A 106,916-nucleotide genomic window follows, 5' to 3' on the forward strand; every position below is an offset into this window, starting at 1 on the left:
AGAAACTTTAGCCTATGCTCTGGATTCCTGTCAGGTATTTCATCTGGAACACAGTTTACAAACCTGTAATTCAGGTGTGGCTACATGGCAGGAATGCTGCTGACAAGCAGGTGAGCATTGGGCCTCATGGTCTTCTTGGTTGCTGAGTGGGGAAGGAAAAGGGTTCTTGAGAAGTAGACTGTCAGTCTCAGTGAGCATATCTTCAAATAATCACAATAGGTTAAAGCAGGCCCACAGTGTGGTTCAAACTCTTCAAGCGCAGAAGTGGGAGAAGTGGGAAAAAGCCAAATTTAAGAGCTCATCTGGTCCCAACTTACTCTCCAAACTTGCCCAGGCTTGTGAGAAGACAATTAAAGGAATATAGGATGCAGTACACTCCCCAGGGATTGTGTAAGAGGTGTGCATTTGTGTGTGTGTCTGTGTGTGAGTCTTCTCTCTGGGAGTGACAGGAATGTGGTGATTGCCCTTTATGGAGCTTTATATGATTCCAGCATAAGGAAGTATCTGTCCTGTGTCCTAAGAAGTAGCATGGACTAGTGGGTAGAGCACAGGCCTGGGAGTCAGAAGGCCCTGGGTTCTAATCTTGACTCTGTATGTGTCTGCTGTGACCTCGGGCAAGTCACTTCACTTCTTTGTGCCTCAGTTACCTCATCTGTAAAATGGAGATTAAGACTGTGAGTCTCATGTGGGATGTGAACTGTGTCCAGCCTGATTAGCTTGAATCTATCCCAGCAGCTCTTAGTACAGCGTGTGGCACATGGAATGCCCTTAACAAATACCATTTTTTTTAAATGACAGGACAGGCATTCATTACCTATCTGAGGGAGAGTTGGCCTGGAAAGCTGAGAGAATCTTTCCTATGCTCTGTCTGGTTCCATTCTCATACCCTTCGATTTGAGAGCAGGGGTGCGTTATCTGGTACATTCGTCACTCACAGCACTATCAGATACATCCTAATGTTCTTTAGGGGTTATCTGCCACTTTTCCCTAGACTCATAAAACCTAGGTATTAGATTGAAAAAGGAAGTAGATCTGATCCCCAGGGCAAATCAAAGTTGCTCCCATCTGAAACACTTTGATATTTCAGTTGAAGTTTTGGGCACCATCTTGCAGTTAATAAGGATGTGCTAGGAGCCTCCTGGAGGATGCAGTGATTCAAAGGGAGAGAAGGGACTAGTCTTGTCCATTTCCTTTTCTCCAAGGAGGACCACACCCAGACTACTCCAGACAAATGGTTCCGGTTCAAAAGACCTCCAGGAAAATAACTTTCACACATTTCTTTGGAAACCTGTACTGAGGCCAGTAAGAAGGACCTAAGCCTAGTTCTTAAGATTTTTGATCTGGAGGTCTGGCACACACCAGTCAACATCCTCCAATAGGGGTATCTTGTAGTATAGGGGAGTGAGGAGAGGCCTATTCCATCTTGTTCCTGTGACATGTCCAAGAATATATGCCTTGCTTTTATGGATAGAAGTTGGGTTCTTTTTCATCTCCCGGTTGTGTAAAAAATATTTCTTTAAAGTTGATTTTTCTTTAAGGAAAATCTAAACCTACTTTAGCTTTCCAAATACCCTTCTCAGCTTTTTATCTGACTCAATGTAAGGGAATTTCCCTTCTGTTTTGATTCTGTTTTACACATCCACATTCATTATTTCTCATAGGTCTGGGATCAGTGAAACTGCAATCTTGGGGGACAAGGACCAATTTGTTTATAAAAGGCAGTAAAGTATTTGCTTATAAAAGGGGACTCCTTTCCAGAGCAGAGGAACTATTGTCATGTTTGTAGATCTAGGTCAGACCACTGGTAGGTGCCTATATTGCAGGTACATAATAAAGCTACAGAATTACTTATGCGCACATAGAGTGAGTGCATTAAATCACTAGGCAGTTCAACCTTTTCAGCAAGCCAAATGGCGTTTTGCCTGGCTCTCATCTCATCCATTAGTTAAGTAACTTGAGGGCATGGGAAATGTCTTGCTTCTTTTATACTTCCTCTAGCATTTACAATAGTCCTGGGTAGGGAATACATCTACCAATTCTGTTATCGTATTCTCGCAAGTGCTTAGTTTTGTGCCTTCCATACAGTAGGCACTCAGTAAATACGACTAACTTTGTGAGCTCCATATGGGACAGGAATTGTGCCTGACCTATCTTGTATCTACCCCAGCACTTAATACAGTCCTTGGCCCATGGGAGCACTTAACAAATACCACACCTTATTATTTTTACCCTGAGCATTGACTAACTCCAAAGGTCAGTTCAGTTTTGGTTATGTGTTTCAGGCAAATGGCATTTTTCATTTCCTTTCATTTTGAGTGTCTCCTGCTATTTAGTATTTGTTTTTCTTGCCTTCAGTTAGATTATAAACTTCTTGAGGGCAGAGACCATGTCTACATTTGTGTTTTGAGAAGTGCCTAGCATGTTGGTGACAATTTATAAATGTTTATTAGCCACTGTAAGAAAGCAGACAATACCATTAAGTGCAAAATGTATAGCTACAGTGGGTCTTCACCTTTCTAATCAATAGTATTTTCCTAATCATCAGTTTTAATGAATGTCAGTCTAAGTGGCATTCCAAAGATCAAAGTTAACTTTAAAATGCCCAGGCTAAAAAAGAGTCCTGGTTTTACCAGTATGTAAGCAGTTTTAATGGAGATGAAAATGTCTATTGACTGAACATAAGTACCCCAAAATACAAAACAAAATATCTTCTTCAGCTGCATAGCAAATATGATTCAAGAATTTACCACGAGATTTGATCACTAGCGTAAATATAACTCACCATAAATAAACATAGATTCATTGTACAAAAAACTCCGAGTCTTAATACAAATATGGTACATTTGACAGTTTCTGCAAACATTTTTTTTGTGTTTTTTTTTCCACTTTTAAAACCCAAGTTTTTTTTCCTTGTTCTTGAACACACAACAAATTAAACTGAAACAGTAATACTGGGAGAAACAGGATTGATTGGATGTGTTGCTTGATGCTCATAAACAACTGCTGCTGGAAAGTGGGATGAAATTAAAATACTGCTAAAGGACACAAATTTCCAAAGGATTTTTTTTTTTAGTTTTCTGAGGGCCAACCTCAATGGTGTCGTTTCTATGGGGACTCCAATGCAGGCTGTTGGGTCCCTGATCAGTATTCACTCAGTTCAAACATCAAAACCAAAGCAAATAAATCAAATTCTAAAGCATCTTTTTCTTTGGGTAGTTCAGGTCATAACCTTGATTGCTTCAATTTCAAGTCCTGTAGCCACTTAAGGAGAATTGGGTATTTATCATATTGATCTGAACACATGAAAGAAAGTTCTTAAATGTTCTGAAGTTGCTTCTTATATAGTTTTTCCACAGAAATAAAAGTCCTAAGTTATATATGCCATTTATAGGCTAGCATTACTCAAATTTAATTTATGTGAGCATAAAAAGGGCTACAGCTACAGCTTGAGCTGAACTACCCCACTTTACCTTTGATAGAAACCACCCCTGAGCACAGTAAAAATATATGTGAAAAACCCAGAGCCAAATTCTCCCCTCACCTGCATTTCTGGCAGGAAAGGGATGTCGAAGGCTAATAATCTGGGAAAATAGCTAGTTGGTCCTCAGGTATACCATATGAGCAAATTTAACTTAATTGATTTTAAGGTGAGAAACACAAGATCCCCTATTCTCAGTCCAATGGGATTCTATAGTAACAAAGCATCAGTCAAAAAAGAAAAATAAGCCTCTCAGTTGAAATCAGTAACCAATATTTCCAGATGATTTTGACCATCAAATTATATTTTAGTATTTTGTGGCTCTTTTAGGGAATTTAATTGCAATTGGTAGCTAATGTACCACAGAACGTATGTACATATCCATAATTTATTTCTTTATATTATTGTCTGGATCCCCCTCTAGACTACAAGCCCGTTGTGAAAAGGGAACGTATGTACCAACTCTGTTGAACTGTACTCTCCCAAGTGCTTAGTACAGTGCTCTGCACATAGTAAGTGCTCAATAAATATGATTGATTGATAAAACAGATCCATGACTCTTTATGTGTAAAAATGCCCTTCATTTGCTTATTCATTTATCTTGTAATATCTCTGAAAGAAAAAATACAAAAAAAAAAACTTTTTAAAATTTTTGCTGATTCATGACCCATATGATTAATACTACATCTTTGCTGGTCTCTTCTCTTTCACCCCCTCTCCCAAGTTCTTCCTGGATTTGCTGGGGTTGGCACTTTGGATTATTATCTTGGTCTTCCTGGGCTATAGTAGAGCCATTACGGCTCTCTCAAACAGGGCATGCCGGGCCTTTACTCCATCTGTCTTCAGCTCTCCACTTTCCTCGACTAGGTTGTGAATGAGATAAACTGGCACTCTGATACATTTTGGCTCCTTCATTATGCAGTAAAATGGCCAGATTGGTTAGTGTCAATTATTTTTAGGGAGCTACTCCTATTCTATGTTGTTTGCCAAGAACAGCACTGGAACATAGTACTTCAACCACACACTCCCAGTTACTCTAACAGATGACATAGAGGAAAGACTCTTATAGCTTCCATCTCATGATAGTTTTTTCTCCAAAGGTTTACTTCCAGCATGGAAGATCTGCCCATATTCCTGAACATACATAACAGCGGGACTCGCATCCTGTTCATTTCATCCAGATTTAAGTTAAAACATTTTATGATTAAACGGGTGCTAAGAAATATGTAGATCCGAATTAAAAATGAAATGAACCATGGCTCTCTCAGCTCTTTGGTCCATTAGAGATTGGAATACTAAACTAGTTGTGCAACAAGTTAAAAGTCCAATTAACCAATTCCCCTTTGGAGGGAACATTTGGCATTTATTGATTTGTGCACATAGTATAACAATTCTTTCAAGTTTTTCTTTGAGTTGGAGGTGGGCATTCCTTTGCATTGTATACCTTACATAAGGGGTTGTTTTGAATCCACAAAGGGATTACTAGAAGTCTATTGAGATTTCCAGAAAATCCCCAAGAAGCCAGAAAATTACTGAAATGATCAGAGAGAAACACAGTCTAAAAGATTTCTCTTCTGGGGATAAGAAATTCACGTGTGCCCTATATTAATAGATTATGTGTATTTTGTAGGCAACTAGTGATCTTTCCAACCAGTGTGTGATACTGATGAACAAAGCTTTGAGTTTTCTTGTGGAGGTTTTGATGTAGCTTTTGGAATCAGCAAATTGGCTATAGTAAAACCATCTACAACATTAATTGTCCATCAATAACTCTCACCTACTCTATGTCTGCAGTGCCAAATAGCCCTTAGAGGACCGTGTACTTAGAGTTCAGTCCTTGAGTGTTATACAATTCCCATTCTTGGAATTGCATTATCTCTGGAATCCAATGCAGAAAGACCCCAAGCAAGAAAAGTGGAAAGAGATGGGCACCAGGTGAGAACAGCAGGGTGAGGCTGCTCAATCAAGACCTGAATGAGAATCACTCCTTCTGCCTTTACCATGTGGTTCCAAGTTCCCCACATATTCTTTGATACCGCTCACTCCAAAGGAGTCTTCCCAGGCACACGGGCAGCCCAGGGTTAAGGTGTCATCTTTGTAGTGGACATCAGCTGATGGCTGCCTGAGGAAGTGCGGTAGGGAGGTTTGGGGACTGGGTGGAATGGGAAGATCAAATGCTTGGCTTTCTCATACCAACAAAGAGAAAACAAGAATGAAAATCATGAACTGCCTTTTTTTTTCTTTTAAGCTATGGAGGAAATCAACCACAGAGATGTCAAGGGAGAACATGCAGAGAGCTGGATGGTGGGCTTGGGTGCATGTTTGCTAAGGGAGTCCAGTTTGATCTGGTGCCTGGCCCACTTGTTCCAGTTCTTGGATTCTGGTCCTGACCACCTCCAACTCTCACTTCTAGGGGGTGCAGATTCCCTCTGCTTAGCAAGTGGTGGCCAGCGATTGGTGGATGGGAGGTTGGAAGCAGCGCACGTGCTCCACGGTGGAACTGTCCGTCTCCACTGACTTCATGTACTTGTTGAGGATGGCAAAGATCTCATTGTTCAGGATTTGGTACTTCCTGATCCGGTCAGCCATCTTCTTCAGAGGCTTAATGGGGAAAGATGGGAGAAATGGAAGGAAAGAAAGAGGCATGAGTCCAAGAGTGCTCCAAATAACTCCAAGGCTCCCAAGCTCAAATTTAAAACTCATTTTATATGGGATTTATTAAAAACTTACTCTGTGCTAAGTGCTGGGGCAGACACAAATCAATCAGGTTGGACACATTCCATGTCCCACATGGTTTATAGTCTTAACCCTCGTTTTACAGATGAGGTAACTGAGGCATAAAGAAGTCAAGTAACTTGCCCACGGTCACATAGACACGTGGTGGGACCGTGATTAGAACGCAGGTCCACTGACTTCCAGGCCAGTGCTTTATCCACTAGACCATGTTGCTTCTCTATCTCATCCCTGAAAAGTAAAGCCAGAGCAGATAAGGTATATAACTCCTAGATCTTTTTCCACTGTATGGGACACCCTGATTCACCCTTCTCTGGTATGAACAAGGTATTCATGAATGCGTATGCATAGTAACTTCGCTGGTTCTCTCTCTTTCTGTAAAGCTGCAGTTGCTCAGTTACTTTATAGAAGTCAAAAGGTTTTTTTAAATTTAATCAAGGACCCAAATTTGGGGTCCCACCTCAGTCTGGAAGCAGCTTGCTTACCACATTCTTTATGATCTCATCCTTCCCATCCTGCCTCTGCACCTTCAGCAAGTGGTAACAGAAATCAAATAGGTCAAAGCGTCGCTGCTGCCCTAGGAGAACAATGATGGAGCAGCCAGCCCAGTTTAAGCCATCTCCAAAACACTGTCTAAAGGGGAAAAGAGAGAGAGAAAGAGAAGAGAAATGAAGATTCCACAAGTCTACAACATTGAACATTAGTTTAGGAATGAATGTTCATCTACAACAAAGGAGGAAGAACATCTTAGGAAACTGAAGTATCAGTCTAGTGGAAGCTATTGTGGATACTTTAGAGAAGAGGAATCATTGAGCCTGGGGGCTGATGGAGCGCTACTTCATTTCCCAATCCTGCCCATTTCTGAGAGACCTGTTCTCACTATGGGCTGCTGATGCAGATTCACCAGAGAGCTAGAGAAGAACACAATGCTCCGGGATTATTCCCTTGAAGTGGAAATACATCTGGCCCCTTCTCTCTAGTTTAACAAAACCTTTCTTCCTCCCTCAACAGAAGAAAATTCTTGGGGGCCTTTGGTGGTGCCAAGAATTTCCCCAGAAGCAGTCTTCTTCTAGCTTGGTAGTTCTCACTGATTGTGTTTAGCTGTTGTCTGAATGTCTTCATAAATAGTTGTACATATGAAGTGATTTATGGCTTAGTGTGATGAATCGGGCTAAGGTTATGTCCCCCGCCACTGTGTATGTGTAGACAAGAACCAAATGCTGAGAATATCCCATTTAGTGTAATTAGAAAGAAGTCCTAGCCCATGGGATACCAGGGTCAGGGGCTCTTCCATTTGAGGAGGTACCAAATGAAGTGTTTTTGAATCCACTTGTAAGACCACCCAGCAGCCCTCATGCCATGTGGCTGGTCTGGAGTGCAACTCTGTCATAGGTTTCAGTTAGACATAAGGAAGAGTTATTTTCATGGTGAGGGGTTTTGAAACATGAGTACTGGCTACTAAGGGTGGCTGTGGAAATTGCTTTCCTGGCAGTGGTAAGAACATAAATGAATCCACTCATTAGTATAGGTGTAAGCCTGCTTGGGGGTAGGGGGATGGACTAGATGATCTCTTGAGGTCCCTCTTCCCCAAGCAACCAACAGTGACGTTCCAACATAGGCCCATGTTCCAGTCCCTGATTTTGTCATTGTTCCCAAGGCTGCGAACTATGGTGCTGGGGCACAGGAGAGTGTCATCAAAAGAGGGGACAAGGGATAACGAATGGGGAATCTGGCCCTCCAGGGTGCTCCCAGGTACTCACTCGGCTGTGAACTCATTGGTCCCCACCGGGATACAGTACACGAACTGCATGGCGCTCCAGAGTCGGTGAAACTCCACACACTCATCCACGTGCATGACCCCGTTGGTGGGGGGTGGGCCGCGCCAGATGGGGTCCTGGAGGTAGCTCCGGATGCGTGTTAGGATCACCTCAAACATGGACAGTCCACAGCACAGTCGCTCTTTTGTCAACAGATCGCCTTCCCGGGCAATGGCGATTTGCTGTGAATAGATAGAACTTTGAAATCCTGCTGGAGAGGGCTCCTCTTTCTTTGGGAGCTTTTCTTTCTGCCTCACCTCCTCTCAGTTTTTTCACCCTGCCAAGTGTCCCCCAAACCAAAAACCCAACCACACAAACTCAAGAAAACTGGTTCTTGATGTCTGAGGCCTCGATCAATGGGACGACACAAGAGGTCTGGTGGCCTTGAGCAAGCCATCACTTCGCATCCTCAGGCTTGTGGATCAGTGTATTTGTCAGAGAGCAGAACTACTGGTCACTCCAATGGTGGAACTACTGGTCATTCCAGTGATTCTGCTCCTTAACCAGATTGAGCCAAGGGCGAGGGGTGGGGTTAGTTTGGTGGTGGGGGGGGGGGTGTTCAACACTGCCTCAGATACAGCTGGGAAAAGGGGCAATTTAGGGAGCAGAACTATTGGAATACAGGTAATTTGTTCTTTGAAATCATCCCATCCTCACCGGGAACCTGGGCTGTGAAATGCCAGCTTGCCCTGGGTCACTAGGGCAGGAAGAAGAGAGGCTGAAGGCCCTCAAAGAGGCTCAGGGCCCATAAACAGTGGCCCCTTTAACTTACAGGTTCTGGACGATCTCCTGCTTTGTCCTCCTCAAAACCAGCTCTGAAGGTCAGAGCAGATAGTGTAACTGCAAAAAAACCCCTTACTATCCTGAGGGTTGTATCGCTGTATACCTTTGTATTGACTCTAAGAATGTTTGCTCTATAAGGATCACTTATTCTCTCTTCTTTCCTTGACTCTCCTAAATTCACAAGGGAAAGGGTAAGGGAAAGAGGGCTCTCTGGTTTGGGCCCAGTGCCTGATGAGGGCAAGAAAAACTGCAGAAGTGGCAGCCATTGAATACTTGGGAATATGAGAGAATTTTACTGTTCTTCTCTTTTCTTCTCTCCCTCCTCCAACTCCTTCTCCTAGCCAGATACCCTGCCCCAAATTTGCCTCCATACTGAAAATTAAGTTAGCACCCTTTAGGGGCCCTCCTAAAATCCTGGGTCCCTTAAACATCAGCATTGATTGACTGGATGTGATTTGCCCCTGGCTCTGAATTGGTTCTCTAAACACATTCATATGTTTAAGTATAGAAGGAGGATCTGATGATGCCTTATACCTCAGTCATTATACTTCCCTGAGAGTTACACACTAACTCCTCTGTCTTCTGAATAGAAAAAAACCCAAAGTACATTTACATTTAGTAGACACCAATTTAAATTGGGCATTAAAAGGGAAAAAGCTTAGCTGGGGATAGGAAGTGAGGAGTAAATGAGCAATCAGTGAAAGACAAAGGCTACAAAGGAAAGGAAAGGCAAGGCATCTTGGGGCAGATAAGGTAAGTTTACCTGTGGTTATATTGGGAATTACTTCCTATAAGGAAATTACTTTGGAGGTTCAAATTCCATCACTACGAAATTTAAATCCTCCTCCACACCCTCAACACCCAAAACCACTTTATATAATTTCCTATATAGTTCTGTCAAAGCCCAAGTGTATTCAGCACTCACAATCACAACATCTCACAATGTTGGCAGCAGCCTGGCTGACTGCCTGGGGTGAAGTAGTGAAGGATTCTGGAACTTTGCCCCAAATACTTATGGTGGTTTTGGAAGAGGGAGGACAAAGTTCTGTCTTTGTATATGATTCCCACTCCTGCTGGCTCCTAACTCCAGTCTAAACAACAAACTTCAAAGGGAACTTTGGGCAGAGACATCCAAGATCTGAATTATTCTAAACACACTAATGACCTAGTTTTCCAACTTCTGCCCAATCTCTTCCCTGAAGCTTGATGTTAACTCTGCAGGGAGAGTGCCTTAGCCATCCGCAGATTTTTTTCATCAAATCAGTCAATTTTCAAATATTTAAATTAATGGCAGCCTAACCAAAATTCACAGACAGCCTCCTAGCCTCTCTATACCCCCTCCCACTCTACCCTGACCGTTTCCAAGAGTGGGATTTGAGCTTTCCTCTTTTTTTCCTTCCTGCCCTTATTTCTTGTGTATTGGCACATGGTAAAATGTGAGATCCAATCCCATAGTTCTTTCCTGCTCATAGGGAATCCCAAGCACCAGCTGCCCAGATCTTTTGGACTCTGGGTGGGTTTCTAATAGTAGATGCACCAATCTCCTGCTCCACAAATGGACTCATTCTACCTGTTTAGCTTTCTGAAATTGGAGTCCTGGCCCACTACAGTAGAAATGAGGTTCTTCTGGCCTTATCAGAAGCTGAAGAGAAAGGAATTAAGTTTCTGAAAATAGATTTGTAGCTAGAGCTACAGACTATTTTGTCTCCCAATGAAAGGTGTTGGGAGCCCCATCACCTTAATTTGGGCTCTTACCTGAGGAGTTCCCAGTCTCTCTATTAAAGGGACTAGGTGAAGAGGGGCGTACTTTGCTTCCAGACGCTTCATCCGGACTTCTAAGCGTTCCCCTTCTGTCAAATAATCAGCAAATAGGTACATGAGTCTCAGGTATGAAGATGGAGGACTTTTCAGATAGCCTCTTTCCTTCATGTCTATCTCCCCCTAAACACTGTAAGCTCCTTGTTGGCAAGGATCATAACTACCAACTTGGTTGAACTGTGCTTTCCCAATTGCTTAGTATGGCACTCTGCACACTGTAAGCACTCAATAAATACCATTTGATTGATTAATTGATTCCTTGCTATTGCTCTGGTACTTAGAGAGTAATAATAATAGTGGCTTGTTAAACATTTGCTATGTGCCAAGCACTCTTCTAAGCACTGGGATAGATACAAGTTAATCAGTTTGGACACAGTCCCTGTCCCACAAGGGGCTCACAGACTAAGTAGGAGGAATTTAATCCTAGATGACATAACTGAGGCACAAAGAAATTCAGTGACTTGCCCAAGGTCACAAAGCAGACATATCCCTAATGTGATGCTTACCTTTGATGTATACTCGGGGCAAAATGTTCTGGAATGGAGCCGCATGGAGCAAATCACAGACTTCTTCCTGGGACTTTAAGAACAGGGTGGGAGAAGAAATGGAAGGGAAAGAAGAGAAAGAACATTATTTTAAAATAGATAAGTACTCCACTGCTCCCAGAACTTCACTGACTCATTCCTCTTAGTCAAGAGCATAGCCATGATTTTAGGTTGAAGAAGCAGAGTGATTGGGCAGCAATGGAGATTCCTGCCTGTAAGTTTCATTACCAGTGTGCTTCACTGCATCAACCCTTTGGAATTGAAGGAGAAATCTGAAAAATCTCATTTTATCTCACTTCCTTCATCAGTGATCCTTGTTATAGGGACTAAGGAGTTGGCTGAGGACCCGGATAATGGTTTATGCCCTGGTTACAAGTTTTTCTTGCAAGCACTGATGTTGTTCCCTCCCGAAAGGAGAAATACCTTGCCAGTTTACAGGGCTGACATGGATTTTTGCAATAGTAACCCATACAGTTCAACAATACACCAGGGATGAGGAGACACCAGACCAAGAGCAGAGTATGCTCATGTATGTAACAGAATCACTGATAGCAGACCACTTCTGGTTGTGGTGAGAGGGGAAAGAGAAAAAGTCATTATCATCATTAATAGCATTTATTCAACCCTTGCAATATTCACAGCATGTTTCTATGCACTAGGGAACATAATAATAATGAAGACTTTTATTAAGCACTTCTTATGTGCCAAGCATTATGTTAAGGACTGTGGTAGGGAGCAAGATAATCATACCAGACACAGCCCCTGTCTCACAGGGGGCTCAAAGTCTTAGAGCAGGGGAGATGCAGATATGCTATCCCCATTTACAGATGAGGAAACTGAGGCCTGGAGAAGTAAAGTGACTTTCCCAAGGTCACACAGCAGGCCAGTGCTGGAGCTGGGATTAGAACCCAGGTCTCCTGACTTCCAGTTCCATCCTCTTTCTACTAGAGAAGTGGAAAAGGAGTGTATGATCTAATTGTGGGAGTCTGTAGACATACCACAGACAAATGGGTAAGAGCACAGATACAAATGATAGAGACAAAAGTGAAAATTAAATAAATATATGAATAAACATATATACACATTGGCTTGATGGGTGACAGGACCAGGGAGGTGGGAAAATAGATTAGGCAACAGTTCTTTAATGTGGAGGAGGGTTTTTGGAGGACTTTGAAAGTGAGGAGGAAAGGAAATGATTTGACAGATTTGATAAAGGAAGAAGTTTGATGCAAGGGGAAAAGTGTGAGCAATGGGTTGGAAGCTGGAGAATCCTGAATGAGGTACAGTCAGAAAGTTAAAAGGTAGAATTGTATGTAGAACTGAACAAATTTTCATAGACTGTGGATCACACATTGGTCCTAGCATTTCACATATGAAGAAGATCCCACTGTCAATCAATCAATAGAATTTATCGAGCACTGACTGTGAGCAGGGCTACTAAGTACTTGGGATAGTACAACATAATATAACCGACGCATTTTCTGCCCATACTGAGCTTACAGTCTAGAGGGGACGTCAGGCATTAATATAAATAAATTATGGATATGTACATAAGTGCTGTGGAGCGTGTGGGGAGGTGGTTGATAAAGGGAACAAGGGAGGGCAATTCAAAAGGGATTGGGAAAAGAGGACAGGGAAGACCTCTTGGAGGAGATATGCCTTAAATAAGGTTTTGAAGGTGGGGAGAGTAATAGTCGGATGTGACATCATCTTAAAACATGCAAGAAACTACACTTAGTACTTGCATCTTCTCATGTTAAAATCTTCACAAACTATTATTTTGTGCAGAAGTCTGGAAAGGATGTAAGTCCAGGGCAACTTCCAGACCACTGCCCCTTTCTGGCTTGTTAGACTGTAAGCTCCTTGAGGGCAGGGTTCATGTCTATGAATTCTTTTATACTATATTCTCCCAATCATTTAGTACAGGGCCCCGCGGCCAGATGGCCCCGCTTGCTACACTTACTCTGCCCTCAGCAAAGCCTCAGAATGAGAAGTAGAAATGTACAGGGTGAAGACAAAAAAATATTATCAACCTAGCTGTGGGTACAACCAGAGTCCCGAGGTGAAACCTGTTCTGGCTTTTAAGGTGGGAATCGCAGAGGAGAAGCCCCAACCCTATTCACCTGGACCCCCAAACTTATGTGTATAAGTCTTCTAAGAAGTGCGGGTCTCTTTCCCTAGGGCCCCATAATCAGAAAGGCCTAGTGGATAGAGCACAGGTCTGGGAGTCAGAAGGACGTGGGTTTTAATCCCAGCTCCCCCACTTGTCTGCTGAATGACCTTGGGCAGTCACTCAACTTCTCTGTACCTCAGTTACCTCATCTATGAAATGAGGATTAAGACTGTGAGCCCCATGTGGGACATGGGCGGTGTCCAATCTAATTGGCTTGTTTCTACCCCAGTACAGTGCTTGGCACATAGTAAACTCCTACTAAATGCCATTTCAAAAAAAAAATCCCAAAGACCCTGTTTCCATTCCCTCTGCTGTCTCAGGCTTTGTCTCCTCTCCCCACCCCAAAACCCTAATCTGCTTGATTCCCCCATTTTTGATATTCCCTGAGTGTATTTCTGGAAGGTTTATTAATCCAACATGAAATTCTGTGCTAAATGCTGAGCCAACCTTGTGCAAACAAGCGAGATCCCTGAAGGATGTTGACCTAAGATTTAACGGGGACTCGGAGTTGTTAATTTGGAGAACCACTGGAAGCGTTGGAGACAGGGATTTTTAGACTCTGCTGCAATTGGGCTGCTAATTGAGTTTCTGCTCTGCGTGAGCCTGAATAGGAGTGAAAAAACAATTCTCCTTTTTGTAGCTTCCAAGTCCCTAGATGACATTAGGCTGAAAATTGTGTGGGAAAACATTCTTATCCCTGCCCGGGGTAAATCTGGCCTGAACCCTGGTCTTTCCAGATGGGTGGAACTGGCATTTCTGCCCTGAAATCATGAGGTCTTCCTGTTGGGCAAAGGCCAAGTAACTTGCCTTGCAATTTTAAAATGTCCTTTGCGGGTGTCCAGAACACTATTTTCTCTTATTGGAAAAATTGTTTGGAAAATATCATTTCTAAAAGCTTTCCCACTGAATAGAGAGCAGTTGCCTTGGGGAAAGGGGACATGTAAAGGGAACTGGCGCCTAGTATAAGAAACATGAATAGAAATCTGACTTTTCAAAGTGGAAAGGTCACTAGGATAAGAGGCTGGAATAAGCTTTCTTTTCTAAATTAATATTAATATTTCTCTCTCATTTTCCCACTTCAAATACTTTATAGGTCACAGTATTAAGTCTGATCATACTGGTCAGCTTTAAGTCCTGTAATTCTATCCATTATTTTTGGTCCTGAGGCGGGGAAAAACAAACAAAAAAACAAAAACATGTCTTTCCACTTTGGCTTGCAAGGCCCATCTACTGAATTCTCAGAGGTCGGGGCATCCTAGAGAGATATGGTAGGGCTATGCAGGGAAGAGGAAGCCATCAAGCGCTTAGTGCAGTGCTCTGCACATAGTAAGCGCTCAATAAATACTATTGAATTTTAAGGGTAGAAGCTCTGCCCTCACATCTGGCGATGTGACTTTGGAGAACCGTGAAGAACAAAGACAGAAAAGACAGAGGACTTCTTTTGGCTATTCCTTAGGGATGACCACAACCCCAGGCTGATCCAATCACTGCTGTTTTAAAGATCTTTCTTATCGTCAACCGGCTGGTTTGTTAGCAATATTTGGGGCTCAAAGACTTGGATAAATGCTGAAATAGATCGGTTTCCGCCCGTCACCTCTGAACCTCATTTGCAGCATGTCAAGCTCCTTTTTCTACCAAATGCCCAATTTGAAAACATAAGCTTGGTTCAGATGAAACGGAAGCCATTTCAATCTACCCAAAAGGGCCAGATGAATGAAACTGGTCTGTTCCTGTTTCTTTTGGCAATAGAAATTTCTCAGTCCCAAGCTCCAAAGAAAATATGTGCTGAACTTCTGGTCTGGATTTAGGAAATCATATACTTCCTGAGGACCATAAACTGGGGAAGGGCCGTGAGATCTTTACTGTAGAAGCAGCATGGCCTTGTGGAAAGAGCACAGGACGGCTCTGCCACTTGTCTGCTGTGTGACCTTGGGCAATATAGGACAGGTGCTCTGTCTGAGCTGATTAACTTTTATCTACCCCTCCGCTTAGTACAGTGCCTGGCACATAGTAAGCACTTAAATACTATAATAATAATATTATTATTACTGTAACGTTGAGTTTAGTTTCAAAGGCATATGCGGGGAGAGAGACCCTTATAACAAATGAGGAATATTCTAGCTGGTAAAATTAGCCTAAGAGAGTGGCTTATGCTGGGATTTTCCCAAATGCCACAATGGAAAATATGGAATGGGGAACTGTTGGCAGGGATATATCTGAATTTGTATAAATTTGCTTATATCTTATAGCCTTTTTTGGGAAATTTTGCAATGTTATTACTATTAAGGTTGCCACTCTTTAAACTTTGCTCTTTAGAAAGATCCACTTGGATTCTCTATACTAGAGCTATTCTCCGGAAGTAGTGGTGACACAAAGTTTGAAGAAAAATGGCCTTGGAATGTGAGCCTGTTGGAGGCAGTCAACTAGTCTACCCAGTATCATGATCCAAATTCCCATCCCTCAGAAAACCAATGCTGGTTTTACTCTCTCAGCCTGGCCACATTCCAAGAATGCCTATGGACAGAAGCAGGGCTTCTGGGCACAGTTATAGAGCTTCCTCCCGCTCTATGAATTAGTCTACTGCCTAATTATCTCAGCAGGCCCCATTGAGAGCTGCTGGCTAAAAGACGGAGGACAAGGGCATAATTTATCAACAAACAGAATGATAAAACGTGGTAAATGGCTATCAAAGCCACCCTGATCAAACTGTGAAGTTTACATCCCTAAAGGACTTTAGGAAAGACCAATCAAAAATATTTATTGAGTGCCTGTGCAGAGCACTGTACTTGGGAGAGTGCAATAGAATTAGTTGAAATGAGCTTACGATATAAAATTAATTACAGATAGGAGGAGGTAACAGAGCATAAACATACACACTTAGACTGTGAGCCCTCTGTAGGAGACGGACTGTGTCCAGCCTGATAAATTTGTATCTACCCCAATCCTTAAAACAGTGTTTGATACATAGTAAATGCGTAACTAATACACAGTTAATGCTTAGGTGGGATGTGCTAAAGGGGGATTAGGTGGGGTATAAGATGAGGAGATTAGAAATGAATTGGGAAAGACTTCCTGGAGGTGATGTGACATCAGGAGAGCTCTGAAGTTGGGAGAGCTATGATCTGTCAGTTGAGAAGTGGAAGAGATGAGTGCAGGGCACAATGAATGGGAGAAGTGCTTGAGAGGAATGAAGTGTGTGACTGGTAGAGAGGATCATGGATAAGTAGAAAGGAGAGAGCTGACTGAATACCAGATGACGATGATCAAGAGTTTCGGCGTGATGCAGAGAGGAAAAGACAACACCGGTGGTTTATGAGGATTGGGGAGAGGTACAGAGCGACTTTTTATTAAGATGATTTGGGCAGTAAAGTAAGACATGCACTGAAAAAGGGAGAAACTAGACACAGACCAATGAGGAAAGTGATGCAGGAGTCAAGCTGCTATGACAAGTAATAATAATAATAATTATGGTATTTGTAAAGCACTTACTCTGTGCCAGGCACTGGACTAAGCGCTGGAGTGGATACAAACAAATTGAGTTGGACACAGTCCCTGTCCCAAGTGGGGCTCACAGTCTCAATCTCCATTTTACAGATGAAGTAAGTGAGGCACAGAGAAGTCAAGTAACTTGCTCAAGGCCATGTAGCAGACAAGTGGCAGAGCCAGAATTAGAACCCACGAACTTCTGACTCCCAGGCCCATGCTCTATCCATTACACCAGGCTGCATGGTGGCTGTTTGGATCAATCAATCAAACAATCAATGATATTTATTAAGCACTTATTATGTGCAGAGCACTCTACTAAGTACTTGAGAGAGTACAATACAACAGAGCTAGTGGACACGCTTCCTGCCTGTAACAGGTTTTTAGTCTAGAGAGATGGAGAGGAAGATGCAGATTCTGGAAATGCTCTGGAGAAAAAACTCACATGGGGGGTTGAAGGCAGTGAAGCCTAGAGAAACAACATGGACCTGGGAGTCAGAGGACCTAGGTTCTAATCTTACCGCCACCATTTGTCTGCTGTGTGAGCTTATGCAAATCACTTGCCTCAATTATCTCATCTCAAGATTACGAGCTCCATGTGGGACAGGGACTGTGTGAACGTATTAGCTTGTACCTACCCAGGTTTTTCGTATCATAAAAAAAAAGAGTGGAAGAGTCAAGGATAATGGATGGGGTGTTAGAGATGGAGAGGATGGTGGTATTATCAACTGTGATGAGGGAGACGTCCTCCTTGATAGCTTCGATTTTACTATCAAAGTAACTGACAAAGTCATTAGGGGTGAGAGATTGGAGAAGTTGGGGAAGGGGAGTGGCGTTTCAAGCAGGAGTCAACGATCGGGAATCGTGAAAGAGGTAGGGGATTGAACTAAAAGACCCTTTCTAGCTCTATGATTCTGCTCATCATTTCAAAATCTTAACAGGCCTGCACTAAAGGTCAAAATGAATGCCTCAGTTCACTGAGAATCCCTAGTTGGCTCCTAAATTGTCTGTAGTAGCATACTGGTTCCCTCAAATAATATAAACCCTGAAATACAGGTTTGTCATATTTAGGTTTTGGATTTTAGTAGTGCAGGTTTCTTCTCTTCAACTACCCAGTTTTAACCATACTAATGTACAGAGAGGAAATCTTTTATAAGCTGGGGCCAAGTTCTGCCAAGTTCAAATGGCAGAAATGCTTAGTCCCGGCCCCTTAATTCTGAATGCCACCCAACATTTGCTTCAGGCAGCCTTCAAATAACCACTTGTGAATAGATTTATAAGGAGTGAGTAGAAAAGAGGGAGGTTTTGACCGTTTTTTGGAAAACTACACTACTTTTGTTGCTATGTCCCAGGCTTACAAGGCTAGTTAAAGGATACTGGCTGGAGGACGATGGGTGAAGGGCTGAAATTAAGATCTCTCTCTTCCCACTCTCAAGATCCCAGGAGGAAGAGTTGATGTCCCTGGGCTCCGAGTAAGCTACTTTTGATGAAACAGCCAACGGAGCAATTGTGTTTGTCCCTTCTTCAGTTGAACTTTATTAGCATTGATTCGAAGGACTCAACCTTGGGAGGGTCCCTTTATTTTTCCAATGAAATAAATTCAGGCTGCATCAGCCGCAAGCAACAGAGACTCCTAATCCACATCACAAAGAAAAAATGAAAATCCTAAGCACATGATTAGAGCCACTTCAACTTTCAGTCCCTGGCCATCGGCCCCCAGGGTCTCCTCATACTGGTGTGACAGCACGTGGCCCATATGTTGTGTCAAACGGTTCTCTCTGTGAACAACTGGACCACAAAACCATACTGTGCCTCAACGAGCAGGCTGACTGGAGTTGCCTGCTTCTCACCCTGTGAGAAAGGCCCCAGGGGGCCAGGGACATTTATTACAAATCACTGGTCTGTGAAATCACCAAGTTTATGGAATGGAAAAAAATGAAATTAGGTCTGTGTTCTAATTAAAAAAAGGCCCATTTCCCCTCCCTTCTGAAGCCTTAAAACCGAAGCAGCGTGAATGGCTGCCGTGGGACGCCGCTGCCGTGGTGCCAGGTTGCTGTGGCATTGATGCCAGGTTGAATCCAGTCTGGTACACCTTGGGATGCCCCTGCAGTCATTGGATAGCCTGGTTGTCTCTATAGCCAAAATGTCTTTTTCACTGCTATGAAGAATGCCTGGGTGGGTGATGGAGGTTTGCTTTCAATTCTAATGTACTTATTCATTACTGTACATGCCGGCAGTCTGTCTGTCCAGGGGAAAGGGGGTTAAGCTGGGCATTCTTCACCCAACTCCTTGGCACAAGGTCAGAGAAGTAGCATGGGCCTTGGTTCTAATCCCAGCTCTGCCCTTTGCCTGATGTTGGACAAGTCACTTGACTTCTCTGTGTCTGTGTCCTCATTTGTAAAATGGGGATGAGGTACCCGTTCTCTCTCCCCTTTAGACTGTGAACCGGGTGTGGAGCGCAAAGTGTATCTGATCTGACTGTATTGTATCTATCTCAACATTTAAACACTGTACTTAGCACATAGTAAGTAAATACCACTATTGTTGCTATAATTGTCGTCAGAGGCAGTTTTTCCCCTTTTCCCTCTTTCCTTAATTTGGAAAGGACAGAGTGACTGCACCTTTTTAAAGAAAGGAACCACGACTTGGTGAGCAGAGGGAAGGTCACACAAGACAAAACCATTTATGCAATTATTCATTTGAAGACAAGGTCTCTTCTGGGTTTCTTTCTTACTTTTCTGACATAATCCACATGAACTATGCCATTTCTTCGGTTTGTACTCCCCAAGCACTTAGTAGAGTACAAAGTTTTCAGTGGCTGTCAAAAAATAGTACTATTATTACTGTTCCCCCATTTGGGGAAGCAGCATGGGGTTAGTGGATAGAGCACGGGCCTGGGAATCAGAAGGTCCTGGATTTTAATCCCAGCTGTGCCACATGTCTGCTGTGTGACCTAGGGCAAGTCACTTCACTTCTTTGTGCCTCAGTTACCTCATCTGTAAAGTGGGGATTAAGAGTGTGAGCCCCATTGTAGTACAGAGACTGTGTCCAACTTGATTAATTTGTATCTATGCCAGCGTTTAGAACAGTGCTCAGACAGAGTAAATGCTTATCAAGTACTATTATTGTCATTATTATTATTATTGTTTGGATTTGCAGAGTTCTTGGACTCTGTTTGCCTTCTTTTAATCTGGAGTCAATATTCTCTAACTTTAATTCAAATGGATGATATTTCTGAAGATGTTGTGTTTCATGCTGGCAGATTTTGGCATAAAGTGCTAAAAATAAAGTTGTCAGGGGCTGAGGATGCATCTTACCGGAAATAAATCTAGAGATTAGCAACACATCTCTCAAAAATAGGATTTTTAAAAAAAAATTCTGGTTGGAATTTCCAGTAATTTCTCTTAGTTGATCTTTTCTTTACTTCTTGCTTTTCAAAACTCTTATGTACGATTGCTGAAATGGCCCTGTTGCCTAGTGGATAGAGCAAGGGCCTGGAAGTCAGAAGGTCCTGGGTTCAAATCCTAACTCTGTCACTTGTCTGCTATGCGACTTCAGGCAAGTCACTTCACTTTGCCTCATCTGTAAAATGGGGATTAAGACTCTGAGCACAATTGGGAACAAGCACTTTGTCCAACTTGATTACTTTGTACCTACCCCAGTGCTTAGAACATTGCTGGCACATAGTAAGTGATTAGCAAATGCCACTTAAAAAAAAAAAAAGGAGGCCTTCCTGAAAAAAGGCTCAAAGGTTTTACTTGTCAGCCTCATGCAGTAACTACATGTTTACTGAAGTAGCTATTCTCTGGTAGGAATTAAGAAAGAAAATAAACTAGCATTTTGCAAATAGAGAGTGCTATCTACATACAGCAAGTGATTATTACTATGATTACTCATAAAATCTCCTGGAAAGGAGAGAGAATTAGCATGTGATTAAGAAGGATCAAGATGCCAAAATATTGCTCTTTCTCATTCATTCATTCATTCAATCAATCGTATTTATTAAGCGCTTATTATGTGCAAAGCACTCTACTAAGTGGATAACAATTATGGTACTTATTAAGCACTTACTAAGTACCAAGCACTGTTCTAAGTGCTAGGGTAGATATAAGGTAATCAGATTGTCCCACTGGGGCTCACAGTCTTAATCCCCATTTTACAGATGAGGTAACTGGGGCACAGAGAAGTTAAGTGGCTTGCCCAAGGTCAAACAGCAGACAAATGGTGGAGCCGGCATTAGAACCCAGTCCTCTGACTCTTAAACCCGGGCTCTTTCCACTAAGGCACACTGCTTGCCCGGTATATACTTAAAAAAGGCATTACATGATGATTAATCAGGTTTTGTAACTAGATGGTAAACACACTTTCACCCAAGGAACATAATTTTGAGTTCTTCCACTGAAGGACATTTTATTCATTCTGTGGGCTTCATTACCCTAAAATGGATTTTCCTCCCAGTCAATCAAATTTAATTCACAGCAGGTGTTCCACAGATCGAATGGACATCAATGTTTTCTGCATCTTAAAACAATGCTCACTTTCTTGCATTACCTAATTCTGTTCATAATAATTAAAATAACAAATTCCCTATATCATATTACTTTAAAGAAACATTAAGCTCTTTACATCCATTCTTATTTAGTCTCAACAATATCTCTGAGATCAGGGCAAGGATTTACACAGGGAAACTGAGGCTCCAAGAGTTTAAATGACCTCTAAATCACACAGGACTTTATCCCAGCTTTGCTAATACTTAGTCCAACCTCTTTTCATTAGGCAAGAATACTTCTCTGAAGATTCACATCTCTATGTATGAATAAGGCAGTCATGGAATATTTTTAAAAAATGATCCAACCATTCTTTTTTCTCAACTCTTCTGGACTCAAAAAATCTGAAGTATTTATTGAGTGCCTACTGTGTGCAGAGAACTGTACTAAGTGCTTGGGAGAGCAGATTAGAATTAGTAAGCATGATCTCTACCCTCAATTAGTTTTATATTCTAGCAGGGAAGACATGATGTTATAAAATATAGAAATGTTGCAGAGTGGATAGGTTTGTGAGTGCCAAGTGATTAGGAGACAAGGAAATGCTGAAGTAACAGTTGCTGAGAGGACTACAGGGTTGGGGGTTGAGACAAATCAGGGAAGGCCTCCTGGAGGAGGCAAGATTTCAGAAAGCCTTTGAAGATGGGTAGAATAGTAGCCTGTTGGATGTGAAGAGAGGGCAGGTAGTTCCAAGGAGGAAGCGAGTCAGCGAAGGAGGGATGAGAGCAGGACACAGTGAGCAGGTTAACTTGAGAGGAAGAAAGTGTGCAAGCTGGTAAGAGAAGGGAATAAATAAGGAGACGGATGGAGCTGAGTGCCTTAAAACCAATGACCAGGAGTTTCTAACTGATGGAAAGGAATAGCCAACTACTAGAGATTTTGATGAGTGGGGAGTTGCATACAGAATGATGGTTTAGAAAGATGATCCTAGCAGCAGAGTGAAGTATGGACTGGAGAATGGAGAAACTGGAGGCAGAGAAATCGGTGAAGGAAGCTGGTGCAGTAGTCAAGCTAGGGCATCACTCACTTTAGGAAGTATACAATTGTAACACATATTACCTCAGCATTTTAACTACCTTTCTGACATACACTGCTACTCTTTAGTGGGCAAACAGCTATTTGTCATGTTATAATGATAATGTTCAATAAAAATGTATGTTTCCAGGCCATATATTACAAGGAACCCCCTCAAATAAGAAAATGCCATCTTCTGGTCTATGTTGGTATAACTAGTAATGAATTCATTCAGGAAAAGTAGTCAAGAAAGCCTGCCATTTTTCTGAAATTTCAAAACACTTCCTTAATATTCCCCCTGTCCAAAATGACCACTTTCTTAGGCATTCTCTAATCTCAGGCTGCCACGCCTAGGGTTTCCTGAAAAAATCAAGACATAAATATGTTTGGAAGTCATAGGAAGGGCTTCTCGACTATCGGAAAGAACACACACACTGCAAAAGACTTCCACTGGAGTGGTGAAGTCTCTATCTCTGGGTATCTTTAAAAACAAAAGAGACAGCCCTCTTTTGTAGATGGTTTAGTTCCCTGCCCTCCTGCTCTCTCCAGCTGGGAGTTGGAACAAGTATCTTCTCCAGGTTCTTTATGGCTCTCTTATTTTGTGATTCTGTTTTCATTCCCAAATCAGCTAGTTTCTGAAGCCTAAGGACCATCTTCCAAAGTAGCTTCTCTCCAACTGTTTCAACATTTGGTTGGAGGGGAACCAGGAAATTCTTTATCACTGATTCTGAAATGTAAGGTTCTTTAATATCGGATGTCCAGATTTCAGTTTTGTGACTGTCTACACAATGGCTGCCCAGTGAACTGTGGGATCTCATGGAGGAAGTCACTCAAATACAGGACAGCTCTTTCTGGGAAAATTGGACAGAGGGTGAAATAAGGGGCGTTAGAAACCCTATTTGAAAGACTGGCTTTGGGTGTGAGTTTTCTGACCTCTCAGAAGTGATATTCGGCCACCATACTCCAGGGAGGTCAATCTTAAGTGAAACCACTTCCCTTTAATCTAAGCAGTGATCAATACTCACTTTTATCCTGGGAGAAAATGTGCCCTTTGGACACACAACTGATGCTCTCTAAAGGAAAGTCCTTAAAACGCCAGGAAAAGGTGGTAAGATACTCTAGTGCCCTCTTCCCACCATGAAGCTCTCACAGCACCCAGGCTCCTTTCACGTTTTTTGGGGCCCTGAGTGGCCTTCCCTGGCTCAGTTCACCATGGCAACCTCAGGCCATTCAGAGGTGCTAATAACGAAGACAATTAGCCGTCTCAAGTGACCATTACAGGGAAGAAAAAAACACAACTGAAAGACAGTGGCAAGGAGATGACCTGTAGGAGTGTCAAACAACTCTGCCCTACTAGAGAAGAGGCTTGGAGGAGTACTTGTCAGTTGCAGAGACTGAAGTACAGAAAAATAAAGTCTTAAACCAATAATTTAAGGCTTGTAGAAGGCCTGAATTGTTCCTTCCTCTTCACTCCAACCCTCAACCCCAAATTGAGCCCAAGAGATTCCGGCAAAGGATGAAAGGAGCAGGCAGAACTGCTTCTCCTAAATCGTGTGCGTCAAACCACCCTTCTCACGTCATAGTCCCCCATCTCCTCACAACCCTTCCAGTAGCAGCAGCCACAGTGAGGAGGAGAAGGGGGAAGTGACGGCAGCAGGCTTGTCTGTCAATAAGGGAATTTTCTCTCAGAGGCCTCTTAGCTGAAAGTGCCAGGAAGAGATGGCTGGCTAGAGAACGATGAGCTCTCGGTTGCATCGAGTCCCCGAAATCAATTTGTCTGACAGAGGAGCGTGTACCTGTGATATCTGAATATTCACAGGAACTACAATGTGCAGGCCTTCAAAGGAAAGGAAGAATTGCTAAAAACTGCTAGCTGGTAGTACACTTGTCTATTCCTATTGCTTTCCAATATTTTTCTGATACAAGTGAGATAATAGTCCCAGAACTCATTCATTCCAAATCTTGGGGATGTGGACCCCAAATTGTATTTTCATCAGAGTCTTCACCTACACTCAGGCTCTGATGTGAGCCACAGCCTAAACCCCAAATCTTCTTCTGGTCACTTATGTGTGACTTTTCTCCTCAATTTGAATTCTACAGTTCCTTCTTTACAATCCCCTTCAATTTCCTTATGCTTTAATTTGTCCCAAATGCAGCTGCTCAACCACCTTTAAACAACAACTCCAATAGGCATTCCATGGGTAATCCTCACCTCTCTGTTTAAGGCATCCCCCCAGTGGATTCTAAACTCCTTGAGGGTAGGGATTGTACTTCAACTCTTCCAAGTATCTAGTGTTCAGCAAGTATATAGTGTTCAGCATAGAGCAGAAAATCAATAAAAAACTGATAATTTTTTTCAGGTTTGGTCCCTCAACTTAAAAGGAATGTGGAGAGACAGGATTGTTTTAAACTTTTATCATATTAAAGGATTAGGAAAGTTGTCCTTTCACCCTAAGATGAAAAGTTGTTTAGCCACAAAAAGACACGGATAAGGGATTACAATGGCAGCTGTTATAAGAATGATGATCTGGCTAGCTAGGTAAGGAAAAAAAATGAGAAAATGGACATAAATGAAAGGAGAGTGATGGGTTTAACATGAGAAAACCTTCTTCCTTGTAATTAACTCTGGAAGAGTTTTGAGAAGGTTTGAAAGGATGACTGTCTTTCTTGAACGATCTGGGAAATGACCTGTCAGGAGCAGAATGTACTAAATGACCTCTTGGATATGCTAATGGCTGTACTATAAGGAGGATCATGGCAAACTATTGGGTTCCCACAGCTCTTTATCACTTGGCACCAGACTCAGATGGGTTGACCTGGGAAGCAATACTACACTCCCAGAGATTAGATTATTGCTTTCCAGAGTTAAAGTGTTCCACTGAGCTACTTTTCACCACTAAAAAGCTGAAAAGAACAAGGGTCCATAGTGTGCTAATTATCCTCATTGCATAAAACCAGGGTAGATCCCTCTTAAATGATCCCATCTAGTGGCCCAAGCAGAAAGCAGCATGGCTTAAGTGGGCTGTTGTTGTTTTTAAAGTAATTTGTCAGGTGGGTGTTCATTATTCTGGCCAAACCTCCACCCCCACAGACAAGGTTTCCTTGAAATTAGTTCTCTCTGGTCACAGTATGCCTTGTTACTTGGTAGTCATAATGGCCTCATAAATAGTGTGAAAGTTGGGAACATTTCAGTGAGTTTATCCATTTCTATTTCCTCAAAGTTTGGTGAGTAGAGAAAAATACTCACAAAACTAGATGTACAGAAAGAAGGCCAGAGACACTGGGGATACAATAAAATAATGGGGAAAAAGTCACAGATTACCTAAGGCAAGTTTAGAAATCACAGAAATCAAGTCACAATACAGGACCCCACAGCTTCCCCCAACAAAATCGAGGCATGGCAAGATTCCTGCTCTGACACCTTCTTCTCCCTCTGCCTTCACTTGTGGTTACTGATGCTCTAGCAGGAGCAAAACAATAACTGGGATATGAAATAGAAGGAAGAGCAAGAGAAAAAGGGGAAAGTAGGGAAAGTGAAGGGTGTTATCTTTCCTTAGCTCTAGAAGATGACAGTATAGAGTGAAGTTCTTTTTGAAACAACCGTTAGGGCAGAAGTCTGCACCCTTTGAGGATATGGAAAAATCCCCTAAATAACCCACCTCAAATGTCCAGATATTCATTCAATCATTCTTTTCCTTGAAACTTATAAACCAAACCAGAAACAAAGGATTGAGGCCAGAAGGCAGTCCCTCATTGCAGCATCTTGCCACTCCTCACTAAGCTCACCACCATTTGGGGAATGCATTTTTCTATCACATATGCATCCTGTCCTTTCAACCACCTCAAACTTTTGCCTTCTATCACCATGCAAACGTTCACCCGCTCTGTCCACTGGATGTAGGGTAGTCTTACCCTGTGTTAGACCGCAACATAGTGCACTTTAAAACACTTTCAAACAGTCCTAGCTAAAAGGTAGGCCAGATAATTACAGGGGAGGAAAAGACCAGATGAACATAAAACCCAGATAAAAGGAGGTTGATTTTCCTACACTTCCTAGAACCTACTGGTGCATTCTGGGAGGAGTTTGGCTTCACTGTTAATAGTGAAAGTCTTCCACACCCTTCTAGGTGGGCTACAAATTTCCTCAAAGGGAATGTCGGAAGAAAAAGTCTCTATTAGTCTGGTGTGATTTTTTAGACTCTTTCTGCCGGGTGTTCCCCAGAAATTTGGCTAGAAGAAGAATTCCACAGAGAGGTATTTCTCTCTGCTTAAACTAAACCTGGGATAAAAAGGAAACTACTATGAGCTAACTGAGGATTATTTGAGCTTGAAATTTCTTACATTCATTTTCCCCCGAAAAAACCTTAGGGGATCCAAGTGACCAGGCATATGGTGAGTGGCTTTTGGTAATCAGGCATTCAAGTTTTGCATTTGCAGCTTTAAATCTCAGGGGCTTTACATATCATTCTGTAAATTGTAGTTTTGTATTTTCTGTTGGGGTTCTTTATGATTTGTAATAGTGAGTAAATCTTGACTTTGGTCATTATTCTGTTTGAGAGTCTGATTAGTCCATGATTACTGAGACCTTTGTGACAGGATCCTGGCAGGAATTCCTAATTCCACATTTCCCTTAGATTGCTCTGAATGCCAGATGGTCATTTCTAGTCATCATTTGGTGTCATACAGCTCTGTGGCTCCAAGCTCAATCTAATGAAGGCTCTGTTTCTGAAAAGAATACCCTAATATAAGCTCAGTTGTTAGATTAAAAAGACAGATAGAGGGTCTAGAAGCAGAATGAACGTTATTCCTGGCAATGTTAGAATGTGAGCCTTACCAGAGCTTGTTCTATAAGAAGGCAGAACAAAATGGCGTTTCCCACTTCCCTAAGACTCTGGAACACATCAGTTTTCAGTTCTGCATATTCGATGATGTCCTTCAGCTGGTGGTGGAAAAACTCCAAGATCCCTAGGGAGGTGGAGGAAAGAGACCATTAGGAAAGTAAAAGTTGTTTTGTACAGCTGTCCTAAAGCTTGTGAAATGGGCCAATTGGATGGTCAAAGGCAATAAAATTGCTTGGCAGTGAAGAAACTAGACAAAAGAAACAAACATACTTCATCCCAGGCATCAACAAGTTTCTCCTTTGAGTAGGACAGAGGTAGACTCCTTACCTAAACCATGCAAAGGGTAAGTGTGGCATTTGCCAGAGTCATGTCAAAAATCAATCGATGACATTTACTGAGTACTTACTGTGCACACAAAGAGTTGGTAGAGACTTATTCCTGTCCACAAGGAGTTTACAGTCCACAGGGAGAGAGATCTTACAATAAATTATGGATATGTATATAAGTACTGTGGGGCTGTGGTGAATATCAAGTGCTTAAGGGGAACAGATCCAAGTGCATAGGCACCCCAGAAAGGAGTGGGATTAAGGGAAATGAGGGCTTAATTGGGGAAGGCCTCCTGGTGATGATGTGCTTTTAATAAGGTTTTGCAGGTGGGGAGAATGGTGGTCTGGCATATATGAAGGGGGAGGGAGTTCCAGGTCAGAGAGAGGACATGGATAAGGGATCGGCAGCAAGATAGATGAGATGGAGGTACAAGGAGTAATTTGGGATTAGAGAAGGGAAATGTGCGGGCTGGGTTGTAGAGGGAAACAAGTGAGTTGACTGAGTGCTTTAAGGCCGATGGAAAGGAGTTTATGTTTGATAGACAACTACTGGAGGTTCTTGAGGAGTAGGGAGATATGGACTGAACTTTTTTTTAGAAAAATGATCCAGGCAGCAGAGTGGGAAGAGATAAGGAGGCAGGGAGGTCAGCAAGGAGGCTGATGGAGTAGTCAAGGTAGGATATGATAAGTTCTTGGTTCAGCAGGGTAGTTGTTTGGATGGAGAGGAAAGCGCAGATTTTAGCAATGTTTTGAGGACACAACCAACAAGATTTGACGACATATTGGCTATGTGGGTTGAATGCGAGAGATGAGTCAAAAATAATGCCAAGAATGTGAGACAAGATCGTGATTTTGACTACAGAGATGGAAAATACAGGGGGAGAGGAAAGGATTTGGGTGGGAAGATGAGTTCTGTTTTGGACTTAATAAGTCTGTAGGGTCATCCAAGTAGAGATGTTCTGAAAGCAGGAAAATGGTCAGGGATGGAGAGGCAGATTTGGGAATAATCCTCTAACTCCCAGGCCCAAGCTCTTTACACACTGCTTCATAAAGCTAGCTTTTGAAGTTTCTGCTGCAGAGCGAAGACTGTATACCAAACTCTTTATATCCTGACAACCCAAAGCTGAAATTTACCATTGCTCTAAAACATTCCTTCTGAACATAGCCTACTGTGAAGAGCCTGGGCCTGGGAGTCAGAGGAATTGGGTTCTAATCTCATGTCTGCCACAAGTCTGCTGTGTGACTTTGGGCAAGTCACTTAACTTCTCTGTGCCTTAGTTTCCTCAACTGTAAAATGGGGATTCAATACCTATTCTCCCTCCTGCTTAGACTGTGAGCCCCAGGTGGCACAGGGACTGTGTTTGGCCTGATTAGAACACTGCTTGACACATAGCTTAACAGATACCATGAAAAGAAAAAAACAAAAAACAAAACTTTAACCTCAACTCAAAGGGGCCATGAGTTGATGCATCATGTCATTAATATGGAGCAATTGAAAATCATTTATGGGTCCCTGGGTGAGCTTATTTTGGTAGTGAACTTGCTTAAGATGATCCAGAAGGGTCACCCACTCTCAGATTAAGTTGCAGAAAATAGGTGCTCACTAATGATTTCAATTTTCTCAGCTTTCCAGAGTAGGTGGGACTGTCAGCAAGGTAACAGGAAGGACTTTTAGGTGGGTGAGTAGAAAAGTTTGTCAGTCAGGCTGGAGAGCTGGCATCTGGGTTCCCTGGACAGGCCCTGTGGTGGGAAAAGTAATTCAGGCCTCTTCAGATATTCTTCTCATCTACCTGGGCAATCCTCACTACTGTCTGTGGGACACCGGGCATTTGTATTATTCCAGAAAGATTGATCGTGAAAATGGCTAAGAAACTCCTCGCTTCTTACAGAGTTGCCATGCCCATACTAACCTGGGGAGCCGTACTCATGGCGGGGCAAACGGCAAATCTTCGGCATCACCTCTATCAGTGTCTTAACATACTGGAGAATGGTCCCTTGTAGCTGGCAGAGGGAAAGAAGAAAGACAAGTCAGGGAACGTTTCCTCCCAAATAGATATAGCTAACTGAACATTCCATTCACCAAAATATCCCACTAGCTGAAACAATCACAGCATTTCATTAAAACTGAAACAATCACAGCATCTCATTAAAATCTGAGCCACCAATGCAGGATTAGAGCTCAAACTGGCTGAAATCAGACAGGAGCCTGCTCTGTGGTCATTTCTTCCCTTATAGGGTACCTTTGTGTGGTGAGGGAAGACCGGCTAGGATGTGTGCCCTTGACTTGGGCCTGAGGGTGATGAGACCTGGCCTTTGTGATGCTAAAGCGGGGTCCCCCATCCCTCACCCAAAGTTCCTGATTGTCCCGGGAAGTAGGGCCAGTAGGAAAAAGCTCTATAAACAGGGCTTGCCAAGGCTTTTTGGCCCATGGCCCAGCCCTATTACTTTCCCCTTCCTGAGTACCGCAACTGGGACAGTAGCTTATCAGGGCACCAGCAGGCTTGGTGCTGTGGTGTGGGAGAGCATTGATGTGATGGTCTTAAGAGCACATACCCTCTCCCACCCCCAAAAAGAAGCAAGGGAAGTGAATGCTCTCATCCCAGACACGCCATGGGACTCACTTGTCACGTCACCACTGCCCCTCTGCTCAATACAATCGTTCTAGGAACAGAAGGAATTTGACATCTCACGACAAGTGCTTATACTGATTCCCTTCTGTTTGTCAAGGAGTCTCAAACTATAGAGCACCTGAGATACTCTCAAGATACAGAGAAAGGACCTCTTTAAGACATAAAAGGGGCAAAACACACACTCAGAATTTTAAGAAAATGTTTCAAATCGGTCCCACTCTTAAATGGGAAGGTCTAACCCAGGTCTATTTCCCAACTATCTCCCCAGCACTCTTGGACTGATTACACACATATGCACTCACATCTACCCACAGCACTTTAATTGATATTGACTTGCCCACCATATTATTTCAGCATGTACTTAGATAACCATTTTTCCTTTTTCTTCTTCTACTAGTATATCATGTTGTTTATGACTCTCCTGCTAAAGTCTAAGCTCCTTGAAGGAAAGGATCAAGTCTTCCTACTCTATTGTACTCTACCAAGTGCTTAGTAGAGTGCTTGGTACACAGTAGCAGCTCAATAAATACCAGTGATTGATCAAATTCCATTAGTCTGTGTGCCCCAAGGGACTCTCTACACTTGCTGAGTTGACCTGGAATGTAAAGATTGAACCCTCTCATTCTTCATTTCTATATCCACTGCCCACTCCCAAGTCAAACGTACTGTACTTTTGCCCCTCTCTGCTGTCTACATGAGGCTCCCCTAAGCCTAGGCGAGATGATGTCTTGATAGCGGAACCCGAGTTGTCCCACTGGAAATGGCCAAACTCTAGCTCTGTTCTGTGCTTACCAGGCTTTTGACAATTTTCAGAAGTTCCTCCATCACCACTGCAATTCCCTGGTAGCCCAAGAGCCTGCAGATGGTCTTGAAATGCGGTGGTCCCACGAAGTTTCGGTAGGAACTGTAGATGTGACTGTATGCAATGTTCAGAGGCTGAAAGAGAAAGATATATAAAGTGAAGGCACAGACGTTATTGAGTTACTGAGTTTATGGCACAGCCAAATGTGACACTGACATTTTCTATCTGTGGCAAAATGAGCACTGCTGAGGTGAAGTGATTCTCTGGAGACTTTAACTGGCAGTCTCACCATGGTTTAAACGTTGAGAAATATTTCCCTCTGTTCTTCTTGCTCTCTTCTTCCCCCACAAAACAGATATAGTATATTGTAGTAGAGAAACAGCATGGCCTAGTGGAAAGAGGCCAGGCCTGGGTGTCAGAGGACTTGGGTTCTAACCCCAGCTCTGCCAACTGCTTGCTGTGTGACCTTGGGTAAGTCATAACTTCTCTGTATCTGTTTCCTCACCTGTAAAAAAAGTATGGATTATATTGCTGTTCTCCCTCCCTCTAAGACTGTGAGCCCCATGGGGGACAGGGACTGTGCCCAACCTGATAAACTTGAATCTAACCCAGCGCTTAGAACAGTGCTTGACACATAGTAAGCACTTAACAAATACCATAATTATTGATCATGCCAATCCCATCAACATTGATTTTTCCAGGGCAGCTTCTTTTGGCTACTGCTGCTGCTCATCATGACATTCACATATAAGGAATAGTTCTTTAGGGGTGATGTGCTGGGGACCATCATGCTGAAAAACTTCCTATGCTTAAGAAATAATATGCGGCACTGTGAGACGATCCTGATGTTCCTGAACTCTTTAGATGCTTAATAAAGGAGCTTCAAGACCCAGGGGTCACCACTAGTAACTCTTAAAACAAGGTCCCTGTCTGGCAGTGATGAAATATCCTTGATGGCAGAGAACAGATTTCTTGTTTCTGCTGCAAGCCCCCAGGCTCAGAACAGTCTTTGCACTCAGTAGGAGCTCAATAAACACCACTGGCTGATTGATCTAAGTTGGTCCACTTAAACTGCATCCACACATGCAAATTTGTCCAACTCAAGTCCCAAAGTACAAGGATATTTCAGGCTAAAAAATCCAACTACTTGAAACATCCTGATCATTCAAGCCAAATTATTTTATTTTTTCAATTATCTAGGCATTTTGCATGTACAGACAATATCACAATCATTACTTTTATTATTGCTGTTAATGATGATGGAGTCACCCATTAACAAAGATAGATGGCTCAAAATGATTACAGAGTAATCTCCTTGTGGAAAGAGGTCCTATCTTCTACCTCTAGACTGTAAGCTCATGGTGGGCAGGGAATGCGTCTGTTATATCGTTATACTGTCCTCTCCCAAGCACTTAGTCCAGTGCTGCACACAGTAAGTGCTCAATAAATACAACTGATTGATTGCTTTTGTATTCTCTCAAGGAGAATCACCATCTGCAGAGAGATGGTGCTCAATAAATATAATAGATTTTTTAATTACAGTCCTAGCAGTTTTAGTATCCCCTCTGAACTACATAGTTTTTAATCAACTCACAACTCTGCTTGCAGGACCAAGTGAACTCATTGTTGATAATTGTTGATGATGACTGATATGGCACGGAGCTTTAAATTTACTGATTTACTTTTAACCAGGAGATACCTATCAGCAGTGATTTAGAGGACTCACAAATTCACCTTTAAAGCAAAATATCTGAAATACATCTCTATTTCTTGTAGCTTCCTACCTAAGATGAGTCAGCAAAAGTTTTTGATGAGTGGAAAATCATTTCCCTTGTTTAGTAACTGTGTTATTGACTAAGGGCAACAAATGAACAGGAATAACAAATGTGACCAGTAAGTGGAGGACGAAGTGATTTCTTCCCCCAAATAATTTATAAACTGAAACAAATATACTTGTGAATTCAAATCTACACCATATTTTTTGGGTCCATGTTTTTCAGATTTGGTTGGAAAAGAGACTCTTTCAGATTTGTAACAGCTTATGTTCAAAATACATTTTTTATGGTGTCTTGCGTGCATAGTTCATATAAAGTGTTTATTTAGTCCTTGAAAATAACAATACCAAAAATACTCCAGGCAAAGTGAACTACAGAAGGAAAAAAAAAATGTACTCTGGTTCTTGTTTCAGAGAGCAAAAAGAGAACATTGCCTCTGCTCCCCTTTCATCTCATACCTCGCATCAGAAGGTGTGTGCACTTGAGTGACATTTATTTCTGGATCAGATTTGGTTATAGTTGTTTTATGGTGGGAATACAGAGCATTTAGGAGGCCCTGCTGCTTGAACACCACTGGAGCATACCAAGATCAACTATGTCAATCAAGGTGAGTACTCTTACAATGATTAGGTGGAAACAGTTCCTTCCTTATCATCAAACACATTTCTGCTTATAGAAATCAATTGGAATTTCACTTCCAAATCTGCAATCAATTTGTCTATGTGGTAATTTCACTTTTTGTTTCTCACTGGGATTTCCTGCTGGAGTCCTGAGAATGGAAGTATTGTATAAGTTTGGTTCCTTAATCTTTATAAATAGGTGACAATTTCAGTCTGGCTTCCTTTTTTTCATATTTTCACCCACAGTTATCAGAATTTTATGCTTCTAACATATACGTAGTTGAGATCCTGAATTTTATTGCAGGGTATCGATTGTACACAGTCCCAAGAAAACATCTGCAAAGTTGGATCTGTTTAAATTACTCTGCATGGCACCCAATAAAATGGCAAGGGCCATTCAATACAATTTGACAGTGATGAATTCTAATATATTTAAAGAATGCGGAGAGTGTAATATGTAATCAGAGAAGACTTTTGATGCGGGTGTTGTGTAAGAAGTTTCATATTAGACATGGAAAAGTATGATAATTGCTCATTATATTTACTTACATTCAAGATAAATGTATGTAAATATCTGCTTGTGTCATTAGTAAGTGACATCCTGAAACTTCAGCACAGTCCTTTAGGTGGCCTGTCTATTCTTCATAATTAAGTGTATGAGAACATAACAAAAGCATGGCCCCAAAATGCAGGAATTGAAAAACATAAGGGATCAGATGGTGGAAATCAGAGGCTGTACTCTGCTTTTTTTCGGGAAAGAGGAAAATGGTTTAATATGTGTATTAATATACACACACACACATAAAAATCCCTAAGACTGGTGTTTCCTGATAAAGCCTGTTTCTGATTTACTAAACACTTCTGGATATAGCTCTAGGCACAATCAAGGTAATGGGGAGTACTTCAACATACTGACAGCCTGAAATAAAAGATGAAGTCCTTTCCTCCGCTCCAGCTTTACTGCCAGGAAATCTGTGCCTCTCCCATCCAGTGTAAAACTAGGCATACTTTTATTATTATTATTATTATTCTCATTATTATTAGTCTCTCTAGATTGTGAACTGCTGGACCATTAAGAGAAGGCCACTGGGATGGCTACTACCTCGGCCCACGAGATGGACCTTAATCTTGGCATGACTCACGACTCTAAAGGCTGCTGTTCCACCAGTGCTGAGGAAGGAGGCTACATCATGGCTGCCACCACAGGGTTAATCCTAGGCTTCCTGGGGCAGAGGCCACTAAGGGGAAGGATGGGAAAGGACTGCTTTTCTCCCTGCTCTTCCAAGGAGGCTCTGATGCAACATTTGGAGCTGACTTTGTCAGGGCATCTGGGAAAAACGGGGTGAAATCCACCAATGCTACCACTGCAGGGTAGAGGGAACCTACAACATGGCAGAGAAGCAGCTGGACCTAGTGGAAAGAACACAGGGCTGAGAGTCAAGGGATCTGGGTTCTACTCCCAGCTTCACTACTGGTCTGTCCTGTGACAGTGAGCAAGCCATTTAAATTATCTGTGCCCTACTGTCTTTAGTTGTAAAATGGATATTAAATACCTCATCTTCCTTCCCCTATGACTGTGAATCACATAGCCTAGTTAAGAGAGCGTGGACCTGGGAGTCAGAGGACCCGGGTTCTTATTCCTGGCTCTGACATTTGCCTGCTGTGTGATCTTGGGCAAATCACTCAACTTTTCTGGACCTCAGTTTTTTCACCCGTAAAATGGGGATTAAATCCTCCTCCCTTCAATTTAGACCGTGAACCCCAAGATAAACTTGTATCTACCCCAGGCTTAGAGGGTGTTGTACTGTACTATCCTAAGCACTTGATAAATACCATTGAGTGAATGAATGAATGAATGAATGAATAAATAGTGCTTGACACATAGTAAGCCTTTAACAAATCCCATAAAAAAACTGGAGGAAGGAAAAATAAGAATGCACACTTGCACAAGTCTGCCAAGATTACTGTTCTTCTTGAGCATTTGTGTTGTGCCCTTCTCCTCCGTCATTCCTCAAGCATTTGGGTAGTGTCCTTCTCCTCACTCATTCCCCTCTCACCACATTCAGTATCCTTACCCTGGAAAACAGGGCACTCAGAAGAAACACCATGATTCTTTATGAAGCACAATCCCAAAACCAAAGACCCTCAAACACACACACACACGCCCAAGGCTGGAGAGCCTTTGAAAAAGACAGGTTTAAAATACAACGTTTACAATTTGTACTGAATGCAGATCTGTGGTTTCAGCAAGTTCTGGAGACCATGATTTAAAGATAAATGAATTTTAGGAGAAATCATCTTGAAACAGCACAACCCCTTCAAAATCAGCAAGCCACCCACTGCCCCTCAAGCGACACCCACACCAAACACATGCACGGAGAAACACAATTCATGCCAACACACATAGGCTTCCCACGAGGGCACTCGGTCTAACCTGTTGACTCAGCTGGAGGCTCACCCCTACATACCCAGAGGTATAAAGATGGGAAGGTAGGGGGCAGGGCATTTTCTGATGTGGTAAAGAAAAACATGATGCTATCATTAAAATCATAACATGATTGCTAGTGGAAAGTCACCAATTTATCTACCTTCTTTATACTGTATGCTCCTTAAAGACAGGAATCATGCCTTTAACTTCTAACTCCTATGGGCAGGGATCGCGTCTAACCAATCTGTTGTGGGTACTTTCCCAAACACTTAGGTCAGTGCTCTGCTCACAGTAAATGTTCAATAAGTACAGCTGACTGATTGATGCCCCTAAGCACCTAATGTAGTATTCTGTATACAGTTAAGCACAATAAATACTGATCATGATGATGACAAAGATTTAATAATAAATATTACTGCTTGTGAACCAATTGGATACATTTGTAACACAGAGTGGGTCACCTGAAAGATGTATTAATAATCAATCTATTGGTGATGTTTATTGAGGACTCACTGTTGCAGAGCACTGTACTAAGTGCTTGGGAGAATAAACTACTGCACAGTTGGTTGACATGTTCCTGGCCCACAAGGAGTTTACTAATCCAAGTCTTTAGCTCACTGCTTTTTAAAGAGACTTTTCAAATGTACTTTAGTCACGTCCCCAAAAGCAGCAATTGAAATGAATTGGTCAGATAAATTTAAAGCACTATAGCTCGTTTTGGGTGGGGAAGATGTTTACCAACTCTTTTGCATTGTACTTTCCCAAGTGTTTCAGTACAGTGTCCTGCACATAGTAAGCACTCAATACCACTGATTGACAATACAATACCTCCAACTTTGAGACTCTGGAGCAGAGGCAGAGTGGACATTAATGTGCAGAACATAAGAAATCCAAGTACCCAGTGAACCAAGGAAATGATCTGTCTATCCAGGAAATGATCTGTCTATTCCGGCAGGCATTATGTTATACTTTTTGACAAAAGAATTTGAACCCTTTTCTCTATTGGTTGGCTTCAAAAAGCTTGCACTTCTGCTGACTGCTAACTGGCCAGAAAAATAACAAAGAGAAAAAGAACAACCTTTGGCAGCCATTTCTGGCTGTAAACAAATTTAAAAGTAATCTGTATCTCTAGTTACTTGTATGAGATAGGAGACTTCAAAGTAGTGATTACACCCACCCCTCCCAGGGGGTAAAGGCACTTCCAAATTCCCCTTATTTTTCTCCACTGCTGTCTGAATGTATTTGAATACAATAGCCAAATGGGTTTTCTCAAAATAGAGCTCTTGAATTCCAACCTCCTGAATCACTCAAAAGTGGCATCTTGTGCAGATAAATTAATAAAACAAGAGGTTTTAAGAAGACTGGAGGGCCCAAAATGTTCCTAGGTCAGGGCTCTATGATTTGTGGCTGGGGACTGAGTGCAGTAAGCTTTGGGTGATTGGGTCTAGACTATGTGCTCAATCATTTGTATTTCAATTGTATTTATTGAGTGCTTACTGTGTGCAAAGCACTGTACTAAGCACTTGGGAGAGTACAATATAACAATAGGTACATTCCTTGCTCACAACAAGCTTATACTCTAGAGACAAGCTCCATAGTTCAAACTCCTGTCCTGCCATTTTGACTAGGAGCTCATTGTGGGCCGGGACACGTCTACCAACTCTGTTGCTGGCTCTCTATTGATAGTGTATTAATTGGCTTTTGTTGTTATTATTGTTTGACCTAGATTGCACTGTACTCTGAGGAGAAAAACCAAAATCAAACCTGTCCCTTTCCACCCCTGAACACAAGAAAGCTAATCAAAGGCAGGGAGAGACTGCAATGCAGTGAAACATACCATGCAAATCCAGATTCCCCAATCTCAGAAGCAAGACACTGAAGAGAAGAACTTTATGCTGCTTCTTTCTCTTAATTTCTTTGTTTTTTATTGGTACTTGTTATGCACTTACTATGTGCCAGGCACTGTCCTAAGCACTCGGGTAGATACAAGGTAATCAGATAGGGTACAGTCCATGTCCCATATAGGGCTCGGATTCTTAATTCCCACTTTACAGATAAGGCAAATGAAGCACAGAGAAATGATTTGACTTGCCCAAGGTCACACAGCAGACAAGTGGCAGAATCCAGACCTTCCTGACTCCTAGGCCCATGCTCTATCCACTAGACCACGCTGCTTCCTAAGTGAGCATGAACTAGGGTCCAATTCTGGACCTTAGCATGGTCTAGTGGAAAGAGCACTGGCCTGGGAGTCAGGAAGATCTGGGTTCTAATTCCGGCTCCGGCAGTTGTCTGCTGTGTGACCTTGGGCAAGTCAGTTCAGTTCTCTGCTTCAGTTGCACAGAGTGAGAGGAGTGAGAGTTCCTGGGTTCTAATCCCCACTCTACCACTTCTGCCTTGGGCAAGTCACATCATCTCGCTGTTTCAGTTTCCTCATCTGTAAAATCGGTATTAATACCTGTTTTCCCCTCTATCAGACTGTGCCAACCTGATTATTTTGTATCTACCCAAGAGTTTAGTACAGTGCTTGGCACAGAGTAAGCACTTAACAAACATCACAAATACCACGGTTCTCTGGTCTTAATTACTTAGTACATTGCTTTCCACACAGGAAGTACTCAATAAATACAATTGAATGAATTGAATGATCACTGACAGTTGATTAGAAGGGAAGAGGCATTACAGCCCAAAAGTAGAAAAGTTGATTTTCTGAGAACTTTCATTTATAACTCCATGGCACGGAGTTACAATACGATGTACAATGTGACATAGCAAACTGTCTGGGAAGAATAACCCATAAACTGAGCATATCTGTTTATGAATTCATGTTTCCAGATGATAGCTAAGATATTTTTAGTTCATAAAAAATTCAGACATAGGATCAAAACTACTGCTCAGGTTTTAAATTAGATGAGGTTCAATTCAAAGACAATTCTTGCTTTTAGGGCAGACAGGAACAGGCTATTTCATTCTGTGCTCCTGGGTCTCTTTGTTCTCCTAGGTCTTCTATTCATGTTTCCCCTTCACTTCAGATCTTTCCCCAATGAACAAGACTTTTTGTACTACCTGTAATACTCTATCTTTGGGAAGGGCAATATATGGGGGGGCTGTTTTTAAGAAGATGGGTTTAAAGATTAATTCTTGACAAACTTGACACCTTGAAATATTTGCTGCCCATGTTATGTAAAAACTGTCAGCTTCCTTCTCGAATGAAATTAAAACCAGTCTTTAATTCATAATGCAGTTTAGTGGTCTTGGAACAGGTGAGACAACAATATTGTCCACAGCTAACACCTAAAACCTCTAACACCTAACCATTGGCTATAAGACTTTGCACCAACTGGCACCCTTTTCCAATCTGCCCTCTTCTTCTACTTCACCCCAACTTATGCCATTTGACCAAGTTAAATTTCTCCCTTTCTTGACTCTCATGCCTTCAAGTCTTTGCTCACAACTTCCCTTTTCTTGAAATGTCCTGCCACTTCATCCTTTCTACATCCACCCCTTCCTTCATAGCCCTCCTAAAAGTCTACCTCCACTATGAGGCATTCCCTATCGAATCCCACTTTCCTAGTCAGACTTCCCATCAGTCATCTCAGTACTTATGCACTAATTTGTTCTTGTCTATTCAGTTGGATCCATTTTTTAATATTCTTCTCACTTTTAACTACGCTTTAGTTGTCAATTTACACTTTCTTTTTCCTCTATGGATTGTAAGCAACTTGAAGGTAGAGATCACCCTTTTCATTTTTGTACATTCCCCAACCACTTTGTACAGTACTTTGCAACCTGTGGGCAATGACTACAAATATAGATCAATGATACAAATACAATAATACTACTTAGCTGTGAGTCCCAAGTGGAATAGGGACTATATTCGGCCTGAAACACTAACATCGACCCCGGCACTTAGAACAGTGCTTGACACATAACGAGTGCTTAACAAACACCATAAAAAAATACAGATCTTGGCACTGATACTTTTTTGACTGGGGTTGAGGCCCAGAATCCCAGTAATTATTTGGACAGGGCATTGTAATTGTCAGTGATTCTGATGTGCCCATCCAGATGTCCAAATGTGCCATGGACATCACCATTACAGTATTTCTGAGGCCTTCACAGAGCCAGAACCCGGGTGGAGAATTTCAAATTTGTGACTATGGGTGATTAAATACACATCCAGTTCCGCATCCAGTTCTGGGTTGACTCATCTATATTACTAATTAGTCAGGGATCCTCAAATAGGATTCACGGTAACACGGGCTAGAGAGCTGAAACTCACAAAATGATGATGTGTGCCCCAGGTGGGACAGGGACTGTGTCCTAATTAACTTGTATCTACCCCAGCACTTGACATATAGTAAGTTCTTAATAAATACCATCATCATCATAATAATAATGATGATGTTAGGGAAAGGGAAACAGGACAGGAAGGGATATTCCGATGGGGAAGAAGTAGGAGTTGAAGACTAATGGGTTGGTAATGGAAACACAGAAATGGAAAAAGGGATCCCAGAAATTTAGATATCCGCTATAGGGGTCTGGGAGGAATAAAGTGGGGAGACTAAGAAAGGAGACTAAAAACACAATAAAATGAGAGCAAACATGGGGTTCACTTTTCAGCAGCTCTTTTCTCTCTTTTAGCAAATTTCAATCTATTCTTTTGGCTTTGGGGACAAATGCTCTCCCGCTCAGCCGAAAGCTTTCGGTAGACCACTGACTGGCTCCTTGAATGATGCTTGACTACAGATTCCTATTGGTTGCTATGGTGAATGATGCTGACTCTGAACAAATGTACAGTGTAAGCCTTTGGAGAGGCAATGGGCGTACTCGGTCAGCAGCGAGAGAGACATCAAGGAGGACACTGGCTGGGAAGAGGAGGGAAGGCATCATTAATTCTGCTTTATGTCCACTCTGCCTCTGAGGGTCTGAGAAGTAACTGAATAGTTCTCAAGCACCAGGTAAGAGAAATGGCCTCTTCTTTTCAAGTCCGCCTAGAGAGTGTGTGGTGGTGTTTTTAACAACAGAGAAATCAGGGCACTAACAATGGAAACTGGCTTTAAAAAAAATAGAAGGAGAAAAAGAAAATGTGAAGAAAAAAATAAAAGAGAAAGGCAAGTTAAGAGAATGAAACAAGGATGTATTTAAAGCTCTTTGCCCACAGATTAGGGATTATTGTCAATAACCTGGAGAAAGCTGATGAAAGTTTCTTCATGACGAAACTCAATCTTCCTAGTGAAACTGAGCCAACTCCCATGCCCACAGCAGACTAGAATAGCAAGCTCATTTCAAGAACAAAATTATTCTCCAAGGGAGATTTGTGGGAGAGCTTCCTAAAGGGGAAGTCACCAGTCCTGAGTCCATCTACAAATCCTGGGATCTGATTTGGTTTCCTCTAGAATGGCCAACAGGTAGAAATGCAGGAAGAAGAGAGAACAGAGAAAAAGAACAGACAATCCAAATGAATTCCAGAGAGATCAAACCGGGAAGTGCCCTCACACTGGTTGTCACTGAAAAATCAGGGAACTAAGTTCACAAATAGTCCCCTTGTTCAGGATGGCTGCTATTGCCTGTTTTTCCAGCTGCCTCAAGGGTGTGAGCTGAATGCTGTTTGAAGTGGAAAAATGATAGATGCATGACTGAAATAATTTTCCACTAAGTCCACAAGAGGCAGGGAAACTAGGGGACAGAACCCTTCTGATCAGTTAATTTTTGTTAACATTTAACTGTCTGATTTTTATTCCACCCCAACAAAATGAAATTGCTTTCTCTGCATGTACAAAAGAGAAAAGAGGATGATATTAGGGCGTGTGTGTGCATATGCTGGCTCATGATTTCTTAGTGAAGCAACTTTTAGAAAAGGAAGTCACACAGGTTTAAGACATTTGACAGGGAGAGACAGAAAGTGTGATGAGATTTATCCAAGGACAGAGAAGAGTACTGCTTCCCCCAGAAGCTCCCTAAAAGCTACCTTCTTCTTGGAAGTTAGGTGAGAAGGAAGAGGAGAGTTCAATAATTCCCACTACTTCACGTAACAGAAGAAACACAGGTTTGCCTCCCATCCACTTCACTCAGTGTGGCAACCATTTCTTTCTGATCAGTTCCCCAACACCTGTCAGTGGGGGAACATAATAAGGAGTTACTCTGCTACCTTCCTGAGGGCTCCTCACTGGCTAAAAACAGTTTTGTGGCTCTGCAAGTTGAAATGCTGTAAATATCTCATTGCCTCGTCCTACTCTTGAGAGAATCTGGATCCCGAAGAAGCCGTGAAGCGGGAGTTAAAGTCCTCTCTCATATTAGAGAGTGGGTTACATTAGAATAGAATGACTGGGCGTAGCAAAGAAATCAAATGTGAAATCATTTCCCAATGAATTTTAATAGGAGTTAGGGAGGCACAGAAAATATGCCTAAAGCTTTCTGCAGCTCTGCTAATTTCTTCCCCTTAATTAATGTTCGCTTATCAACTGTTCAAAATTCACTGTGCAAGATAATAGCATAGAAATAAAAATCAAATCTGACAAAAGATCATTTCCTTAGTTTTTGCCATCCATCTCATATTCGTTTTCCTGAAACAATACCCAGGAGACCCTTGCCACCGTCGGGATTGTATCCAAGAGATACAATTTCCTATTTCTCTCTGTAGTGATTGGCTTCGCTGAGACCTTCATTGAGACCTTTCTTCAAATACAAATTAATCAGGGTCCCCTCTTATCCATCCCCCAATAATGAATCTAAAGAAAGATTTCCCCCTGGGCAAAGCAGACAGTTCCCTGTATTCTTTTCTTGTGATGTATTCAACTGAATGGGAGAATTGAAACTTTTCGTTTCCAATTTTAGAGACACAATGAACATTGAAGTGGGGAATATTTCCTACACCCAAGCCACCATATCCTGGTCCTCCGTGGAGCCCTGCCCAGAAAACTATTACCACATCATGTACCGGCCCAACTGGAACAGTATCTTCTCCAGCTACCTGCGCCACACCTTACACCATAAAGAGAGGGTTCCTAGCACCCTCAGCAGCTTTGTCCTCCACAGATTGGCTCCCTCCACTGTTTATCTCATCTGTGTTACCTGCAAAAGCTCCTACCCCTCCAGTAACCACTGTACCATGTTCCGCACCCTGGACCGGGCCCCCTTTGCCTTGGGTGGCTCCCAGGAAGACCCCAGCATCTCCATCTGGGTGGTGGGTGCTCTCTTAATTGCCTCTTTCTTGGCTCTCCTGACCTTCTTTTGCTTCCAGTTCTGTTGCGGAAGGTGCCTCCAGTCACATCGGTCTCATGGCACTGGCCCACAAGAGGAAGCTGACGAGCTGACGAGGTGGTCCGAGGATGCCCTGGTTCTTGGACTGAGAGAGGAGGCCCGTCAGGAGCTCTCGATGACAGCAGTCCTCATCAAGAATTCTCGTGCCACCCATGGAAGCCCCCGAGGCTCTCTCTCTGGCTTCTTCACCCCAGAAGATGGTGACAACAGAGCCACCACCTTGCCACAATGTGGATTTTAAATGGTGGAAGACAGGAGCTGTTTTGGGGTTAGGATTAAGGTCAAAACTTCAATTCTCTTAGCACCTCTTCCAGTTCTCCACTTTGGAAAAGGGAGGCAGGTTGGGGGTTGCACACGACTAGGTCTGCTGATAGAAACCATCTGTCTATATCTATTACCCATGATCCCCTCTAGCCCATGATCAGTACAAAATGCTCCAATCATCTCAATTCCAAACACACACTTTTCCAAATCACATTCTTAAGGATTGACAACTTGTTCATGCCGGAGTAAAGGTTTCTAATGCTTATGTCTCTTCTCAGGCTATCTGGCACAGAAGGGTTTGGCTTAAAGGTAGCAGATTTTGAAAACTAGGGCAAAAAATGTCCTTGAAAATTGGAGACAAGTCCTTCATGTCTTTCCTTGGCCCTTTTCTTGGTACTTTTTAACCCATGCTCAGAAACATCTGCTAGCAAGAAACTGCGCCCCAGTGAACTGCCTTCTGGGATTGTTTGGAGAATACCCTGAATGGAACAAGCTTATGGTCAAAGAGTCCATTCCTTGATTTGCACCCAGACCTAGCGATTGAGAACTTAGTTGTGAGGAGACAGGAAGTAAATGGGGAATCATTTCTAGACTCCAAGTTAAAAGCCAGGCCCACGGCATGTTATCCTAGAGCTGGGAGTATTTTCCTGAGTATTTTCAGGGAGTAAATCCTGAGTATTTTCCTCAGGATGAGAAGCAGGTTGGCCTAGTGGATAGAGCATGAGCCTGGAAGTCAGAAGGAACTGGGTTCTAATCCCTGCTCCACCATTTGTCTGCTGTGTGACCCTGGGCAAATCATTTCACTTCTCTGTGCTTTAGTTGCCTCATCTGCCAGATGGGGATTAAGACTGTGAGCCCCATGTGGAACATGGACTGTGTCCAACCTGATTAGCTTGTATCTACCCCAGAGTTTAGTACAGTGCCTGGTACCTAGTAAGTGTTCAACAAATACCATAAAAAGAAAGGATGCTATCAATGGGCATAAAGGTGCAGAATCGGCACTGGCACTGTGAGAAAGAAGCAGAGATGGGACACCAAGATAAGAGAACAAAGGTACGTGGAAAAGCCCTCACTGAGATCATCAATGGTCCGAGTACAGCATGTCCAAGTACTAGTAGTAGGAATAGTAGGACTAGGAAAAGCACTGTACTAAGCATAGGGAAAGAGTAGACAAGTGGGAATTAGACACGGACTCTGTCCCTTGAGGGGCTCACACTGCTATTCTCTGCTCACGATTTCCACCTTAATAAAGGTGACCTCATTTGTGTCCGATTATTGATTCACGTTTTGATTTCAATAAACCTCTTCTAAGCCTGGTCCCCTGAATCTCTCATTTCCCAGCTCCCAGATGAGGCAGCACTGCTCATCTATGTGATCTGCTGTCCTGGTTCTCCCCAACTCTGCTCCCGAGTCCTGCCTAGCCCACAGTGACCACTGACCTTGGATCCGTAGAGGTAGTATGGCTGGACATTAGCAGGCTTGTCCCTCTGAGGTTCCTGGGTGAAGGGAATGGCTGTTCGGACAAATCTAGAGGAAGAGAGGAAAGAGGTCAGAGTTAGCTATAATCAGAGACATGCACCTGACAAAACCTGGGATGACTCCCTCTAGACTGTCTCTGGGCAGGGAAAGTGTCTGTTGTATTGTACTCTCTTCTCCCAAGTGCTTAGTACAGTGCTTTGCACACAGTAAGTGCTCAATAAATATGAGTGAATCAATGAATGAATGACAGGGAACATGTCTACCAACTTTGTTGTACTGTACTCTCCCAAGCACTTAGTACGGTGCTCTGCACACAGTAAATGACCAATAAATACCACCGACTGACGATTCCTGTGATGATTGAGGATGACCACTAAAATCCTCAGCCCAGAGAATTATAATTTGTATGGAGTGTAATCTACTCAGCCCTGACGTAAGATGGAGAGTAAATGGATATCATTCAGTAATACAAATGAATGAATGAATGAATGAATACATAGGCTCTTTTCAGTTTTCTTCTTTCAGGAGAGTTCTCACTTAGTGGGCTAACAGGGTGTATCTCTTTATAAAGGACTCTGTCAAAAGAATTAGGAAGCACCCCAGTGGGACTGTCTGTCTGAAGAATATGGGGGCTGCCACCTGGGAACGAAAATCAAATCCACTTAGAGACAGAGGCAACAGAAATCAGACAAAACAGCAAGATAAGGTTGTTGAGCTCAAAGACGCTACCGACACTGAATTGCACATATGGGGGAGTGTATGGCTGAAAAGGCAAAAGTTGGGCCCTTAATCCCACCCACACCAGGCTCCCACAAAGACTAACACCCCATTGGGCAGTTGTTCTTTCATTCAATTCAATAGTATTTACTGAGCGCTTACTATGTGCAGAGCACTGTACTAAGCGCTTGGAATGAACAAGTCGGCAACAGATAGAGACAGTCCCTGCCGTTTGACGGGCTTACAGTCTAATCTTGTTCTTGTTAATACACTGCCTCTGCAGTTTTCATTTTTGCCATCTCATCTCAAATAAAGCACCCCACTGGCAGGGAGGATAAAAGCAAAACTAGATCAGCAGCAGTGACAATTAGTGTTCATAGTGTGTGTGTGTTGAGGGGTGGGTGGGTGTGCGCATATGCATGCATGCACATACCCTTTAAAGTTCTTGGTGCACTTCCAAAATTAACTCATTATTGTCAAAGAGCAAGTAAAAACTTTTCATATCACAGAGAAAGAAATGGAAGCTCACCATCTTGCAGGAAGGAACCTGCACAAAGACGCTCGGGAAGCTAGTGAGAGAAATGGGAAATAGAACCCTGTAGCCTGCACTCTGCCAACCCTACCACCCTTCACCTACCCTAACAAATTTCTCCAGAACTTTGGAACTGTTACTCATTTTGAAATACAGTATAACAAGTGTGTGCATTCATACCTATGCATGTGGATAAAGGGACATATGTACAAGGATGTGTTTGTGTATGTACATGAAAACATTTTTATATCATGTATTATAAATGCCTCACTCTCTCCTCAGATCTGTTCTCCAGTGAAATTTCCTCACCGATTAGTGGAACCGTTGTAACAGTAGTTGGGAAGAAAGTCAAAGTTCAGCTCCCAGAAGACGTGCAGGGTGATGCGGCCGTAAGGTGCGGAGACATTGTGATTGGCCTCTCGGAACATGGCGTCAAAACTGTCCAGGGTCATGTGTTTGCAGAGCAGTCGGTGGGTGAGACGGTTTATCTCCAGTAACCACTCCAATTCCTGTCCCGGAGGAAGGAAGAGCTGCAGGTTACTTACTCGTGCCTACGCTTGAGCACTTAGAAAGCAGGGTTGCGATCCCCATATTATGATCCTGGGTCTTTCTGGCCAATGCCAGAACTGGTTAATTAATATCTGGTTATTTCAGAACTGTCTATACAGGCAATCTGAATAATTCAGATGAAAGTATATTTTTTTCCAAGCCTTTATTATTCAAATTTTCTGTGTGAATAATTCTGAATTATCCACTGGGAAATAGCTTTGATTAAAGAAGCACATTCTGAGAGAAAAAGGCCCTCCAGAGAAAGGCCACATTGAGAGTGAGGAATAAGGTAGCCAACTAAAGTTTGAAAAATAGGCCCTAATTCTGAGAGCTCAGGCGACGTTGAGAAAACTGGAAAGGATTGAGGTCCTGAAATTAATCAGATTTCTTTTAATGGTATTTGGGTTTTTTGTGGTATTTGTTAAGAGCTTATTATGTGTCAAGCACTGCTCTAAGCACTGGGGTAGGCACAAGTCAATCAGGTTGGACACAGTCCCTGTCCCACACAGCACTCACAGTCTAAGTGGGAAGGAGATCAGACACTGAATCCCCATTTTACAGTTGAAGACACTGAGGCACAGGGAAGTGAAGTGACTTATCCAAGGTCACTGGCAGGCAAGTGGCAGAGCAGGGATGAGATCCCAGGTCCACTGACTCCTAGGCCTATGCTCTTTCCACTAGGGCCCAAACTCTGGCTGGGCTGGCCCAGATGAAGCACTTACTATGTGGCATGCACTGAACTAAACACTGGGGTAGATACAAAATAATCACGTAGGACACAGTCCCTGTTCCACATGAGGATCACAGTCTTCTTGGACTATGGAGGCTAAAATGAACTATGCTTTTCCTTACCGGGCAAAGGGAGAATTTCCTGGGACTCACTATTCTGGCATTCCACAGAAAGAGTGAGAGTCTTGGTGGGTCGACTTACCTTTGGTTGGCAAAAATCAATCGGTTGATTCCTCAGCAAGGACTGTATTTCCTCCAGAGAAGGGAGGGGGAACTTAGGTCACAAATACAGCCCCATATTTTCCTGTGGAACCTGGGGCTTGTTCTGCACTTTTCTGTAACGATTTGGGGTGGGGATGGAAGTGCACTGTGGCGGAGCAGCTAGAAACATGTCTTTCACTGAATTTTATTTCTGGGAAAAGGCTTTCTTTTGGTTCAGTGGAAAAAGCCCCGCTCTGGGGTTCAGGAGACTTGGGTTCTAGCCTTAATTTTGATTGTCAGGGCTATGTTGTCAGTGGTGAAAGTTTCTAACTGAAGAAACATTCATTCATTCAATCAGTGAATCGTATTTATTGAGTGCTTACTGTGTGCAGAGCACTGTATTAAGTGCATGGAAAAATACAATACAGGAATAAAGAGAGAATCTCTGCCCAGTTATAGCATTCCTTGAGGCAGACTGGTCCAACAGAAATCCTGAAAAATCACTGGCTAACCTAGGAAAGTGCTAGTCGAATTCTAGCACTACAGCGTAGCATGAGAATTGTATCTTGTCACTTTGGCCATAATACATTCTGCATACAAAAAACCTTTGCATCCATTTTACAGTGACCTGAACTTTGCCTGCCTACTTACTCTGTGCATTGCATGCCCCATTGGGCACCTGACAGGCAGAGGAGAGAGACAACACGTGAGTGTGTGTGTGTGAGTGTGTGTGAGACATACTGTGCAAAATGCGAACACTATAAATCCCTCGCACAGCTTCTTCCCTCGCACAGCTTCTTGGTCCCAAAGTCTCAGGACTAAGGTTCACCCATCATTCCCAATGCTTTTCTGTGGACAGAAAATTCTCCACTTTCACCTTTTCCACTTTTATTTTCCGGGTTCCAGAAGTGTTCTGATTACTCCCGTTTTGGTCAGATCTCTGACAGCAAACCTGAAGCCACTAACTAAAAATCTGTGCATTCCCCTTCCACACATCCCATGCCACCCCACCACTTCCCTGCCTGCTTTTCCCACCCGTCTCTGCCCATGTTCAACTAGGCAAGTGCAGCTGCTCAATGCTTCTCTTGGGGAAACTGAGAAGCTACTACAGTAGGCCGCCCCCTCCTCCTCGGCCTCTCACTTGAACCGAACCGATCTTACCACAATGGATGTCAGGTCCTCACTCTCAAAGCGACTAATGGCTTGGTCTAGAGATTTGTACATCGCAGCAGAAATGCGTTGGGTAATGAGCCTGTTCAGGTCAATTGACCTCCCTAGGAGCTGAAGGAAAGACAGAGGTTAAGTTTCAATAGGAAAGGAAGCCACTGCACTGTGCACACTGATCCAGCTCCGTTCTCAGAGCCAAAGCCTCAACCTAACAGCTGCCATCTCACTGCAATTCCTACTCAGCCTGACACACCCATAAAGATTTGCCGCAAACAACAGATTTCTTGGCCACGACCTACTTTTCCAATATTCCTTTTATCACATTTTCCAGAAAAATAACATCCAAGAGAAATAGAGGCTGATTTCAAGACAGGAAAAACTGACCCCAGAGCCTAATTTGGGGACCCCAGCATTAGCTATCAGATGATAACTGCCCTTTTATTACCCTGCTGGGGGGTGGAAGGGTGTTGTTTCCCCTGATCACTGTGGGCTCCTTACAGTGAACTAGCCCTGATTCTGGCTGTGTATCCTGAACGATAGTCTCTGGAATCTCATGGATCAAATTTCTGGGGAGCTGGAAATAGTTAAACCTTTTGTCTTTACTCTTATAGGAAACGGATTGTTTGCTAAAGGCATGATTATTTGCATTTGCCTTGTATTTCTCTTCTTCAAAAATGAATATTTTTCAGTTATTTGGAGTTAATTCCTTTCTCTTCCCCTTTGGAAAACCTGATCATCCAAAGGCCTGACTTTGCCATTCATATGTCTCTCTACCTTCTGTTTGGCAAAAGGCTAGCCTGGAAATGGACTGTAACTAACACCGAGGGGATGTAAGAACGGGAGGATTCTTGATGTGGCCCAGAATAGCACACCCAGATATGGGGCATATAATCTCCAGGAGCATCTCTAGCTCAAACTTTCCCTGAGAAATGTTGATCGTTTAAGGCCCTCTGGAACTTTTAGGAAAGTGAGAATATACTGTTTAAATAGAGACCTTAAATTTATCTTGGGTTTTTTGGGGGGTGTTTCACACCCCATAGGTTCTCGACTCATCTTACAAATTCAAACTGGCACTCAGGTTCAGCTCATGGATGATTTTGCTGCAGCTGACTCTGGGATGGACAGGGGAAGCTTCTCCTCAACAGGATGGCAAAAGTAGAATGTGGCTTAGGGCCAATGTTTTTCTTTTTATTGTTATGCCTCTATGAATAAAAACTGTGGTATTTGTTTAGCGCTTACTATGTGTCAAGCACTGTTCTAAGTGCTAGATGGGGAGCAGAGGGAAATACAAGCACATCAGGTTGGATACAGTCCCTGTCCCACATGGGGCTCACAGTCTTAATCCCCATTTTAGAGATGAGGTAACTGAGGCACAAAGAAGTGAAGAGACTTGTCCAAGGTCACACAACAGACAAGTGGCAGAGTCATAATTAGAACTCATGACCTTCGGACTCCCAGGCCCATGCTCTATCCACTAGGCCACGCAGCTTCTCTATGCAAGCCTAGGGTGCATAATCATACCACTTCCTGGAAACCCTTAACTCACATTAGCCCCGCCAGGCTAGTCTTGAGCTTCCAGGACTGAATGCTGCAGTGGTACCTTGAAAAGGCATTATCTGGTCCTGCGGCACTACTGATAACTCATCTTTCCAGAAGCTCAAAACTTCTGTGTTCCATCTCCCCCGCCCCCCCCTTCTCCATTGTGCTCCACTTGGGGACCAAAATCTAACTGCAATCCAGCCTCCCAATTATGGGAGGGCACAGTGGTAAAAAATAAATTTGGAATTTGATTTGGAATTAGGCTAGAATATGCGCAAGCTGGGAAGCGCATGCAATATTATGACAAAACTGTTTCAGAGATACAAAGGATGTTTTATATTCTGTCTCTGTGATCTCAGACTGGGGCCTTTTACAGATTTGGGGGATGCCTGTGTTGAGTAAGACATAGGGCGGTCTTCAAACTTCTGAGCTCCGCTCTGGCCTCCCTCAGAATTCCTCTGCCCCACTTACTCCCTTTTCTTCATAAGTGGGGCACTGTGGAGGGCAACTAAGTAGGTGGCTTTCTTTCATCATACCTGGACATGTCTCTGTTTCAGAAGTGTTTCATAGCGGTTGGATGGCGGATAGGGAATAATCACTCCATAATTTTTACACTCAGCTCGGAAACGTTTATCCAGAAGAACACTAGAAGATAAAAACACATGTCCAGTAAATTTCACCACTCCTGATTACCCCTTAACACCATGAAAGTTTGAATAATATATTTCCCAAATAAGACTCCATTTGGATTAATTTCTTTATATAAGGCACAGGTGGTGGAACGAATCTGCCTTACATCTCTCCCCCAAGATTCTAGAAAGACTATGGGCTCTCTATTCCTAGAGTCTTTTAAAATATTGTGCCCGAGTGGAAAGAGCATGAAAGTGGGAGTCAGGAGACCTGCATTTCAGCTCTGCTACTGACCTGCTGTGTGATCTTGAGCAAGTCACTTAACCACTCTGTGCTTCTGTTTCTTCAACAGTAAATTGAAAACACAGTACCTGGTCTCCCTGACCCTTAGATTTTGAACCCTTTGTGAGACAGGGACTTTGTCTGACCTGATTATCTTGTATCTGCTCCAACATTTAGCACAGCACATGGCACACTGTAAGCATTTAATAAATACCATTAAAAACATAATAGACAAATACTCTGTTGGGTTTTTTTACGGTATTTGTTAAGCACTTACTATGTGCCAGGAATTGTACTAAGTGCTAGGGTAGATACAACTTAATCAGGTTGGACACAGTCCATGTCCCACATGGGGCTCAAAATTTCTGTGATAGTGTACTCTCCCAAGAGCGAAGTATAGTGCTCTGCACACAGTAAGCGCTCAATAAATATGATCGATTGATCTAGACCGGATTACAAGTGTGGTGTTTTCTAACTTGAGGATGCTAGGATTCTGAGGATCTTCTTTCTCTATTTTACTATACTTTACTCCAGGATATGGGCAATCTAAAAGACAGATTATGTACCAAATCCAGATATACTACCTAACAGGAGCAAACCATTGAACTCACCCTTTAAGGCCAATCTAGCTGTGACTGAGGGTCTATTAATTGCTCAACTGTCCCTGAGAGATTGAGAAATATGGGAAGCACGATGATGGGGAAATGACATCCTGCTGGTGGGCTTTTAGATGTTATATTGGTTGTAACTTTAGAAGCAGCATGAAAGAGCATGGACCTGGGAGTCAGAGGATCTGGATTCTCATCCCAGCTTGGCCACTTCCCTCCTGTGAATCTTGGGCAAGTTACAACTTCTCTGTGCCGCTGTAAAATGGGGACAAAAATACATATTCTCCTTCCCTCTTAGACTGTGAGCTCCATCTAGGGCAGGGGCCGGGTCTGACCCGAAGATCCTGCACCTATTCCAGTGCTTAATATGGTGCCTTTTTTTAATATGCTATTTGTTAAGCGCTTACTATGTGCCAGGCACTATATTGAGTACTGGAGTAGATACAAGTTAATCAGAATGGACATAGTCTATGTCCCACATGGAGCTCATAGTCTTAATCACCATTTTACAGATAAGGAACTGAGGCAGAGAGAAATGAAGTGACTTACCTAAAGTCACAGAGCAAACATGTGGAGGAGCTGGGATTAGAACTCAGACCTTTCTGACTCCCAGGTCCATGCTTTATCCACTAGACACACTGCTTCTCAGTGTTTGGGACCGAGTGAGCACTTAACAGATTAATAACAATGAAATAATTAACTTTATCCAGTGAGATCTCATACCTGCCAGCCATTGCTTTGTAGTAGGCAAAGATCTGATCTGCCAGCTTGTACACAAACTGATCAAAACACAGGTTCACCTATTGGAGAACAAACAGGAAATGTTATTGGCAGCTGCCTTGGTTTCACAAAAGCAAGAACTTTTGCATTTGAAAACCAGTGATCTTTCAATGGGAACCCAGCAGTGAAGGCTCAAGTTCACATGCAGGAAACCAGACCCATGCCCTAAACACACCTGGCTTCTCAGATAGGCAAGCAGTAGAGCTCAAACAGCGGATGTGGTATGTACATTAGGGAGGAACAATTTTAGCAAAGCCGGTACATAACCAAAGCCCTTCAGGTCCCCTAATGCACCCTGGTGATCTGGAGTGAGCCAAAACCTCTAACCTGCGGAAAAGTGTACTTTTCTTTCAATTATTTATTTTCATATCCTGTTACTAATTATATATGAAGTTTGATACTAATCTTTCCATTTCCTTCTCTTTGGTCGTCCATTTCCTTCTCTTGATTTCACCATGCTTTGCTGTCTTCTTGCACCTCTGGATAAGTTTTTCTCTTAAACACTTAAGAGACTCCAAATTCTTCTAAAATGTTATCTTCTTATAATATACACTGAATCACCTAATCATTTCAAGAGCTCACAACCTTGTTGAGCTTATTATGCTCCATCCACTGGGAATAATGGTTCCCATCAGAAACAAGGGATCAAACTAGAAACTCTCCGATGGGAGGAGGAAATGATAGGGATAGTCCTTTTTGAAAGAAAGGGAGTGAGCTCTTTATGCACAACTAAAAGCAGGTAATGGAAATAAATGTGAAGGAAATAGGTTATACTTAGCTGTTTCCCCTTTCATTCTCTTCTAGCAAGATATAAGACTAGTCATATCAGGAAAGCTAAACTCTTCCCTGGAACTCTGATTTACCTTTAGTGGCTGAGCTGCCAAAGAGGAAGAGAATGAGTCCTGAAGCTTCCAACCCTTGGAGATCTATATTATACGTTTGTGGTTTGAGTTTGTTTTCCCCCACCAGACTGTAAGCTCCTTGTAGCATGAATCACATCTTCTAACTCTTTACTTTCACCCAAGCACTTAGTACAGAGCTCTGCATAAAGCAAATAGTTGATAAATACTCTGATGGATTGATTTTTCTTTTTTTTTTTCTGATAGCACACTGGAGCACACAATCAAAACCTAAACCTTGGGTTCCCCCAGTGTCAATCAATCAATCAACAGTATTTATTGGGTGCTTACTTTCTGCAGAGCACTGTACTAAGCACTCGGGAGAGTACAATATAACAGAATTGGTAGACGCATTCCCTACCTACAATGAGTTTACAGTCCAGAGACTAAGCAGCAAAGAAGCAACTCTCTGGAGTCACATTTTCAAAGTCCTTAATCCATCTTTTCCTTTCTACTTAGAACTAGAGCTTTCAACTGTCAGGCAGGTAAAACAAAGGAAAAGCTCAGGACTGACCTCAGCTTCAATCTCATCATACAGGAACTGCTTTTTAAACTTGGTCAGAGCATAATATGCACTGTCGTTGTAGAGATCCAAGGGGTACAGCACATACCTTAAGAAGACAAAAAAGGCCATTAGTTCAGAAAACTATCTCTCTGTTAGCTCACAAGGATTTAAACTCTTGGAAAAAAACAAAGGATAAATGATAGCTTTTGGCTAGAAGCAAAACACAAATGGAGGCACTCCATCCGTTTTGGTCCAAGGAGAAGTTATCATGTCCACAGTGAATAGAAAATGAGTGGGTCACTCCTCCTAGCAGTGCTAAGAAGCAAGCATTAACAATGTTATGATGCAAATTAAGTCACCATACAAATGAGCAAGAGCCTACAGGTCCGGAGCAGGGGAAAAGTAGGTCAGAGATAAGAGAATCTGGATGACAGACAAATGTCAGATTTAAGTAAAATGAAAAATTTGACCCCTAACACCAGTACTGGTCTTTTTAACCTACTGATGCTCCTCATTGTCCTCAGAAACATGATGACTATTTTGACAAACTTTCGAGAGCTGGCAAGACTTTTTAGTTGATTTGCAACGCTGAGCTAAGTGACCTTCTTAAGGTCACACAAACAATCCAAGGACAGAATCCAACAGTTATTTCTTCATTTTATTTTGGACATCTTTCCTGAACCCTTGGCCCGAGCTTTGCCTTAGAGGCTCGATAACCTCTCCTCCACTCTCCCAACCGAGAATACTTGGCTCAGATGGGCTTTATTGGCAGCGCTCACTCTTCTCCCAAACCTTCCCCGCTTCAGTGTTGGCCTAGATTCTTACTCCATCATGGAAGGTTCTTTGGTTTCCAAAATATGATCCGTTAGAATCCAGGGCATGGACATCTCTATGGGGAACTGGATCCGGCGGCCCATGGTCAACTCTAGGAAGAATTCTCGGAACCAGAGCTGGGACAGGTCACAGCACTGTTGCAGAGCTTCTGAAAGGACACAAGGGAGAAGGCAGAAACATCATGTGCTGGATGGATTGCTGCAGCCAAACTTATAGCAAAAACTAATGTTCCATTTGTGCTGGAGTGAGGCATCCTGAGTAGTTCCCACTTGGGGTTCTGGCTCCTTTGTTGCTCTTCCTAGTCCTCAGAGCAGCTGAAAATGTAGAAAATATTTACATGTTGAGGGAAAGTATTGAAGGAGAGCTCTTGAGGTCTTAGGCTAAAAGTGTGTGACAATAGGGAGCAATTTTCTACCGGATTGTCTCCCCTCAACCCTGCTTTTCTTCAAAATGCAAATATTCTATATGCACTTCCAGCAAATCTGAAAATAATACCAATAATAATAATAACTGGTATTTTTTAAGCACTTACTATATACCACACACTGTTTTGAGCACTGGAGTAATTACAAGCAAATTGGGGTGTACAAGGCCCCTGTCCCACATGGGGCTCACAGTCTTAATCCCCATTTCACAGATGAGGCAACTGAAGGCCCAGAGAAGTTAAATGATTTGTCCAAGGTCACACAGCAGACAAGTGGCAGAGTTGGATGAGAAGCCAGGTCCTTCTGATTCCCAGGCCCACGCTCTATCAGCTAGGTCATGCTGCTTCTCATTAGGTCATGCTGCTTCTCAAATAAGATGGACTTCTCAAAGGCCAAGACACTCAACTGGAAGCATCCTGACTTCTCACTCCTTTATATACTTATTTATTCCTGAAGCAGAACTGCCCCATACTCTTCTTTAACCTCATTCTGTGCAAGCTAGTCAGGCCTATCCTAAGAAAGCCTGAAATCAAAGATAACAAGCTGCAGGAGCCCAGCTGGAGCTGTTTATTCAATGGGACTCTATGTGCCGGCGTTATTCGGAGCCAAATATTCTTATTCATTCATTCATTCATTCAATCAATCGTATTTATTGAGCGCTTACCGTGTGCATCGCACTGTACTAAGCACTTGGAAAATACAATTCGGCCACAAATAGAGACAATCCTACCCAACAATGGGCTCACAGTCTAGAAGCGAGGAGACAGACGACAAAACAAAACTAGTAGACAGGCATAAGTAGCAGATGTTAAGTAATCTACTTCCATCTTGATCGATGTGGAGGTAGAACGGATATTGTTGGAGCAGCATGATTCATCCTTGATGTAGAGCTGTGCAATCAGCCCCTTAACCTGAAGACTTGTGCCACAAAACCATCTACCAAGTCTGGGAGAAAATACGTATGATAGACAAGAGCTCTTCCACATTTCTAGCTCTTAATAGACACATAGAACACCTCTGGGGACAGAGACACAGCTGGCCAAGTTTTGTTCTTCCCACCCCACATTTCAGAAATGGGAGTGGCACAGGCTTACCGCTTATGTTGAGCAAGTGAGTAAAGAAGAAGGATTGTTTGTGGAACTCCTCGATGGCGAGAACAATGGGCCCATCCAGGCTGCTCCTCAAAGTCTTCTTGGAGCCACTTTTGTCAGCAATGAGGGACTCTAGCATAGTCCTTACCATATAAAGCTTGAAAAGACAGAAATGACCAGGAGTAGGTAATGGGTATCAAAGAATTAAGGGAGAAATGCCTCTATTCCTGGAATGTCTATTGTGCTGGGGCCTGAAGATATGGACTTGATCTGGTGTGTGATACTTTCAGCAGATTCACTCACTGACAAAAATCTTCATCATCATCATTTTTTATTGAGTGCTTACCCGTGTAAGACAATCAGTGATTCAATAATAGGGTGGTGACCTTTACCCCTGAATGAAGCAGGTCTGGTGTCTTGTCCTATTCGATGGCCACTCCACCCCCACAGTTGGTGACCAGGTTAGCTCCACCCTTCACCGGCATCCTCGGCACTCCCTTATCCTGACCTCCAGAGCCCTCGGAGTAGTTGAATACGTACAGAACACTGCCTGCCTTGCAAATCTAAGCTGCTTTCCCTGTAGTTTCTCATGCTCCCTGCTCCTGTACTTCTAATTCCACTCTCCTCCCACAGCCCCATAGTCCTCAGCCCCATCCCTCCCAGCCAGGCTGGCCTGATGCCCACAACCACAGTGGTTTATTTCATTAAAGATCCACACCAGGAGAGTCTGATTATGGTTGCCGGGCTAGCGTGGTGAGCAGCATGAGTGTGGGAGGATGGCAGGGAAGGGAAGGAGGAGGGGGAAACTGGGGGTCACAGAAATGGAAAAGAAAGTTTTAAGGAGCCACAGGGAGAACAGAGTGGGCAAGGAAGGTGGGGAAGACGGGGGACAGGAGGGGATGGATGTCAGCAACGGATCACCTGCTAAACTTGCTTCATTTAAAAGTCAAAATACTATTTGCTTGGGAACATACGATAGGAACAGAAGACAGAGTCCCTCCGCTTAAAGAGCTTATACCACCTTGGGTTGTCCAGATGGATTTTAAAATCTGAGGACTTTCCCCCAGCAAAGAGGAAACAGATTAGTAATGCAACATAATAATAATTATGGTATTTATTAAGCACTTACTATGTGCCAAGCACTGTTCTAAGCACTGGGGTAGGTACAAGGTGATCAGGTTGTCCCATGTAGGGCCCACAGTCTTAATCCTCAATTTAGAGATGAGGTTACTGGGCACAGAGAAGTTAAGTGACTTGCCCAAAGTCACACAGTTGATAAGTGGTGGAGCTGGGATTAGAAACCACGACCTCTGACTCCCAAACCCGTGCTCTTTCCAATAAGCCTCCCTTCCCTCCCCTCACCACAACACTTGTGTATATTTGTATATATTATTTATTACTCTATTTTATTAATGACATTTACATTTGCTGTCCGTCTCCCCCTTTTAGACTGTGAGCCCATTGTTGGGCAGGGATTGTCTCTATCTGTTGCCGAATGGTACATTCCAAGCGCTTAGTACAGTGCTCTGCACGCAGTAAGTGCTCAATAAATACGACTGAATGAATGAATAAGCCACGGCAGGCACTGGTGAATTTAGGACCAGGAACTCCAAGCTTGGAACAGGGACGGCCCCTCTGGGGCTTTCCGAATGGAGGCAGATCCTCCGGTTTGAATCTGAGCTTTGGAGCTGGGCCAGAACCAGGTGAGCTTCAGGGAAGATGGGGCGGCGGGTTGGTGGTAAGAGAGGAGACGGACACTGGTGAATTCATGCTCCATTTCATAGAGTTCCTATTTGGGTCTCTGAGCAATTGTGCATTTTGAAATCTAATCCCAGCTAGGACACGGGCTCCCTCTTGTGGCTTTTTCCAAGTTACCAAAACCTGCCAATTTCCTGAGGTATGAAATAGTTAATATTGCTAATTTCCCACGAGGTTTAATTAGCAATTAGCTATTGTTTCTAAAGTGCTTTCAAGGCAAAAGGAGAAGTATTTCAGTGTTACTCTCTTTGTTCTCTGGAAAGGAGAAGGATTTCGGTGTTACTGTCTTTGTTCTCTGGATTGTCCCATCTATTAAGAAGGCGAGAAACATTTCCCATCAGATGTTAAATCACAGGGAAGGTCAGTGGACCATCATAGGTCAGTCATCCATCCCACATTTAAAACAGGGTACGTCTAAACCAGCCTAGGCTAATGACGGTTCATATTATTTATAAAGTCCCAAGAAAAGGAGGTTCTATAACCCTCTTTGGTAATCCATTCTACAGTTGAACATCTCTCGCCGCTATGACATTCTTCTTCATACTTTCTGTAGGCTTCTACATGCTTTCACTTGAGTAACAGCAGCATTTTGTTTTCATTCATTCATTCATTCAATCGTATTTATTGAGTGATTACTGTGTGTAGAGCACTGTACTACGAGCTTGGGAAAGTACGATAAGCAGACACACTCCCTGCCCACAAGGAGCTTACAGTCCACAGGGGGACATCGATACAAATAAGTAAATTACAGATATGTACCTAAGTGCTGTGGGGCTGGGAGGAGGGAAGAACAAAGGGAGAAAGTCAGGGTGATGCAGAAGGAAGTGGGAGAAGAGGAAAGGGAGGCAGCTAGTCTGGGAAAGGCCTCTTGCAGGAGATGTTTTCTATTGCATTATTATAAAAAAGTATCCTTCAACTCGTAAGAGAGGCAACGATGTGAATTACTGGAAGAATGTGAACGGGCACAATAAATACCCAAACGAATATAACCTGAGGTGTAATTTACAAACAGTATAATTTATAATATGATTATTTTAAAAGCTTTACTTCAAAAAACAAATTGGGCTCCAAGGGAGGCATTACAAATGCTAGCGTACTCTGATCCTAAAGACAAAAATGAAGGATCTGGTTGGCTGGGAGAGTGAGTGACAGTGCCCTGAGCCCCCATATGGCCAGGAGGGAAGGAGGCAGCTGGAATCCAAATTTATAGTGCTCGTGACTCCCTGGCCCTCGGGAACAGACCAGAGGGACTCTGGGGCTTGGCCTTGGGGTGAGCTCAGACAGAAGAACTGATGGCAAGAAGCAGCTGCAAGAAGCAACCAGCCTCCATTTGATCCCTCACTTTTTCGCTGAATAAGATCTAGTTTGTCACCCCTGCCCTTTCTCCTCCTCCCCTGATAAAGCAGATGTCATGGCCTGAGGCACACATGAGAAGACTCTGGGGGACAGAGCCACATACCTGGGTGCTAGAAGGTCCTACTGCTCGGCGAGGGACCTTGATATCAAATCCTCCTTTGGGGTCCTTCTCTCCTCTTAGGCAAGGATCGTTGGGGGGCTCTCGCCCCCCCTCCCAGTCGCAGATGGTCTTCCGAATTGCCTGCAGGACACTGGAATGGGGAAGGCCACAATCTTTAAGTGGAGAGAAGCATCCTATGCCGTTTGAGTGTCTGTCCGCATAACCGAAAATGCCCACGGCCAGGGCACAGAACAGGATGCGATGGTGTATGCATTTCATTACTTTCCAGAAACGTCTACTCTGACTCCTTTCTCCTCCTCCCTCCCCGAGCTGTCAGCCAAATTCATTTTCTGGATCTGACCTCTTTCCTTCCACTGATGGGACAGTTCACTTGCCTGATGAGAACATTCTTCTTCTTCCTCACTGCCTGTCTCAGGGGTTCCCTCAGGGTCACCTGTGCAAAGTCTTGCAGGGCTGCATATATCGTGTTCCTGATGGCTTGGTTAAAGACACTTTCCATCCGTCCCATTAACACCTGGAGGCCTTTTATCATGGCAATCACCTAAGAAAAGCAGAAAGAGACCCATAAACTCACACTCCCATCCACTTTGGGGACCATGACGCCATGCACCGCCAGGCCGACTTTGGGCCTGGCTCAGGAATCCCAAAGCTCTATCATCCAGCATAATTGGCTTTTCCACCCCATCCCCTGACTGCTCTGGTGACCTCATAGAAGACCCCAGAGGACAGTGGCAGGATTAGGTGGGCAATCCAGAGCCACCAACAGCCCTGACCTGAAAGAAGCCCTTCGCTGTGCTGCCTCGATATCATTTGATCGATGGTATTTATTGAGTGCTTATTTTGTGCAGAGCACTGTACTATGCACTTGGAAGAGTATGGTTCTACAGAGGTCAAACGGGAGACCTGCATGATGTCCTTAAAACCCCTCGCCTGTTAAACTGGGACAAGTACAATATCAAATCTGCCTTACATCAGCTGGCTAATGAATCTGATTTACTAGCCCTATTTAGAAGCAAGTGGAGTCTTTGAAATTAGGTTTGCTTCTTGCAGACATTTCCTACTCTGGGGGAAGGCTGAGTAAGGAGTAAATCGGACCAAGCAAGTACTGAGGGATTTCCCCAACACAGAGCCCAAGCATTGAGGTCTTCATGGGATTTTTCTCCCCTCTGTCCCAGCGTGGCTTGGTGGGAAGAGTGAGGGCTTGGGAGTCGGAGGTCGTGGGTTCTAATCCCAGCTCCGCCACCTGTCAGCTGTGACCGTAGGTAAATCACTTAACTTCTCTGTGCCTCAGTTATCTCATTTGTAAAATGGGGATTAAGACTGGGAGCCCCACTTGGGACAACCTGAGTACCCTGTATCTCTGCTGGCACTTAGAACAGTGCTTGGCATACAGTAGGCGCTTAACAAATACCATTATTATTGTATTCTTCCAGCTCCATGTTGCCAGTCCCCCTTTTCTGAGTACTGACTGCTGTCTTGAGGGATTAAGGTGGTCAGGGCCCAGATGTACACAGTATATATGTGTGTGGGGGTGTTTGTAGTATACACCAACGCATGCATGTGTGCAGGGCAATCCAAATGAAACATGGAAAGAACTGGGGGGAGAGAAAAGGTTAAAACTACCCTTGAGGGGCAAATAAAACAAATTCTGTGAGTCATTCTCACTAATGAGCTGGAAATGAGTCCCAATGAACCTAATTTGCTTTGAGCTCAGTCGGTTTGATATAAAGTGTCTCTCACACACCACATGGGGGCCACCGATAACTAAAAAGGCATGAACTCTGAAAGTGGCTCATATTTTCTAATCAAAGCAAATTGCCCATAGGAAAGAAGCCTCCAGCAGTTTGTGTTAATGGATAAATTCAGGCAGGCTGCCACTGAACACAAAGGCTGGAAGAGCATGGGGTTAATGTTATTTGTAGAAAAAACTCTGAGAGCCCTTGGGAGTGGGGAGTTATCTTGCTAACAAGCCACAGCCACAGGCTTTCCAGCCAAATGGGGCCATGGGCTTGCAAAGCCAATATCTCTAAGCACTCTGTTTCACAAGTAATTGTGGGTCTTTGGATTGTGCTTCTTTCCCTCTTGAGCAAAACTGTAAATTCTTCAAAGGGGAGACCAAAGGGGACTGTGTCTTTTTCTTCCTCTGTAACTCTTCACAGAGGACTACGGTGGTCTGCCCACAGTAAAATCTTGTTTGTCGTCAGGGTATTTTACTTTTCCAAAGCCCTTTTTAGTAGGAGGAGTAGCATTTATTACATGTTTACTGCAAATCACTTTCACATCAGTTACCTCATTTTATCCTCCAAGCATCCTGTGAGGCAGAGACAGGAACAATTATTAGCATTTTATTCGAGGAAACTGAGGTCCAGAGAGGTTAGGTGACTGACTCAGGTCACACTGCAGAACTAGCTTCGACTAGAACCCAGATCCGCTGACTCCCAGCATCATGCTCTTTGTGTGTTAGAAATACTCTGACTGCCTCGGAAAAAGCTTTGCTTTAGAAAGAAGCTCTTTTGGGCAGAGATTATGCTGAGTGGATGATTTGGAGGGGCACCTAGCATGGTATGGGCAATCAATAGATAGCCTGCTGATTGATAACAAAATGGCAGTCCAGGTGCCAGCTGACCAAATCATTTTCCACAGGATGTCAGAAACATTAGAAATCATCTGCAGAATGGTATTTATACTGGTCACCTGAAGGAAAGAGGGGTAAGGGATAGAGTTGGTTCCATAGCAGGGTTCATTTAGGTAACTCAGTGGTTTCATTTGAGGAAAGATTCTTCTGATTCCCTGGTGTGTCAGTCCCAGAACACACTGCTCTCAGGAGATGACTTTTCATTCCCCTCCTATATTAGCCACAACCTGCACTGAACGAGGGGGGGAGGGGGGGCAGGGACCACACTCACCTCCACAAAAGCAAACTTCTCCTCGCTGGTGTAGTTGTAGCGAGTGGCTCTCTCGTACTCCTCTGCGGTGCCTGGACAGTCCTTGTTGCAGAACTTGTCAGTGGGATGTACCAGCTTCCAAGAGTACTGTAAGGGGGGGTTGAGAGGAAGAGAGAGGTTGAACAGAAGTGACCACCAGAACCCCCAAAAGAGGGCAGAGAGAGCCTGACTTTTTCCTGGCCTGTACTCACCACCTCCATGACATGGGCACTCCACTTGGATAGCAGTTGTAGCCCCCGCAGGGCCAGGTCGAAGAGCTCCCGATACTCTTCGTCAGATTTCTGGCTGTCCAGCCCTGAGCCCGTCACCACCTGGAGAACATCCCCCGACAAGCCAATCAGGGCCACAGGGCAACCTTTCTCCGGTCTGTCCCGGAGTCGATAAAGAACAAGACTCTTCCTTAATTTCCATTTAAATCCCATTATGGGGCCCTGTGCACCCCAGGAGCTCAGGGCATTTTGGGTCACTCACTCCCTAAACTGATTTTTTTTTTTTTGGTATTCGTTAAGTACTTACGATGTGCCAGGCATTGTACTAAGCACTGGGGTAGATGCAAGCTCATCAGGTTGGACACAGTCCCCGTCCCAAGTGGGGCTCACAGTCTTAATCCCCATTTTACAAATGAAGTAACTGAGGCACAGAGAAGTTAAATGACCTGCCCAAACCAAGTGGCGGAGCTGGGATTAGAACCCAGGTCCTGACTCCCAGGTCTGTGCTCTATTCTCTTGGGCCACTTTGCTTCTCTATTTAACTTTTATTTCAGTGGTTTTATGATCTCAAAAAAGGCCACAAATAGGAACCGAGTCAACAATTTCATAGAATTTTTGGGTCTCAAACCTATCAAGAAATCTTAAAAGCTTCTAGAGAAATTTTTCCTTTTGACCAAGGTTTAAATTCCTGGGAAGGATAGCATCATTTCCTTCCTCATTCCAGACGGTGGCCAGACCGGGAGGCCTCCCTCTACTCATAACTACCTCACTAGGAAATTATGGAACTTGTATCTCCTGGCAATCAAAGCACAGATATCTTCTCTATATGGATTTTAAAAATGGCATTTGCTAAGTGCTTACTGTGTACCAAGCACTGTACTAAGCACTGGGGTAGATACAACTTAATGGGCACAGTCCCTGTCCCACAGGAGGGTTACGGTTTAAGTAACAGGGAGATCAGGTATTGAACACCCAGTCTGTCAAAGGAGGCAATGGAGGTATGGAAAAGTTAAGTGACTTGTCCAAAGCCACACAGCATGAAAGTGAAAGAGCTGGTATTAGCACCTAAGTCCTCTGTCAGGCCCACGCTCTTTCCACTAGGCTACACTGCTTCTTATTTGTGTCATATTCTATCACACATATCTCTGCTCTGTGCCTCTGTCTCTCTATTCTCTCCATTTTTCAGAGACAGCGGCAGCCTGTTGACTACTTCATGCCCTCCTTGCTCCATCTCATTAGCCTCTGCCCCGATCTCACCTCACTGTTGCTGTACCGCGCGAGTTCAGAGATGAAGCGGATGTGGTCATCTCGGATCTGCACCATCTGCTCGCAGATGTTGTACTGGGGGCTGATGGAGCTCTGGGTGCAGGTCCACCTGGGCAGAAAGGCAGGGGGGTTGAGCAGACGGGGTGTAGTGGCGTCATATGGGAGGGCCAGCGACCTTCGGCTCTGCAGCTGCTCCTTCCACCATTCTGCCACATTGGCAACCTCGGACTGTTGGACAATTATCCACGGGGCCTGTGCCCTGTAGCCTTACCCGCCTGAGGGATTGTTAAGATGATCAAACTGGGATGTGTGGCTCTGATAGATCATCTATCCCTCGATGTTGGCAAGGAAGAATCATTCTTTCCCCTTTTGCTTCTAAGGGACTCTGGGAGAGACGATTCCTGGGTCCTGAGCTTCCCTGCAGCCTGGCCCATCCTCCTAAAGGGATCGAGCCCACGCCTCCGAGCGGCTATGGCTCCTTTACTTACCAGGTGGGCAGGAGGCGGGAGAGGAATGGCCAGCTCCCTCCACAGCCACTCTCCAGGTTGAAAACAGCTCAGCTTCTGGTGTTGGGATGAAGGTAATGCATGCCTTCCATCCCCAACCCCATTCTGGAGACACGTCTTTATTTTGGCTGGAGCAGTGAGGCCAGAGAGGGAGAGGCTGGTTCCTGGCTGTTCCGGCATCCAACGTCAACGTGGAAGGGGAGCACAGCTCAGTGTCAGACACCACACCGACAGGACGTCACTGACAGGTTCTGGAAAGCCTCTTGAGATGAGAACACAACTCTTCCCGCTTTCTCAACTCCCAGGAGGGCAGGAGAGAGCCTAACCTGATTATGAGATTCAGCCAATAGCTGGGGCTAGAGTTCCCACTCCTGACTCTGAGTCTGTGCCTCCACCAGGCACGGGCATTATTCCCAGCTGATATGTTCCACTGAAATTCCTGTCTTTGCCTGGATTCCGCAATTCCAGAGTTGCAGCAGTGTAGGTGCGATGATCCAATAGGAAAGCACACCTATTGGCAAGCCTGCCCAGGACCCATTATGTCTCCAGCTCCCCTGACTGATAGGAGACCATTTAGGCTTCCTTCCCTCCCTTCCTCCCACACTTTTCCTTCCCACCTGGCTTTGGGGTCCCTCGGGTAGACCCCATAGTCAAGGCAGGTTAGTGGGGAGGGTGCTGAGGGAAAGGCAGAGCTATCAGAACCTATGGGTATCAGCTGTCAATTGTGCACACTCCCAGGCCTGGGATAACCATAGCTATGAAGCCCTATTTCATTACAGTAAAATAAAAACTTTGCCTTGAACAGAACTTCTTACTCACCATAATGACTTCACGTCACTGATCTCAATTAATCTTCCTAACATCCCTGAGAAGTAGGGAGAGCTAAATATTATTATTCCCACTTTCCAGCTGAGGAAAATGAGGCCCAGAGAGATGGAGTGACTTGCTTTAGGTCACAAGGCAGGCTGGTGGCAGAGCTAGGACAAGAAGCCAGGTCTCTTGATTTCCAGACTCTTTTTAGAAGATTGTATTGTCTGACCTTGAAAGCAGGACAGGGGCCGCGAGGTAGTAAGCAGGAGGGGGACTCCACTCTGCTTCTCTTTCATTTCTTTCCGAACGACATAGCTCTGTGTTTGTTCTAGACATGACCTGCCTGCGGGTCAGAGGCAAGTCACCAAGCTTCTGCCTGGAGATAGGGGTGATCCTATTTTGACATTCTCAGCTCAGCATATGAGGATGAGCGACCATCTCACAAAACCTCAATGCACAGTGACATTGTTCAGTGGGCAGTTTTAGCTTTAGCTTTTAGTTTTAGCTAAGGTGAGACTGAATTCCTCATCGTATTAACCCCTTTGCTAAGCAAAACTGAGTAGTATCCCAGCAAAAGCCAGCTGTGAGGTCCGAGATGCCCTATTCGGGCTTCCCCGGACAGCCAGAGCTCAGCTCTTAGCAGTACTGACAACTGTGCAACGCAGTGCAGAACAGGTGATTGTTTTATGAGGTGAACTAAGCTGAGAACTTCAAATCCATTTCAAATGTACTATCATTTAGACTGCATTGAGGCATAACAGCTTCCAAGAAGGGAACAGGAGAAACAGACCTAATCTTTCTACACTGAGAACATTTTCAATCAAACTCCAACAGGCCAACAATGGGAAACGCCTATTCTCTAAAGAAATTGTTGTGGAAAAGCACTCTGTTTTAGGCTCTTTCTCTTAAACCACTTTCCCAAACTCAGGGACAGAGGGTGTTTCGCAGGCATAAGCGGTGCTATGGTCATGCTCTGAGCAATTTTGTATCCTAGAAGCAAAGAGTGGATAAAAAAATGCCCAGAGCATACTCACATGCACGCCTGCCCACACACTCACATGCACACAAATGGGGACATATGCATGTAAGTGTGAAATGGCTTCACATGCATATGCCCCCAAGCCTCTGGAATCACATGTTCTCACTTACGAGACAAGATCACTCATAGTAGCCTCTGCACAACCTTACCTGCTCAACCTTTCACGTGGGTGTCAGGTAGATAAACTCACACCCATTCATGAATGCACAAAGACACAAACAGACCCACCCGCACACACACACGCACACAAACACACACACACACATCATGCCCCCTGCCCTGGTCAGGACACACAGAAGCCAAGAGACATTACGGCAGGCACTCACTTGGATTTGTTCTCCTCATAGTGAGCACTGGTCTTAATGTATCTGGCCAGTTCTATCTGCATATCGCCGAATAAAGGGACCACCTGCAGCTGCTGCAAAAAAAAAACACATTAATCAGATACCAGCTACAAAGCCCTGGAACTGTTCTTTGTCCATCGATAACTGAGGGGCAGCCTATAACTCTGGGATACAAGGGCATTTTGAGCCTTTGTGGAGGGTTCTCAGGCCTAGAGGAATTCTCCTGGTTGCAGTTCCTTGTGTGGATTCAACTCTCCCAAATAAATAGGTTCCTTCCAACATGTCATGTTTGTGACTGTATGCATGAGGGATTCCCTTCTCTGGAGATGAAGCTGAATTCCATTTGAAACTTTGGGAGAGATTAGACACACCTACCCCTTTTTTCACTGGGACATGTTGGTTTGGGGGGCGCTCAGTGGGACGGAGAGACCATTTGATTTGTACTGAATTAAGGATGGAAAGTCTTGGAGCAGCTGTTTTCACCAGGATCTCGCACTCTTACTCCACCTTAGAAAAGAAGTGAGCAGGCAACAAGGAGAGCTGTGGTAGGAACAACGTGGAAAAACGACTGATTGATTGATAAGTCATCCGCTTGGTGAAAACATTACCAGGTTCAATATCCTGGACAACAATAAGTTCAGCCTTGTCAATGGATTTCTAAAGAGTTTGAGAGAAGAGACTCCTATTATTATTATTATTGTTATCATTATAATTAGTGTATTTGTTAAACACTTAGTATGTGTCAAGTACTGTTCTAAGCACTGGGGCAGATAAAAGTTAAGTCATACACAGACCCTGTCCTGCATGTAGCTTACGCGTTAAGTAGGAGGAGAACAGGCATTGAATCCCCATTTTACCGATGAGGAAATTGAGGAACGGATAAGTTAAGTGACTTGCCCAAGTCACACACCAGGCAACTGGAAGAGTCAGATTAGAACCCAGTTGATTCCTAGGCTTGAGCTCTCTCCACTAAGCTGTGTTGCTCCTCTAATAGAGGTTCACTTGCCAAAACCCCAGAGTCTGACTATCTTTATAGCTAACATTAGCTTTTACAGTTATAGAAAGGGACCTAGGAATCTGAGGTCTCCAAAGAACCTCAATGAATCAAGAGGTTCCTGATTTTTTGAACTGTAGTTTGCCATGGCAGGGAATGTTTCTGCTAATTCTGTTGTATTATACTCTCCCAAGTGTTTAGTACAGTTCTCTGCAAATAGTAAGCGCTCAATAAATATGACTGATTAAAGAGGTTAGAGCTCAGGTGTCTCTGGCAGGGACCCAGTAGTGAGGTCCCTGAAGCCTCTCCCCTGGGACCAGCCTAACCAGAAGACCATGCAGAATTCACTAATTTCGGCAACAGATTTCTAATTTCTGCTTCGCTCTTGGTTTATTAGTAAGGTAAAGATTTTAGGGTTATACCCACAATCTTATTTCTAGCACCTTAAATCATATTTTCAGTTAAGGTTCAACCCGAAAAAAATGTAAATTTAAAAAATCTTATTATTTATCTTAACATCTCACTACCAAAATGGGCTTACAAATTAATTCTCGTTTTGCCACAGTGAACAAGTCAGTTTAGTTCATTTATGTGATGAACTGTCAAGACTCCACTGTTGTCATTACAATCAAAATGTATTTTGTAATGATGCTTCTGGATAATTTGCTCATTTTAAATGGCTATGACCCCTATTCTCCACTCTATAAAGAGCCTAGGATTTCCTTGGGCCACTGGACCTTATTTATCTCTTGTGCAAGGTAACTCTTCTTGCTGCAATACAGAGCCTTGACTTAAAATCCAAGATTTGGACTGATGCTTACACCTGCTACCTTAAATTAGTGGATAGAGCATTGGTCTAGTCATCAGAAGGACCTGGGTTCTAATCCACATGGGTCTCAAAGTGTTAATCCCAGTTTACAAATGAGGTAATTGAGGCACAAATAAAGTGACTTGACCAAAGTCACACAGTAAATAAGTGGAAGAGCTGGGATTATTACAATTATTCTAAGAATCATTCCTAGAATAAAAATAAAAATGGCATTTGTTGAGTGCTTATTATGTGCCAAGCACTCTTCTAAGTACTGGGGTAGATACAAATTAATCAGTTTGGATACAGTCCCGGTCCCATGTAGGTTCACATTCTTAATTCCCATTTTACAGATGAGGTAACTGAGGTCCAGAGAAGATGACTTGCCCAAGGTCACACAACAGACATGGGGCAGAGCAAGGACTAGAAACCAGGTCCTTCTGACTCCCAGGCCCGTGCTCTGCCCAGTATGCCATGCTGCTTCTCTTGAAAGGTAAATCACATCCAGTTCAGCACCAGCTGAATTCTAATCTGATTAGATTAGATCATGGTGTTATGGCCCCCAGCCCTGAAACATCAGGGAGGAAGGGCATCCCAACCATCTCCAAACATGATGATGCTCCACTTTGGTCCAGCCTAAACCTGTCCTATGGGGAGGAGTAGGTCTGAACTAACGTTGAAATTTTACACATAAAATCATTTCACCAGATTCTGGGATCAACATTTAAGGAATTCAATTTCCCTGAGCACTTGCACTGAGCTTTTGAGGTATAAAATGAAATCAGTGAGTCACTGGACTGGGTACTGATGAGAGTTGTGGCATCTCCTGTCTCAAGCAGTTTAAAGAATAGTAGAGACACCCATCTGTCTGGGGTGGTTTAAGTGCAGTCCTGCCTGGAGGCAGAGGCTGAACCTTAATCGCTTCCGAGCCTCCCCGGAGCTCTGTGATTCCAGGCCTCAAAATCAATGTGAACTTTCAGTCTGGTTTATCTTCTTCCTAAATGAGTATTTTAAGTCATTATGACAAAGAGAGAAGGAGAAATGAAAGACCAACTAAATTACAGTCTGGGGATTGTAAACCTCTAACTTGAACACATCAGAATCCTCAGCAGACTTTCATAGTGGATTTTGTTAAAAATGACACAACCAAAATAACTCGGCTTTCTCCAGCTCTTCCCATGGGCTAAAAGTAGCTCCAGCCTAAGCATCTGTGCTCCTCTCTTAACCTTTGTTCTTGGGCTGTCCAGACACATGAAAGTCCCTTTGCATACCTTTACATTTTACCTTCTTAAAGGAAGAAAATAAATAGTTACTTTTCCCAACAGGGGAAAACCAATCACTGGCATCAGTCGCTTACCTTAAAGAACTTGTCAATTTTGCTAAGGTTGATCCTCTTCTTCGCATCCAGTTTGTAAATGTTACTGACATTACCATCCATCAGATAGAGGCCAAAGCCCATCACCTAGAATGAGAAGCAGATGACCTGAGAGTCTGGGACCATGCAGCGGTATGTTTGGTTCACAGGTGTCTGAATCACAACTCTTGTCACCAAAGACAAAATTAAATCAGTTCTGAATCCACCTTGCTCGTTCAACTTTCAGACATTCCTAACTATAGGAAAGGTAGAAGAGGCCAAATTTAAGAAATATTGATTTTGCATCCACAAAATAACTTTGAGCATATGTCTACATCTGGATTTCTAATGGACTCTTTTAGGTTACATTCTAGAAGGGCTTTTTGCAAATGCTCTGAGCAGGACAATGGGTTCATTCTAGGCCTTTCTGACCCCCCCCCCCATTTCCATGATGTGGCTGTATAAAAGTCACTGCAAACACATAAATTTAATTCTGTTCTTCCACGATGAAATGCCTTCCACAGAGCTTTCCTGAAACCCCAGTGCTTTTTCAGTGAACTGCTTTGGTAAACTGAAAGGGAAAATGACAAAGAGAAAATCCTCGGGATGCTGTTGGTGCAGAGATACTAAAACCTCTTTGGGTTTGAGTGTATTTCGGGACTACCAAATGCCAAACCCTTCCTCGTCGGGAATTGCAGCATCTTGAGAAACCCAAGGCGCAGCCTGCGGCGGTGCCCACATATGTGGGCATCATTCTTTTTTCTGAAATGGTGGGTGGCACCATCTGGTGGTTCAGCTATGTAGTAAACCAATGTTACCTCAGGAAAATCTTGGCAATGATATTATCCCTTAGGAAGCGAATAAAAAAGTGATAAAATGCATAGGGAAATTTAGAATGTAAGAAAAGAAAATGCCTAGAGAATAAAGGGAGGGGAGAGGGGAAGTGGCAGAGAAGACATGATGGAGGTAACACCATCAGCATCACCAATGGTATTTATTGAGCACTAACTCTGTGTAGTGCTCTGTACTAAGTGCTTGAAAGAGTACAATAAAACCGAGTTGGCAGACATGGTCCCTGCCCACATGAGCTTACAGTCTAGAGGAGGGGGCAGATATTACAATATTTTAATGGAGGATTTGAGTTTGGGTCCTCAGCACTGGCGCGATGAGACTGTACAATACCATGGCATGAGAATACGACACGGCAAGGATAAAAGAGGTTGAAGTAATTGGATTGATCTTCTTTGGTCTTTCCAGGTGTTTGGCCCCGAGCCAATCTCATTATGTGAAAAGTTCCCAGAGAGCGAGAAAGGAATGGGACGAGAACTGCGTGTACAAATTAGAAGACACATAGAAAGAATGGAAGTTTTCCCTTTTCCAGAATTTAGGAACAGGCCACTGGACTTAATAGTGAGAAAAGAGTAAGCAAGAACAGGCCTTCCCTATTCATGTTGGGTCCTCTTGGGTGGGGAATGTGTTCCTGACAAATGCCAAGTTGCATCCTCTGCAGCCATGCACGTTCATTCTTTGGGTACCAGTAAAAGCCTGTGTGCACCTTCTGGGACCACGGGACTTGTGGAACCCACTTTTTTTGTTTTTAAATGGCACTGGTTAAACACTTACTATGTGCCAAGCACTATGACGAACAGCATGGCCTAGTGGAAAGAGCAAGGGCCTGGGAGTCAGAGGACCTGGGATTGAATCCTGGCTCTGCCAAATCCTTGCTGTGTGGCACTGGGCAAGGCATTTAACTTCTTTGTGACTCAGTTTCCTTGACTTTAAAATGGGGATTAAATGCCTGTCTCCCTCCTACTTAAACTGTGAGACTCATATGGGATGGGGACTGATAAATTTGGACCTACCCCCACGTTTGACACATAACAAGCAATAAAAAGAAAAAAAAAGAAAAAAAGCACTGTACTAAGCACTACGGTCGAAACAAGATAATCAGGTTGGACACAGTCCCTTGTCCCACATGGAGTTCACAGTCTAAGTCAGAGGGAGGAGGACTCCATCCCCATTTTACAGATGAAGTAACTGAGGCACAGAGAAGTTAAGTGACTTTCCCAAGGTCACAGGACAAGTGGCGGAGCTGGGATAAGAACCCAGATCCTGTGACTTCCGGGCCTCCATCTTTCTGTAAGGTCCCACTTTTTCCTGCTTTCCCTTCATGACACTGGTCTGGGATCCATGAAGCTCTACCCAAAGGGGCCAGGGAACAAGTGACAGGTTCATTCCAGGTGGACCCCTAAATCCTTGGGTCTAACCCAGGCTGCTCCAGACTCCTTAATTTCAGCCTCAGCTCACACAGGACTCTCCCAGTGAGTGAGAGAGGGTGTGAGGAGTTACCTTGAGAAGCATGTGTTTCTCACTGGGGGTCAGGTACATCTTATTCTCGTAGTAATCCACACAGATGTTGACGATGTCCGCCAGCAGCTCCTCGTACCCTGGGATCACCTCCAACTGCTGGTGAAGACACTGAAAAGACCAGTCCCATCACCCCATGTTAAAACTAGAATCACTGCTATGGCTCTCCACACTCAGCATCCTAACACATGACACACACTCTCCATTTAATTACAGAGGACTGCCGTGGAAATATGTTGGCTGCTACATCTTGCCCAGGAGTGCAGAATAGTTTCTGTCCAGAAGAGGATGGGTGATTTTGAATCACTCCTGAAGCAGTTAGAAAGAGTCCATGGAAACGCTAATCTTCCTGCTTTTCTCAGGATGATGGACTGAATGCACACAGCAAGCAAATGGCAGTCAGGATTAGACCCAAGCCCATCTGGTACAGGGCAGTGGAGCCTGAAAATTTCAATGAAAAAACACCAATTCCTGGTTTTGGTTTTTAAGCTTGGATGCTTTCTCACCCATCTCCCCCTTCTGGATTGCTGACTGGAAGCACAGATCATTTGATAGCCAAAGTGACAATGGGAGTAGGTGAGGAGGCACTGGATAGATAGGTGTCCGTGCTTAGAAGAAGTGGGGCAGGGAGAGTTAAGCACGGTTGCATGGGACTAGGTACAGGGAATTGGCTGATACTACCTCAGCTGAATATAACCTGGATAAAGCAAGAGACTTTGGGGGGGGGGGCAATTATTCATCTTTAAAGATAAATTTCTTCTGGTTTCCCTCAGCAAAAGACTGCTAATGAAGATCGGAGCTAAGGAGAGATAGCATCAGTGATTCAATGAATGAACGGGTTAATATCCTCCAATTCTCCCTGCCTGGAGAGGAATGAGGAGGAATAGGAGAAAGAAAAATAACATGCAGGTCCTACCTGGGTGATTCGGTTATGGTTTGCCAGAAACATGGAGAGATTCTGAGATTCCTGGATAGACTGGGGGTCGGCCATCTTTCTCAGAAACTGGGCTGCTCTGAAACACAGGCAATCGCCTCAGGAGTTGCTCTGATTAGCTTAATTCTATGGCTTAACTCTACTAGCTAAACTCTTTTTCTTTACCCCTTGTACATGTATTGGATAGTCCTGCAGGTCTCTGGGAACTTTCCTTTCATGCAAGCAAAGGAGATGTGTAAAGGTTCTAATCTCTGGAGAAACAAGAATTCATGCGGAACCGTTTCCTTCCCACACAACTGAATTGCTGCTATAATCACATACTGTAGGCTTCTCTAAAAAAGGATTCGACAAAAGTTACTTGTGCCCTTCGCATACCCTGCTTCTCTGCCATAACCTAGAATACTGGATCTGGGCCAGTGAAGGTAGGTGGATGAAAATATAAAAAGTCAAGAAATGACACCCTTGGGGCTGCAAAATAACACCTTTACTAGCAAACCGCCCCCGAATTGAGAAGAGTCTATTCAAACATCACACATTTTTTTCAAGCTCTGGTCGTCCCACTCTAAGTCCTTCATCATTTCTCCACAGCAAAAACAAGCAGAGATTTAATGCTGGAGAGTGAGGGGGGCAAAAAGAATAGTAAGAGGATCTAAAAGGGAGAGAAGACTGGCTTATTCTGCTCACCCGTGGGTCATTATTGGGACCACAACTTTGCAGCTATGATCTTCACTTGGAATCTCTGATGTTCTAGGGATCTTAACCTCAAGACTGAGAATTTCCACCTTCCGTAACAATGGATCATAACAGGGACAAATGCACCTTTTTTAATGGTATTTGCTAAGTGCTTATTATGTTCCGGGTACTGTACTAAGCACTGGGGTAGATACAAAATAATCAGGTTGGACACAGTCCATGGCCCAAGTGAGGGTCACAGTCTTAATCCCCATTTTGGAGATGAGGTAACTGAGGCAGGCCCATGATTTTTCTACTAGGCCACCTGTGTTCCTTTTATTCTCTTTCAGTCTCCCATCTATACCTCTTAGGGAAAATGCTGATCTAGATTGATAATAATAATAATGATAATGGTGGTATTTGTTAAGTGCTTACTATGTGTCAAGCAGTGTTCTAAGCACTGGGATAGATACAAGGTAATCAGGTTGTCCCACGTGGGGTTCACAGTCTTAATCCCCATTTTACAGATGAGGGAACTGAGGCAGAGAGAAGTGAAGTGACTTGCCCAAGGTCACACAACAGTCAAGTGGCGGAGCCAGGAATAGAACCCATTACCTCTGACTCCAAAACCCGGGCTCTTTCCACAAAGTCAGTTACTTCCCACTTTGACACTGCATTCTCATTGGAGGTCATCACGCAGGCAGTTTCTATTCCGGACTGAATATCTGCCTCCCAAGTAACCCAGAGTATGAGTAACCTGAAAAGGCCAGGAGTTCCAATACCATTACTTCCCTCAAAATCATATGTCGATGGAGTGGATCAGGGAAGGGGAGTGCCCTCTGACCTCTTATATGCTGAATGGTCATTCTTGACACTGCACTTCATGTTCTTCAGCTCATCCAGGACAGCAAACATGTTGATGAACTTGCCCAGGGTTAGGAGATAGGCCTCCGAGACAAAGTCCTTTCTCCTCTCTGCATGGCACAGTCGCTTCACCTCACTGCAGAAGCGTTCAATGGCCTTGCGCTGAAAGGAAGGACAGATGGGAATGAGGGCTGTTAGTACATGGTGATGGGTCTGGTTTGGGCCTGGGGAGTCCACTCCAATAATACTTTGGAGAAGGAATCCCAACTCCTAAAGACTTTTTCAGCACAAAGGGAGAATTAATCCTCATAACTGTATAAAACACCCAGTGATAAGCCTAGACACTTTGCAGTGTCCTACTGCATTAGACCAATCTTCATCATTGGGCTCAGTGTACCGTTCCTAAAAGGTGCCATAGGATCCCTGGATAAACATAAAGGGAAGAAAGCATGGGCTACAAGCCCCAAAGTCAAGGGGGCTGGTTATGCCTAAATTTCCCAGGAGCTACTGGGGCATTCTGGGAGGAGACTGGCTACTTAGCCAATAACAAGAAAGTCCTACTGCACTTAAAGTGGGGATCTGAGTTGTCCAGAGGAGATAAGGAGTTCATTTAGTTTTGGGCAGACATTTAGTTTTTGGCTTTGCAAAGTGTGCTCTCCTCGCCATCCAACTGCATGAGTTTGATGTCACATTAGGGCTTTATCTGCTTAACCCCAATCCAGGACCAAAATTATTCATCCTGGTTTTAGGGCTATCTGAGGAAGAAATGGAATTGAAAACTCTTGCCAGAACCCTGTTGATAGTTCTGTTGAGGCTCCAGCGACCATGGCCAAACAAGACAAGATCAAAGTTGGGATTTAATTAGCATTGCATGTTTGGAAGGAATACAACAGAAGAGACTTTAGTCAAGGCTTACAAGGTAATATTTAAAACCCCTGAGGTTCAAGACTGCCAGAGCCAAGCTGAGGACAGAAGTCAGGCACCTTTGCTTCGGCCATAAAGCTACCAGAAAGTTTTGCTTGGGGAAATGGGTGAAAATAGGGGTTCAGCATAAAATATCCACCAAATTGATTTGCCCTAACTTCCCTTATACCCCAGGTATAGCTTAGGCTAAGAAGGATATTTTATCTTGTGGGATCTCTTCTGACTGTGTCTCAGGGGAACATGCAGTTACAGCACACCACGCAAAGCCAGAAACTGACTGTGGATAATGAAGTGATGGCCTTCTCTCCTCAGGACAACTCAGACCCCCCTTCTTGTGGGGTGGGGGGGACGCTATCTCATTATTGGTCAAGGAGCCAGTCTCCTCCCAGAATCCCCTGGTAGCTTCTGAGAAGTGAAGGTGTAACCAGTTCCCTTGGTATTAGGTTTGTAGCCCATGCTTCTTTCCCTTCAATTTTCCGGCCAGGCTTCCTTATGATATTAAAGTACCCTGCTCCGACTGTGGCCTTGTTCTCTAACAATACCTTCTGCCACTCCCCACTTTCCATTTTATAAGCTTTTTGGATCACTCACCCGTGAGTTTACTTAACCACTCTGTGAACTTGGTGATATATTTAGCTGTAGTATCAATTCTATGTGTTTACTCTAGGCTATGTGAAAATATTTCTCCTTTCATTTGTCTGAACCCACTCCCTTCAGACTTTACTGAGTGCTCCCTGGTCCTGGGGTTGTGGGGTCTTTAACTCTCCTGAGGCATGGTGATTTTGCAAAAGCAGCAGTGGCAAAGCCCTCCAAGTGGCTTTAGCATCTGCAAGTTCAGACACAGAAGGAAAATAGCTGTGCCATTTCATATTAATTTCTCTCCCATCTAGGGTTGACCACCCTAAGTTGGGAGGGTGCTGAGATGTACTAAGCACTCTGAATTCAACTTCTTAAGCAGCCCTGCATAAAATAATCTATCTTATAATGGGTGATGTTGACTAGTTCTCCTTTCCTGTGTAGTAAAATGAATGAAATTTGGAATTTTTAACCTATGGCAAATTGTCAGTCATCCCGAGAGACTAAGGATGGGGCCACTTCAAGGCATTAGAGGTAGTGTGAGGCAGAAAAAGAAAACAAAAGCAACAAATCCGAACACTTCAAACCAAAGAGGTTTTTCTAGGGTCCTTCAGCACCCTACTTTTCCTGCTGACCCTTCCCTCACCTGGAAGTACATGAACTTCATGAGTTTGGTGACTTCTGGTTCCAGCACCTCCACAGTCTTCTCGTATATCTCCACTCGGTTTGGCTGTTCGTTGCACTTCACCTGGGGGATGGAGATGGGGTGGGAGGGAGAGTGGAGAAATGGAGGAAGCCACAGGTCACTGTTTTCTGGCAGCTTGGAGACTGAAGTTCCCACGCTAATTGCTGCCCAGCCCCATGAACATAATTACACGGTAATTTGGTAACTTGGCAGCCCAACTGAGAATATGATAATATGTGAGTGTAATTACATGGAGCCATCACTCTGGTTATGTGATTGTATCCACCAATGAAAATGTCCATAGATGTAGGTAGGGTGACTGTAACCATAGGTTAAATGCAGAGATTCTCTCTTATCTGGGAGCTTTTAATTGGTATGCCAGGATTCATTCTGAACCCTCACTTGCTCAACTATAAGCTTTTTCAATGTCTTTCAGCCCCAGAGGTGGTACTGAAGCACCAGAGACAGAGAGGGAGATTGAAAGCAAGGCAGCTCCTTACCTGAGGAATGGCTCTGGAACAGCTCCTCCAGGTGTAAAGCATCACTGCATACTCATGTCCTTCCTCTAGCATTTCATTCTGAAATACAGAAGCACACCCACATTACTGGGAAAGGAGAACTGAGGGGAAGGAAACAACTCAAGCTCTTTGAAGTTCCTTAAAACAACAATAACAAAAAACACCCCAAAGTCTGAATTGCTTTGCCACCAGTTTTAATTTTAAAGTAGATGGCCAAACCACACTCTGTATATTGCTAATAAAAAAAATATAACTTGGGAAACAGCACATGCAGGACTCTCACTGATCTTCACAAACAGTTGCTTATCATTTTAAAAATGGTAAGAGGATTTGTAATAAAAATCCATAAAGTGCACATATTCCATGAAATATTACAAGGATTGGCAAATATTGGTATATAATCTGTGCATTTAGATTTTTCTCTACCAAATGAATGTGGCTTTTTTCATACTACCAACTAGATTCACTTTCATTTCCCAATTTTGATTTTTATTTTAAATTGAGTAAGACCTATTTTCACAGAACAGAGATGAGCAGCTGGTTAAATCAATTTAATACAGAAGCTGTCCCTTCCACCTGCCCCCATAGCTAACGATGCTAATGTCAGAAAAAGGAACTAACAGGAACTTGAGGCCTATCTCTACTACTTTATAACACCTTTGGAAATGCATACACAACTTATTTCTGAGGCCTCTGAGGTGGACAGGATTCTACTTACAGAATACTGAAATTTGGAGAAGTAGTAGCTCTGGAGAGGTAGCTTTGCTCTCCTTCATGAGCTATTTCATCTCATTATGTAATAAAATGTGCTAATATAAATGACAATGTACTTAACTTCTGCATATTATGTTTTCAAAAACTCAGAATTTCCTTCCTTCCAGACCAAAGCCACAATGATTACCACTGAGTACTGATGGAATGTTTATTTCTACTTCTCTTATTTCAAAAGCAGATTCCCAGGCACTATTTGAAATTAGGCTTAAGTGGATTGAGACTCACAGTTTTCCTCCATCCAGGGGTATGAGGCAAGAAAATGCTTTTTCCTCTGGGTCTATCATCTCTGAACCTAAACCCAATGTAGTCAACAGCCAATTATTCAAAGGCTGACTGATTATACAGATCCTAGTTTAACGCTCATTTGTGTCTCCACCTGATAGTGGAAGAAGACTAAAAGGAGATGAAATGCACATCAGGCCCTTTTGGCAGTTCTGATAAGAGGTTTGGCAAAGCGGGGGAAAGGAAACTCAGAGACAAAAAAAGAGATATCTGGATTAGCAAAATACTGATCCTAGTTTCACTAAGAATTGGATGTAAGCTTGAACTGATAACCTTTAAGACTATATTAATGGCCAAGCAGAAGAATCAGGGAGAGAGCCAGACAAAGGAAGCTGAAGACTGCAGCAACAGCGGTCTGGATTGATAGCACCCCATGTCCGGGCTTTTCTCTGCTGCCCTGCTCTATCTGCATGTCACCCAGAGTCCTTTATGCTACTGTTTGCTCCTCCCCTCCTAGCTGCTTCCCTTTATCTTATGGTTCTTTTAACCAGTATGACCATAAAGCAGCCCACAAGCCTACAATACTTGGAAATGCTAAATAATATATTTCTAAACTTTCTGAGATCCTGCAGTTTTGTTCAGCACAGACGCAAGGACTAAGGACTAAGAGAAAGGCAGGTACCCTCAGACCAATAGGTAGGCATGTGTCAGGACCCCCCCGTGGCAATAGGTTTTATATAAAGAGCCTTTCAAACTGCCAGCTTCAAATTGATCCCAGCTCAACATGTTCAAATTGCTTGCCCCACACTCTGAGACAATTTGACCAATTGCCTGACGGCTGATGGGTAGCCTTTACTTTTCTGCATCAATCAATCAGTGGTATTTATTGAGCACTTACTATGGGCAGAACACTGTACTAAGGAGAGTACAATACAACAGAGTTGGTGGACACATTTCCTGTCCACAATGAGCTTACAGTCTAGAGCAGGGGCAGACATTAATATAAACTAGGGAGAGAGACAGAAGCTGGAATGATCCACCTCTGCCCCACCACTAACCCATCTCCCTAGTGAGAGCATGAAGGGTATCACCACAAACCACAAGCCCCAGTCCTGGAAGCATTTAGCTCAGGAGCGGGCATAAAGTAATTGTCAGGTCTCAGAGATGGCAGTCATCTGATGTATCTATGCAAACTCAGGAACTCACCATGCTAGAGTGCACTGTGGCCTGCTCGATATACCGGGCTATGCCAGTCACGAAGGCATTCCTGTCCTCAAAGTTTGTGTCAAAATTGGCCTGTGGAAATCAAATAATAAGAAATTAGAGATAAGAGATTAGAAAGGTTTCACAGTTATTTCGATGTCCAGGGGTGGCATTTTCATGTGCCTAAAAACAAGTCTGGGGTGCCCAGATAGACTCTCCATCACATCCCACTTGGGTTTGGAATCACTGAACCAGAGGTGGCCTTCCAGCCAAGGGAAGAGCTGGACTGAATGCAAAGGCCAGATCTGAGCCTGAAGAGGATGGTGTCTTGCAATGAATCCCTCCAAATCAGTCTTTATCACTTGCCTAACATAAACCATACCCAACTTGGGCCAGGATCATTTTGCAGGGCTGATATTATCTTCGCCATAATGCACACCCTCTTCCTGCCTCCTGACAGTCACTGCTGGACACCCCATCTTGTGGAATTCAACCAGTGTTTATTATAAACATTCCCTTGGCACTTAGGCTAAAACAAACAACTATGATCCAACCTTCCAGAGCTATTATCTGCTGTGGGAAACAACTCCTTTCATATACATAATTGCCCAGGCAGCCTTGAGAGGTATTAAGCTGCAGTACCGAATTCCCTAGGTCAGCACTGCATTTATTCAGCAGTAATAGTTGTCAATAAATCTGGGTATAAACTAAAAAATTACATTGGTAAATCAGGCCGCCAAACACACTTTGTTCTCAGTTAGCTGAGTATTTAGGGTTCCAAAACACACATTTATTATCCCCAAAACACTGCAGTTCTAAATCCTTGGTTAACTGAAGTCCAACAAAACTTCTGACACTGAATTATCAGGATAATCTGCTAGGGCAGAATCAGTTTCCATTACCTAAAATCCTAAGTAGTCTCAAGCAGTCGCTGAGGTGACCACCATCACTCACTGCATATTGGCAGGTCTCCTGGGCTCCATTTGCTACCTCCCCAGATTCATGCAAGTGTGCATGTGAGAAACAATGCAAATTCATTACTTTTAACTGTCCGGCTACTCACCTTCGCCCCTCCTTGAGCCTGCATAGGTCTCTCTCAGAGATATCCTTGGATTACCAGTCCACCCTTTAATTATAATTACGGAGTTTATTAAGCACTTACTATGCGCCAAGTGCTGGGTGAATATGAGAGAACAAGATCGGTTACAGTCTCTATCTCACACGAGGTTCTCAATTGAAGAGTGAGGGACAGCACATAACTTAACCCTATTTTACAGTTGAAGACAGAGGTACTGGGAAGACAAGTGACTTGCCCAAGGTCACCCAGTTGGCCAGTGGCAGAACTGAGACTAGAACCTGAGTCTCCTGACTTCCACACCCATACTCTTTCCTGTAGGTACTGCTGCTTCCCTGGGCACTCTGTAGCTATGCCCTGGGGGCCGAAAAGGGCCCAAATACGCACTTGATACATGATGGAGGACGGTGGAGGCTCGATGCAGGGCTGCTGATCTGGGAGTGGCAGTTCCTCCAGCAAGTCCACATTAGACAGGGCATCTTCCAAGGTGACGTGGGTCGTCATGGCTGCGGTGTCTCTCACACTTCCACGCTGGACCCCAGTGGAGTAAAGGAACAGGCTGTCAGGATATTGAAGGAAGCACCAAAACTCCCATCCCACCTTCCTTCCCCAAGCATGACTCCTCACAAAGACTAAGAGATGAATAAATGCCAAGTTAGCAGTGCTTTATGATGATTTTCACTAGCTTTTCCTCCCAACAATCAACTGGAGATAACAAGTATCTTTCTTTCTGCAAGAAGAAGTTTCAGAACCAACACTGAAATGCTTTATCTAAGACAGAGGCAAGATGCATCTCTGACCATGGTCAATGTGAATCAGTCACCGTGATTCATAGCCAAGCTGAGGGTATCTGGCACCGCTCTCAGGCTCGCACCTCAGTGGGTGCAGTCCTGATGCCTCCTTCTCTGAGGGCCTGGAGGGCTGATTCCAACTATCAGACATTCTCCCCACCCCATCACTACCTCACCACCACTGTTCTCATATTTAGAATCTATTTTTTCTCTGGTCTGTCGCCCCTCCCCATGGCATTTAACACTTCATCTCTCTCTTCCAAAAAATCAAGTATATTAGAATCCAGAGGAATATATCAGCTTTCAGGAATGCCTTTCCAACTCATTTCAGTTGGTGCTGAGGTCCCCAGACAGTGGAGTCCAAGTTACCAAAACTATCACCTCGAGGCAGGAGGGTTTAATATTTTAGTACGGTGCTGATTCAGTTAGCTTGGCTCACAACCAGAGCTGGGTCGTGGAGGGGCTGTGCTCAGTTTTTATTAAGGCAGTTTACCTGACTGCAGCCTGATGGAAGAGATAGGGCTAGGAGGAAACAGAGCAGGGATGTCAAAGGGAAGCTCCTGGTCATCAGGGAATGTGTCTTCTAGTAATCATTCAAGCGCTTACAGTGTGCAGAATACTGTATTAAGCACTCGGGAGAGAGTACAATAAAACAGACTTAGTAGCCTCAATGACACAATCCCTACTCTCAGAGAGCTTTCAGTCCAGTGGCAGAGCAGTCATTAAAATAAATTACAGCTAGGGGAAAATGGCAGCGTAAAAGGATTCGTTCATTCATTTGTTCATTCAATCGCATTTATTGAATGCTTACTATATGCAGAGCACAGTACTAAGTGCTTGGGAGAGTACAATACAACGATAAACAATAAACTACCCACAAAAAGCTTAGTCTAGAGCGATATACATGTGTCATGGGGCTGGGGGGCTGTGCCTTGGGGGTTCTGCCGCACTTCCCAAGTGCTTAGTCCAGTGAACTGCAATCCATAGGTGCTCAATACATGACATTACTACTATGCGAGCAACCCTCACCCTCTTACCAAAGCATACCATACCCGGACTGCTGCAGGAATGGAAATAGCAGGAACTGGGCCAGCAAGGAACCAGTGTGCAGAGGACAGTAGGGAACCAGTGCATGGGGGCAGGCAAGCTGTCAAGGGTGAGGCTTCCCAAATGTCCAAAAATGAATAGGCAAAGCTAGGCCCTCGGGAATAATACCCTTTGAACAGGGCAAAAATGTCTGCCACAATGGCAAAATAAATCCACACAAGCCCACAGTCCTCAGGATTTAAATACACCCATCTGAGCCTACTGAAAACAACTCAGGCTGCAGTCAGGTAAACTGCCTTAATAAAAACTGAGCACAGCCCCTCCACCGACCCAGTTCTGGTTGTGAGCCAAGCTGAGTCAGCACCACACTAAAATCTTATAACCTCCTGCCTTGAGGAGACCTTTTTGGTAACTTGGACTCCACTGCCTGGGGACCTCAGCACCAACTGAAATGAGGTGGAAAGGCATTCCTGAGAGCTGATATATTCCTCTGGATTCTAATATACTTGACTTTTTGGAAGAGAGAGATGAAGTGTTAAATGCCGGGGTGGGACAGACCAGAGAAAAATTGGATTCTAAATATGAGAACAGTCACGTGGGCTGAGAAAAAGCCAAAGCAGGTGCAGAGAACTCTAGTCCTCCTGCACCCCTGAAATAACCCTTCTAAAATCAACTGGAGGAAGCCCTACAGTCAGTTGATTTAAGGAGAAAAAAAATCCCCATCACATACCACTGAACCACTATACCATACATAATTTCACACTTGAGAGCTTTCATGAACATGTCTTCCTGTTATGAATTGTTGAAACAGTTGACAGCCACAGTGCTACTATGGGACACTGTGTTCTGAAACAACTTCCCCTTTGCCCCCAAAGGCACACAGGGAATTTGGCAACCTGAGGACTAATAGAAGTGGGAATTTCATAGAAGAGCTCATTCTTCAGCTTCACCCACTGTATCTCTCTTTCCCTCTTCCTATCTCCATCTTCATTCATCCTCAAATCTGCATTACAAACTTTCACTGATTAGGTCATGAGAAATATCTGAAGAAGTATCATCCTCATTTTACATCCTCATTTTATAGAGGTGAGGTCCAATCCACCGAGTCAGAGTAGGCCTACGATACAGCCACAAACTAGAAACTGTAAGTTTACAGATATTCAACTCAAAACCTAAGTGCCCGACTAAACAACCTACTAAAGCGCCATTTCTCCTGAAATGAAGGATATGAAATCCACCACAGATTCATTTTATCCTTGTCTAGGGTTCCATTTCCTTGCCACCCGCTCACTTGAAACTCCCTCTCTCACCTTGTCCACAATTTCTCTTTACCAGGCCTTTCTCAAACACTCATTTGCTACTATAGTCCTAAGACTTTTCTTCCTCTTTTTTAAGATTTTTTAAATTGCTTACTAGGTGCCAAGCACTGTACTAAGTGATGGGGTAGTAGATCAAACTAATCAGGTTGGACACAGTCCACGTCCCACATGGGGCTCACAGTTTTAATGCCCATTTGGCAGATGAGGTAACTGAGGCACAGAGAAATTTGACTTGCTCAAAGTCACAAAGCAGACAAGTGGCAGAGGTGGCAGTAAAACTCAGGTCCTCCTGACTCCCAGGCCCAGGCTCATCCACGAGGCCATGCTGCTTCTCAGGGGCACTTGTTCTTTATGATTTTTTTTTAGGTTTCCAGGCTGAAAAATCATCTCTTTCAAGAGCAAAGTGTATGATCCATGCTCGATGGGTACACAGCATATCTGCATTTCCTCAAGGGGAAGGAAAGTACAGGTAAATATATATGTGAAAAGTCGAATTTGGTATTTGGGAAGAGTGGCCACTGATGGCTCTTGGGAGTACAAGATACTTAGTCGCAGTGACAGCACAATCTGTATGCCATGCATTTTGCTCCGGGTCACCTGAACCTACAACTTGACTCCAGGAGGGTCCCTGGTATTCCTTCCACTTCCTCCAGAGCCACAGCCATCCCTTCTCAGATCCCTGTGAACAGGCACCACTTCTGAGCCAAGGATCCCAGAGAAGGAAGGCTGGGAGCTGAAAATAAAAATACTGGACATAAAGGCACCCTGGGCCTTATCCATAACTACAGAGAGGGCAGACCAGATGAAAACTCACAGGATACTGACTATCCAGCATAAACCCAGATGGTTGGATTCTCACTGAATGAGCAAGGCTGAGACAAGAAACTAGAATTTGAGAAATTTCAAGACAATGTTTCCAAAAGAGCTTGCTATCTATACCACTCTGGGAGAGTTTTCTGTACTGCACCATCTCCTAAAACAAGAAAAAAGAAATAAATACTGAAATTGAAGAATATGATTAAATACACAACACTTCTGTGGAAACTTTTCTTTCTGACTGACTGAAACTCTGAAGACCTTTTATTGCAGCTTTTTACTGCATTACCATAGATTTTGCAACCAAATTCCCTCTCTTACTTTCTTGAAGGGACCACAAGCATGTCTTTTTCCCTGAGGTAAGAGGTTAAAGTGCTCAAGCTCTCCTACTTCTAATGGCCCTTGTATCTTCAGGCCCTCAAATATAAGGAAGAAATGTTGTGCCGCACCTGTTCAGACTCATAAAATTAACCTTCTGAAATTTTAGAATGGCTGGATTTTCCTTTCTTCAAGACCATAATCCTGCCAAGTTCGAAGACTTGAACTTCAGTCATCTTTGGGCTCCACAAATCCCAAAAGTGCCAATAAATTCTATTTCCCTGCTCTGTAACTTTAAAACAAAATAGCCTAAAAGTTGTGTTTCAGACTTTCCATAAGTTATTTTCTATGAGCTGAGCACGGACCAAGTGTGAAGAGTTTCAGTCGCAGCAATGAAAAACTGAAAAGCGCAACTGGAAGCAAAAACTACTCTACAATCTTTAGTCCAAGAGCCATAATCCCCAGGCAAGTACTCTGAAAAACGATATAAGAACAACACCTGGGATTTAATGAGATGGCTGTTAGGCTGCAATTTGAAATTCCAAGAACTCCTTTCATGTTCTTGAGCAGCGCTTTCCCATGGTCCTTATTCAAGTGCATGAAGTAGGAGGGCCTACAGGAGTATTTGTGCACAATAATAATGATGAAAATAATAATGTTGTATTTGTTAAGTGCTTACAATGTGCCAGCGTGCAGGTGATGGAGCTGAGGCAGAAGAAGTTGGATTTGCACTTGGATTTGCTTCTTTAATTCAGCCCTCCCTCAGTCTCACAGCACTTACGTACATAACTGCAATTTATTCATGCATATTAATGCCTTGCTTCCTCTCTAGACTATAAGTTTGTTTGGGGCAGGGAATGGGTCTACCAACTCTGTTATATTTACTCTCCCAATCGCTTAGTACTCTGCACACACAGTTGGCACTCAATACATACAGTGACGGATTGATTGATTGCCAAGCACTGTACTGCTTACTAGGGTAGACATAAGATAATCAGATTGTACACAGTCCTTGTCCCACATGGGCTTGTTATTTAAGTAAGTGGGAGAATAAATATTGTATCTGTATTTTTCAGAAGAGTAAACTAAGGCACAGAGAAGTTAAATGACTTGCCAGAGACACACAGCAGGCCAACACCAACACCAGAATGAGAATCCAGGTCTCCTGATTACACGATTTGCATACAATTAACATATATCAATATAGACTGGAATGTATCTTCCTGCAGCATCTCAAGTTGTAATTTTATTAATATTATTTTAGAATGGTCATTTCTAGGACTCCTTTGCTCTCAGAAAACCTGACAATTTCCAAATCTAAGCCTTGTTGTGAGCTTTGGGCTGATAGGGCTGATTGAGATCCTTCAATAATGTTGTCCCCAGAAATAATAGGAAACTCTGAACATCCTGTTTAGAGCTAGGGAAGCTAAAGGAAATCTCTTTCATTTACCTTTCCTTAAACTGTTTGCTATATTTTACCTTTCTTTGTGGTTGACTATATATTGTGCATCTTCCACGAACCATCGCCTTCCTTCCCAAATATCTCTGGTCATTTTTTGACATTTTCTTTTCTCTATTCCTTCCCACTCACCCACTTTCGACCCCCACATCCAAAAGCCTACAGTATAGAGGGAAGAGACCCACAAGACAGGAGTAGAATAATAGTGTTCATCCTTATTAATCCAAAGGACCCTCAGAATGTGACGCGGATCCAGATTTAGCTGTGATTTTGGGGGCTCCTCTTTTAGGTGATGGAGAGGAGCTTCACAGACTCACAGCTATGGTGATGGCAATGGCATCAGGTAAAAGAAAGGAGGAGGAGGAAGAGGAAGAAAAGGAAGTGGAGAACAAGGGGGAGGAAGCGGAAACTACCCGGTTTCCTCCTCCTCCTCAGCAACTGCCACTATCACCATCACCACTGCAGCTGTATTAACATATTTTAGGGCTACGAATGAATGGGAGTTTCCAGCCCACATGAAAACACATAATTCCAGGTGTGCTGGAAACTTCCACTTGTACACAGCCTGCCAACAGACCAGTTCGGCTGGGCCACTGGGGAAAGAGGAAGCTGTTTGGGTGATACGGTTCTACGCAGGCTTGTTCAATCAGTGTAGCTGTATTGTGCCACCACTACTTGCTCCTCCGGCCCCCCAAGGAGAAGCAGCGGCCTCAGCAGACACCCAAATTCAACTTAACCATCCAGGGCTGGGTTGCTTCTTTTTATTTTATTTACTGGTATTTGTTAAGCACTTACTATGTGCCAGGCACTGTACTAAGAGCTGTACAAGCGAATCAGGTTAGACATAGTCTCTGTCTCACAGAGGGTTCAAAGTCTTAATCCCAATTTACAGATGAGGTAACAGAGGCCCAGACAAATTAAGTGACCTGCCCAAGGTCGCACAGCAGACAAGTGATGGAGCTGGGAGATTAGAACCCAGCTCCTTCTGACTCCATCCACTAGCTGACTCCAAGGCCCATGCTCTCTCTGCTAGACCACACTGCTTCTCTTCTGCACAAGTGGTGACAGCAGAAGATGGCATCAGCAGCAGAAGCAGTGCTGGGAATGGTAATTTGGAGAATGATCTCTTCTTTTTACTTCTCTCTTTCTCCTCCCGCCCCTCCCCCCGGCACCTTACCACCTCACAATGTCATGACCAATCAACAGAGGAAATGGCCTCGGCAACCCAGCCAGAATGGGGCAGGACTTTTGGGCTGGGGCTATCACCAGAGCTTTCACCTCCCAAGCAGCAGTGGCCCCAGATAATAATAATAATGTTGGTATTTGTTAAGCCCTTCTATGTGCAGAGCACTGTTCTAAGCACTGGGGTAGGTACAGGGTAATCAGGTTGTCCCACATGAGGCTCACAGTCTTTATCCCCATTTTACAGATGAGGGAACTGAAGCACAGAGAAGTTAAGTGACTTGCCCACAGTCACACAGCTGACAAGTGGCAGAGCCGGGATTCAAACGCATGACCTCTGACTCCCAAGCCCGTGCTCCTTCCACTGAGCCACGCTGCTTCTCTGAGATGGAACTGGTGCTTCCTGGACCAGACCATGGTTGCCACTGTCACCTAGGTAGCTGAAGACATAGACTGTGAAAAATAAACACTTTCTCACCCCCTCTCCTATCTTTCCCACTGCCCCTCTGGCCTCACCCCTGCCCCACCTAAGGTGATAGCAGTTGAAGATAGCTAGCAGAGGGGGAGTCCCCTCTCTCTGCTTTCTGTTCTTCTCTTACTTTCCCTTCCCCCATTTTCTTTACTTGTTTTCCCTGTTCTCACTGGCTCTTTCTTCTTTTAGAAAAGACTAGGCCTCACTTAAGGGAACCTGGTATTTGGATTCCATCGTGAATGAGGCACTCTTACGCTGAAGGGCATGATCACACAAAAGGGGCTTTGAGAGACTGATAATGTGGGCTGGATTGAAAGACAGATGGGTCCCTGACAGGGTCCTCACCAATTAACATCAATAAGTTTGTCACCTGCTTAGCTCCACTCTGCAATTTCCTGTCTCTTGAGGTTTTACTCTGAGACAAGAAGAGGGAGGGGCCCAAGCTTGTCTTTCCTCTAACGGTCTTTGGTTTTCCTTTGTGCAGCATGGCACCTGGGTACAGGCACTGTCCCATCCAATCAGAAAGTAGTCAAAATCCTCTTTCTGTGAAAAACCTCATTTTTGAAGGGATGGGTTCTGGAGCCTAGGAAACCTTCACCAGAAACTCAAGGAAACAGACTCTTGATTCTATTTATTGCTATTGTTTTAATGAGATGTCCATCCCCTTGATTCTATTTATTGCTCTTGTTTTTGTCTGTCTGTCTTCCCCGATTAGACTGTAAGCCCGTCATTGGGCAGGGACTGTCTCTATCTGTTACCGATTTGTACATTCCAAGCATTTAGTACAGTGCTCTGCACATAGTAAGCACTCAATAAATACTATTGAATGAATGGACTCCTCCAGGGAAAGCCTAGATCCTTCTGTCTGGAAACTGACTTGGGTAGCATCTGGGTTCAGCTAGGGCCCACCCTCTGGATTGGCACATATGCCAGGATTCTCTTAAATTATTTCCAAATCCCTTTCCTTTCTTTCTACGACTGATCTATTTGAGGAAGGAAAGTAGCAAGTTTTGTGGTGACCGAGGCAAGGAGAAGTCTCTGGTAGCAGTGTCCCATTCCATTTGTAGGCTGGGTGACTTGTAGTTAAGAGCACTGACTTGGAAGTCAAGAGACCCAAGATTCTGCCTCTGAGTAACTATTTGATGAGGGGAAAGTCTTTTCTTAGCCTCTATGGTCACAATTTTTCCACCTGTATAATGGGAAAACATCTGCTGTCCCAAACTCACAGAGGGCCTGTGAGGTGGGCCACATAGAAAGAATTACCTGAGTGACATGTGGCCAGCAGCCAGGAAGTTTGGGAAATACAGGAGGAAGCAGCATGACCTTGTGGCACGAGCATGGGCCTGGGAGTCAGAGGACTGCATTTTAATCCTAGTTCTGCCAATTGCCTTCTGTGTAATCTTGGGCAAGTCGCTTAACTTCTCTGTGCCTCAGGTTCTTTATCCGGAAAATAAGGATTCAATACCTGCTCTTCCTCCTATTTAGACTGTGAGCCCCATGTAGGAAAGGGATTGTGTCCAACCTGATAATCTAATTTCCAACCCTGCGTTAGTACAGTGCTCGGAGTAGGGTAAACCCTTAATCAATATCATAATAATAAATGTATATATAGTCAGAGCAAACCCAAGCCCACTTTCATGAGAAAAAACACGTGCGAGGTAGCAAGGGGATAGATTCAGTCAACCAGCAGTCCGTACTGATCTCCTCTCTTCCTCCCTCACTGCCCCCTGCCTGCCTCCACTCAGCAGAAAGCTGGGGGGGGGGTGGTAGCCAACAGGACAAGGAGGGACATGTGTAGAGTGTGAGCAGGGATTCCCCTTGGCATTACTTCTGCTCTTAGTAGTCCCTGCTCTCTGTACCTTGATCTCCTGTTTAGCTGCTGCCCCCTTGCCCACATCCTTCCTCTAGCCTATAACTGTCTGCTACTTCATATCCAACAGATCATCACTCTGTCCTACTAAAATCACATCTCCTCCAAGAGGCCTCCCTGACCCCTCATTTCCCCACCTATTTGCCCTCCCTTCTGCATCAACCACCATGTTACTGAAGGTGCTATCACGTTAGTACAATCACTCATCCTATCCCTGCCTAGATTACTGCATCGGCCTCCTTTCTGACCCCTCAACCTCCTGCCTCTCCCCACTTCAGTCCACACATCACTCTGCTGCCTGGATTATCTTTCTTCAAAAACGTTCAGGTTCTGTCACCCTCCTCCAAAATCTCCAGTGGTTGCCTATCCACCTCTGTAACAAACAAAAACTCCTCACTATTGGCTTTTAAAACTCTCATCACCTTGCCCCCACCATCTCACCTTCCTTCTCTCCTTTCACATCCCAACCCACACACTCCACTCTTCTGATGCTAATCTTCTCACTGTGCCTCGATCTCGCTTTTCTCGCCACCAACCCCTGGCCCACGTCCAGCCTCTGGCCTGGAATGCCCTCCCTCTTCAAATCTGCCAGACAATCACTCTTTCCTGCTGCAAAGCCCTACTGAAGGTGCATCTCCTCCAAGAGTCCTTCCCAGACTAAGCCCCACTTTTCCTCAGCTCCCCTCCCTTCCACATCACCCTGACCCTTTGCTCTTCCCCCCTCTTCCCAGCCCATAGCACTTATGTATATATGTATATATTTATAATTCTATTTCTTTATATTGATGCCTGTTTACTTGTATTGATGTCTGTCTGCCCCCATCTAGATAGTGAGCACATTGTGGGCAGGGATTGTCTCTATTGTTGTATTGTACTTTCCAAGTGCTTAGTATAGTGCTCGGCACACAGTAAGCACTCAATAAATACAAATGAATTGAATTGAATAGACTATGCATTTGGGTCTGTTCCCCTTAAAGCACTTTGATTCTCTCCCCATCCCAGCCTTAAACACTTATGAACATATCATTCTACTCTTTCGCCTTGGCTAGCTGTAATTTATTTTAACGTCTGCCTCCCCCACTACACTGTAAGATCTTTGAGGGCGCGAATCCTGTCTACCAAATCATACTGGACTCTACCCCAACCTCTTAGTATAGTGCTCTGCGTATAGTAAGTACTCAATAAATACCACTAATTGATTGATTGATGGATCTTCAGTGGAAAGAAAGTGGCTGGAGGATAACATAGGCTGGACTGTCTCCTAGAAAACAAAACTGGCCAGGCATATTTCGGTTACAATTTTACAATTTTGGTTACAATTATAAGACTATATTTAGAACTCTTGGGTAGTAAGGTGACCAAGATCAAACATGGTATGTATTAAGCGCTTATTATGTGCAGGCACTGAACTAAGCGTATCGAAGTGTATAATATAATAGAGTTGGTAGACACATTCCCAGCCCACAAGGAGCTTACAGTGTAGAGGATATCTGTTGTTGCTGTTTATATTATTGCTTCTGCTTCAAACAGGGGCCTGGTCTTTGATTACTCTCAAAAGGACAAAAAATATCTGAAAATAAAGTGCATTTTTTTCCTCCCAGTTGCATAAGCAGCTTTGCACATATATTGATAGGTTGCAGGGAAGGCAGGCACACTGAGAGAATAGTTATCCTTTCACCTTCAAAACTCCCTGTCACGATTTAGAGGCAAACCTGTCATTTTTTCCTCCCAGGGACAACATCCTAAGAGGTCATGCAAAACTGAGCAGGCCTTTCTGAGCCAACAGAGGAAGAGCCATGGTTTCAGTAATTCTGTCCTATCTGTTTGACCCCAGAGCCCCTCCCCTACAGAAGGGGCAGTGAAAAGAAACTGTCACCTGGCCTTACCATCTCAGTTTAGCACTCCGAAGGGAAGAATTAATTGCATTAAGAAGGGAAGATCCTCACTGCTGGCTTGCTCAGCTGCTTCCTGTATTTTTAGGGCTGAGACCTTTCTGTCAATAACAAACTCAAGTAGATATCACCCACTCTGGAGTCCACACCCTTGTGGGTAGACCACCCCAGCCATCTGAAAAATGACTTTGCACTTCAATCCCTGCATTTATTAGTGGCAGTGTTCTATACATGGGAGTGAACACTTGCAACCCCAACTCCCAGCCCCTGCATCTGGTCCCAGGCAGCCCCAAAATGGATGCAAGTAGGGCGTGGATCCAGGGAGAAAGAAGTGCCCTTCACCGTTACCCCTGCCAACCCTCAGAAAGGGTAGCCACTGCTACAACCTTAGCAACCACAGGAATGAAAGAATCTAGTCAGATTCTTATCTATCTAGTCAGTGGAACAAAGCTGAGGTACTTCTCCTAGATCAAGATGAAATACAGCTCCAAACAGCTTGTCTTGTCTCGTCTTATGCTGTCGAGTTGTCTCCGATCCATAGCGACTCCATGGACACATCTCTCCCAGAACGCCCCACCTCCATCTGCAATCGTTCTGGTAGTGTATTGAGCCTAATACATCTTCTGTAATTAATCTGGGTTCGTTTAATTTGGAAACACATCTTTTACTAAATATAAATTGATCTTGCTTCATTAAAGTGCTTCCCTTAAGGATCAAAATAAAAGACTGCTGGTAAAATTACATGGTAAAATAATGGAATCTGCCTTGGACAGACACAAAAAATCTGGCTAACACTTTCCACCAATTTATCTGCCATTAAAATGCATAAGCAGTCCTGTCATGGATTACTCAGAACTGTTCCCAGTGTCTTTAAGGAACAAAGTCTCGCTTCCTCTTGCATTCCCAGATTTCTCTTCTGCAGGAAAATCCCCTAAGAAATCCATAGCTTGGATCATTTTCTTTAGGCCTAAATGCTCTGTGAATACAATATGTCTCACTCTTTGCCCCCTGTTTTATGGGTTAGGTTTTTTAGGGCACCCCAGCAAATGATCTCAGTCACAAATAAAAATTCCAGTATTTATAAAGTTAGCATGAATAAACATTTGAAGTAGATTGGCTATTTACCCTGTAACCAGGGGCAGCTTTCTCCTTATACAACATGATGGTGTTTGAAGATGGGTAGAGGAAAGGAAGAGAGGGAAAGCAGAAAGGAGAATTCAAATCCTTCTGAATGATAAGGAACAGGAAAAATTCCACCAGAAACAGAAAACCACAGTCACAAATCCTTACAGAAAATCAAATCATTTTTGGTGATTTTTTAAACCACAGTAACAATTTCTCAGGTAGCTTTATACAGAGCACTGGAAAATGATCCAAACATGATGGCCATTCTCTGGAATCTTTCCCTTCGATATTAGGTGGGTCTTAATTCCATTTCATTTGTTCCATTTTTCTGCTGCTATTCCAAATATGTTATACATAGTTTCAATGCAGAGGCCCAGATGAATTCAGCCCTGGTATTTTAACCAGAGTTTGCCTACAGCCATAGTTAACTCAAGGAGTTAATAAATAAGTACAGGCAGTTCTGCCAGCATCTGCATTTTCACTATATGTTTTGGAAAGAATATGATGGCACAACTAGGGAACACTCACTCTCCTGATAATGTGCACCTGTCTGCCTAGAAGGTAAAATGGTATCATAAGAAATGACTGTATGCATACATGAGACCCTGGACATAGACTGAACACTGGGGTACAAATTTTTCTAGTGGTACATTCTCTCGTGCACCCTCTCTCTCTCTCTCTCTCTCTCCGTATCTCTCTTATTTTTAAGCAGGAATATTTGGCCAAGCCCACCTCACCCTGACACCAGATTCGGAATCACAGTACCAGAACAACAAACTGAACCAGACTGAAACTGAGTCCAAATTCAATCCAGAGAACGCCAGTGTGCTTGTGCAGTTGCCCTTCGGGTTCCTAGGCTTTCTATTCCCACTGGTCCTTGGGACAATCAAATGAGTAAAGGTGTCCTGCAGGATGTTGGGATTCATAATAGAGAAGGACCCTTGTATGCATCCTACTCCACACTCCCCAGAAGTGATTTTCTAGCCACTTTTAAATTTGGTGGCAAGCACAGCCATGTTCTCCACAAAACAAAGTGCTGTAGATCATTATGTAACACCTGCGTGATCACACTCGCAAGTGAATGAAAAATAACAAGATGGCTAATAATCAAGTCTGTGCACAGAGGGATACAGCAAATCACCTTATCAGGTCTTGTTTAGGGATTTGGTTGGCCCGTGAATCAGCTTTTCTTTCATTGGTTTAAACTTTTCAAAGTGATGCATCAATACAGAGGGCAAATTACTGTTCAGGCAATAAGTGGATCCTGCCCAGAAGTCTGAAACTGAAATATCTGCCAGCACAATGTACCTCTTCAAAATGCTTCCTTCGCCAATTTTTATCAACAGTTCTCTTTTCCTTATGCCAATACCCAAGCAGCACTAGATAAATACAGCTCCATCATCAAATGCCACCAATTATGAACAAAATGGCAGTAACTGGTAAGTTAGCATTTTAGGAGATCCCCAACACAAATTACATTTTGAAATGCCTCCCCCTTTCTTTTTCTGTGTGCATGTGTGTGTGCGCATTTGTGTGTGCATGTGTATGCCATTTTAGAGCAGCCGTCCAAGGGTCTTTTAAAAATTTCTGAATCACAAAGTCCCTTTCAGACCCTTGCTGACTTGGTTGGACAGACCACAATTCTTCTTTCTGAATCAACATATACAATTAATAAATAGCCTCTTGAAGAACGAAAGGCACCCATTCAAATTGTTCTAACATTTGGGAATATCATGAGTCTTGAATTTCTGTGGCATTTTTTAAAAATCTAAGACTCTCCAGCTGCTTCGCAGACATGATCTCATAAACCCTCACGACGAGCAGGTATTTTAACAGTGGAGAAACTTTAAAAAGAGCGTTGTGGGATTCACAACAGTCACCCCGCAAGTCAGTGATAGAGTCAGTCACAGGAAGACAGGAATGTGTCAGTAATATTGTTATAGCGTACCTTCCCTAGAGCTTAGTACAATGCTCTGCACCCAGTAAGTTCTCAATAAATATGACTGACTGACTGACTGCTCTTTGTTTCTTTCACTGTTCCAGAGCACAAACTCCAAAAAGAACACGTCTACCAGCTCTGTTGTATTATACTCTCTCAAGCACTTAGTACAGTGCTTTAAACATTGTAAGCACTCAGTAAATATCACTGACTGATAGGTGCTTTGGACATACTTTGAGAGTAGAATAAAATGGTCCCTTCATATTTTTAGTGGAAATTATAAACACGGGGACTACATGGAAGAAAAAAATCTTCCCAGTCCTTCCATTTTAATCCTTGAAATCTAAAATTATCCTTTTATTTGAAAGTTAAACCACAATATCCAACTTCTAGAACATCTGAAGCAATTAAATCCACAGGTTGGCTATTGTGCATTAAAAAAAGCAGTCTTAACATTTCTTCCAAACTTGCTCACTACACTCTCACTAAATAATCTTGAAGACTCCCTTGGACATGTTATTTTTCTGCCCTGAAATTTATTTTACGAAAAGCTGTGGTAGACAGTATGGATTTTTTGGGGGGTTTGAATCCGTTTTCAGTATCTCGCTTAAGCCTATATGGAGTCAACTCTAACAGCAATGCTTTCAAATCACAGGAAGCGTTTCTCTTAAGATTGCCAGCCTCTTCATTTTTGCACTGCAACCTTGCACCTGCTGAGCAGCATTCTCACTTTGGAAAGGTGTTGGGGATCCCTCGCCAGGCCGTGAAGGATAGCGGGATCAGGAGAGGTTCCCAGGGAGACCACGCCTGAGTGGCAGGGACCAAGCCCCCCTTACCAACCAGGGATCACAGCAACACAGCTTCTTCGGTCACGGAACCCCAAACCAATGGAGGTACAGAGCCTGAAAGCCATGCATTGCTGGGACCCTTGAAGGCGGGTTTCTGCTACTCAAGGAGTGTGGAGGGGCTCAAAAGAACTCCAGAGGCCAGGGCCAGATTTTCAGTGCTGGGGGGGCGTAAACAAATAAAAGTCCTCTTGTGCTACGTGCTAATTTAGGATGAACTGCTCCCAATGTTAATGATCTCACAGCTTTATTCACAGCCTGATTTTGCTTGTTGGACAGTGAGAGGAATACTGGCAGCGCCCTCACTGGGAATTGAAACCTCTCATTGAATGGACACCGAAGAGGCATGAATTATTTAGAGGGAACACTGTGTTCTCCTAGCCTTTTTTTTCCTTCCTTTCAAGTTCAGTTCCTTTCTGTGGCAATCCCTGGTCTAATGGTCATTGGGGAGAACGGTGCATGAATTGGGAAATCCTTTCTGGGTCTTAAATTCGGTTTATTACTATGACTTTTTCTCTTTTTCTGTTTTCCAGAACAGAGCTGGTGGGTTTGGGTGCCTATAGAAAATTGGCAATGAAATAGAAGAGATCTTAGAGGGTGGCAATCCGCAGGCTGTGAGTTTAGGACTGGCTGGGGAATCCAGTTTAGTAAATAACAACACTGCGCTTCGGTCAGAAGACTGCTCCGGTGCAGCAAAGCAAATGAAATGAAAGTGACCCCCAGCCACCTCCACCCACCATATATCCACGCGCTTAGTACAGTGCTCTGCACATAGTAAGCGCTCAGTAAATACTATTGAATGAATATCCACCGGTTCCTACAGATCCATTCCTGCCCCTGGCCCCGTTGGTATCTTTCTCCATGGCATCTCCAGAGGCACGATTACTCAGCATCTCCCCATCACCTGCAGAGCGTTTACCTAATCCCAGCGCTTCGCCCTAATCCTGCTTCGCTGTCCTGCCTCAAAAACGGTGCTAGGGCCAACCCTCCGGTTGCGGCACTGTTTTTCGCTCGCCCACTCATTTCCTAATCACAGGTTTTTTCGGGTTTTTTTTTTTTTTTCGTTTTCGCCGGCTACAGCAGCCTCCGGCCCGCCCCATGACCTCCCCTCCTCCCCACCTCTAGCTTTTCAGGCCAAACCCTTTGATCCCCCCCATCCCTCTGTTCCTTCCTTCGTTCATTCAGTCGTATTTATAGAGCACTTCCCGGGTGCAGACCACTGTCCTAAACGCTTGGAAAGTACAATCCGGCGACCGATAGGGACCATCCCTACCCCACAACGGGCGCACGGCCTAGAATAAGTGTCCTTCCCCTTGCAGCGCTGAGAACAGTGCTTGGCACATAACTAAATCCCATTATTATTATTATTATTATCCCTGCATCTGTCGGGGAAGAGGGGGGGATTCCCGGGGATGGAGGTGGGGAGGAGGGGAGCCCCGGCTGTCCGCACCCCAGGGTAGCCGGTCCTCTTCGTCGGGAGGCCGGTCCTTGGGCCCGGGCTCTGCGGTAAAGCCGGGATGGTGCAGGTGTCTCACTGTGGAAGCCATTGCTCCTCCTCCTCTTCCTCCTCCTCCTCCTCCTCTCTCCCCTCGGCTCCCCCATCCCCGCACCAGCCCCCGCATCCCCAGGGCTCCTGCCCATCCCCGGGAGATGCCCCGGGCCGGACTCATCCCCACCCCGTGCCCATTCCCATCCTGTGCCCATCCCCATCCCATCCCCACCCCGTGCCCATCCCCACCCCGTGCCCGTCCTTTGGCCGCCGGCCTCCGCTTACCTGCCGGGCCCGGGGAGCGGGAGCTCGGCTGCGGTGGAGGAGGAGGGATGCTCGGCTGCGGCTCGGGCTCCGGCGGCCGCTCGGAGCTCCGCCTCCTCCTCTTCTTTCACCTCCTCCTCGTCGTCGTCCTCGGTGTGTCACACAAAGAGGAGGAAATGGCCGCAGCGACTGCCCCACCGAGACACGGGCCCCAACCCCGGGGACAGGCCCGCCGGGACAGCCACCGGGCAGGGGGCCTGGGGAGGGACCCACTCAGACCTCACCTCCTCCAAGAGGCCTTCCCAGACTGAGCTTCCCCTTTTCCTCTGCTGCCTCTCTGCCCCCCTTCACCTCCCCTCAGCTAAGCCCCCCTTTCCCCCTGCTCCTCCCCCTCTCCCTTCCCCTCCCCTCAGCACTGTGCTCATTTGTCTATATTTTCATTACCCTGTTTATTTTGGTAATGAGATGTACAGCCCCTTCCTTCTATTTATTGCTACTGTTTTTATCTGTCTGGCTCCCCCGATTAGACTGTAAGCCCTGATAGAGACAGGGATTGTCTCTATCTGTTGCCGAATTGTCCATTCGAAGCGCTCAGTCCAGTGCTCTGCACCTAGTAAGCGCTCAATAAATACTATTGAATGAATGATGGGCAGGGGGACGGGGGATGCGGGGGCAAAGACTAAGCGCCGAACAAACACCAGCATTATTATTATTATTACCCCAGCGCTTAGAACAGTGCTCGGCACATAATAAGAGCTCAACAAACACCAATATTATTATTATTACCCCAGCGCTTAGAACAGTGCTCGGCACATAGTAAGCGCTCAACAAACACCAATATTATTATTATTACCCCAGCGCTTACAGCAGTGCTCGGCACGTAGCGCTCAACAAACACCAACATTATTATCACCCCAGCGCTTAAACTAGTGCTCGGCACATAGTAAGCACTCAACAAACACCAACATTATTATTATTATTATTACCCCAGCGCTTAGAACAGTGCTTGGCACATGAGCGCTTAACAAACACCAACATTATTATTATTGTTATCACCTCAGCGCTTAGAACAGTGCCCGGCACATAGTAAGCGCTCAACAAACACCAACATTATTACCCTATCGCTAAAGTCTAAGCGCTGCGCGGGGAATGACATTTATTCGAGACCGTGAGCCCGTTGTTGTGTAGGGATGGTCTCTATCTGTTGCCGAATTGCACTTTCCAAGCGCTTAGGACAGTGCTCTGCACACGGGAAGTGCTCAATAAATACGATTGAATGAACGAAGGAAGGAACAGAGGGATTGGGGATTAAAGGGTTTCTCCCCGAAAAAACGTGGGGAGAGAATCGGGTTTCAAAATTGTGAGCCCATCATCGGGCAGGGATTGTCTCTATCTGTTGCCGAATTGTACATTCCAAGCGCTTAGTAAAGTGCTCTGCACCTAGTAAGTGCTCAATAAATACTATTGAATGAATGAATGAAAAGGAGCATGGCCTAGTTGACAGAGGTTGACAGTGCTAGTCCTAGTTGACAGTGCTCTGGTCGGGGAGCCAGAGCACCTGACTTCTAAATCCCCATAATAATAATAATAATGTTGGTATTTGTTAAGCGCTTACTGTGTGCTGAGCACTGTTCTAAGATCTGGAGTAATAATAATAAAATTAGTATTTGTTAAGCGCTTATGTGCCCTCGCAGCACAGTCCATTAGGACCGCATCTTGGGCAAATCCAACTGCCTGATAGAGACACTGACTCTCCCCTCACCTTCCAATACCAGTGGCTGCCGCTGAGAAAGGAGTTGACATTGTAAAGCTATTATTGTTATTAGAATTGTTTTATAAATATTGTGGCCTTGTAAAAGAAATGTTTATTAAACATTCCAGAGGCATTGTACGGACAAAATTAGACTCACCCCCGCTGCATCTCTTCACTGAAATCTGCCCAGATGAGAATTATAGAAGAGTGAAGAGACCAAAAAAGCCTTAACACCAAGGAAGGCTGATGAGCACAAAGACCAAGATATTGCAAATAAGTAAAAGTAGATGATGGAAAAAATGAATAGAGACAAACAAAACTGTGCCCTCACAAGAGAGATTTGGGAAACTGTCATTTATAAGATAGGAAAGGATAACATTGTCAGAAAAGGAATATTTAGCAATTGCCCAAAAGATGCTGGGGTCTATGTAGGCATTAAGGAAGTCAAAGTCCCTGCCTCAGAAAGCTTATTTTACCACTGTGAGAAGCAGCATGGCCAAGTAGATAGAGTATGGGCCTGGGAGTCAGAGACCCTAGATTCTAATCCAGGTTCTGCCACCTAGCTGAGTGACCTTGGGTAAGTCACTTAACTTCTCTGTGTCTCAGTTCCCTCATCTGCAAAATGGGAATTCAATACCTGTTCTCCCTCTCTCTCCCACTGGCATGGGACCCAATTATCTTGTATTTACTCCAGCACTTAGTAGAGTGCTTGACACATAGTGAGCACTTAACAAATAGCACAATTATTATTACCAGTTGTTTCAGTATTTTTTAGGTTTTGTTTGATCTGAATAAAACTTCCTCTTTCATTTAAGTTGCTGTTTGAAGGAGTATTTTTAATTGCAGTGTGAGAAAGATGTGGAGGTGGCAGTGAAAGGGGAGATTTGTATAGGAACTTTTTTTGTCAAATGTTCCTTTCCAAACATAAGTGCTTATGCCAAAAAGAATCTACTAAGATAATTCTAATCTATTCCCTTGCCTCCAGGCAGCAATGTGCCTAATTTTTTTTTTTTTAAAGTGCATCTTCTTCAAATTATCTGCAGATTGCCTCATTACTGAACTTCCTTTGGCCTATGTGGTATTAGTGTTGCCGCCAGTTCCCAGGGTTAAAACTGTAACTTTCTTTGAAACTCATTCAGCACCAGGTCAGTGACAGTCACTCAGTAATAACAATATTGCTAGTGAAGAAGCCCCTTGATGTAACCTAGTGGCTTCAATGACCCACTGGCCTTACGACATGTTTTACAAACCCCTGAACTCAACCTAGAACCCACTCTCCCCATTTCAAAATCACTGAAATTTTCTGTTTAACAGAAACTCAAAAATGAAGTAACTGCAGGAGGTATTGCTCTGGTTAGAGGAAGGTGTCATTCTCTCCTGGTCTATACTAATGATATTGATCTTTCACAGAATGTACTAATAATTAGAGGATGGACAAACTCCGTTGACCTACTTGTATGTTGTTGCATTGTCATGGCCATCATCATCATTTTTTTGTGGTATTTGTTAAGCGCTTAACTCAGTCCCAGTCACAGAACAAAGAGCTGGGAATGTCACGAGCTAATCCAGTTGGACACAGTTCCCATTTTAGAGATGAGGTAACTCAGGCACAGAAAAGTTAAGTGACTTGCCCAAGTTCACACAACAGACAAGTGGCAGAGCCGGGATTAGAACCTAGGTCCTTCTGACTCCTAGGCTTGTGTTCTATCAACTACCCACACAGCTTCTCATCATTAACGAGTGCCGACTGTTGTGCAGAGCACTGGGCAGAACAATAGACTAGGCATTTGAAGTAAAATCCTCATTTAGCTGCTACTCATAAGGCATTTGGTGGGAAGTGGCTACAGAAATGGATTAACGGAAAGGATCAGCAGCCCTCTCAGTTGGGGAGGGGAAGATTTGAGACCTGAATGCATTTCTGGAAGACAACAATTCCTGAGTCTTTTGTGTTCCTGTTAGTGATTGTTCTGTAGTCCTAAGTATTCTCTTTCATTTTCACAAAAACAAATGTTTCCTTTAAAAATGTAAACATGTGGGGAGTTTTTGAAAATATTTTTTTCTGTTGACATTCACAACAGTCAAAACATATATAACGAGCGATGGACAAAACACAAGTTTACTACTTTGCTAGCATATTTTCACATAGACTCGGAACTGTCTTGTACAATTTGTAATTTTGCGTTGCAATTAAAGTTGAGGTTGAACAAATATTTAAATGAAAATTGCTCAGTGTTCACCACCTCACTCTTCCTACCTTTACACTCAAAAAACCCCCCCACCAATCCCTTAAAGATTTCTTTATAAATATTGGGTACTGCCAGCACTCAAGAGATCATAAAACACAAATGGAGTATTAGACACCATCTTTTGATAAATCAATTTCAATATCACATTTCTTGTTAATTTTTTGAGCAATAGCAGTTTAATAAGTCTATTATTTATTGTTGGGTTTGTACGATATGCTTTCCAACACTAAGGATACCTAGAGGTTTCGTTTGGTCAGTAGGTCAGAGGCAGAAAATACTTGAGAATTGCTACACTAGAGTACTTGGTTCTCTTGGACTTGAATAATTCCTAATTTGGTACTCTGCAGTCTTTAATCATTTTCTCTTGGGAAATTTGGAAATGAATTATCTTTCTTTTCTGCCCTCTGCACCACTTAGATGGCATGCATGTCTTGCAACAATTCTGGTCTCTTGCTGTTCTTGCTCAGTGTGAAGTGGCTTAGCAGAAGAGTATCATTTATCATTGTAAAATTAAAGTAAATTTGTCCATATTGTCCATATTGTTTTATACAATATGTCCATATTGTCCATGGACAATATGTCCATGCACAATTGTGCATATTGTTTTACACAATGGCTCGTCCATCCATGGAAATAAAATATGATAATGTAAAGTTAGGTTGCCCTTCACTAAGATATACTGCTATCAGTGCAGATGTATAAACAATACATATCTATACATCTAAACAGATATATAGTCTCCTTCCACATTTGAAGAAGAAACACTGATGGTGAAATACACCTGTGAGAGTGTATGTGACTGGAAAGGCCATAGAGGCTACATTGTGGGCTATCCCTTGTGCGTTAACCTGTGTGGGTTTTACAGTTCCTGGGGTTGTCTTGGCTTTCACCTCCTTGTCTTTCTTGCTTTATGAAGCTTTTGCTGTAGAAGCAGCATGGCGTAATGGATCAGGCACGGCTCTGGTAGTCAGAAGGACCTGAATTCTAATGTTGCCTCCGCTTCTGCTGTGTGATCTTGGGCAAATCACTTAACTTCTCTGCTTCTCAGAAGCAGCCTTTGGATGTGTGCTTTACTGCCTCCTGATTTAATTTCTGCCCATAATTTCTTACTAGAGAGGGGACATGAGGATGGTAAACAGCTTGAAAGACTTGAGGTGAGTTATGGAGGAAATTTTGGTATTTTAGATCTGCTTGGCTCTACCACTGGCTGTCAGATAGCTTGAGGACTTTCTCGTTATCATCATCATCATCATCATCAACAGTGAATGTCTGTTATATGCTACACACTGTCCTAGGTGCTTATGAGCATACAAAAAAAAAAGGAAAGACATAATCCCAACCTCCAGGACTTACAGTCGAATAGGGAGCCCATAAGCAAAAGATAAAAGAGAATGTTAAGCAAGTGAAAATTAATAATAAATAATACATGCCTCATGCATACATATTAAGATGACTGATGGGATGGCATGACAAGGAAGACATAGGGTTAATCAGAGAATAACCCCTGGAAGAAGTGACTTTAAGGAGTGGAAGGACAGGGTGTGACAGAGTAGGGAGAGTGTCTCAGTCAGTAGCGAAAAATACATGAACAATGGTTCAGAGAAAGGAGAGTAGTGAGCAAGATCCAATTAGGAGGTTTGCTTGAGACTGGCAAAGAGCAGGAACTGGGGTGGGGCAGGAGAAGAGAGCAGGAAGGTAGGAAGAAATCAGCTGATGGAGAGTCTCGGAGCCAGCAACTATAGCTCCCTTGCAATGCTCTTGTCTTGTCTTATGCCGTCAAGTCATTTCCTTCCCTACATGAGCTCAAATCCAGGTCCATGTAACTTACTTCTGGAATTCTCTAGTAAAATGTATTCACCAGGAGCCCATCAGGATTGCTCAACTCTGAGGATTGTCCCAGGTTCAAGGACACTTGAGAGTTAAACCACATGCTTTTCCACCTGCAGTTTAATTTCATTTTGACTTATTATATCAGTTCTGTGGGAGCAGGTTATTAATACTTAGGCCGTTCCTTTTAATGTTCTATTTCTTTGAAGTCTTCTTCTCTGCTTAGATAAAAGAACAGGAAACCTTTCTTGGGAAAAAGTGTGTTTCCCTTTTTCTTTACAGGTCTTTTGGGATAAAAGTTCTAGGCATATTGGATGCTTAGACATAAGCAATCAAATAGTTACACTATATTAAGGCTCCAATTACATAAATACCATTCAGGTAATTGTTGCTCAAATAATATAGAACACCCTCATATATTCCGTAAATGAGGTTTACATAGTGAGCTTTGGTTCAGATGCAGTGGTAGAATTCGGTAGCACTCCTCCAACAACATGGGACGATTTGGATACAACGCGACGTGGTGTTGGGATGTACGGTTATACACTTGTATGCGATGTCAGGTTCAAGATGAATACTGCAATGTGGGTTTTCCTTCATGTGGGGTTCATGAAGAGTGTTAGAGAAGAAGCTTGGCCTAGTGGATAGAGCACAGACCTGGGTTCAGAAGGATCTGGGTTCTAATTCAGGCTCCGCCACGTCTGCTGGGGGACCTTGAGTGAATCACTTAACTTCTCTCTTCCTCAGTTCCCACATCTGTAAAATGGAGAATAACACGGTGAGCCCCATGTGGGACAGGGACTGTGTCGAACCGGGTTAGCTTGTATCTACCCCAGTGCTTAGTTCAGTGCCTGGCACATAGTAAGCTTTCAACGACTACCATTAAAAAAAAAAGTGGGTATCTTGGGGCTCAGCTGGTATGTAGTAGCATCTAGGCAATTGGGAGAGGCAGTTCTAGTCAGGGAAGCTCCCTGGAGATTCTGCATATACAATCAGAGGGAAAACAGGCTCACAGCTCTGAGATCCTTTAAATTCTCTTCCAAGGATAAACCACTCAGGATACTCTACTGTTGGCTTTAGGTGGACAAACCTAATCTCTATTTTCTCAAGATTTTTGGAGTAGTAGTAGTAGGTGCAGCAATATTTATGAAGCGCTTACCATGTGCAGAGAATGGTACTAAGCACTGGGAAAGGATATACAAGTGGGAATTAGACCCAATCCCAGTTCCTCAGGGGGAGTGGGGGAAGATTCACAACTTAAAAAAGGAGGATCCCCTTGGAGGAACTCTCCCCCGCCACGCACACTTCTGTTCAGTGACTGCTGTGATGTACATTAGAATGTGAGGTCCACTGATCTCCCCTTTTCTCCACACTGTTCTTTCCAGACAAAACTAATATGCCTCTCATTTGACTGCCACTTCCAATCAATTGCTTATGTTATTCCTCACTATCTCTCCAAAAGACTTCTCGGTCCAGCTTCGTCAAATCCAACTCTTCCCCTCCATCACAACTCTCCCCAAACCTCATCTCCACGTGACCTACAGGGGTCATCCCATCCTCTCAGTCCTCACTGGTCACTGCATGCTTTTATCTGCTGCTGGCTTATTTGTTACTCATTTTTATGTATTTACTTATCCATCCTCCTGTGCTTGCTGTTTTAATCTAAGCTTCTCTTAGCTTTATACCATCATCATCCTAGGTGTGTCTGACTTCCCCACTTTGTTAACTCTTTGAGGGCAGAGATTTTGAGGGTTGTAGAATCTTGATTTTATATCGTCTGATATTCTCTGATCACATAGAACAGTTCTCTGTCGAGTGGACTAGCTCAATCAATACTGTTGATAATGACTGAATTATCATTTGGAGAATGAAGATGAGTTTTAAGGAAGGTGTATTTTACTCTCCAAAGAGATAAAGGGAATGGTTTAAGGAAATCCATTTTGGGTTTCCATGTGTCTATAAGAAAATTTAGCTGAAAGTTTTCCTTGCATGGAAGTTTTTTAATAATCAACAGTATTTTCTTTTTGGTATTTATAGTACCCTTGTATTTAATTAAAAACCTTTATATAGATGATATGGCCCACAATATAATAAACATATTTTATTGATTTATGACCAAACATACTTTTGTACATTAGAAAAAGAATGTAGACAGACATTAGATACTTATTTTACCTGTGATAACCCACAAACTAATAAATACTTTTATCTTTTTATGTATAAAAATACATTCACAAGAGAACATTACAAAGTCAAAATACAGATATAACACAAAACAGAAAATGTATTATCCTTCAATGAGGAAAAGGCACCACGTTCAAAGAGATAACAGCAGCAGAAATCCAGAGGGAAAGATGTGCTTGAAGAGTAAAATCTTTTGGATGGGCAATGTATCAGGTGTTTTGTTAAAAAAAAATACAATTAATTTATTTTTAAAATATAATTCAGTACTAGTAATCAGGCCATTAGAGGCATTTCTAGTACATTCTGTTGCTAATATTCTAACAACATCATAGAATATTAAAAATAAATTTGCAAAATGCCCAGTTCAATGGTACATACCTGGGAACTTAATAAATGCTTGATGATGGTGTTATAAAAAATTTTTCAAAAAAATTATTTTGGATAAACTCAATGAAATCTTAATTGTATATTGTTTTATCTTAAGACCCAAGGTTTCCACAGATCCCACAGATTGCTGCTCTGCATCTGAATTTCAGAATAGAAATATTAACACCAAAGTTTACAAGGTTTGTTAAAACAACAGTTTAACAATTTCCTGAAGAATTTTAATAAATAGAAAAGTGAATCTCTTTAATCTACATTCGGACCTTAGAAGGTGTTCGAAAGGATTGCAGTTGCCTTTCTTTGCAATCTACATTTGCTGCATCTTAAAGATAATTAGAAAAAATATGTATAGTTAGGAACATTTTATGTTATTATTCTATGGTATAACCACACAAGATTCCAAGATCTAAAGGAGTAGCGGAGATCTAGTGGAAAGAGCACAGGCCTGGGAATCAGATGACCTGGGTCTAATTCTGGCTCTACCAGTTGCCTTGGGCAAGTTATTTAACTTCTTTGAGCCTCAGTTTCCCCATCTGTAAATTGGGAATTTAATGCCTGTTCTCCCTCTTACTTAGACTCTGAGTCCCATGTGGGATAAGCCTGGTTAACTTGTATCTATCCCAGTGCTTAGAAAAGTGCTTGATACATAGTAAGCGCTTAACAAATACAGTAATAATAATAATTAAAAAGGTTTAATAGGGATTTTGCTTTTTGGGGTCAAGTGATTAACCCATCTAACTAAATCCAAGCTGTCCTCCAAAATTGTTAAATAACACATTGACACAAAGTAAACAAAAAACTACAGGAATGACCCAGAATCAGAAGTATGAGCAATTCCACTCTATTTCTGTGAGAATGTTGGCATATCAAATATGTTAATCCACATGAGGAAGTCATAATGTTCTGAGTTTATATTGTCTCATCCCAAGGTCTTTATTGTGATTTTTATTTCCTCTTTCTTTAACTCTTTCCTCTCCCCTTTCTTTCATTCTTTTCCACCACTTTTCTTCTTAAAAAACATACATAGAAACTCCTCATCCTCATTCCTGTTTCCAACTAAGCCCTCAGG

At 43.5% G+C, this 106,916-nt stretch overlaps 2 protein-coding genes across 4 annotated transcripts; one reads left to right on the plus strand and one right to left on the minus strand.

The window, feature by feature from the left end:
• Positions 1-2,624: 2,624 nt before the first annotated feature.
• On the minus strand, positions 2,625-97,733 carry CYFIP2 (cytoplasmic FMR1 interacting protein 2). Of its 2 annotated transcripts, none has more exons than XM_029052157.2 (31): positions 97,475-97,733; positions 81,013-81,156; positions 79,554-79,643; positions 77,334-77,411; positions 76,795-76,896; positions 74,629-74,810; positions 73,095-73,191; positions 72,161-72,289; positions 69,815-69,919; positions 66,638-66,726; positions 63,948-64,065; positions 62,673-62,792; positions 62,443-62,568; positions 59,911-60,077; positions 59,519-59,666; positions 56,305-56,458; positions 54,777-54,933; positions 53,961-54,057; positions 52,491-52,567; positions 50,784-50,892; positions 48,703-48,822; positions 46,372-46,571; positions 44,774-44,861; positions 30,978-31,121; positions 29,466-29,556; positions 27,223-27,353; positions 11,136-11,208; positions 10,567-10,661; positions 7,972-8,210; positions 6,697-6,844; positions 2,625-6,079 (listed from the first exon to the last, which is right to left on the minus strand). In XM_029052157.2, the coding sequence occupies exons 2-31, from the start codon at positions 81,127-81,129 to the stop codon at positions 5,912-5,914; spliced, it is 3,759 nt and encodes a 1,252-aa protein (XP_028907990.1). In that variant the 5' UTR covers positions 81,130-81,156; positions 97,475-97,733; the 3' UTR covers positions 2,625-5,911. The 2 variants fall into 2 exon arrangements, with proteins under 2 accessions (XP_028907990.1, XP_028907989.1); XM_029052156.2 differs by having other exon boundaries at positions 66,638-66,729.
• On the plus strand, positions 33,168-44,067 carry FNDC9 (fibronectin type III domain containing 9). Of its 2 annotated transcripts, XM_029052163.2 has the most exons (3): positions 33,168-33,369; positions 40,557-40,768; positions 42,645-44,067. In XM_029052163.2, exon 3 carries the CDS (start codon positions 42,652-42,654, stop codon positions 43,309-43,311), a length of 660 nt encoding a protein of 219 aa, XP_028907996.1. In that variant the 5' UTR covers positions 33,168-33,369; positions 40,557-40,768; positions 42,645-42,651; the 3' UTR covers positions 43,312-44,067. The 2 variants fall into 2 exon arrangements, with proteins under 2 accessions (XP_028907996.1, XP_028907994.1); XM_029052161.2 differs by having other exon boundaries at positions 40,557-44,067.
• Positions 97,734-106,916: the final 9,183 nt, after the last annotated feature.

The sequence above is a fragment of the Ornithorhynchus anatinus genome, chromosome X1, assembly GCF_004115215.2.
Source record: "Ornithorhynchus anatinus isolate Pmale09 chromosome X1, mOrnAna1.pri.v4, whole genome shotgun sequence".
Taxonomy (NCBI): domain Eukaryota; kingdom Metazoa; phylum Chordata; class Mammalia; order Monotremata; family Ornithorhynchidae; genus Ornithorhynchus; species Ornithorhynchus anatinus.

Excerpts from the sequence above, each read along its gene's own strand:
- FNDC9 (XM_029052161.2), top strand. The coding sequence starts at position 42,610 with ATGGGAGAATTGAAACTTTTCGTTTCCAATTTTAGAGACACAATGAAC.
- CYFIP2 (XM_029052156.2), bottom strand. The coding sequence starts at position 81,129 with ATGACGACCCACGTCACCTTGGAAGATGCCCTGTCTAATGTGGACTTG. Across the intron at positions 72,290-73,094 it reads ACCATAACCGAATCACCCAG|TGTCTTCACCAGCAGTTGGA; the intron begins GTAGGACCTGCA and ends TGGTCTTTTCAG. Across the intron at positions 56,459-59,518 it reads TAGGACCTTCTAGCACCCAG|CTTTATATGGTAAGGACTAT; the intron begins GTATGTGGCTCT and ends TGTCTTTTCAAG.